At 37.7% G+C, this 144,179-nt stretch overlaps 1 protein-coding gene and 5 long non-coding RNA genes across 11 annotated transcripts; 4 read left to right on the top strand and 2 right to left on the bottom strand.

Moving 5' to 3' along the window:
• Window positions 1-32,734: 32,734 nt before the first annotated feature.
• On the top strand, window positions 32,735-94,138 carry LOC125961609 (uncharacterized). The gene is made up of 3 exons (XR_007472502.1): window positions 32,735-32,921; window positions 46,086-46,169; window positions 93,591-94,138. It is a non-coding gene; the product is annotated as an uncharacterized LOC125961609 (long non-coding RNA).
• Window positions 65,917-105,250, bottom strand: RIPK2 (receptor interacting serine/threonine kinase 2). Of its 4 annotated transcripts, none has more exons than XM_049700249.1 (12): window positions 104,874-105,250; window positions 100,013-100,166; window positions 97,239-97,394; window positions 89,198-89,355; window positions 88,068-88,117; window positions 87,069-87,230; window positions 82,606-82,691; window positions 79,128-79,211; window positions 77,922-78,015; window positions 76,152-76,307; window positions 74,973-75,349; window positions 65,917-74,549 (listed from the first exon to the last, which is right to left on the bottom strand). In XM_049700249.1, the coding sequence occupies exons 1-11, from the start codon at window positions 105,044-105,046 to the stop codon at window positions 75,012-75,014; spliced, it is 1,611 nt and encodes a 536-aa protein (XP_049556206.1). In that variant the 5' UTR covers window positions 105,047-105,250; the 3' UTR covers window positions 65,917-74,549; window positions 74,973-75,011. The 4 variants fall into 4 exon arrangements, with proteins under 4 accessions (XP_049556206.1, XP_049556207.1, XP_049556209.1 ...); XM_049700250.1 differs by lacking the exon at window positions 104,874-105,250 and adding an exon at window positions 101,336-104,138; XM_049700252.1 differs by lacking the exon at window positions 104,874-105,250 and adding an exon at window positions 98,864-98,960 and having other exon boundaries at window positions 100,013-101,020.
• A 345-nt stretch (window positions 105,251-105,595) lies between these two features.
• LOC125961598 (uncharacterized) lies at window positions 105,596-110,228 on the top strand. Its single transcript, XR_007472480.1, has 3 exons — window positions 105,596-105,822; window positions 107,014-107,201; window positions 109,515-110,228. It is a non-coding gene; the product is annotated as an uncharacterized LOC125961598 (long non-coding RNA).
• LOC125961601 (uncharacterized) lies at window positions 105,842-107,011 on the top strand. Its single transcript, XR_007472491.1, has 2 exons — window positions 105,842-106,084; window positions 106,640-107,011. It is a non-coding gene; the product is annotated as an uncharacterized LOC125961601 (long non-coding RNA).
• LOC125961617 (uncharacterized) lies at window positions 109,780-112,193 on the bottom strand. Its single transcript, XR_007472513.1, has 2 exons — window positions 111,889-112,193; window positions 109,780-110,344 (listed from the first exon to the last, which is right to left on the bottom strand). It is a non-coding gene; the product is annotated as an uncharacterized LOC125961617 (long non-coding RNA).
• Window positions 112,194-127,293: 15,100 nt separating this feature from the next.
• Window positions 127,294-142,014, top strand: LOC125961599 (uncharacterized). 3 transcript variants are annotated; one of them, XR_007472481.1, is made up of 4 exons: window positions 127,294-128,384; window positions 132,314-132,598; window positions 133,381-133,551; window positions 133,827-142,014. It is a non-coding gene; the product is annotated as an uncharacterized LOC125961599 (long non-coding RNA). The 3 variants fall into 3 exon arrangements; XR_007472482.1 differs by having other exon boundaries at window positions 132,311-132,598; XR_007472483.1 differs by lacking the exon at window positions 127,294-128,384 and adding an exon at window positions 128,444-131,293 and having other exon boundaries at window positions 132,311-132,598.
• Window positions 142,015-144,179: the final 2,165 nt, after the last annotated feature.

Here is a 144,179-nt window from a genome sequence, read left to right as displayed (position 1 = left end):
TTCTTGGAGATGCTAAAAGAGAACGGGCTTACTAAAAAGGTATAAGCTCAAAGGATTCTGTCCAAGGAAAGAGTTCCATGGCAGGCATAATTTCTAGACATGGTTCTGTCACTGGCTACCTTTCAGATGTGAACAGATCACTTTCTGAGCTTAGTTTTCTAATCTTTAAATTGAGAATATTGTACTAGTGTGACTTGATCATAAAGATATTATTAACAAGTTATTTGAATAGGTAATATATACACACTCATTGTACAGAATTGAAAAAGTTTACAGTGAAAATCAAATCTTTCTCTCACTTCTTGTCCTTAAGGTGTCCAAGTCCCCTTCCCAGATGCAATTGTTGTTACCCATTTTCTTCAGTATCCTTTTAGAGATATTTCATGCATTTACAAACATATATATATATATATATATATATATATATATATATATATGCATGTTCTTTTTTATCATACAAATGATAGCCTATTAAACACATTGTCCTTCACCTTGCTGTGAAGTTAATGAATCACTTGGTAATTATTCTGTAGGATTCCATATTAGTATGTAATGTGGTTCCTCTTTCCTTTTAATAGCTGTGTATTCTATTGTTTCAGTGTGCCAGAATGTATTTAACCTGTTTTCTGTAGAGATATTTAGATTGTTTCTAGTCTTTTGCTATAGTAAACAAAGGTACAATGCATATATGTGCTCCAAAATATCTGTAGGATAAATACATAAAGTTTCTAGGTGATAGCATGTATTGATTAAAGGTTTGATGAATATTGTCAAATTACACTCCCAAGAGGTGTATTCTAGCTATCTATTGTTATGTATCAAACCACTCCAAACTTAGTGACTTAAAACAACCATTTATTATATTTTTTAAATAAATAAATTTATTTATTTATGTTGGCTGCGTTGGGTCTTCTTTGCTGCACGTGGGCTTTCTTTAGTTGCGTCCAGCGGGGGCTACTTTTTGTTGCGGTGCATGGGCTTCTCATTGTGGTGGCTTCTCTTGTTGTGGAGCACAGGCTCTAGGCATGCAGGCTTCATTACTTGTGGCACGCAGGCTCAATAGTTGTGGTGCACGGGCCTAGTTGCTCTGCTGCATGTGGGATCTTCCCAGACCAGGGATCAAACCCATGTCCCTTGCATTGGCAGGCAGATTCTCAACCACTGCACCACCGGGGAAGCCCCAACCACTTATTATTATTTCTCACTGTTCTGGGGTTGATGGGCTCAGCTGGGTAGTTCCTGCCTGGGGTTTCCTGTATATTTGCAGATATATGGCTGTGAGGACAGAGTTGTCTGAAGGTCTCTTCACTTTGTCAACAAAAATATCAATAAACAATCAATAATAAGAATAGAAACGAGTTTTCTGATTACTCTGAGAAACTGCTCCCAGAGAAGTGTGGTTTCCAGCAGTTTTATATCTTGTCAGAACAAAGAACATTAAACAAGTCAGGGTTACATTTCTTCAAGATTTCAAAAAACAAAAAACAGACCAGCACATATGTGGCAAGTCAGTATGGCCTTGGTGCCTGGGAAGGGAGTCTTATCATCAAAGCAGTAGCAGTATTGGTGTCCCAGAGAGAGACACATTTAATCTTTCTTCTTAACATGGACATTCTTTACTTTTGGTCAGTGTATTCTTTTGTCTAATAATTAAAGCAGATGTACAATTGATAGGCCACAAACTGGCTATATTAGTTAGCATAAATTTCAAGTTAACTCATGTATAAGCCAGAATGACTTCCCTATATCTCCATATGTGAAAATTTCTTTTTTCAATTCCCCCCTTTTGACCATAAATCTTTCAATAGGAAGCACGGATGATCAAAATTTGTTCCTCGAGGCAGGGGTGGAATTTTTGCTGCTCCGGCTCCATCCTGTCCCTTGGTGCTAAGTCTACCTCTTTCCTTTTTTTGAGGAATAGAGTTACCTAGTGAGTCGTGGGGGGAATTAATTTTTTTTTAATTAAAAAAATTTTTTTATTGGCTGCATTGGGTCTTCATTGCTGCGTGCGGGCTTTCTCTAGTTGTGGGGAGCGGGGGCTTCTCTTGTTGTGGAGCACAGGCCCTAGGCTTGCGGGCTTTAGTAGTTGCAGCATGCGGGCTCAGTAGTTGCAACACACGGGCCCTAGAGCACGTGGGCTTCAGTAGTTGTGGCGCACGGGCTTAGTTGCTCCACGGCATGTGGGATCTTCACGGCCCAGGGATCGAACCCATGTCCCCAGCATTGGCAGGCAGACTTTCAACCACTGCACCACCAGGGAAGTCCCAGGAATTAACTGAGTATAATGGATAAGTACAAAGATATATTGACAGGGAAGAATTTCATTGGCTATACATTTTATCAACCATATTGAATTGTCACACAAACATTGTACGTGAGCTTTTATTAGCAGTAGACTTGAAGCAAGCGGTGATACACATCATGAGTAGCTTGATAGCTGGGAAAATAATAATAATACGTATTATGAAAATGATAATTATTTGTAAAGCAGAGAAAAAAAATTGCCTGTTCCTGAAGGGAGCCAACTAAACAAGTCATTGAAAGGGTCAGTTTTTCTTTCATCTTGTAACCATTTTGCTTTTGAGACATTCTTTCTAGGCGTGTCTCAACTTCTCCAGAGGTATTGATATAACTACAGCAAGTAGTATGAGCAATAGCACAAACACGTCCTTGTTCAGCCAGCAGAAAATTTAAGGCAATTCTGTTACCTAATACTACTTGGGCTAAGGAATTTAGGGATGTCTGTTGTACTGCCATGCTTTTTTCAGTCTCTTTGGTTATTTAACCAATGGTGACTGATAGATTTCTGAGCATATTCCTGCTTACATATACACCTGCACTAGGAATTAAGATTCCCAAAAGACTTTGCCACCAGGTGTCTTGGTATCCTGATAACATAGATCTTTTAACTCTGTAATGGGGAGAACAGGAGGTTCATCTGTTTCCCTCTATATAGCTAATGAGATAACATAATGTCCCAATAACCATAAACCTCCTATTTGCCAGCTGTTAAGATATTTATGTGCCCATCCTTGGGAAAGTGGATCAATTCTAATACCACATATGAAGACAATCAAATCCACAAAGGCATATTATTGAAACATAATTTCTCTCTCTAAATGATCCTCGTTTTTAACAAATAGAGTCAAATTAAGCTGATTTGTTTGCAAAATTAGTCTGGTTTCAATATACTTGGCCTGATTATTTACATAAGTGTAATTGATCATATGGGCTCTTTAGAATTTCGCTTTGCTGGAACTTTTCATAAGGGATCTCAGATTGAACTTTTAAAAAGCCCCTCTCAAGGCCGGGAAAGCCATGCCATTAGATTCTACCTGCAATACCTGCAGATTTAGGTGGATTCCTCTCTTCTTGAGTTCCAAAATATCTTGAGGTTCCTGCATCTGCCAGGAAGTGGCCTTATTTACTTACCTGGAAAGGCTGTTAGGAACCTAAGAGCTTCCAAATTCTGAAGGGATCAGGCAGAGAGAAAAGATAAATGCTTCAATTCTGTTTACAAAGGTGTAATTTACCAAATTGCTGTAAGTCATAATGAGCTTAAGTGAAAGGTTCCCTTATCTCTGAAAAACAAAGATTAAAAGCCAGTAATATTTCAGACAAAAAGTCGTAAGAATTAGAATCACATTTATCAATTCATTCAATCCTGTGTTGTTAATTCTTGTTTCATTCGAGTCCAGTTTTTCCATTAGTTTTGTCGAACTTGCCTGATGATTGAGGATGATAGTGACTGATAATTTCAAGAAGTTTGTGAGGGTTTTTGTTAAGGCTTTTATGATTTATCCATTGAAGTGGGTGCCTTGGTCACTGGAGATTGTAGAAAAGTATACGCCAAGGGGAAAACACTTTTTTGACCGTTTCTTTTTTCATTGTAAATGCATCAGTCTTGCAGCACGGGAAGCCTTTAACCCATCAAATAAAAAAATGGAGTTTGCCAGAGAGCCATCGTAGATTTCCCATAGCCCTGATTGTTTAATTTACAGCTATTTGTTTATCCATCTTAATATCTCTGATTTAGGAGCAGACTGTTGCCATGCTACAAGGACATCAGGATGGCAAAAGTCTGACAATGAGGGGTTAATTTTTTTTGTAGAAGCAGAATAGACTTTACATGTGCCATAATCTTACAGATTCTGTTTTTGCTGCCTTTGAATGAAAGTAGGTTCAATCCCTTTAGTGTGAGCCTCAATTTTGATGACAGATAACATTTTATGTCAGAACATATAAGAATTTCTGGAATTCCATATAATTTCTGGAACATCTATAAGATATATTTATATAGACATAACTTAAAGAGGGCTTAATGTTACCTTTTATTTGACAATGTTTCCCCTATAATTTAATCTACCAAATAATCCTAGTTAGTTTAATACTTTTTCTGAGATGCCTCACGGGCCCTGTGAAGCATCCCAAAGTTAGCTGGAGCTCAGAAGAACTTTAATTAGAATTTGAAATTCAGGAGTTTGTCAAAAATTTCAAAAAATTTGGTCAAATAGAATCATGTCATTGTGAAATAATACTTATTCACTCAACCAAAGTAAGAAAAGATTTTAAAATCAAGTACAAATCACTTAAAGGCAAAGAAATTCACATGATCTGTTATCAAAAGCAGCATTCCAAGAAAACCTTGTTTTCTTAATAGAGAGAGAAAACCAAATTCTAGTCTTGCAATAGCTTACTGTTAATAACAAAATTCATGTATTTAATTAACTTCAATCTAATCTTAATCAATCCTGACCACATACAAAATTCCTTTTTTTCCCCAACAAGTATATTTCCATTCTTCATATCTTCTATCACCAACAACATATATCCTACTTTCTTTACACACTGAAATGTTTCCCTTATTATTTTAGTAGCTTTAATTACATATTATAATTTTTAACCCGTAAAGCCTTAACAAAACCAAGAAATAAGTAATTGAACTGTTTGTTATATCAGCATTTTCTGATTAGCAAACTTAAGAACATATTCCATAACCTCTAAATACATTTTTCTCATAGCATAATTTCTCTTTTATGTGGTATAAGTTGCATGTTTAATAAACCCAAACATCTATAGTTTCCCTCTCGTAAGAAGACAAAAGTAGGTAAACTTAGATTTATTCAGCAATTAATGTTCCAGTATTTTATCCTATCCTAATTAAAATGACCTAGACCTTCGATGAATTCTCATCATTTAATTTAGCAAAACTTTAAAGTTTTAAGTTACCAAAAATCTGGAAAAACTATTTTTAAGTAGACATTTCTAAAACATAATTATTCCCAGTGTTTACTCAAAAGCTTTTATCCGGGCTTCTCTGGTGGCGCAGTGGTTGAGAGTCCACCTGCCGATGCAGGGGACACGGGTTAGTGCCCCGGTCCGGGAAGATCCCGCGTGCCGCGGAGCGGCTGGGCCCGTGGGCCATGGCTGCTGAGTCTGCGCGTCCGGAGTGTGTGCTCTGCAACGGGAGAGGCCGCAGCGGTGAGAGGCCCACGTACTGCAAAAAAAAAAAAAAAAAAAAGCTTTTATCCCATACCAAGTTAATTTTCTTGCTGACAAATTTTCAACAGATATAGTATGAACTTACTGACTTTCAGTAAACCCAAGTACAATAAAAGTACTATACTTAATGTTGATGATTCTAAAGATATGTCTGTATTAATTAACAAACTTAAACAACAAACTTAAACTAATTTCAATACCAGGCATTAATTTAATACTGAATATTCTCCAGATCACATGAAGCTGAAATTTATTTAGTTTAGTTTCCCTGTAATTAGAAATGTTTGGTTTGTAAGCACTTACTTTTCTTTAAGCCAATTAAATAGAGCTCATTTACAGATTAACCTCAATAGTATTTTCCAAAGACAAAGACACATACTGAGACATACATGTACCCAGACAGACAGAGATCTCATAGCTTCATCTTAAAATTTAATTTAGGGAGTATTATGGCCAGTCCATATTACAAAGGAAAATAATCTTTTTACATTTCATTGGTTAGTAACTGAAAGCAGTCCAATTCTGGAGAATGTACCTCAAGGAACTGCATTCAGGAAACGAATTTGAGTTTCCCATAGCTGGCACACTTACACACAAGACGAATGCAAACATACACACAAAGAGCAAAATCAAATGCCTATGGGACAAAAAGAAAAGGGTAGGATTAAAGACCTAAATGTAAGGGCAGACACCATCAAACTCTTAGAGGAAAACATAGGCAGAACACTCTATGACATAAATCACAGCAAGATCCTTTCTGAACCACCTCCTAGAGAAATGGAAATAAAAACAAAAATAAACAAATGGGACCTAATGAAACTTAAGAGCTTTTGCACAGCAAAGGAAACTATAAATAAGACGAAAAGACAACCCTCAGAATGGGAGAAAATATTTGCAAATGAAGCAACTGACAAAGGATTAATCTCCAAAATTTACAAGCAGCTTATGCAGCTCAATATCAAAAAATCCAACAACCCAGTTCAAAAATGGGTTGAAGACCTGAATAGACATTTCTCCAAAGAAGATATACAGATTGCCAACAAACACATGAAAGAATGCTCAACATCATTAATCATTAGAGAAATGCAAATCAAAACTACAATGAGGTATCATCTCACGCCAGTCAGAATGGCTATCAACAAAAAATCTACAAACAATAAATGCTGGAGAGGGTGTGGAGGAAATGGAACCCTCTTGTACTGTTGGTGGGAATGTAAATTGATACAGCCACTATGGAGAACAGCATGGATGTTCCTTAAAAAACTAAAAATAGAACTACCATAAGACCCAGCAACCCCACTACTGGGCATATACCCTGAGAAAACCATAATTCAAAGAGTCATGTATAAAAATGTTCATTGCAGCTCTATTTACAATAGGCAGGACATGGAAGCAACCTAAGTGTCCTTCGACAGATGAATGGATAAAGAAGATGTGGCACATATATACAATGGAATATTACTCAGCCATAAACAGGAATGAAACTGAGTTATTTGTAGCGAGGTGGATGGACTTAGAGACTGTCATTCAGAGTGAAGTAAGTCAGAAAGAGAAAAACAAATACCGTATGCTAACACATACATATGGAATCTAAAAAAAAAAGAAATGGTCATGAAGAACCTAGGGGCAAGATGGGAATAAAGATGCAGACCTACTAGAGAATGGACTTGAGGATACGGGGAGGGGGAAGGATAAGCTGTGACAAAATGAGAGAGTGTCATGGACATATATACACTACCAAACGTAAAATAGCTAGTGGGAAGCAGCCGCATAGCACAGGGAGATCAGCTCGGTGCTTTGTGACCACCTAGAGAGGTGGGATAGGGAGGGTGGGAGGGAGGGAGATGCAAGAGGGAAGAGATATGGGGACATATGTATATGTATAACTGATTCACTTTGTTATAAAGCAGAAACTAACACACCATTGAAAAGCAATTATACTCCAATAAAGATGTTAAAAAAAAAAAGATGAAGTCCAACTATTTTTCTTTTCAATTTTTTCCAAACAAGGATCTCTCTGTTTAAAAACAAACAACTCGCAAATGGAAAGATAGGGAATCATGTCTGCACGTGTCATGGCAATTCACCTGGCAAATGCAAAACCAAAAATAACGGTTGAAATAAGTTAAATTTACTTACTTGAGTTCAAAAAGCCTCTTTCCAGTTGTTTTCCTTGGCTTGAAGTTCTACCAATTAACCCAAGGCCAAACGTGGGCTATGTTTTTACTTCAAGGACGTGATTAAAGTTAATGTCAAGCTTTCTCCTAGGAGTACTTTTCTCTCTCAGGGTCAGAATTTTGAAAAGATGTTTTTATCAAGCCAGCTGTATTTAATTGTGCATGCAAAAATCAGTTTTGGAATGTCAAAAAAATAAAGTTTCATCTTGGCCAATGTAAGGTTTGAAAAGTACTTGCAGTAATTGGCTCCATGCCAATTGTAGAAGCTAGCCAGAATTCCAGTGGGGGCTGCCTGTCTGGGAGCTGGGAGGCTTTAGAAGCACCATCTCCCATTTTCTTTTAGCTTTATTTTATTATAAAGTACAAATCTAAATTTAAATTTCCAATTTTAAGCTACATAAAAAATCAGCCAACCCCATTCACTCCAAAATTCCTTCCAGGCCTTCCTGCCTGGGAATTCCCTCTAGGTCCCTTGCCTAGAAATTCCTCCTAGGTCCTCTGCCTAGGAATTTCCCCCAGGTCCTCTGCCTAGGATTTGTATTGGTACCCCCTTAAGACTCCAAGTCTTAAGGTAACAGCTCAAATAAAAGTCATGGACCATCACTTAATATAAGGAGATCCAGATATCAGGGAAAACTCACTGAATTACCTGAAGAGTGCTCTGAAGCCAGGGGGGGCTCAAGAGGTCCATGCTTCCCCCCTCCATGTGCTCCCCCACACGCAGGAAAAAAAAAAAAAAAAAAAGGAGGTCCGTTCCTGGTACCGAGTACCAATACAAAGTAGACTCCAGGTGACCTCAGGTGGGTTTTTCTGATCTCCTGCTGACTACACCCAGTCATGTGGATGAAAATAATCAATAATAAGAATAGAAAAGAGTTTTATTTGAGCCAAACTGAAGACTGGCCCAGAAGCCTGCTTCCCAGATACTCTGAGAAACTGCTCCCAGAGAAGCATGGTTTCCAGTACAGTTTTATATCTTGTCAGAGCAAAGAACATTAAACAAGTCAGGGTTACATTTCTTCAAGGTTTCAAAAACAAACAAACGAGCAAACAAAAAACAGACCAGCATGTACACAGCAAGTCAGTATGGCCTTGGTGCCTGGGAAGGGAGTCTTATCGAAGGAGTACAAGCATTGGCAACCCAGGAAGAGAGACATTTAATCTTTATTTTTTAACATGGACATTCTTTACTTTTGGTCAATGTATCCTTTTGTCTAATAATTAAAGCAGATGTACAAAGTATGTTTGATAGGCCACAAACAGGCTAATTTAGTTAACATAAAATTCAAGTTAAGCCAGAATGACTTCCCTATATCTCAATATCTGAAAATTTCTTTTATCAACTTATATGTGTGACACTTGGTCTAGGAGGACCTGGCAACTGGGGACAAGGAATTTTCAGACAGCTTTTATCTACCCTAATGTAGGGCCGATCTATATCTCCTCCTCACCCCCAGCAATATATTCTTTTGCATAAGACAAGAATAGCAGAGTCCATTTTGATGTTAAAAATGGTATCTCATAATTTTTATTTGTTTTTTATCTTATTGTGAGTGAGGTTTAACATTGTTTCATATGTTTAAGAACTATTTGTATTTACTTTTATGTGCATGTCTTCATAACTGCCCTCATAATTTTTGCCCATTTTTCTATGAGTTTTTAGTTAGTCAAGAAATAAGGTTGGTGGTTTCATGGAATAGGCTCCATTGGCTGATGGGGAAGAGAGAGAAAGAGATGACTGTGGATCAGCTGTGCAGAAAGAATCCACTGTTCTTTGCACTGTCTGTGAAAGTGGCAAGGCCTAAAAAGAAATGGCTGAATGTTTTGATTTATGGATGCAGACCTTTGTGCAGGCAGCCTTGTGAGAAGGTTCAAGTGTCCCAGACATGTTGTAGAAGCTGCGAACAGCCACAGACCTAAAGAGACCATGCAGTAAGGAACAGTGGACAGATGACATCTGGGCACATGACCGATTCCACCCTCAGTGCTTTGGTCTTTTGTAGGATCCAGTAACTTTGGCTTAGCAGGTAGTGAGGTAGGCAAGATGTAGAAACCCCTCAATATGACTGAAATTAAAATTTCTGCCAGCCCTGTAGAATAGGGACTCAGAATATAGAAAATTAAATCATATTTCTTGCCCACATGAGATGGTGGACTTGTTAGTCCACAATCACTTAAAATCTACAAGTCTTTTCATTTATTCAAGAAGTGTTTTGAATGCATGTTTTTTGCTAGGCATTGTGTTTGTTACTGTGGACACCGTGCTGAATTAGCAGACAGGGTTCCTGTCCTTGTGATGCAAACAGGCTAGCAGAGTTAAACACATCCTCATACAATGAACCAGATGATTACAATAATGAAAAATACCATGAAGGAGAAGTGAAAGGTGTGATGAGACATTATAATAGAGGGCTAATCTAGACCAGGGTCTCAGGAAACTGCTTAGAAAAAAATGACTCTGGGGGAGGGGGCAGCTTTTCAGAAAACATGTTCAGAGGGAAGTAAATTTCTTGAATTTGAGATTGTTGGGGGGGTGATGATGTACTTGGACAATGTTTCATAAAAAGTTATTGAGGATGTAAAAGAACACATTTTATTTTTGAAATAGCAAGTTTTTGAAAAGATTAAAAGGTCTTAATTTCTAAAATGTAAGAAATCAAAATGTAAGAAAAAATACAGTTGTCATGCAAAAAATGAATCTGCAAGAATTTTTTAGCAATTTTTCTAATAGCCAAAATACAAAAACTATCTAAATATCCAACAGTAGTGAGTTATTTAAATAAATATGGTACAAACACAAAATGGAATACTATTCAACTTTTAAAATGTTGATGTAGGTGATTTATTGGTTGGTTATATGAAGAAAAATGTTTATTAGACAAAATGAATGATATCCTGTTTTTTGTCAAAATATTTAATAAAGAATATATGTTAACATAGAAAAATAGATTATTTCTGAGCAGTAAGGTTATTTTCTTCATTTGGCATGTCTGAATTTCCTAATTTTTTCTACAAAGCTTTATACCAAGGCAAGAATGATAAAAGTGCATTTTGACCAAAAATGTTGTGAACAAGCTTGTAATATTTTGGGTATTAAAAAGTCTTGGTGGGGGCTTCCCTGGTGGCGCAGTGGTTTGAGAGTCTGCCTGCCGATGCAGGGGACACGGGTTCGTGCCCCGGTCCGGGAAGATCCCACATGCTGCGGAGCGGCTGGGCCCGTGAGCCATGGCCGCTGAGTCTGCGCGTCCAGAACCCGTGCTCCGCAATGGGAGAGGCCACAACAGTGAGAGGCCCGCGTACCGCAAAAAAAAAAAAAAAAAAAAGTCTTGGTGGGAGGTGCTTCGGGCTGGGGATGAAGGAAGTAGCCTTGGAGGATGTCACGTCCATGCTCAGATTCAATTCCTTTCATGAGAAGAAGATAAAAGACTTTTTCTGGGCTTGTGAAAAAAATCAGCCTTGTGAAAAAAATGTGTGATGTTAATATCCTTTTCATTCTTATTTACAAAGCTTGTTTAATTAAATTATTTCTATGAGGCCTAGAATTGTCTTTTATTTTTATTCAAATTCCCTCAGCTGCAGGACTTGGTAAATGTTCACTGTCTTCTAAAAGTCTCATCTAATGTTTTTCTTTTAAACAGCTTGAGCCCAAAGTTTAGTGACATTTGGCCATAAATGGAGATGACAAAATAAAGGTCTCATTTGTTTCTAAAAAATGTATCCATCACAAGAGGTGTACTTATGAGCACTTCACACATAATAATAATACACACTTAAAGGTGGAGCATCATCTGAGGTCCAGATCCTGTTCCTGAGGTTACTGTGCTGACCACCCTGTATAGACTCTCCTCCTGAGACTGTGCTGAAGCACATTTCATGCATGATGTTCCAATCTTTACTCATCCATTCCACTTTGGACCACTGCAAAGAGCATGAGCCATTTCAGAGGGGCATTCAAAGAAGTGTATGTGTTATTTTGACAGTGGCATCACGAAGATGAAAGTATTTATACTTGCCCCGCGTACAGTGAAAAGCATGAGAGTTAATGCTTTCAGTCACTTTCATTTTCTAGGAAAAATAATGGTGTTGGTTTGTTTGGAAACCCCCTCAAACACAGCAAAATGGGATGCCCTTGTGATTGCCCATATGCTGGACTCTTTTAGAATACAAGGTAAGTGCTGAGCTCCCTCTAGTGACAGTAACATAGACACAGTTTGAGAACTGTGATACTTTTACATATTTTGCAATTCAATTCAATTATTTTTAATTTCATTAATTCACTTTCTATTCCTCAGTAACAAAAGCTATCTTTTTTCCTACCTTATCCTGCTGGCTTAATGGAGTTTAAATTCCTTGGCACGTGCCTAAAATTTCTCAACTATCTTCCTGAGACCCATTTTTATAAATTTAACATGCTACTTCTTTGAATATATATTCTCCACTGTTTCTAAACTGGTTTATTCACTGTCCTCAGACATACTCGTATCTCTTCTACCTCCTTTTCTCCTGCCTTTCTTCCTTCCCTCCCTCCCTCCCTTCCTACCTCTACCCCTCCTTCCTTCCTTCCTCCCTTCATTTCTTCCCTCCATCCTTTCTTCCTTCCCAGACTGGCATGCATACCAACCATCCCTCTTACTATCCTTAAGGATTAGCTCGAACTCAACTTCCTTAGCGGACATTTAGCTCAAGGAAATTATTGTAAAGCATAAAGTATACTATATGAATTCTTCAGTAAATAACTTAAAAATATCATGTTGTGCAAGGTTTGGGGCATCTTAATCAGAACACACTTAAGATCTTGCCACTGAATGGGAGCAGATATATTCTAGCTCTCTCACCCTCCCAATTACTCCTGTGGTGGGAAAAGGATGTTGGCTTACTGCTCACCAGAGTTTGCCTGGTTAGTGTCAAAATATTTCCCAAGTCTCTGATTTCGCCAAAAATAATAGGCCTTGATACTTCTGTGACATAAAGAAACATTTTAAATTTTTCTCATGTTTAATTTAGGGAAATTTAGCATTTAAAATTAAGATTGTAAAAATCACCAATTTTTATTACAGAAGACATTAAAAGGAGAACTTATCCTCAAAATGTAACATAATGATTTATGCCTTTTAACTGTTTTAAAGCCCTTCCACATCTGTCATCTCATTTCATATTTCCTACAAATTCACAAGAATTATTTCTCAAATGGGCTTTAAGTGACCAGGAATGAGAACTGAAGAAGCATACTTAGCTTTCTCCTTTCTATATGTACCAGTGAGCCACTGACTAAAGGTCCTTTCATTGGGTCTCTATATGAATCATTATTCACTTTGAATGGTCTAAGGAAGGGCTTGGTTCAAAATCTGGGTTGGATTAGATATCTCTGCTCCTTCTTGATTCTTTTTGCTATTGTTTAACAAAGATGTGGGGTATGGGCAGAGGAGGAAAGACATAGGAAGGAAGGGAGACAGCTCTAGATTCAGGAAAATACGATATACACCAGAAAGTGTGGAAACTAAGGACATTTTGAAGGAAAGAAAGGGAAGTGCACAAGTGGCTGTCCTCAGTGCTGGGGGGCGGCGGGTAGTTATCTGGGTGTTGTCTAACCTCTAGGAAAGGGATGCAGTTCCTCCAACATTACACACTCCCTCTCCTGCTGCTCTTAATAGAGGGTTGATTTCAGGGAGAAAATAATCATGTATTAGATATTAAATAAAGGGAAAATATTCTTCAGAAGATTCAGGAATATACAAGATCATATAGATATTCATCAAACATCTATTATATGCCAGATTCTGGGGATACAGTTATAATGGACACAACCCTCAAGGAGCTTATGTCAATGAAAGAGTTTATAGGTCAATGAAGGACAAAAATAATAATAATAACCATTTTTTAAATGCTTACGCTATGTAGAACTTGTTTACACTTGGCATTACTTAATCCTCACAACTCTATGATGTGGTTAGTATTATTTTCACTTTATAGATATGGCAACTAAGGTATGAAAGGTTAAGTAACCTGTCTAGAGTTCCACAGCTGGCAAGTGACAGAACTGGAAATTTGAGTCCAGGGAGTGGAATATCAAAACCTTTGCCTTTGACCTCTTTTTTTTCTCCCCAAACAGTGCTTCACTGATATGAAAAAGGAAAACATTATCTTGAATGCTTTTAGTGTACCAACTTTGTAGTGAGTTCTGTGGATACCTGGTGTGTAGGATTCACTAGGAAGATGGAGGCCAATAGATAGTTATGAAGCAGTTGTAATAAGTGGAAGTAGACATTGACATAGGAGCTTGGTGAAGGGGTTGGTTAGGAAAAACCTCTGTAAGAGTTGATACCTGACCTGAGCCCTGATAGGTGAGTAGGGACCAGACAAGTAAAGAGCAGAGGAAAGTGCCTTCCAGGCAGAGGAAGCTGGATGTCTGAATGCTTGAAAGAGCACAGTTTGCTGACAGAATGCAAGTAATCAATATAATATGAGGCAGGGGCTAACGTACGGACTAGGAGACTAGACAGGAGAGATGGCAAAGCTGAATAGGCCGAGGCCAGATAATGAAGAATCTCTTTATTTAATATTTAATGTTTTACTGTTTCTATAAAAGTGAAACATTTATTTTTTGAAAAGGATTTCAATATTGTACTTATTATAATAATATATAAAAGTACAAAGACGTAAGTAAAAATCACCTGAAATCTTCTCAATCTGAGATTACAACTGTTGACATTTTATTGAACACCCAGCATCTTTCTATACTGTATATATATATATACATACATATATATATATATACGTACATATATATATATGTAATTTTACGTAAGTAGAACTATACTATGCACATTGTTCTGTAATTTCCCTCCATTTTTATGTCAATGATGAGACTTGGACTTTATTCTAAAGAGTATACGTGAACGATTTTCAACAAGAAGATAGCATAATAATATTTGTAAATTGAAAAAACATAACAGTATTGTATAGTGTGAATTTGAGGCAATATGGTGGCAGGAATACCATAGAACCCAGGGAAGAAATGATGATGACATGAACCAGGCAATGGCGGTGGGCTAGATAAAGGGATGAATTCAGATGGTACAGGAGTAGGCTCAGCAGTCTCTGTGACTGTGGGGATAGACTTGTGAAGTGGGGGAGGTGCTAAGAGAGAGAGAGAGAGAGAGAGAGAGATCTCCAGTGAGTCCCAGGTTGCTGGCTCAGGACAATGTGTGGGTATTAGCACCAGTAACTAGCAGTTTGGAGTGCCTGTGGCATGTTCAATTCAAGAGAACAGATAAGCATTTAAATATACAGGACTGAAGCTCAAGGTACAATTCAAAGCTGAAGATAGAATTCTGGGCCTATCATCAATGGTTAAAACCAAGACAACTGAGGACTGAACACTAGGTGACACCAAAATACACAGGCCCTGCAGGGAACTTTGAGTATATACTTTGTTTCATTCAGTGTTATATTCTCAGAACTGCCCCTAGCACACAGCAGGCTCAAAAATGTTTCTTGAATGAGTAAATGAATAATAATAAACATTTATTTCTCTTTCAATTGGGAAGCTTCTTATTGTGGCAGCATAATGTTCCACTGAGTAAATATATTATACCTTGCATATCCATTTTCTTATTTTTGCAATTATTCCTAGCTGTATAACAACCCATCCCAAATTTAGTGGCACAGGAAACTTCTTTGTTATGCCCAGATTCTGTAGGCCAGGGATTTGAAAAAGGCACAGAAGAAGGCTTGTGTATTCTCCAAAACATAGGGAACCTCAGCTTGGGAGATTTGAAGGCTGGGAGCATCTGAAAACTTGTTCACTCATTTGTTTGGCAGTTCATGCTGGCTGTTAACTGAGACCTCACTGGAGCTGTCCAAGTAGCATCTTGGGTTTCAAGAGTGACTGTCCCAAAAGAACCAGACAGAAACTGTATTGCCTTTTATGACCTAGCCTAGGAAGTCACAAGGTGGCATTTCTGCCATAGTAACAAACTAAGTCAGTTTTAAGGGGAGGGAACATAGACCCTACTCCTCAGTGAGAGGAGTGTCAAAAGTCAAAGTGACATTATAAAAAGAGCTTGTGGGATAAGAGCTCTTGTCATGGTCATCTTTGGAAAACACAATCTGCCACAACTCTCCTGTGTTCCTCACTATTTGTCTATTACTATAGCCCTTTCTCTATAGCTCTCCTGTCAGCCATGTCATAATGTCAACAACACTAAGCAGGTAATAAACTAAAACCTCCACATTGTTCCCCAATGAACAGAGAAGCTAGTTATTCCCCTTTCATCTCATAATTTTAAATATAGGCTTTGTATTAATTACCATTAAATTTAATTACCATTCAATAAATATTTATTGAGAATCTGTCATTTTCAAAATATTCTCTAGGCAATTGGGATAGACTGAATGCAGTACAGAAAAATGGTTCCTTCTCTCAAGAAGTTCACAATCTAGAGGAAAAAATAATTAAAGATTTCTATAATAGGTGAACACAAACTTCTATTAGCTTTTTGTTCTATCAATCACTGGTAGGATATAATTTGTTTTCAGGGTACTGTATCTAGAAAAATTTTATTTACTAGCTTGCTAGACTCCAGATAGACACATTGCTGGCACTCCCAATCTACCAGTCTGATGACGACCTCTGAAAATAGGAAATGAAAGGACTGAAGCATGACTTGTGCTTCATGAGTTCATGCTGGCTTGGAGTGACCACTGTTTCCCTTTTTTCCCCTCTTTTTTTAGATCTTAATCTAATTTGAATAATCTTAAATACCTTCTTAAATGTTTAGTAGTCATCTGTATTTCATTTTTTTGATAGGTTCAGAATTCCCTAGAATCTCTCTGAAGATACTAATATGCTTATTTTAGCATTTTATTCTGTGTTCCTATATTGTGTTTCCTCAGGGGTTAGATCTGTTTATTGAATTCCGTGCTTTTCTTTCTGCCTTCTTGGTTGTTGATGATTCTTGGTTGTTTGGTCATATCTGTAGGCAAGATCCTACCTTGGTGGTTGGGGAATAAGAATTCCTGTTTGCCTGACTGGAAGCTCAAGTTTGGATTAAATCAGCTTCGACTTAAGTAGTTGTGTGTGACAGAGGGAGGGTGGGCTTTCTTTAAGATGTGAGTATGGTTTGTTCCAAGAATATGAAGCTCTCTTTTGCCTGCAACAAGGTCCTGATTCTCTGGATCTGTGGTACATTTTGAGTCTCTCATGTAAAAACTTTCACAGTTCTCTGCCTAGGGCATAAGAGTTCTGCCTTTGCTAGTTACCTGGCCCCTGCCGAGGGCTCACTTCTTCCTGTCAGTTTCTGCTTATTAAGATTGTAAGGATTTTGCAGAATTCTGCTGGGACAACTTGCATTTTTGAAGTTCTCTTTCATGGGTGTGGACTTGTGGATTGCTTATCTCTGTTGTATTTTAGCATCAATATATCCCAGGACCAGGAAGTCCTTATTGTTCTTGTTGATTATCAGTAATCCCCTTCTGAATTTCCTAAAACTTTTTTTAAAATTTAATTTTACTCTTCTTTTAGATTTCTATGTGTTTTTGGAAGAGAGGTAAATGCATGTATTCAGCCAGCTTTGGTGGGAAGCCACTGATTCCCTTCGATGGTAACCAGTAGAGAGTTCTACTGGGAATCACAGCAACCTCTCCCAGCATGTGGTTTCTAGAAGACAGTTTTTTCTTTGTTCTAAAATTAGCACATGCTTATATCCATGTATCTTGCATCTTTCTCATTCTCTGCAGGTTTTCAAAGATTACTACCAGCAGTCCTTTGCCGACACTGACAGCTCCTTTTAGTGCCCTGGAAAGTATTTCACAGGAACATTGAAAATAGCTAAACGGTCTTATCATTCCTCACCTATTCAAATGGACTTCAGCTCTCTCTTAGATGTGCTTGTTTTGTCTTTTTAAGTGTTGGAACTTTTCATTGAAAATCTTTTTCTTGATTGGAAAGAAGAAAGTTATACAGAAGTTGTATAGTTCTTTTTTTCCATGCCTGCTAAATATTACACCATCATCACTAAGAATAAGGAATCCCTTTTGTCTTTATTATCTCTGACCTTTAACTTTTTCTCAAGGATAAACTCATTTAAAGTTTTGGCATTTCTGGCATTATTAATAGAGGTCTGGTCATGACTCTAAATTTGTTCTTGATTTTGTAACTCTGCTACTATTTTTTGTACCTGTTCTTTTAAAGTCTGAGCATTTGAAATGATTCCCTGCACTATGTCAGCAGCTCAGGGGCAATAAAAGTAGAGGGAGAAACTAAAGGTCGGAGAATAAGAAGTAGGAGTTAATTATTGGTGATGAAATACAAGCAACATGAATAACAAATTCTGAAGAATTTGCTGGTAAAATATCGCATATGTAATAGCTCCCCTGCTGAGGTGGTGGATTCCATCTGTCACCTCTGACCTGTGTTCTAATAACTCTTTTCCACTGACAAGACGTGAATGAGTCATCTAGATGAGTCTTTTCATCTGACTTTCATCACGTACACAGTGTTTTACAGATTCCAAAGCTCTGTCATGTATGCTACTGCATTTAAATTTCCTTTCTATTTTTATAACTATTCTTCGAAAGGAAGGAAGGGGCTAGTAGCCAGGGGAGAACTGACTGTATTTTCAGGCCCAGGAGAAAGAGCTGAGAAGGAGAGGTGAAGTCATCAGGTTAGAATGTGCAGCAAGTGCCCTCTTTCCTGGCTCTTCTTCTGTTGTCTATAACCACTCTTTCCCCTCTTTGAAACTCTGTCCTTGGTTTCATTAATACTACACTCTCTTGATTTTCCTCTTACCTTTTGGGCCCATCACAATGTCATTTGCTTGCTCCTTTTCTTTTCATCCATTAAAATTTGAAATCCTTTTGAAAAGGCAAAAGCTTGAAACAGCCAAAATGTTATTTTTTAATGGAACTTAATTAACTCAGAACATTATTTTTGCCATGTGAGAATTACTTGTACATTATTCAAAATGAAAGCTGGAATTGGAAAGAAAACAAGAACAACCAAAAGTCTAGAAGGGTTAAAAATGTTCTGAGATAGTCCTTGACAATTTCAAAATAAAAGTGGTTTCTTAACAAATGGTAGAAATACTTTGGTGCTTTTATTAGTTCATTTAAAATCTGCTGGGAGGAGAAAATATAGCAGAGTAGAAGGACTTGAGATCACCTCCTCACAGAAAGACCAAAAACACAACTAACTGCTGAATAACCATTGACAAAAAGGACTGGAACCTACCAAAAAAGATATTCTACATCCAAAGACAAAGAAGAAGCCACAATGAGATCGTAAGAGGGGTGTTTTCATGATATAATCAAATCCCATACCTGCTGGGTGGGCAACCCACAAACTGGACAATAGTTATATCACAGAGGTTCTTCCATATGAGTGAGAATACTGAGCTCCATGTCAGGCTCCCCAGTGTGGGGGTCTGGCATTGGAAGGAGGAGGCCCCAGAGAATTTGGCTTTGAAGGCCAGCAGGGCTTGAGTACAAGAACAGCACAGGACTAGGGGAAACAGAGATCCCACTCTTGGAGGGTGCACACAAGGTTTCATGTGCACTAGGACTCAGGGCAAATCAGTGACTCCATAGGAGCCTAAGCCAGACCTATCTGCAGGTCTTGGAGGTTCTCCTGGGGAGGCAGGGGTCAGTTATGGCTCACTGTGGGGGCAAGGACACTGTTGGTGGAGGCTCCAGGGAATACTCATCAGTGTGAATTCTCTCAGAGGTTGCCATTTTGGCATCAAGTCCTGGCCCTACCTGACATACTGCAGGCTCCAGTGCTGGGATGGCACAGGCCAAACAACCAACAGGGTGGGAACACACATCAGCAGACAGGCTGCCAAAAGTCGTCCTGAGTCACAGCTACCTCTAAACACACCTATTGACAGGGCCATGCCTACCAGAGGGACAAGTCCTGGTTCCACCCACAGGTGGGCAGGCATCAGTCCCTCCCACCAGGAAGCCTGCAAAAGCCCCTAGACAAACGTCACTTACCAGGGGGCAGACACCAGAAGCAAGAGGAACTACAAACCTGCAGCCTAAGAAACAGAGATCACAAACACAGAAAGTTAGACAAATGAGACAGGAGAGAAATATGTTCCAGATGAAGGAATAAGATAAAACCCCAGAAGAAAAACTAAGTGAGGGGAAGATAAGCAATCTGCCTGAAAAAGAATTCAGAGTAATGATAGTAAAGATAATCCAAGATCTCAGAAAATAAATGGAGGCACAGACGGAGAAGATGCAATAAATGTTTACCAAAGAGCTAGAAGATTTAAAGGACAAACAGAGAGGAATAATACAATAAATGAAATAGAAAAACACTAGAAGGAATCAATAGCAGAATAAATGAGGCAGAAGAACAAATAAGTGAGTTGGAAGACAGAGTGGTGGAAATCACTGCTGTGGAACAGAATAAAGAAAAAAGAACAAAAAGAAATTAGGACATCCTAAGAGACCTCTGAGACAATGTTAAATTCACCAACATTTGGATTATAAGGGTCCCAGGAGAAGAGAGAGAGAAAGGACCTGAGAAAATATGAAGAGATAATAGCTGAAAACTTCCCTAACATAGGAATGGAAGCATTCACCCAAGTCTAGGAAGCACAGAGCATTCCATACAAGATAAACCCAAGGAGGAACATGCCAAGCCACATTTTAATCAAACTGACAAAAATTAAAGACATAGAGAAAATATTAAAAGCAACAAGAGAAAAGCAACAAATAACAAACAAGGGAATCCCCATAAGGTTATCAGTTGATTTTTCAGCAGAAACTCTGCAGGCCAGAAGGGAGTGGCACAATATATTTAAAGTGATTAAAGGGAAAAACCTACAACCAAGAAAACTCTACCCAGCAAGGGTCTGGTTCAGATTCAGTGGAGAAATCAAAAGCTTTACAGACAAGCAAAAGCTGAGAGAATTCAACACCACCAAACTAGCTTTACAAAAAATGCTAAAGGAACTTATCTAGGTAGATAAGTTTCTTTTCTATCTAGAAAAGAAAAGGCCACAACTGGAAACAAGAAATTATGAATGGAAAAGCTCACTGGAAAGGCAAAGATGCAGTAAAGGTAGAAAATTGCCCACACAAATATGATATCCAAACCAGCAATTATTAAAAAAGGAAAGTACTAATGTAGGATATTGGAAATGCATTTTTGTTGTATACCTAAAGCTAACACAACATTGTAAATCATCTATACCCCAATATAAAATAAAAATTAAATTAAAAAATAAAAAGGCCAAGAGACATAATAAAATTTGTTTTTTAAAACTGCAGTATGCTATTAGCAGTAAAAACATTAATATATTGTCATGTTTCTAGTATATCTGATTTGGGGAAAAATATATGACAGTGTATGTGAAAAATCTAGAATATATAAACCTTAATAAAATCTACAAAAATACCATTTCATAATTTTACTGTACCTCATTTTCATTAAAATGATGAAAATGTGAATTAAGAAAATCGCTTAGCTAAAAGTAGATCAATTATCAAAACCTAATATCATTTTAACTCAAATTGGTATTTGTTCAGTGAATGTTCTATATCATAATATGATGTACAAAGCAAAACTCAAATTTGTGGAAGAAGATGAAGCGATTTTTAAAAAATAAGGAAATTTAGCTAATTCCATTATATTTTTGACTCTTCCCAAACTGAAGCAATAGTTTGTTGTCTTGAAACATTTACTATGAATAAAGAATAAACAGATTCCTCCAAAAAAAGTTAAAAATCTGTTTAAACATATTTCTAATTGTATCTTAAAACATTTTTGTTACACTGAATTACTGAATACAATTCAGAATAATAATAGCCATTTGTAAATAAAATTAGGGAGTCTAATTGGAAATGCCAAGAACTACCTGGATATGTGCAGTTGACAATTATCTCCCTACCACGTCTTGTATGTCCATCTTATTATTGACATAAAGGGGACAGATCTGGAAGGTTTAATGTTTGTATCTTTGTTAACTCTTTTAAAATTTCATTTGAAGTAAATTTTATTGTTTACTTTCCATGGGCCATTTAGCTACTCTGGTTAACTTTTTAGAATGAGTGTAGGGATGGGAGATAGGAGCAGATGTGTGTGTGTATGTGTATAGGGGAAAGGTCTGGGCAGGCAGTGGTTGTAGTTTCAGCCTCTTTCCAAATCTTGACCAGTTCTTTAAAAAAAGGATGTTATTTTTTCATCAGGAAGAGGGAAAATAGTATAAATAACTTATCAATACTTCAAAAAGAATTAGAACACATCTTTCTAATTGTAATTGAGTGTTTTTTTATAATTAAAAGTAACAATTTTTTCTCATGATAAAAGTTATCCATAATCACTTATTTAATTTAGAAAATATAGACAAGCAAATGGAAGAAATAACACCTGTAATCCCATCACCCACAAATATCCTTTGTATATCCTTCCACCTATTCTATACCAAAATGTATCATATTATATATCCTATTTGTAACTTTTTTCTTTCACTTAGTGGTATTGTTAATATTCTTTGATATCAGTAAATATTTATCTAAAACATAAAAATTGGTAATCCTCAAAATTCTAGCTTTCATTACCTTGTGACTAATAAAATAACCTTCAAGGCCATTCACATACCCTCGAATAGGCTATGAATGTGTTCACATGGTCGTAGTAAGTCTTTTGTAAAATTTGCAGAAGTAAGATATTTTAAATTCTTTTTCATAAAGAGAGGCCTCCCCAATTTTATAAGCTTCAGGTCTTACAAAATCTGCATCTGGTGGTGAGTCCTTTTATTCTTCTGTCAGGTCTCACAGAGAGGAGGATATTTATGCTGAGACTTGGAACCCATTTTTTTCAAGAACATTTACATATCCTTTTAATTAGATTAGCTTTGCAAGAAATTGAGAGTTCTTCATAATGAAACACTACTTTTCAAACTACATAACTTTGTAGGCTATCTGTGTATAAATCCTGAAATTCTTTGCCTGCTATGGATAAAAGTCTATGTTTTACTGCTAGTTAATGTGATGAATAAAACAGCATTATGAAACTTTATCTATAACCAGGATTAACTACATTAAATACATGTGTAAATATATACATGTACATATACACACAAATACTTTAAAATTTTGTTTAAAGGCATTTTTGCTTGGTAACAACCTAATAGTTCCATTAACTTAAAGTTAATAGATTTTAAATGGAATTAGAGAAACAGCTATCCTGATTTCTTGACCCTTTCACAATGATCTATAAGAAATTATATAACACTGATTTAAAAAATATGAAATTTAAGACTTGTCTAGCAAGCACAACCCACAGATAGTAAAACTGATACTTTTCACAACTGCAGAAGTACACATTTGAATGATACAGAAGTTACCAAATTTAAAGGCCATTGGTGTACATCTTGAAAAACAAATGAACCTTTCATCAATATAATGCAATTTCTACTAAGCTTCAATATTAATGGCACTTTTGAATAAGCCTGATTTTTAAGAGGTATATGTATATATATATATATATAAAACCTGAAATGATGTGCAGCAAAATAACAGTACTTATTTTTGTGCTTATCTGTAGTGAGCTTATTTTGTAGCTATCTGTACCTTTCCCACAATATGAATGTGTTACTTAAATAAAGATATAATTTTTATGTTTTCCATACTTTCATATTTAACCTTCCTTTTTCCTAGGCAACCTCGGATATAATACTCTAGAACTTTATCGAAAATATCAGGGCATTGTCTTTCTCATAGTTTCTTGGTGACAATTTTGAGCAATTGTTCTTCTCCCATCTCTCAACTACCTGTCCTCATGTCACTTCCAGTTCTCTCAGTCAACCCTGGCCTTGGGGAAAAGAGGCAAGCATGAGAACACTGGGATAAGCCGTGACATTTCTCCTTTCATTGATACACTCATCCTCAATCAGCTGTGTCTTCTTTGTTTTCACACCTCACCATGGAGCTTTCTGTGTCTTTCTGATTCAAAAAGGCAACCCAAACTGATACATGAGAGTCCAGAGCAGGCAGGTGTTTTCCTTTTCCTTCTAGATGATAAGTTTGGACTTATGAATTATTGTTAAATGTAACATTCCCTAGTCTCTAAGAGTAGAAATTTTAGTCAACTTCAGAGAGTTAAGTAAAGCCTATTAATTAAGGAAGTGTCTAAGGTCACATTACTGGACAAAGTCAGGAATAGAATCCAGACGTCAGTTATAGTGCTCATTCCTCTAAATCATAATGTCATGGGTGTAAAGCCTAATTGAAGAACAATAGCCATGACACTCTTGGTTTACTCAGAGAAGTAAGGAAAAATGACAAAGCATGTGCCATTTAGTTCTATCTAAATGTTCAAAATCCTCATCTTAAAAGATTTCCTGAATGACAGCTAACACTCCAAGTTGGGTGATTCACAAAGATTGGTAAACAGCGGTGTTTTAAAAAAATGCCCTAGGGGTTTTCATAGAAATTTCTACTTTCCTGAAAGCCTTTTATTTCCTCATTTTTCTCTTTCTGCCTGTATATACATGCAAATTCTTCTCTTCCTACTCTCTGCACAGAAACAGGATATCTTGAAAGAGATAACCTAAGTGGAAAGGGTCACAGCTGGTATAAATCAAGACTAGATCAGTGAAGTGGAAACCAGTGGGCAATGTCATTATTGTTAGTATTAAGAAAACATTAGCAAAAGAAACTGATGTTGCTTTACTGTGAGCTAATAAAAGAATAACTACTTGAGGGTAGACCTGTAGTTTCATTTACTTATTTACTTTTATGATTGTAATACAACTTATTAACTTTTTGTTAATGAATTCTTTAAGATCATAAATATATGCCCTTGATATAGGACATCTTCCTGCCCAAATTATAGATACTGAGTGAATTTTCATGTAAAAATAAAGAAAAAAGGTATAGATCCAAAATGTCTAGCCAAATATTAAAAAAATTCCACCAGTAAAATAAACCAACCCCAGCAGAGAAAGGGTAATCACAGTATAAAAAAAGAAACTGATAAACAAACTAGGCAAGTTCAAGCCATTTTAGAAAATGGCACATGATTGTAAATATCCATTGAGTTCTACTTAGATTTTTCTTCTCTTTTTTCTTGTGCACCATCCAACTCCCTTAGGCAACAGTAGCACAGTAACTGAATGTATTTTTTTGTTGGAGCTACAACATACACAGAAAAACAAAACATGGGAAATCACATTAATGAAACACAATTTGGGGAAATATTTACTCTAAATATTGTTAACTATGACTCCAAGAGGCATTCCAATGGAGATTTTCCCCATGATACTTTAGGATATGGCAGACCTTTTATTAAAAATTCCAAGGAAAAAATTCTATTATTTTCCTTTGGGGAAAAAATTCATTATCATAGTAACCATATTGTACAAAAGTTATTCCATCTCCCATCTTACACAGTAAAATTTCCTCATTTTTCTTTGGAAGCAGAAAGAATCTGGTTATCACCTTCTGTAAATATTTAAGTTTATCTTTAGATAAAGGCAGAAAAATGAATAGAATCACATTCCTGAGCCATAGTTCAAGACAATCATTTGCCCTAAAAAACATTAAACTATTTCCTTGTTTTAAGTAAGAACATATGATTTATCACTTGAAATGCACAGGAGTAAGTTGTCACATTTTCACTTTGATTATAAGAATCATCCCACAGTTCCCTGTATTGAATTAATATTGACATTCATAAATAAGATTAACAGTAGATATCAAAACAACAAATGATTAACTCTATGAATAGGCATGTAGAACTTATTTATTGTTTTTCCCTGTTGTGGTCATTAGCTAGAGTTTGCTTAGCTGTAAAAATCACAGGTAAAATGTGTATTGTATTTCATGGGATAAAAAGAATGTTTCAAAAACAGTATCGTGGGTTAACTCTCCCAACACCCTGTTAGAAAAGTATGATCATTCCCATTTTTACTGATGAACAAAGTCATTCCCAGGGAAGGTAAGCAAATAGTGGAAAGAGGATTTCAACTCATCATCTGGACTCCAAACTATAGGCTTTTTCTACAATTCTTCTTCCTTCCCTCCTTTCCAAAGTTTTGTTTCTATCCTCTCAACCCTTGTCATTTCCAATTTTGAGGCAAATAAATTATACAAATGCATTCCATGATGGTTATTTCTAGTTTCCTCTTTTGAGTATCCTCAAAGCCAAGGGGGAAAAGATGTTTCTGATCAGCTTTTTCTGTGTTACACTACCTTTCCTTCCCCCTACCCTCAAGGAACCCCACAAACAGACTTTAAGAGATGAAAGTCTTTTTTTCCCCTTATCTGTCCTTTCTCCTCCCCTTTCTCTGTTCTGGTGTTGGAGAAGAACTGGAGAGCACGTCCTTACAGACACTCTTCTTTTAGTATGCCCTTTTATTTTAATTTGGTAAAAAACATGTAATATAAAATGTACCCTTAGCCATTTTTAATTGTACAGTAGTGTTAACTATATTCATATTGTTGTGTAAAAGACGTCTAGAGCTTTTTCTTCTTCCAAAACTGAAACCTATTCCCATTGAACAATTCCCCATTTTACCCTCCCCCTCCAGCTCCTGGCAACTGTTTCATCACTGACTACTCAGCATTATGTCCTTAGGGTTTATCCATGTTATAGCATGTGATAGAATTTCCTTAGTTCTTAAGGCTGAATAATTTTCCATCATATGCATATAACATTTCATTATTCATCTATCAATGGACATTTGGCTGCTTCCACCTCTTGGCTATTGTGAATAATGCTACAATGAACATGGGTGTGCAAATATCTTTTTGAGATTCTGCTTCAAAATTTTTTGGGAGGGACTTCCCAGGCGGTCCAGTGGTTAAGACACCACACTTCCACTGCGGGGGTGTGGGTTAGGTCTCTGGTCAGGGAGTGAAGATCCCACATGCCATGCTGCCCAGCCAAAAATAAAAATTAAAAAAATAAAAATAAATAAATAAATAAATAAATTCTTTTGGATATATACCCAGAAGTGGAATTGCTGGATCATAAGACAATTCTATTTTTAGTTTTTTGAGGAAACTCCATACTGTTTTCCATAGTGGCTGCACAGTTTTACATTCCTACGAGCAGTGCACAAGGGTTCAATTTTTCTACATCCTTGCCAATACTTATTTTCTGTTTTTATGATAGTGGCCGTCCTACTGGCTCATTGTGATTTTGTTTTGCATTTCTCTAATGATTAGTGAGAATGCCCTATATTTTTAAATTTAAAACATTTTTTTAAATTAAGTTATGTATTATGTGTTAGGCACTGTGTTAAGTGCTTTGTATACAATAGCTCATTGTTTTTAAAAGTTATCCTATGGCCTAAGTGGTATCTTTACTTGATAGATGTGAGGAAACTGAGAATTAGAGTTTAAATAATTTTCCAAAAGACAGAGAGCTGCTAAATGATGAAACCAGAATTCAAAACCAGGTCTGACACCAAATGTCATAGTTCTAACCACTGAGCTGTTCTCTCTCTATCTGCCTTTTGCTTTACCCATTAATTCCCTAAGGTAATGTTTGGTAACTAGCACACAGTCCTACACAAAAGAAAGGGAAGGTAACATTCATTAAGTGCCCATTTTGCGCTGGAAACATTGCATTTATGCTTTCAGATGTGTATGTGTTCATGTGTTTCACAGGGAAGTGAAAGAGGGAAGTCCTTGCATTTGACACATAGAAGCATTTACTCCATTATGTGGTTAGCATTGTAAGTCAGATAGTGCAATGGGAAGAAAATTGAGTTGGATTTCTTACCATAGTCTTTGTAAACTTGAAGGTCATTTTTTTTTCTTGGTAAAATATACTCACTGGTAAATAGACTCCAAGAAGTTCCAGAAAGGGAAATTCCAATCCCGATTAAGTTTTTTGTTGGTTTGTTTGCTTGTTTTATTGGGATATAGTTGCTTTACAATGTTGTGTTAGTTTCTGCTGTACAATCAAGTGTATCATCTATATGTATACCTATGTCCCCTCCCTCTTGGACCTCCCTCCCACTCCCCCATCCCACCCATCTAGGTCACCACAGAGTGCCGAGCTGAGCTCCCTGCACTATACACAAGATTCCCACTAGCTCTCTGTTTTACACATGGTAGTGTATATATGTCAATCCCAATCTCCCAGTTCATCCTGTTCCCCCCGCCCCGTGTCCACATGTTCATTCTCTACGTCCTGCCCTGCAAATAGGTTCATCTGTACCATTTTTCTAGATTCCACATATATGCGTTAATATACGTTAATGTTTGTTTTTCTCTTTCTGACTTACTTCACTCTGTATGACAGACTCTAGGTCCATCCACGTCTCTACAAATGACCCAACGTAAGTATAGAGGGGGAATATCACCAGGAAGAGCGTACATAAATAATAAACTGAAGGAAAGATAACTTAGCTAGAGATAAAAGGAGAAAAAAAATATTATGTAAATATAGGAGCTACCAGTTGCCCTGCTTTCTCTGACACTTACTCTTATTCCACTAGCTCTATTTTCCCAGTGTAAAATGCTTACAACTGTTCCCATATAGTCTCCCTGTTGTACTCCACTGCAAGGCTGCATATCATATTAGTGATAAAAACAATGGGTCAAGAATTATAGATTTGGGGGCTTCCCTGGTGGCGCAGTTGTTGAGAGTCCGCCTGCCGATGCAGGGGACACGGGTTTGTGTCCTGGTCCGGGAAGATCCCACATGCTGCGGAGCGGCTAGACCCGTGAGCCATGGCCACTGAGCCTGTGCGTCCGGAGCCTGTGCTCCGCAACGGGAGAGGCCACAACAGTGGGAGTCCCACGTACCGCAAAAAAAAAAAAAAAAAAAGAATTATAGATTTAGTTTTGCTTGTGTAGTGACAAATTCAGAGCTGACTGTGACATTAAAGATGACCTTAAACCCAGAAAAATTGGGCCATATAAAGATTTGACTCTTAACTGTCTATAAGAACCCCTCAATACTGAAATCTTTAGCCCAATCTTCATTTGGTCATGAATAGTATCAAGAGAATGGGAAACTAAAATTATTTTATTTTATTGCATTTAAGGGACACATTACCTCCCACCTTCAGTTATCTGGATTGAAATAGATTAAGATATATTACTGCAATGTTATAAATTTGTAACACCAATTATAAACAAAAACATCTTTAAGACAATCTCCCAATAAACTTATAAAAGAGGAAATAAAAATGACTGTTGGTATTTATAATATTCATTGAGTGCTGCCAATGATGCAGGAACAAATAAACTAGTTACTGCTTGTAGCCAAACATGGTATCATCCACAGCCTTCTATCACTAAAGCAAGGGGTAGTGTAGTAAGCTTGGTAACATATTTTGTATCGCAGCCTTCAGTGTAAATTTGATAGCCAGAAACAGCAAGCCATGTTATCTTAGCATTTCTAAATTTTATACATTTAGAATGACTGAATTTTATACATTTAGAATGACTGAATTGAAATGAAACTACTGAGTATTTTAAATGCTGCTCATAGATATCATATCACATCATCCAGAATCATAGCCATCTGTGAAAATTATACATAGATTTATTATTCCATGTCATTGATCGATTTCATCTGTTCTCTCTACAAATATTTTTTCATTCATTTTCTTTCTTTTCCTCTTCTATATGATTTATTTCCTTCTTTCATACTCTACCTCTCTTAATTAAGTTTCTTAATGAAACTTCATTACACTTTTTTTAAAAAGAAAAATGGCTTATGATAGCAAATAAGAATGCAGTGAAAGAAAACAAAATGAGAGCCGTGGCTTCTCTAAGCACTTGATTTCTATATCTTAGTCTTTTAGTTAATTTTTATGTATCATTTACCAGGAAGAATGTATAGTTACCAAGTCCTGCAAAGCACTTAACAACACAGTAGCAGGTTCTGTTGGTTATTTCAATGATGAGATGTAAAAGTTAAATCTAAAATATAAAGTGTGTTGCAAAGAAGGTGACAATATTTTGAGAGTTACTGACTTTCACATGAGTCAGAAATTGCAATAGAATTTTTAGAACAAATGAATTTCAGTAAACAAAAAATTGTTCCTATGAGATAGAATTGGCACTACTGGTATTTCTAGTTCACAAATGAGAAAACCTTAGTAAGGTTAAAGGGCACGCCCAAAGTCATATTGTTCATTAGCAACTAAATGTGATTTGAAACAGTATTTTCATATTCCAAAGTCTATTTTTGACCCAACATACTGTGTAATTAATGCTATATTGTATTATGTTATTTTCATTTAAATATTTTGTCATAAATTATTTCTCTTATGTGGCTATCATTTTTATTAGCTATATAATTCTCCATCAAATTGATGAATATTTTCTTTTGCTTGATTTTGCTCTTACAATAAAGATATAGTGATATTGTCACATACATCTTTACCTTTCTGTTAAATTTTATTCTTAGGATAAATTCCTAGATATGTAAGTGTTAAGTAAAGAATGATTTTTTAAAGTTGTCTTTGCTTCTGATAAGTTATTTCTTTTATTTAAATGATTTTCACAAGAAACCATATAAGTAATGCATAAATATATACTAGTTGAAAAATCCTTGAACAACATAGTGAAACACCTCCTAATAGTGTATATTTTACTTATTCTGGTTGGCTGTGGTCTTTCAGGCTGTGTTTTCCTTAAGTAAGTACATTAATCCTATAATGGAGAACCTGACATAGAATCAGTCAGGTTCTGACTGAACCTGAAAGAATAATAGTTAATGAGTTGAAAGATGCCTTCTACCAGAAGATACATCATAGCTACCTTGCCCCACCAAAACAAAGAACATATTATACATTATAATGTTACACAGATGAAATTTTAAATTAATTGGTATAATTTTCTAGGATTTCACAATGAATACATTCGCAATGAATGCAGTCATGTTTACTATGTTAAGATCCTTTCTTAAGGACATTTAATAATGTAGTTCCTCATGGATATCTTCATCAGCTCAGCCTTTAAGTTTTCTACTCTGGAAAACTCTACTGGAAAACCCTTTAAATCTCATTTCTCCTGATCATGAACACCCCTCAGCTTACTCACTCTCATGATGGTTATTCATTCATTTATCCAACAGATAATGCCAAGTCTTCTAGATGCTGAGAATGGAGCAGTGTCTAAGAGACAGATAAGGTCTCTGTTTCCAAAGGGCTTACAGTATTGTTGAAGGAGACAGATAGGACAAAGCAGATAAATAGACATTGTTAGGTTGTAATAAATACTATGAGATAGTAAAACAGGAGGACAGAGATGGTCTTGGGCAGTAGGTTGGGGAAAGAGGGCTGCTATCTTAAGGTAAAAGATCTGTCCAAGCTTTTGAGCTAAGACCTAAAAGCTGAGGAATAAGCAGTCTAGGGAGCAATAGATGGAAATTCCTGGGTAAGCAAAATATTTGTCCTGTAAAATAGAAAGATGGCCAGAGGGACTGGAGTATAGTAAATGTGGCAGGAGAAGGACTTGTAGAAATCGTCAAGGCCTGATCAGGTTGGGCATTGTGGGTCGTGCTAAGAAATTTGGATTTTATTTTGTTTGCAAAATCAACCTTACTTTGGAGGTTGTTAAATAAGAGAGTGAAATGATGTGCTTTATTTTTTCAAAAGACCATCTGGCTGCTGTATGTCTAGTCCAAAGTCAATCTTCACCCCATCTCGTGATGACATCCAGTGTCTAGCACATACTAAATGCTGAACAACTAAGTTCAAATTATTCACTCTAAGTCCAATATCTTCTCATATGTAATCTCTCCTTGTTAACTGTCTATTTTCCCCACTCCACTGACCACAGGGAAGATTACTATTCATTAAAACTCATTTAGAGCATTACTGTTCTGGGAAGCCTTCCTAATCTGCAGAGCTGAGTGAAGTGCCCTCTTCTATGCAGCTTTTGGATTTTGTGCTCACTTTGTTATAATACAATCATGCCTTTTTGTAATGTTCGTTGTTGGATGTCTCTCCTTCTATACAATGCTTAGCAATGCTTGTTTCTTTTTCTCACTTAATCTTCAGGGACTTTTTCTGATGATCTTCACATATTCTGTTCTATCTAAACTGCCTTTAACTGTCAGTGTATTTCATCATTTACCGAACTTTGAAGCTGAATCTAGGGAGGGTGGTCTCTCTAAAGAATCTTCCTAGATCACCCCAAGCCAACTCTGTACCCCTTTTACACTATGATAGCTACACTCTAGACAATTCTTATTTTGCACTGATAGTTGGCTTTTAAATACCTCCAAATTAAAATTGTTTTTATTATTAGACATGAGTTCTTTGAGGGAAGAATTTCATCTTACCTGTCTCTGAAATCCTGGCCTCTACTGCTATGTCTGTCACATAGTAAGTACCAAATAAGTGGTAACTATTATGAATCTGAGATTCTTAAAGCAGTGATCACTGATGTTTTCCATAAAGACAAACTACATCAGCATAAAAGATATTAAAATCCTCCATTCATAGTGTTTCCAAGAAACAAATATTTTTCAATCAGAAAATATATTTTTATCTTTGCAATGATTCATAGAAATAAATCTTCATATGTGAAAAACTGGATAGGATAGAAACTTTAGTTTTATATATTGGAAAAAACAAATAACTTCTTTTTAATAGTTCCTAAGAGCAGTATATCTAACTTTTACCTAATCGGTAATGATTTTTGTAATGATGTTCAAATGTAAATGCAAAGAGATGAGTTTTCCTAACTGTGATAGAGGGTCCATCCCTAAGACTTGGAAGGGCAAGAAGGGACAAAGAGACTGAAATGAAAATTAGAATGCTCACACAAAGATAGGTCTTTGTGTTTTTTATTTTTATTTTTGAACACATGGACAGCCATAATAGGAAAGTAGGAATTCAGCCAAATGAATGTCTGAACTGTCCCCTTTTTTGGTTAGAAGAGAACTAGCTGAATGGTCCCCTGGGTAAGAGATCAGCATCCCTATACCCACTTCCCTTTCCCTCACTCTTGCATTCTTAAAGCAACAACAACAACAGCAAAACAAGTATAACCAGAAAGGATAATGCTACTGTAATCAGTGCGCAGGCAGAGGAGGATGAGATTTTCAATCATAGTTATTTATTGGAGAAAAAACAATGCTGGTTTGACCATACTATAATTAAGGTTACAAACTCAAAACTCTTGAAACCCTAAAAAGAACACAAGAAGATCAGAGGCGACCTTGCTGCTGACCTGACCGTTCCATCGAAGGGGAGTGCAGAGGACTTGAGGAAAGCATGTGTTGGTCCAGAATCCAGATCCTGTTTGTCTCTGGTAAGTCTCTGGTCCAGAGTATTAGGTCCTTCATAGATTAAGGAGCTTTAAGATGCTGCTCTCCTCTGGAACTCAGCAGGACATAGGCCTCTGCACTGTTTATATTAAAACTGGGTGGAGATGTGTGAATATTCTCAAATAAATGAATTCAACGGAATGAATTCTTGCCAGTAACAGTTTCTGTAAGATACACATAAGACTTAATTACGATGAAGAGAAGAACAGAGACCAGTGTGAATCATTTCGTTATCATGTTTAAACTGCAGGGGAGATGCCCTTATTGTAAGACCACATAAAAGAGCCTGAAAAATGGGTGTGAAGGATGACAGGCTCTAGCTGTCATTGGCTAGATGCTCTGCAAACACAAAAACTGGTATTTCTAATGTAAATATGCATGGCAAGAAAGAAAGAGAAATTTTTAGGTGGAACACATAATGAGGTTCTCCTTCTCCTTCTTCTTCTTCTTCTTCTTCTCCTCCTCCTCCTCCTCCCCCCTCCCCCTCCCCTCCCCCTCCCCCTCCCCCTCCTCCTCTCCCTCCCCCCTCCCCCTCTCCCTCCCCTCCCCCCTCTCCCTCCCCCTCCCCCCTCTCCCTCCCTCCCTCCTCCTCCTCCTCCTCCTCTTCTTCTTCTTCTTCTTCTTCTTCTTCTTCTTCTTCTTCTTCTTCTTCTTCTTCTTCTTCTTCTTCTTCTTCTTCTCCTTCTCCTTCTCCTTCTCCTTCTCCTTCTCCTTCTCCTTCTTCTTCTTCTGATTACTCCAGAAAAACCAAACACCACACAGGAACAAGATAGTAGGACAGGAAATCCCCTGTACCTGCAATTTTGTTTAGTCACTTATTAATAGGAGTAAGGAGAAGGGTGGCAGACAGGAGCAAGTGCTGCCAGCTGAGATTTAATGCAACCACTAAACAAGAAAACCAAGAGAAAATGAAAACTTGGAGCCCAGTTATCTTTCACTGGACAGAAGTGGATCTCATTCACCACTAGCAAAAGCAAGCATGATGAGGTGGAAAGGCCATGGAGACTGGAGTCAGAAGACATGACTTTGAGTCCTGAGCTCTGTTACTTACTATGATCTTGGATAAATCTGGTAGGTCACTTTGAGCTGTTTTACTCAACTCAAAGAAAATAATGATGTTATCAGAAGCAACAGTTTTACAGCATGTGCTATAGTAAATGAGATAAGATTAGCAAAACTAATTTGTTATTACCTTTTCAATAAAAATAGACCAAACTCAAGTGATCATGGGAACTGCTCCATCCTTACAACTCACCATCTCAAATTAAAAACATTTACCAAAAATCTTCTTCCAAGCACACCCACACTCTAATCTCCTCTCTTTGCAATTAGTTTGCAGAACAGCTTTCTGATTGCCCATCATTATTCTAGTCAGCTGTAGGCCAGCTAAGGTGACCAATCAGGGATCTGAAGTAGACAGACAGATGGGAATTTCAAGTACTTTGGGGAAGCGGGTGTGTATTACTATAGATTTTTTTTTTTTTTTTTTTGCGGTACGCGGGCCTCTCACTGTTGTGGCCTCTCCCGTTGCGGAGCACAGGCTCCGGATGCGCAGGCTCAGTGGCCATGGCTCATGGGCCCAGCCGCTCCGCGGCATGTGAGATCCTCCCGAACCGGGGCACGAACCCGCGTCCCCTGCATCGGCAAGCGGACTCTCAACCACTGCGCCACCAGGGAAGCCCTACTATAGATTTTTCACAGTCTGTTTTGCTGTGCTCATTAGTTGGCTTCTTTCCCTTTGGATTCATTTGTATAGCACTTTTCCACATTTGTACTTTCCTTTGCAGTTATCCTGACCAACAACTATGTGCAGTATGTGACATTACAGAGCTGCTTTCCCACAACCTGGAAAAGATTGACTCTTATTAGAGTCCATTTCAAAAGGGCCACATTCATGCATAACTAGTGAAAGACCAACTTGGCTAAACAGAGTCCCTATTTTAGCATTTGAAATCCCTGAACTAGGTTTATGATAAAAACAAGACCAAGAGGTAATCAAAAAGGCTTGGCTGTTGTTCATTAGTGCCACTGAATATAAGAAGCTATTAACTTCCCTTAGCTTTGAAAACATCAACAGACCACAGTGATTTGATTTCTAACCTGGATGCCATAATGACTGATGAGTTCAGTTCACTGAAACAAGACAAGGACACTATAATAAAGATTAACCCTGAACATGGCCAAGAACCTTATTACCAAATGTCTGGGGTAGGGAAGTGGAGTCAGGGAGAAAAAGAAAAAAAAAAAGACTTTTAGCACTAATCTTGAGGTACAGAGATTTGGAATAAAATGGAATGGACTTGGTGTTACCTAAGAAACTGACAATTTGTACAGATTATATCAAACTTTGCCCTGTGATTAAGATCCCTGTGGTTTGTGTAGAGAATTACCCATGAACTCTTAAGTTAGCTAATAAAAACCTGAAAGAAAAATAATTAATATATTCATCAAACATGTTTACAAACATTTCTCTAGATTCAGTTCTCCTCAAATACCTAATGCTAAATTTGTAAAGGTTGATTAGGGCAACTGTACTGAGGCCTAATATTAGGCCTCAAAATATTTTTCTTCCGTCTTTTTTTCTTGTTTTTACAGGGAGTTAGAGTATCTATAAATGTGTGGCAGTTTGGGAATCAGACCTAGGGATATCTAATCTGGAGTGTTACCAAAGGTGGAAATAAAAGGTTAAAAAAGAATAAAAGAGTAAAATCAGATTATATATTAGGATATTGTGGACACAATCAATCCCAACACAAGTCTTACTAGACAAACTTCTCAGATGAATTTGTTGTAGATACAATCTTAGCTCATGGAGCACATATTGGAGCAGTCAACTCAGGCCCCTTGAAAACCATTCATGTTACAGATATAGTAGCATAAACATAACTGAAAATTTTCTGTCTGGTCCCTAACCTTGGCTATGAGCAGGTTAGACCAGGAAATCCTATACCTATTTTTGTGGCTCCATCTTAACTTGCCATAGGGAATGAGAACCACTACTATTGATGTTACCTGATCTGCATTGTGTGGTCTTTAACTGATAAGTATGACAGTAATTATATTTCCTTCTGATCTGTAGTTAGTGCAACAACAATAGTGGAGAATGAACTTTGATTATGATGACAAACTTTGTTGTAAACTTTCATGTATTAATTTACTTAATTCTCACAATGCTCCCATATTATTTTCCTCATTTTTTTCTAGCAACGAATCTGGCACAGAGAAGTACAAATTGATCATAGTTATCCTCATGAAAAATATCTCAATTAAGGCAAAGAGCAGTGGACCATTTCAAATTTACCACAGCAACAGCATCACTAGCTAGGAAAGAAGGCATACCTAGAATGACATAATAAGCCACATTTGTGAGCAAATAAATGATGGTCACGATAGGCACAGACACAGAAATGGCCAATGGTAGATTCCTAAAAAAAATGTAAAAGACATTTTACTGTTTGAACATTCAAAAAAAAACCCAGGATTATAAGAATTGCATCCAAATAGAAGATTTTCTTGTTGGTAGAGATGGTGATTCTCCTCAGAGTTTAGGACAGTTTCTCCAAGATATCTTTTCTCTCTCTTTCTCTATAATCCATTAAAAAACTGTCATCCTGAAATAAACTGATGTGGTCCTTCTTTTGAAAAAGTCAAGTATATTCACTTTTCCTATAGCATATTTACAGCTACAGAAAAGTCATTAAGCTTCGCATCATAGAAAATACATTCCATATCCTTGCTAGGTGATGAAAGAAGAAATTCTGAGGCACTTACAGTGCACCAGGCAAGATTTTTGCCCTCATAATCTGAACCCAATGTTATGGCTGTGAACATGTCTCATAGGTGGCACAAAGGAATTAAGGTTGCTACTCAGGTGAGTTTCAGAAAAAGATATTACCTTGGATTATTTGGAGGAGAGTCAGGAGAGAATGAATGTGTGAGAGGGATTCTACTTGTCCTTGCTGGCTTTGAACATGGAAGAAGGGGACCATGAACTGAGGAGGTAGGCAGACCTTAGAAGCTGGGAACAACCCTTAGCTGACAGCAGCACAAAATGGGGACTTCAGTCCTACAGCTTCTAGGAACTGCATTCTGGTAATAAGCTAAATGGGCAAGTAAGTGAATTCTTCCCTAGAGGATCTAGAAAGGAATACATTGGCTACATTTTAAATTCATGAGATCTGTGTCAGGTTTCTGACCTACAAACATATAATAAGCAAGCAAACAAACAAATAAATAAAAATATATATTAGGGCTTCCCTGGTGGCGCAGTGGTTGAGAGTCCGCCTGCCGATGCAGGGGACACGGGTTCGTGCCCCGGTCCGGGAAGATCCCACATGCTGCGGAGCGGCTGGGCCCATGAGCCATGGCCGCTGAGCCTGCGCGTCCGGAGCCTGTGCTCTGCAATGGGAGAGGCCACAACAGTGAGAGGCCCGCGTATGGCAAAAAAGAAAAAAAAAAAAAAAAAAATATATATATATATATATATATAATAAATAACAAATAAAGTTTGCTTTTCTATTGTATACTATGCCCAAGTAGTGCCATAGAAATTGTTGAGGAGGAAGAAATTTTCCTCTACCCTTGTAGGTTCTTCTGGCTGGTCTAAGAATTAAACTGACCTGAGACAGATTAGCAGGAAGAATCGAACAAAATTTTAATAACATGTTTAAGTGGGAGAGACCCAGGAAAACTGAGTGAATCACCCATATTGCCAAAGCCCTCATCTTAAGTACTCTCTTCAGCTAAAGACAAAAGAGGATTTTGGGGGTAGTGGTTTGGAACTTCAAAGGAGAAGAAGGCAATTGACATGGAGGTGGAAAAGTAAATCCTTGGTAAATAAATATTTGCTGAGCCATGCAGAGAAAATGGGACACAGAATACATGCTGATCTCTAGGCCTTGTCTACTCTCTCCCACCAAATCTAGCTCTATTCTGGGAACAGAACCTCTACCTAGAACTTCAGGCAGCTAATGAGGGAGGTTAAAAAAAAAAAAAAGAAAAGACTCCCCAACTCTTCTGTTTCTTTAAAAAAAAAATCAGCCTAAAATAATCCATTTTGGGGTAGGAAATTTTGCTTTTCTACAAAATCAGCATGGTTATATCTCAAAAAATGTATGTTGAGAGAAAGCCTCAAATTGCAAATGTATATATTATGAAATGATACTTCTATGGATATACTCATATGAAATAAAATTTTTTTTTAAATGCACGGGACAATTAATATTTGCCTCAGGCTAGTTTTTTACTCTGGGAAGAAAAAGGTGGAGGTGATGGGAGGGAGGTAAAGAGATGGGGATATAGTTCTATTTATAGTATTTTATTTCTTTAAAAATGTCTGAAACAAATATGGTGCCTAGTATGTGTGGTACATGGAGACTTTATTACATTCTGTACATTTTAGATATATCATAATTTGAAAAAGAGCAAGTTTGCTGGAAGGTATTAACATATCTAAAGAATAAAGCAATTAGAATGGTGACAGAGGGTCAGAGAAGCAACCGTTGCAGTCTCCACTCCGGTATTTCTTGGATGAGACAGTACTCAAGTCTAAAGCCTTGATTATGTTTTCTCTGTTGGATCAGAAACCCTTTATTCTGTGTTCTTTTGCTTATAATTCATGTTTCAGCACAGATCTGACTATTGGAAAAGAATATGTTACTCAAAAATCATAGAAGCCCAGCGACATTTCTATTTCTCATCCTTAATGAATAAATTGGTAATGCATTCTCATTTTATTTAACAGTCTTAGAATCTGTGTGTACCCATCTGATGGATGGATCCACTCTCAGCTTAATGCCAAGATCCATGTATGATTTTATAAAACTGAATGCTAGAACCTGAAATTCAATACGGTAATATAAAAACACCGTGTCAGGCCACTTGGGAAATAGCCAACTGGCCTTCTCCTGGCCGTACTCTCAGTTCAACTTGTGTCAGTTTTTTTTCTAATTTCCATATCATGTTTAGTGAAGATTTTTCACCCCACCTAAGGCCTGACTGTTTTTTGTAGACCTGTACATTATGGACACTTGTTTATGTTTTGGTTTTTTCCTTTTATCCCTAATCTGATCTCTCCTTAAGGGCAAGAATGCTTCTTTTAATTTTTCTTTTTCTCCTCTAAGAGTTAAATACATGTTTGTTGAAAAAATAATTTTGTGAAGGTTTTGGTTTAATTTGGGGGTATCCGAGTTTTGGGTGGCACTCATTTTCATGACTTAAAAGTACATTAATAATAAATAAAACAGCTACTACAATTGGAATGTTTTTAAAAAGTGGGTATCTCACAAAAGTAGCAAGCTCATAAGAAAAGGTATATTCATTACACAATGGTATTAATATTGACTTTAGACCTATAAATTCCAATTCTGAAATGCTCTTTCATTGAATTTTTGCTATTGGTAGATCCTTAAAAATTCCACCTCAGGATCACTCTCATTTAATGGCTGAGAAAACTGAAACTTGGCATAGTTTCAGTAATTTTCTCAAGTGGCTCTCAACTACTAGAGTCAAATTAGAACCTAGGGCTCCTAACTTGATATTATAGTGCCTTTTCCATAGTCTGTTGCTATGGTGATTTTTTCATACATATCTAAGATTTCGAAGACTTGCATTCAAGATGGTGAGGCAGCTTCTCAAGGACAGGCGCATGTCCTCTTGGTCTTTGTATAGCTAATGCTTAGCGTTGTGCGAAGGCTGGAACCAGCATTTGTCAAATGGAAGTTTTAATGCGTGCCTTTCCTGGGTAACCTTGAGAAAATCACTTCATCTTCCCAGTTCTCATTTCCTGATCTGTAATGTGTTAATAACACTTGCCTTACTTATTCTACAGGTTGTTTATTTTTTAGCAGATATTTATGTTTGTTTATTAAGGAAATTATTATAGTGTTTCAAAATGGTAAATTTATTATGATATATATATATCATAATTACCATTTAGGAAAATATATTTATATACATTGAAAACATATATATGCATTGCTTTATTTAATATATTTTTCAGTTACTATTTTAAGGCTTTATATGTATAAATTATTTATGTATTTATATACCTGTATATGTCTAAATATATATGTATAAAAGTATATTGTTAAATCTTTTACTGCAAATCATTACATACAGGTACATAAGGAGTAAAGGAGTATTTTTAGATCTTGGGTTTTTTTTGTTTTGTTTTGCTTTGTTTTATTTTTCTGTAAAATGACTAAGCTATTTTAAGCCCCAAATTGTAGAAATTCTTTTCGGCCACAGACAACTGTTGGTGCTTTTTGACATTCTCTCAAATCATGTTTTAACAGATTCCTTTTACTTTTGAAAGAAAATTTGTTTCTAATAATCATTGTTAATTGTGTATTTTGACAACGTTGCCTGTAAATATTTATCTTTAAAATATTTATGATATAACTTGTCTACTTAAGTAAATATTCTTGATTTTGCCTATTCCGAATTCAGACCTTACAGTCAGAATAATAAAAAAAAAACCTTAATGATGTATTTTATGAATAAACTATATTTAGATTTCCTAAAATGTCCATTAGGTAACACAGGCAGATTTTGATGATTAAATGAGAAAATTATGCTGAAAAAGCTACTGAACACTGAACAGTTAGATGAATTTACTTTTTTGTGGTCAGTATATTTCATAGTGACTACATCTGAGACTCCATAATATTTTCTTTGAACTGTGATATTAGTTAACTTAAAGCCTACAGAACATTCTAGCTTAGTCTCTAAGAATTACATAGCTGGTTAATATTCACGTAATATAGTAGTTAATATCCATTTAACTACTCCGTGGGTATTTAGTGGTTGTTTATTTACTTACATATGCCTAGCTTCTGATTTTACCTTTAAAAATGAAATAGGGGGCTTCCCTGGTGGCGCAGTGGTTGAGAGTCCGCCTGCCGATGCAGGGAACACGGGTTCGTTCTCCGGTCCGGGAAGATCCCACATGCCTTAGAGCGGCTGGGCCCGTGAGCCATGGCCGCTGAGCCTGCGCGTCCGGGGCCTGTGCTCCACAACGGGAGAGGCCACAACAGTGAGAGGCCCGCGTACCGCAAAAAAATAAATAAATAAATAAATAAAAATGAAATAGCCACCCACAAATATAATTAAGATGAGGCTCAAGACCTTTGCATACGTGGAGATATCCTGCATCCTGGGGCCCCACTTCACAGTCATGCAGTAACAAATATTAAGATGTCTGTAGAGAAAATTAATATAGTGACTGAAATACAGCATTATCCTAATTGCCTCACAGGAAGAAGTTCTTGCAAGAATCGGTTCAGGAAGAACTCTCAATAAGATAAAAGTCCATTGCTTAAAAAACAAAAATCCTGTACTTAAGAAAATGAAGCTACTTTCTACTGATAAAGAAATAGATGTTACATAGTAGTTTATACACTATTTTTATTTTTTCTACACTTCCTTACCCTATGATTCGAGAGACTTGTTGAGTTCTGAAAATGATCCTAAAGTATGTATAGAGTTAGGTCCCAATGTCTGATCTGGATCTACCAGTCTTCTCTTCTACTTATGTGGAAAAAATTAAGTCCACCCTGTTGCACAACTCCAGGCACACCATTCACATGGAATACATCTCTCATTTTCCTATCCTTGTACTTTTGCTTATGATGTTTTCTGCACATGAAATGCTCTATTGTATATGCCCTTATATTTCTGTTTGTCAAAATCCAAATTTTCAAAGTATGTCTTGATAGTCACCTTCTCTAAGAAACTTTTTCTGATCCCTAATTCAAATGTGAGCTCTCTCATCTTCGAAATATTATAGCACATGTTTATACTTTTCTGATGGAATATCATTTTTGATTATGCTTTTATATGCATTTCATACTCTCAGTAGAATATAAGCTAATTGAGCAAGATTTTATTTCTATGTCCCCACAGTTTTTAACATACAGAAGATTCATAACTGAACAGAACAGAATCAACTATAATTATATAGTTATAGTTTAACTATAAACTGTCAGTAGGTGATGAACCTGAAGTTACCAGTTATTTTTGATAGAATTTATATGTAAAATTGATATGAAATAAATGAATGCAACTTTCAGGGAGATAAAAACCTTAAGTTAAAAAATTTAACATTGGTTATACAGCAGAAACTAACACATATTGTAAAGCAATTACACTCCAATAAAGATGTTAAAAAAATTAATATTATCAGAAAAACAAATGGCCACTTTCCACAAATAGAAAGGCCCTCGGCTAAATTTGAAACATTAGGGACTTCCCTGGTGGGGCAATGGTTAAGAATCTGCCTTCCAATGCAGGTGACATGGGTTTGATCACTGGTCAGGGAATTAAGATCCCATGTGCCGCTGGGCAAATAAGCCCGCATGCCGAAACTAGAGAGAAGCCCCCGTGCCACAATGAAGAGCCAGCGCACCACAACGAAAGATTACCAAAAGAAAGATTACCAAAAGAAAGATTACCAAAGTCAGACGAGACAGTAAATCCGTGAAATGTTTCCAAGATATATTCATAGCTTGCCCTGACTTCTGGATGGATGATCCCAACTATGCATAACATAAAGCCCCAAACAGTAAAAAAAAAAAAAAAAAAGTCCAACGATGACCCAAATAATCAGAGAAAGCCCAGCGGAGGCATTATGCATAAGGACCCTCTTGTGGGAATACAAATGTGCCTGAACCAACCATATGCTCCACTACGAGACAGATGCCATTCAGTACAGTAAAGTTCTGTTTCATTTGGACTTTTTCTTCTTGGTGAGACAGGTTTACCACAGCATAGAGAAAAATGACCAGCCATTTTGTGCTGGAATCACACCTGTGGGTTGATGAGGGGGAGAAAAATATGCTATTCATAAGATGGTACAAGAAGATGGCAAAAACAGTTCTTGGCAACTGTTCTATCTCCAAAATGTATCTTGACTCTGCCACTTCTCTCCACGTTCACTGCCAAGACCTTTGTCCAAGTCACGCAGCTCCCAACTGAACTATTGTACTGTAATAGCCTTCTAACTAGTCTCACTTCCTTCATTCTTAATTCCTTAAAAATCTGTATCTGCATGTAGTAGCCTGTGTGATTTTTAAAAATTCAAATCATTACATGACTACTCTTCTAAAAACTCTCCATAAAGTTCCCTTTGCATTTGAGATTATATGCACACACTCCCTCCCATGGCCTATACTGGGGCCCAGAGTAGGCCACCCCAAAATATGTCTCAATGGCCTGTTGGTTATTTTGAATTAAAGTTATTTAGAAAACGGCTGATGCAGGAGGAGCACTTTGACCCTCTTCTCTGTCTCCCTGAAAGCAGGAAATAAATCTCTCATATGAAAGGTTTTCTCCCTGCATCTGGAGATGGAATCCCTTATCACCAGAGATCAAGGAATTCAGGGCAGAGAAGCCTGTATAAACAAGTCTTTTTACTTCTTTACTAATTTGCTACCCAAGCACAAACTTTGCTTAAATTCCTTACTAATTAAGCACTTAAAGCCTAAGTTTCATTGTCCTCATAAATTCATTGTTTCTTTTTCTAAAACATATAAATGCTGCCTGCTTTGGTCCCTTCTTTTGTCCCATTTCTATGAGACCTCTGTGCACTTGATTAAAATTTGTTTCTTTTCTTATGCTTTCTTGTGTCAATTTTATTATTAGTCCTGCCACAAGAACTCAGGAGGGGCAGAAGGGGAAATTTCCACCTCCTTGACACTTGTAAAGCCCTGTATGACCTTGTTCCCCACTACTCCATCTTGTATACTGTTTCAGTCACACAGACCTCCTTCCCATTGCTCAGAAAAAATGCTTTCCATCTCAGAGATTTTGCATTTCTTGTTCTCTTAGACTAAATGGTCATATCCTAGCAAGGCTAGTTCCTGCTTCTCATTTAGGATTCAATTTTGATGACACCTCTTTATTAATTACTCTTTTTAAGGTAAGTCTCCGCTGCTAACTCACTATTACTACTTCCTCTTGGTCATTAAAGCTCTTATAACAATCTGTAATTATTTAATACATTTATTTTGTTTGTTGTCTTTTTGCCCCACTGTAAAGTAAGCACTCTAAGGACAGATATTACATCTCTCCTTATTACCATTGATACTACAGGACCTAGTAATAAATAACTGAATAAATATCTCTTGATAAATAATACTAATACCCTCACTTCACATCAAATCTTGTGTTATTTGGCTTGATTTTTCAGCACAGTAAATTTAATATGAATTTTCCAACATCTGCACATTTTCACCATGCTGTGTTTTTATAGACAATGCATATTCATCTCTTTTGATAATGGACTAAAGAATTTGTAAAATTGTCCAGAAAACTGATGATACCTGAATACATGAACATTTTAATTTGTACTGAGGTAGGAGATAGATGGGCCCCTGGGTGAGCAGCTGGAGTCTGTTCCTTATGGACTGATACTCCAACATGAAGATAGGAGAGGCTGAGACCTGCCCAGATAAGAGATGAGAGACCACATATTCCTCATTCTCGAAGTCAAGGAGACCTTCCCAACTAAAAAGCTCCTTGGAGGTCAAAAGGGGAGTGATGTCAAGCTACCCATAGGCCTCTTCGCTGGAATCCATCTTGGCTAAGAGATGTGGGCACTCACGGGAGTGTTACCGAGTCCAAGCTCGCTCTGCTCGCCATACAACAAGCCAGTTAATCAGAGATGAAGTGTTGAGGCAAGGAATACGACTTTATTCAGAAAGACCGAGAAGATGGCAGACTAATGTCTCAAAGTAACCATCTTATCAGGGTTTGGATGCCAGTTTCTTTTATAGCACAGAGAAGGGGAGGAAATGAAGAAGTAAACTAAAAAGGTCATAAGTTTTGCAAATATCACCTGGAATGGCCAACCTCGGGGATGGGATGTGTTAATTTCTTCTTTCTTGCAGCCATCTACAGGTGGACAGAGTCCTGATGTTACCCTGAAGAAAGGCACTTTGGTTTAACGTTCAGGTAGAGGCACAGGGTTCCCCGAGGCAGGCCATTATGTATAGACAGTATCCTTTTAGTGAACAAAAGCAGCAGAAAGCAAAGGTTAAAGTAAAAGAAACAGATCCAATATATAGTCAGATTTAGCTCTTTCCTGTAACAGGAGGGTCCTGAGATGTACCAAATACAGACTCCGAACCAGGCAAATCAAAATGATTGGCCAAAGGAAACCCGGAAGAAATGCCCCATATAAGTGATTTAAACTACCACGAGGGTGCGACTCTCTCTCTGAGTCTGCCCATGTGTCTATCCACACATACTGTACTCTTTTTACTCCTAATAAACACTTTACCTGTTTCACTACTTTTATATTTGTGGGAATTCTTTTCTGCAAAGCCAAAGGGCCAGGGCCTTGTCACTGACCACTGGTCTAGTAGCTAGGATTTGGAGCTCTCATTGCCAGGGTCCGACCTCAATCTCTGGCTGGGAACCAAAACCCTGCTTTAAGCCACTGCAGGCCAAGACACCCGAGATCAGTACTATTGTCTGATGAGTAATATTATTTTCGGTTTGAACATACAATATGCTTTTAATTTCATATCCTGTGCAAGTTTACCTTTTTAATAATAATACTATGCTATTTACTCATGGTCAGCTTCAATAGTGTTAGAAATCTTTCTTCTTAAACACCATAGTTTTCTATTACAAAGAAAATATCTGTTCATTATAGAAGCAAACTTAAATACAGATAGTTTAGAAGCTTAAACAAAATAACCATAATCTCAACACATAGAGATTATTGTTATTAATCTTTACAAATGTTCTAAGTATCTATGTAATTTATAAATTTTGAATTGCAGTGTAGAAATTTTAGGAAACACAATTTTCACTAACTGTATTATCACATTGTAATGACATTAAATATTTTTCTATAATTCCATGTTAATGATATATACATATTCTATTATGAAGAAATGCCATAATTTATTTAACAGTATTCAAGAAATAGCAATTTGAGCAGGTTTGCGGCAGGCATTCTGATAGGCTCATTGACAGCCACTGTGAATAAGACGTAATTCTTGTCCTCAAAAGTTAAAAGTCTAGTGGAGAACACAGACCAAGAGCTAGGTAATTGCTAGACAAGGAGCTAAAACTGTGAAAGAGGTGGGTTTATTTGTTCCCTATTTACGTTATAACAATAAAAATTTATTCTTTTTCAGTTCTGGAGGCCAGAAGTCCAAAATCAGTTTCACTGGGCTAAAGTCCAGTTATCAGCAGAACTGGTCCCTTCTGGAGGTGCTGAGGTGAGAATCAGTTTCCTTTCCTTTTCCAATTCTAGAGCTGTATTCTTTGCATTTCCTGGCATTCTTTGAATTTCCTTCATTCTCCTTCCTCCATTTTAGAGCTAGCAGCATAGCATCTTCAAATCTGTCTCTGCTTCCTTGGTCACATATTCTCTTCTTCTGTAGTAAAATCTCCCTCTTCTTCCCTATTTAAGGACACTTGTGATTACATTTAAGGCCATCTCCAAAATCCAAGATAATCTCCTCAATGTAATCACGTTTGCAAAGTCCCTTTTGTCATTTGAGGTAACATTCACACGTTCCAGGGATTACGATCTGGATATCTTTGGCAGCTATTATTCAACAGTGGGTAAAGAGAGCTAGGGGAGCACATGGGAAAAGACTTACACCTAGGGTCACGGAAAGCTGGGTGCAGTGGTAGATGCCAAAGGTGAGAGTTTTCAAAAAAGTCTAGATTAGCCAGTAAAGGGGAAGAGAAGAATGGTCTTTTTTTTTTTAAACACCTTTATTGGAGTATAATTGCTTTAAAATGGTGTGTTAGTTTCTGCTGTATATCAAAGTGAATCAGCTATACATATACATATATGCCCATATCTCCTACCTCCTGCATCTCCCTCCCACCCTCCCTATCCCACCCCTCTAGGTGGTCACAAGCACCGAGCCTGATCTCCCTGTGCCATGCGGCTGCTTCCCACTAGCTATTTCACATTTGGTAGTGTATATATGTCTTACTCCTCCACCATCTTGAAGGACCCCCCAGAATGGTCTTATTAAAGTAAAAAAATAAGAAAAAGCTGAGGACAAGAGGACAGCTGGCATTTATGGAACTGTTGATAATTCGGGTGGATCAAGTTGAACAAGAAGAATTTGGAGGGATGAGAGGAAGGAAAGGAAAGCAGAAGCCAGAATTTGAAGAGCTTGTATCCTGGGGTAATGGAAAGCCAACAAAGTGTTTTCAAAGGTGGAGGGACAGACCTAGCTTGTGCTCTAGAAAGATACCTCTGGTTTCAGTTTGGAAAATGTATTGGGGAAGAAGCAATCATTCATGTATTCAATATTCAACAAATAATTTTTCAAACTACTAGGAGATGGTAGGCCCTAAAATACTTATGAGTCAAACATGGTTCCCACCTAAGTGTATGAAATCTATTTAGTGGAGGCAAAGCAAAAGATAATAAATAGTTAAACAAAATGTTTACAGTTTGAGAAATGGTTCAAAAGGAATACATGCGGTGATTTAAGAGAGCTTAACTGGGAACCGTACTTTATATATGGTGCTTAGGGAAGGCCTTTCTGAGGAGATGAGAGATGAGCTAAGATTGAAAGAGTGAGAAGATGCCAGAAGATTCCTGTCAAGAAAGGCACTATTTGTGAAAGAAAGAGAAAGGATGCCAGTGAACCTCAGTAGAACCAGCAAGAAGGCTGTGTTACATGAGAGCAGAGAGATCAGCACACTCAGACCTTGTAGATTTTTTTTCTAAGCATAATGAAAAATCATTGTGTGTTTTAAGTCAGAGGGTGACTTGGATGGGTTTACTTTTTAAATATCAGATGAGTATATAAAGAGATGCAATTGATCTGAAGTATGATAATGAAACAGGGATGGAAAAAGTTGTCAGATTGAAAATATATCTTTGGAAATAGAGTTGACAAGACATGATTAGTTGGATATGACTGATGGGGAGTTCAAGAGTAGAGGGAGGAGAAGGCAAGGGAGAGAAGAATAAAGCTTAACTTGATAGATGGTGGTATTATTTGCTGAGATATGAAACATAAGAAGGAAAGCAAGCTTGGGGTATGTGTTGCAGTGAGGAATGAAAAGGTCAGTTTTAGAATGTGGAGTTTTCTGAGGAACATTCAAGTGGGTGGGCCTAGTATGAAGCAAATCTGGAGTTTAGGAGAAAGGGCTGACTTTGGGAGTCATTGAGGTCTAGATGACAATTAAGACCATAGAGGGGGATGAGGTAGAACAGAGAAAGGGTATAGAATGAGAAGATAACAAGGCCCAGACTGAATTGAGTAAGAACTTGACAAGGAGAGGACCAAATGTAGCAGAAAAACTAGGGACGTGTTGTGTCACAAAAGGGAAGAGAACCATTCATAAAGGAGAGAATGGTCAACCACAGCAAATAGGAGAAGGACTGAAAAACTTCCCCTGGACTTAGAAACTCAGAGGATGTGTTAGTGTTTTTTGGCAAGAGAAATTTCGGGGGAGTGGTTCAGACAGAAACCAGATTAACTGGGCTGAGGAGTGAAAAGAGAATGGCTAGGGAGGTGCAAAAATGAGAATTGCTATAAACAGTTCTTTTAAGAAGTCTGGCCATAATTAACTTAAGCTATTGGTGGGAGTGTTAATTGATACAAACTCTTAGGAGGGAATTTGCCAATATTTACTAACACTTAAAATGTTCCTATTCTTTGATCCAAGTAGTTCAATTTCTGGACATAATATTTACTTATAAAAGTACAAAAGTAAATATACCTTTTCACATTGTTTCCAAGAGCAGAAAGTTGGAAAAATTAAAATGTCCTTCAATAGGGAATAGAATAAATATTGGTACATTGCATAATGGAATATCATACAGTGGTTTAAAATAATGATGTAAATTTATAAGTACTGATATAAAAATGTTTAAGAAGTAAGTTTCAGAACAGGATACGTAAGCAGTTTATGGAAAAACAAAATCTGGAAATCTAATACTAGACTGTGAATTGTGGTTATTTTGGTGGGGGTTAGTGATCATGTGTACTTTCACTTTGTATACTGTATATAACTGTAATTTTTAATTTTTATGTTATTACTTTAGAAAACAGAGGGGGAAAAAAAGAAATCTGGCTGTAATGGAAAGAGGAAGGAGAAAGAGAGAGGTAGATGGAAAGAGGTAGATTAAAAAAATATGAGAAAGTCCTGAGCCGTTTAATTACTACTGGAAGGAGCCTGAAGAGGTGAGTGGTTGGAGTGGCATGAGAGGAAAAACAGCACTCCAACAAGCTGGAGGAGAAATGGAGAAACAAAAAAATTAGTCTTAGAAGGAGGAAGTGCCTCTGTTAGCATAATAAGAGAGTAAGAAGACAAAAAAAAAGAGAAAAAAATTGTGGTTTCCATTCAACAAAGAATTGTGTGGTTCTTACCTAGTAGCATAGAGGATCATTTAATGATATCCTCTATTATTTGATATTTTTATGTTTCACACTTTTTGTTGTTTTAGGCCAGCATTTCTCAAAGTATGACAATGAGACTCCCTGTGACCCTTTCAGGGGGTCAGACATATTTTCATTATAATTCTAAGATGTTATTGCATTTCTTACTCTCACAGAGGAGATTTCCAGAAGCTACATGATATGTGATTTTGCAACTGATTGAATACATATATGGGAACCCAACACTCTTCTATTTACCTTCTTTAAACATTAAAACATTTGCAAAAATGTAAAACAATGTCGCTCTTCTCATCAATTATTTTTCATTTTGGAAAATATAATTATTTTTCATTAAGAAGTAATGGGCATATTATTTTTATTTTAAAATGATTTTATTCCTCAGTTTTAATTTCCACTATAGCAAATACTATGGATAGATATAATGCCATATAAGCAAAAGGTCTTTGACTCCTCAATAATTTTTAGACAATGCCTCAGTGAACATCATTGTGGCTTAATCTTCACACACCTATGATTATTACCTTAGAGTGATTCTTGGATGTTGAATTACTGGGTCAAAAAATGCACAAAAGCCTAAGGAGACAGGATTAAGTGTAATGTGTTATTCTGGATGAGATCATGGAGCAGAAAATGGACATTAGGTAAAAACTAAAGGAATCTGAATCAACTGTAGACTTTAGTTAATAATAATATATCAATGTAGGTTCATTAATTGTAACAAATGTATCATACTAATATCAGATGTTAATAATAGGGAAAACTGAGTACAGGATATTTGGGATTCTATGTACTATTTTCTCATATTTTCTAGAAATCATAAACTATAGTAAAAAATAAAGCCTATTTTTTAAAATGGAGTATATTAGGGCCATAGGGCTGGCACTAACACATTGCCAAAAACTTGGTGGTTTAGGAACAAAACAGAAATTTATTCTTTCATAGGTCTGGAGCCCAGAAGTCCAAAATTATGTTGTCCACAAGACCACATTTCCTCCAAAGGCTATTGGGGAGAATCCTTCTTTGCTTCTCCCAGGTTTTGGTGGCTCCTGGCATCCTTGGCTTATGCATACGTCACTCCAGTTTCTGCTTCTGTCTTCATATAGCCTTCTCCTCTTCCATCTGTGTCTTCTCTTACCTTTTATAAGGACACCTTGTCATTGGATTTAGGGCCCATCGAGTCAATCTAGGATGGCCTCATCTCAACTTTCTTAATTTAATGACATCTTCAAAGATCTTTTTTCCAAAAAAGGTCACTTGAACAGATTCCAGGGGTTAGGTCTTCAACATATCTTTTTTTTTAAGTCCACCATTTGGCAAAATTCATGAAGCAATAATAATAATAATAATAAAGAGCATTCTAGTCAAAAGCTGGGGAATAATGCAAAAATAATAATTTTGGTTTTAAAAGGTACAGTCTGGGTCCTTCTTTCTGAATGTACTTTGCCAGCTGGGCTCTTTGCCTCTGAAGACCACTCTGAAATTGAGATCACACAGCGTGTGATATGCATGTAAAAGATCTAGGAAGGGTGAGTGGGCTGTCAAGGATTAAAAAGACTAAAGAGACTTGTGTGTGTGTCTGTCTTGTTTCCTGATGTACCTATATGCTAAGTCCTTGAACAGTGACTGGCACACAAAGGATTTCAGTAAATTTTGTTTAATGACTCAATGATGTGTCTGCCACCCTTTGGCATATATATCCCTACATTTATCTATCTATCCATCTATCTATCTATCTATCTATCATCATCATTTTTTACTGTCCTGTATGTTTGTATTTTCCTCTACAACTAGAATATAGGTAACTTGAGAACACAGGTCCTCACTGTAATTCTTTCTAGGCTGCATAGTCCCAACACATAAATTTCTATACAAGGGGCCCAATAAAGATGAATTAATTCTGATACCACCAATGACTGATTTATCTGTGAGTCTTGCTCATAGTTGCTATTTGCCCTTTTGGTTGGGATGACATTTATTTTAGTGTAAAATAATACAATGTTGGGTTTCTTTATAGCAGCTGCTCAAATGTGTCATCAAGGATTTTGCAAATGAAAGAAGAAGAATCTATTTAGTAACAGAAAGGGTTCAAGAGCTGATTAAGTAGGTCAGGTGGTTCTGCTGTTTGATTCAGCAGAATTCTTCCTAGAATCTGCAAATTAATATCTGGGTGACCTAGGGAAAATCACTTACACCTCCATAACCTCTCCTAATCTCAGTTTCCTCATCTATATTGTAGGGATAATCGTAGTACTACGTTCCTGGTGTTTTCAGAATTAATGATATTTGCTAAAACATTTGATAATGTAAGCTTTGTACAGAGTAAGCAGTCAAAAAAATTAGCTGCTATGTTATTCTTAACCATTCCAGTTGAAAAGACCATCTCTCTGCTAATTATCTCTCTCACATTTAAATCTCTGGTCTGGTGCTCTTTCATGCTTTCCAGACAACGGCTTACTTGATATCTCCAAGTGGCTGTCCAAAGTCTTCTCAAATTTATTATATCTGAAACAGATCTTCTTATTCCATTCCCCCAAACCAAGCATTAACCAAAACCAAATCAAATCAAAACAAAATTTCTTCCTATTCTCTTTCCTATCTACTAAACTACTTAGGTTCAAAACCTAGTAGTAATCCTTAATTCTTCCCTTCCCTCATATATAATCCATCACTAAATTGTATTGGTTCTAACTCCAAAATGCATATTGAATCTATTCATCTCTCTGTCTAAACTGTCCCACTCTAGTCAAGGCTTTCTGAGGGGAGTCTCATTCTTGCCTCTCCCCTCCTCCACAATCCACTCTTCACCGAGCCATCAGTGGGCATAAATTTTTCCTTAAAACTCTTCAGCCGTTTTCCATCATGTTTAGAATAAAATTAAACTCCTAAATACACTTCACGTTCTGGACTGTATTTATCCTCCGACTATCTCATACCACCCTTCTCCATATTGCCCCCAGCTCTTCTTTTTGCCTGGAAAGCTCTTCCTCCACTCATTAGCATGGCTGGCTCATTCTCCTCCATAGTATTGCATTGTGAAGCGCCACTTGCTAAGAGATGTGTTTCCTACCACCCCGAGCAAATTAATTTTTTCCACCTAACACTCAAATTCTTTCTCACAAGACCTTGTTCATTTAATTTTTCACTCTGTTTGTAATCTGTAATTGTCTTTTGTTTGTTTGTTTGTTTGCTAGATCATTGTTTCACTAAGCCAGGAAAAAGTAATTTTTTTGAGGTAAGGTCTTCCTCAAAATGACATTACTTGTACATCGTGAAATAAGTAGCCCAGTTTCCTTGCTTTCAAAAATGCCTAATTTTGTTTAATTAGTGTCAGGACAAATACAGATATTTTTAAAAGGCTTAATTCTCCCTGTTGAAGATAGTTTCCTCCCCTCATTTTTTTTTTTGACTCAGAACATTTACTTTAGAAAACAGTATTGTAAACATTTTCTCGTCTCTTTCAAATGTACATAAATCCTTTTGGAGACTAAATAGGCCTTTGGTAACTATATAACCCAGAAATGTTTTTCTGAAGATGGGGGGGGGCGGGGGGGCATCTCTTAGAAATGTAATCATCAAAGAAGACTGTGCCCCATTTCTTAGTTTCTGTGAAAGGGTCAGGGCCTAACTTGGGGGAGGGGGGACACATGGCTCCAAGTTGCAAAACTATCTTGTATCATAAGATATGAAAAGTTTATTGTTCCTTTGGAAATTAGCTAACACAGCTAACAGAGAATTAGCTAACACAGAAGTTCACCCCAATTTGACCAGGTAAGTCTAGGATGAAATATATATGACAAACAGTGCTGGCAAGTCCTCTTACTTGAGAACTAGTTATTGTTTATCTTGAGGAGGTACATGAATAGGTTGTATCTGCTTGGCTACGTAGAAGGGTAACATTTATTTTTATCTTTTAGAGAGCTGACTGTGATGCCTATCACATTGTAATTTAATGCTTATTCAATAACTAAACTTTTATTTCTCTATTTACTTTGTGGAAGAGAACTTCTGGGCAGGGAAAATATTTTGTTTTTAATTATATTTTCCCAACATCAGTAGTAAATATACTTCAAGTTTAAAGAAAAATTTAACTGTTAAGTGCTTAATAAAGTAATAGCACTATGGCAAATAAAATTTCTAGTTAACTGATTTTTTAAAATTCTAATTGTCTTTAGTGGTCATACAATACACTCAGGGCAATTTTCAGTGTTCCAACCAATTTTCTTTTCTTTTTGCATTCTTTGATGGAAAATGCCTGTGCAGGTCTAGCTCCTTAATTTCATTTGTGAATCATTAAAATAAACAGAAATGATTCATAATATCATTAGCAAAAGTTGCTTTTGAATTAGTGACAAAATAAGCCTTCTAAGGTAGTTCTCTTTAAAGAGCATATTTACTAGTAAATAGATTAATACAGATATAGCTGACATTCTCCACATTTGCTTTCATCACAGAAATATGTTAGACAGTTGGTTTTTCTTCATTTAACCCAGTGTAATTCTCTTTACACAATGACTGTGGCAAGAATGATAATATGACTTCTAATGGAGAAAAGGGAAGTAATCTAAAAGAAGTTTCATGTTGATCAATGCTCAGGAAATAGCATACTTCAGATAGACATTACTTTAGGAATAAAGTAACTGTGTTATCTCATAGTACTTTGAAATACCTTGTAGGGGAGGAAGGAAAAACTGTTCCTCCATCTTCTTAGGGTCCCTGGCTGGGTCTGAACATTAAACTGACAAGACAGTTTAACAGGAGAAAAGTATATAAATTCTACTAATTTTTTACATATACATGTGAACCTTCACAAGAGAATGAGGAAGTGAGCAAGACAGGGAGGTTTCATGCCTTTTAGACAAAAAATAAATTTGTGAAGAAGTGACAATACAAAGGGGTTTGGGTTAGGGGTAGTAAATGATGAAGAGAGATAAGGGTTAGTTTAACAATATGTGTTTGTACAGATTTCTTGGCCCTAAATTCCCTGTCTCTGGTAAGAAGCTCTTCCTTCCTCCTGATACAGAGAGGGTACATTTCACATGGGAGTTTTATGACCTGTTTTAGCAAAGAAGGGTGAGGAGGCCTTCAGAGTGACCTTCTGCTGTTTTCTCAAACTCCTTCAGCTTAAGATATTTTATATGCCAAGATGCTATATTTTAGAGTAATGTGTCCTGTACCCCATCAGCCTAAATACAGAAGGCTTTGAAGTCTGCATCTCCTGCAGGTTCAGAATCACAAACCTGGTTTTTTCCTCCAAGTACAATATTTCTGGAGGGGAAAATACTCCCTGGAATTATGCTGTCAAAGACTGAGAAGAACCTGTGATAGAGGACATTTCTTCCCTGGCAATTCTATTTACTCCTAAAACTGTTACCGATATGAAAGATGAAACATTTCTTTCTTCAAAAAGCCTTTTCCCCAATAAGTTTGTGTATCAGGAGTGAATTTGTCTATTACACTTAGGAACAAGATACATCTATTTATGTTTCTAAATTAATTAAACTGACTCAGGCCCTTACCTGATAGGGTTGGTGGGAATTCTGAATCTTACTCTTTCTTCAGGATCCTAAAATTTATGCCCAACCTGGCAGGCAGAATAGGGAGAATGCTCATGCTCCAAAGACCATACCTTTAACCCATGGTACTCACTGTCCTTCCTCTTGCTCTTTCTGCTATATGCTGGTGCTATTGGGTACTGGTCCTGCCTGACCTGGGCAAGCCCAACTATCCATTGCTATCCACTCTCCTGCCCCAAACCCCCATCCTGGTTCCTCTGGAGTACTGTGCTTGCAAGGGTCCAGTCTTTTCAACCCAAGAAAACTTCCCAAACCACCATCGACCCTCAGAGCAACAGGAAAGCTGCTGCTCAATTAGAGCTGCTTTAGGACTTTCATAGGCTTCTCCATATATAAAAACTATTTTAAAATGTATATTTTACAACTACTTGTATTAGTTTTTGTTATAGTCATTTTTTTTCCTCCTAATTTTAAAAGAAATTAAATTTAAAACATTTTCATGGGCCTTAGGCTCTGAGCCTTTTGCGCTTAACAGATAAGTGGGCCAGGCTCCCAGGACTAGTTTCCACCTTCCTCCCTTAGGGTAGATTCAGCTCCATTGTTCATATTAAGCCTAAGATTCTAAACTGTTAATGCACTTCTGGGAATAGAAGAAATTTAGAATTTTGAGTCAATTAACCTTTGTAGGGGGCCTGGGTGAAATATCTCTCCTTTGTTTGTGATAAGGCTATCCCCTCAATAATAGAGAAAATTTTTCAACCTTTTATTCCCCTTACCCCTTTAAACTTTGTGCCATTCTACTAAGGGGCAGAGGTGGAAACAAGGGTGGTGGTCATCCTGCCAGTTAGAGCCTTTCTTAGTGAGTGCATCCTTTTTTTCAACACTTTGAGTGTTGTAAACTACTTGGAGAATGCCTCAGAAACAAATATGAGGGAGGGAGGGTAAGGTGAGAGAGCTCAGTGATCTTAGTGAGGGGAAGAGACTTCAAACAGGAAATGAAAAGTACTTGCAGCTATTCTGTTCATAAGTTCCCTCAGGGTTTCTGAATATCTGCAAAAAGGAATCAACCAAAGGTGATGGAAGTTGGAACTTTGGACTGGTTATCTACCATAACAAACTACCTAGGTCAGTAGTTGAATAAGAAGTGGTACAGGGCTTCCCTGGTGGCGCAGTGGTTGAGAGTCCGCCTGCCAATGCAGGGGACATGAGTTCATGCCCCGGTCTGGGAAGATCCCATATGCCACAGAGCAGCTGGGCCCATGAGCCATGGCCACTGAGCCTGCGGGTCTGGAGCCTGTGCTCCACAACGGGAGAGGCCACAGCAGTGAGAGACCGCAAAAAAAATAAAAAATAAAATAAAATAAAAATAAGTGGTACAGTTTTCATGAATGAACAGTTTCTGGATTATTATTTTGAGGATCCTAGTTTTAAAATTTTCTAGTTGTTCCTATTTCATAGTAAATTCTAGTTTTAAAGATATATCCACTCAAATCTCTCTAAGAGTATTATTTATACTTATTTTAAAATTGTCTTCTGTTTAGCCTTTAATTTTCTTAATTTTTTTTAGATAAATTAAACTTGGGGATTCTTTATACAATTGGTACCCTTAAATTGTGAGATTTTGGTGGCCATAATGTCTTGCACCTAGATTTTATAAGCAGGGCCTGAGCAATACCATATTGTTTCTATGAAAGGAGAGGAGACATGTCTCTTTTAATATTTTAATGTACTCCTTGCCAATAAAAAAAAAAGTGTGCTTACATTGAAATACACATTTATTTAGTTAGTTTTGGCTGCTTTGGGTCTTCATTGCTGTGCACGGGCTTTCTCTAGTTGCGGCGAGCGGGGGCTACTCTTCTTTGCAGTGTGCAGGCTTCTCACTGCGGTGGCTTCTCTTGTTGCGGAGCACGGGCTCTAGGCGTGCGGGCTTCAGTAGTTGTGGTGATCTTGGAGAGGCAGCAATAAGTGGTGGCATGAAGTGACATCTTAATTCCCTGCCCAGGAACTGAACCTGGATAGCCTGGATGAAAACCAGAAATCCTAGCCACCACACCCCCTGGCTTTTGCCCCCAGTGAAAAATGCATTACTCACGGAGGCAAAGCTGTAGAAACAGGTACAAAGTTTATTATTAGAGACATAGCACAACACAAGTGGGAGAGCACACAAAGAAACTGTTTGTTTAGTTAAGATAGAAGCAAGGCAGAGATGCACACCCGGAGAGAAAGTGTGTGGGCATCCTCCCTAATGAGGAGGAGTGCAGCAAACAGGCGGTTAAGTCATTTATATAGGGCAGTTCTTCCCGGTCTTTGTTTACCTTTGGCCAATTATCTGGTTTCTTTTTCCACACCTGACCTACCTTAGGACCCTCCCCAACATGTGTGCGCAACATTTTTCCAAGATGGATTACAACCCAGAGGCGTATGGGATGGCCTTAGCATCACATATTATGGGGTGGTGCCCCCTCCTTTTTGGCCCCCGAGGAACTTTCCTGCATATGTGCAATGTTTCCCTTGCCCAAGGATGGGAAATGTATGACCTCTTGATCTTTGAACAGCGTTTACCCCCTCTCTGTCCCTGCCATAAAAGTGTCCAATGTCCAGTTATTTACCCTATTCCTGTTGTTGTTTCTTATATCGAAGTGCAGATCTCGAAATATAGACAGGAGTCTGGTCATAAATATGTAGTCTGGAGCCCGTTTGTCTCTTTCTTCAGGAAATGTAAACAGGGAGCTGGTAATGAATGTCCAGCCTGGAGCTCATCTTCTTCTCACCCCAGGAGGTGTGAACAGGAGGCCAGTTGTAAATGCCTAGCCTGGAGCCCATCTGTCTCTTGCCTCAGTGGCACGCAGGCTCAGTAGTTGTGGCTTGCAGGCTCTAGAGCGCAGGCTCAGTAGTTGTGGCGCATGGGCTTAGTTGCTCTGTGGCATGTGGGATCTTCCTGGACCAGGGCTTGAACCCGTGTCCCCTCCATTGGCAGGTGGATTCTTAACCACTGCACCACCAGGGAAGTCCCTAAATACACATTTTAGATAGAAAAAGCAAGCCAATACGTTTTAAAAACTAACCTGGACATAGAAATTATTTTGATTAAACTTGTAGATTTCATATTCTTTATGATAAATAATATGTAAACACTAAAAATATTTCAATTATGTTCATTAGTGACTATATGAATGGGTGTACCTAAATAGTGATGATTAATTGAGCTTTGTCAAGTTAATGGGAGGAAGCCTGTGGCATTTTCCAGACTTTGGCCCAGAATCACTCAACATTTTAGTTAGTAAAATGAAAAGTTGATGGATAAAATTACCAAGAGCAACTTTGTGAAATCTGTGGATGAAAAGCTGGGAGATTCCAGATTTAGGAACCAAAACTATATTGAATGACTGGAACTAGGGATGAAGTTAGAAAAATTAATTTAAGAGAGATAAAGGCAAATTGTTATATATGGGCCTAAAAACCCAAGTAGAAATAAGGCAAAATAGCATAGATATAAAAAGACAAAGGATTTTTAGGTAATAGTTAGATATCAATTCAGCAATGAAATGTGACTGCTAAAAATAGGTTTTTAGTATATTAGCTATAAGGGAAGAGATATCCCAACCGTTCCGGTAAGACCTAACTAGATTAGGAGCACTGTGTGCAGTTATGGGTACCATACTTCAAGAGGAATAGAGATCATGCCTCTTCTTAAATAGCCATTGAAGGAAAGAGGGATTATGTTGAAGCAGGAAAAAAAAAAAAAGTCATCAGGAACAGAAGTTGCTTGGAAACATATAAAGGGCTGTCATATGGAAGAGAGATTAGATTTATTCCATAATCTTAAATAGCAAAATTCAACTGAGTAAATTTTAAAGATCTAATTGGTTTTATTAAATGATTCATAAGTCAGGCAGCATCTCATCTAGTGACTAGAGAGGGGCTCCAAAGGGCTACAGAAAGGGAAAGGTTTTTAAAGATAGGACAAAGAAGTCATAAACAAACAAACAAAAGGATTGTTTTGGGTGAGGTCATTTTCCTTTTGGGAACAAAAAGGGTCTATGTGGCAGATTACCTCACTGGTGCTGACCAGATAATTCCATATTGACCAGTTAAGATTACATTCCTAGAGAAGGCTGAAACTGCAATTAGTTTAGGTATTAAACCCCAGTTTGCTGATGTGAGCCTGGGTCAAGTGACTCCATTTTGGGCCTGTGGTTTTCTTTTTAACAATACTGTTCCAAGGTTTGGACCAATAGATACATACAACAGGGAAATAGATTTTTAAAATCAGTGTAAGTGTTGGTGTCATCGAAAAAAAATTAATCAACAGTCAATCTAAGAAAGAAATGGATAACTTTATTCTAGTCAAGCTGAAGATTATAACCTGGGAGACAGTCTTTCAGAAAGCTCTGAGGATTGTTCTGTCCATTAGAGGTGAAAGCACAGTTATATAAGCTTTTGAGACAACAAAGTAACATACTGACAGTTTACATAGGCCAACAAGGCAAATAGTGGATCATCATGACCCCTTACAGGATTGAGAAAGGAATGTTATCTTCTAAGGAGTTACCTTGCTGGCCCCAGGAAGATATTGCTTGTTTTTGGCAAGCAGGCATTCCTGTGTCTTCTAAGGAGATCTAGTTAATGTATAATGCAGATGTACAATGCACACTGCAGAGGAGGGAGTAGTGGCTTAAAAAAGGCAGAGAGAGAATTTTATGTCAAAATTTTCTTGTCCTGCCTTAACAACAATTTTATTTCATATAGGAAAGAACTATCTGATAGAATGGTCTGGAGATGAAATACATTGCCTCGATAGGTAATAAGGTCCCCCATCATCAATGAAAGTTTTTATTCATGATACATGTGTACTTAACATCTTCACTGTAGAGGAATTTGAGGAATATCTGAGGCATAATTTTTCCTTTCAACCTTAGAAAATCGTTAATTCTGACACCAAACTTAAAATGATTAAGGACAAAATTGGTAACAAGAGTAGAGGCACTGTAGAATAATTTTTCAGGAAAAGGATTAGAAGGGAAGAACAGATCAAATAAAGGAATTTTATTTTTAAGGAAAATCCGGGTTTTGGGAAAAAAAAAAAAGGTCCAGTGGAGAGTAACAGACATGGCAGGAGGTAGTGTGGGAAGTAGGCTCTATGAAAGATGGGAAGTGCAATTTTAGAGAAGAAACACATTTCTGAAACTAATGAGTTGCTTGTGAGAATGGATAAACATGGAAGTTTTCTGATTCTCCTGTTCTCCCAATTGGTCCTAATTTTTCTTCATAAATTAGGAAATTAAGTATTTGACTGAGGAGGCTGAGGGTGGGCAGAGGATTAATGACAAAGGAGGGAAATATAAACCACCTCTTACTGCTTGGTACTGCTGATTCAACACCCTAATCTTTCATAATTATGCCAATTTCTTTAGTATAACTTTCAGCATAATTTAGTCTTGCATTTTGTGTTGTCCCACATCAGCTCTGCTTTTCTGCTGTCATAATTCGTTTGTCCCTTCTGAAGTTCTTCCTTAAAGGGCTGAGTTGTAGATTCTAATCCACTGATCTGATTATCATGTTTAACGTGAAGTGATCTTTCCAAAATGTAAAATATAACTAAAATTGTTTTAGGAATTCAAGTTGGATGAAAAAGAAAGTAAAAATTTTAAGTTAAACCTCAGTTCTGAGATTACATTCTGAAGACAAGTGTGGCAATCAGACATAAGGAAAACAGATCTGTGATCCAAAGAGAAATTAGTTTATGCACAACTCTATCCTGTTTCTTTTTAAAAATTTCTTTTTATTGAAATATAGTTGATCTACAATATTGTGTTACTTTCAGGTTTACAGCAAAGTGATTCAGATATATATATATATATATATATATATATATATAATATATATATATATACGTTTTTGATTATTTTCCATTATAGGTTATTACAAGATATTGAATATAGTTCCCTGTGCTATACAGTAAATCCTTGTTGTTTATTTTATATATGGTATTGTGTGTCTGTTAATCCCATACTCCTAATTTATCTCTCCTCCGCTTCCCCTTTGGTAACCATAAATTTGTTTTCTATGCCTGTGAGTCTGTTTCTGTTTTGTAAATAAGTTCATTTGCACTATTTTTTAGATTCCACTTATAAGTGATATCATATACTATTATTTATCTTCTTCTGTCTGATTTACTTCACTTAGTATGATAATCTCTAGGTCCATCCATGTTGCTGCAAATGGCATTATTTCATTTTTTTTATAAGTAATATTTCACCATATATATGCCACATCTTCTTTATCCACTCATCTGTTGATGGACACTTAAGTTGTTTCCATGTCTTGGCTATTGTAAATAGTGCTGCTATGAACATTGGGGTGCATGTATCTTTTTGATTTAGAGTTCTTGTCTTTTCCAGATATATGCCCAGGAGTGGGATTGCTGGATCATATGTAACTCTATTTTTAGTTTTTTAAGGAACCTCCATACTGTTTTCCATAGTGGCTACACCAATTTACATTCCCACCAACAGTGTAGGAGGGTTCTCTTTTTTTCCACATCCCCTCCAGCATTTATTATTTGTAGACTTTTTGATGATGACCATTCTGACCTGTGTGAGGTGGTACCTCATTGTAGTCTTGATTTGCATTTCTTTAGTAATTAGTGATGTTGTGCTTCTTTTCATGTGCCTGATGGACCTCTGTACATCTTCTTTGGCGAAATGTCTATTTAGGACTTCTGCCCCTGTTTTGATTGGGTTGTTTGTTTTTTTTATTGAGTCGTATGAGCTGTTTGCATATATTGGAAATTAAGCCCTTGTCGGTCACACAATTTGCAAATATTTTCTCCCAACCCATAGGCTTTCTCTTCGTTTTGTTTATGGTTTCCTTTGCTGTGCAAAAGCTTGTAAGTTTGATTAGGTCCCATTTGTTTCTTTTTGCTTTTATTTCTTTTGCTTTGGGAGACTGACCTAAGAAAATATTGCTACAATTTATGTCAGAGAATGTTTTGCCTATGTTCTCTTCTAGTAGTTTTACAGTGTCATGTCTTATATTTTAGTCTTTAAGCCATTTTGAGTTTATTTTTGTATATGGTTTGAGGGAGTGCTCTTACTTCATTGATTTGCATGTGGCTGTCCAGCTTTCCCAACACCACTTGCTGCAGAGACTGTCTTTTCTTCATTGTGTATTCTTGCCTCCTTTGTCAAATATTAACTGACTGTAGGCATGTGTGTTTATTCTGGGCTCTCTATTCTGTTCCATTGACCCATATATCTGTTTTTGTGCCAACACCATGCTGTTTTGATTACTGTAGTTTTGTAGTATTGTTTGATGTGTGGAAAGGTTATGCTTTCAGCTTTGTTCTTTTTCCTCAAAATTACTTTTGCAATTCTGGGTTTTTTGTGGTTCCATATAAGTTCTAGTATAATTTGTCCTAGTTCTGTGAAAAATATCATGGGTAATTTGATAGGGATCACATTAAATCTGTATATTGCTTTGGGTAGTATGGCCATTTAAACTATATTAATTCTTCCAATCCAAGAACATGGTATATCTTTCCATTTGCTTGAATCATCTTTAATTTCCTTTATCAATGTTTTGTAGTTCTCAGTGTATAAGCCTTTCACCTCCTTGGTTAGGTTTATTCTTAGGTATTTTATTTTTTGATGAATTGTTGAGATTTTCCCCTTTCCTATAGATTCTTGCTTTTTTCTATTTAGAGAAGACCATTCAATATTTCCTTTAGGGTAGGTATAGTATTGCTTTATTTTTTGAGTTTTTGCCTCTCTGAGAAATTCTTTATGTCTCCTTCTATCCTAAATGATAATCTTGCTGGATAGAGCTTGCTGGTATTCTAGGTTGCAGATTTTTCCCTTTCAAGACTTTGAATATATTTTGCCACTTCCTTCTGGCCCACCAAGTTTCTGTAGAGAAATCAGCTGATAACCTTATGGCGGCTTCCTTGTAACTGACTCTTTGTTTTTCCCTTGCTGCCTTCAGAATCCTCTTTTTCATCTTTAACTTTTGACATTTTAATTATGATATGTCTTAGAGTAGGTCTGTTTGGGTTCATCTTGTTTGGGACGCTCTGTGCTTTCTGTATCTGAATATCTATTTCCTTTTTTAGGTTTGAGAAGTTTTCAGACATAATTTCTTCAAATACAGTTTCGATCCCCTTTTCTCTCTGTTCTCCTTCTGGGATTCCTATTATGTATAGATTGACATGCTTTACTTATCCCATAGATCTCATATGTTGCTTTCATTTTTAAAATGTCTTTCTGCCTGCTGTTCTGATTGGGTGATTTCCCTTATCCTATCTTCCAGATCACTTACTCATTCTTCTGCATTATTTAATTTGCTGTTTATTGCCTTCAGCTCAGTTTTCATCTCAGCAATTTAGTTGTTTAATTTTGATTAACTCCTCTTTAAAGTTTCTAATTCCTTGTTACAGTGATCTGCATTTCTATTGATAGTCTTTCTTAATTCCTTCAGCATTTTTATTACCTCCTATTTGAACTTGGGATCTGGTAGACTGGAGAGGTCTGTTTCACTGTTCTTTCAGAGTATTTCTCTTGTTCCTTTAATTGGGTGTAGTTCCTCTGCTTTTTCATTTTACTTATATTGCTCTGACTCTATGAATTTAAGAGAAACAGTTATCTCCTGTGGTCTTGAAGCGCTGTTTTTATGTGGGAGCAACCTCTGTAGACTGTATGGGTCCAATATTTTGGTGTGAGGGCTGTTTTTAGTGTGGATGCTTGCCACATCTTTCCTCAGGGTGTGCTGGCCCTTGTCCCCTTGATAGAGGGTGTGACTGGTGTCATGGTGACCAGTGCCTGCAATGGATGTTGCGCAGGGCCTCCTCTTTTCTTTGTGGTTGTCACAAACCTGTTGGGGGCAGTGTCTGCTCCCCAGTTGTTGGAGTAGAAGCCTCCAGATACAGTTCTAGGCTATGGTGTGATGTAGACAGGACTGGAGGGCTCCCTCTGGGAAAGGAGCTGCTGTGTGTTCTCTCCAGGAGCTGTTTGCTAGTAAGTGTGACACTGTGATGCCACCTGCCACCTGGTGTGCATGCCAACAAAGATCACCATTACTGGCACTGTCGTCCATGGCCACCTCCACTGGGGGAGTGTCAGTAATTGGCTTGGAGGTTCTTTAGGCAGGCATGTGCACTCACAGAGCCACTGGCATGAAAACCTGCAGAAGCAGGTCCCTGTGCCCACTGTGGGAGTGCCAGTAATCAGCTCAGATTTCAGCCTGCCTCCATGTGTTCACACCCACAAAGTTGGCAAAACCTGCTGTGACTGGCACCCTGCTTCACTGTGAGCAAGCTAATGAGGCTGCTATGGTGAACCCACGCCCCACCCCTCCCTTCCTGTGTTGACAACGGGGCTCCTATAGCAGACCTATGCTCTGTTCTGTGCACAACCCAGGTTGCAGCTGGGCCACACTCCAGGCCCTTAGGCTGTTTCTGTGCAGCCAAACTAAGTACCCTCCCTGGGTCTGTCTGAAGCCTGAATATCAGCACTGAGTAGCTGTGCACGTCAGCAGGCGTGCCTCTGAGGCAGGGAAGTGTGGCAATGTGTCTTGGACTGTCTGTGCTGGTCTCTCTTTATCTTGCGGGGCTGTAAGCCAGCTTCTGCACTCTCCTCCTGAGCTTCTGAAGCTCCCTATCTGTCCTACCAGACTTCCCAGCCAGTGAAGGAAGTTCCCAGGGTGAGGGAATCGTTCTTCTTTCACAGTTCCCTCCCAGGTCTCATCCTGATTCCTCTTCCTCTCCCGTTTTCCTTCATTCTGCCTGGTTATGTGGCAGTCTTACTTGTAGCTTAGGTTGTATGAGATTTTCTGCAAGCTTTCAGTAGTTATTCTGCGAGAATTGTTCCACATGTAGATGTATTTTTAATGTATTTGTGGAAGGAGGCAAGTTCCATATCACTCTACTCTGCCATCTTGATCCCCTCCTCTATGTGTTTCTTAAAACAAACTATAGCATGCATAATGGTCTGGAGAGTTTGTTAAAACAGATTCCTGAACTCACCACCAGAGATTGATTCAAAAGGTCTGGTAGGGGTCATGAGTTTGCATTTCTAACAAGCTCCAGGTGATGCTAATGCAGCTGCTCTGTGGACTACTCATCTGGGTAGCACTGCCTTAACATACAGTGCAAAGAATGCATTAGCATTACCTGTTACTATCTAGTTAAAAAGTAGATTATTATAAAAGTTTAGGCCCCTTCTTAGAGTGATTGAATCTTAGTCATTTTCTTATTAATTCTATTGTTCACATTCATGTATACCACCTATAATTTAGTACTTCATATTGTCTTTTTATTTGAATATTATAAAATGAAAATTTTATATATTATAAGTAGAAAACCAGTGCCACTTGTTATATGTAATTTTCAAATGAAATATTATTTTAAAAATTATAAAAATTCCTACTATTTTTCCTGAAGCCTAGTCTTTTTCTTAACAATAAAGGATGATAGCACAACTGTAACATTCTGCTTTACTTAACTAGATGACTCAATAAAGAATTACAAAGAACTTCCTTTGTGACTCAAATGTTAATTTAGTGCTGTTTGTCTGGATACTACCTGAAACAATCCCATCTACTACCAGCTGTATTCACATTACATCCTGGGAAATGTGATTTCAAGGAAACATCTTCCTCCTCCCTTCTCCAGCTTTCATTCCAATGAACAATTCATTAAAGAGATAGTTAGAAACTGTCTACGCCAGGCCCTGTTCTATACTGACAGGTCATACTCAGAATACCTTGTGGCACCTTCCCCTAAACATCACTGTATCGATTACTGGTATAATGAACATTGGTTGCTGAGACTGTAACAATTCTACTAATGGCTGAGAGCTCATCGTAGATTCATCTTGATCCTTGTCATCATCTTCATCATTGTACATTGTTATTTGTGCAGAAAAATTTGCAGAGCTGCAATGACGGATGACTGCATCTGTGCCTCCCTAAGTTATGGAAGAAAGTGGCTGGTATGCACAGAGCCATAAGCATACAGACTGATTGGAAATCTTGAGTTTTTAGATCTGAAATAAAAAGGGCAAAGTTCACTTTATCAATCCAGATACCACATCATCAAATGATAAAAGTCTATTTGAAACCATCAAGATTCAAAATTCTTACAAAATTGTATACAGAAACGGGTAAAGCCTCCAAAAGATTTTCCCTCCCATTTCCCAAATTAAATCTTTATCCAAACACTTTAAAAAATAAGATATAATAAAATATAACTCACAAGCTTAGTTTCCAACTTTCCCTAGTAATTTCCATATTTCTCAAAGACACAGTAATGAGGCACCACAGGTCCAGCTCCAAAATGGAGATTAAAATACTTATTTTAATAAAATATTTAATTGTCTCAATGCCATCTAGTCATTTTACTCATTTTTTTCTTTTTTCAAACTGTGGGTCATACTGTATATCCCAACTTGAAAACTTGTACTTTCAAATTTATCTTGTATCACACTTTTTGCTGACACTGCTAATAAACATTTTCAGAAAAGGGCTATTATTACTTGTAAGTTTTCACATTAGTGACATAACACACTAAACAAAAAAAGACCTCACACTGTATATTATTGGTGTGAAAGAGTTAAGAAAATGAAAAAAGCATCCCTGATAATATTATGTGGCAATTACAATGAATGAATTAAGCTTATATGTGATCTGGAAGGCTGCACATTATGTACCATTAAGCGCAAAAATCAGGTTGCAGTATGATGTGTTATAAGGATGATAATATTAAGAAAAGATCCATCCCCAAATGGGCATATATTTATTTTTTTTTAACCTTAATTTTTTTAAATTGAAGTATAGTTGACTTACAATGTTGTGTTCATTTCTGCTGTACAGCAAAGTGACTCAGTCATACATATATATATATATATATATATATATATATATTCTCTTTTTTAAATATTCTTTTCCATTATGGTTTATCATAGGATATGTTTTTTTCTTTTTAACATCTTTATTGGAGTATAATTGTTTTACAATGGTGTGTTAGTTTCTGCTGTATAACAAAGTGAATCATCTATATATACAATTATCCGGATTTCTCCTCCCACTTGCATCTCCTTCCCACTCTCCCTATCCCACCCCTCTAGGTGGACACAAAGCACCGAGCTGATCTCCCTCTGCCATGTGGCTGCTTCTCACTACCTATTTATTTTACATTTGTGAGTATATATAAGTCCATGCCACTTTCTCACTTTGTCCCAGCTTACCCTTCACCCTCCTGTGTTCTCAAGTCCATTCTCTACATCTGTCTCTTTATTCCTGTCTTCCCCTAGGTTTTTTAGAACCCCCCCTTTTTTTTTGATTTTATATATATGTGTTAGCATACGGTATTTGTTTTTCACTTTCTGATTTACTTCATTCTGTATGACAGTCTCTAGGTCCACCCACCACACTGCAAATAACTCAATTTCGTTTCTTTTTATGGCTGAGTAATATTCCATTGTATATATGTGCCACATCTTCTTTATCCATTCAACTGTTGATGGACACTTAGATTGCTTCCATGTCCTGGCTATTGTATATAGGGATGCAATAAACATTGTGGTACATGACTCTTTTTGAATTATGGTTTTCTCAGTGCTTAGAACCAGTAGTGGGATTGCTGGGTCATATGGTAGTTCTATTTTTAGTTTTTAAAGGAACCTCCATACTATTGTCCATCGTGGCTGTATGAATATACATTTCCACCAACAGTGCAAGAGGGTTCCCATTTCTCCACACCCTCTCCAGCAGTTACGGTTTGTAGATTTTTTGATGATGGCCATTCTGATTGGTGTGAGGTGATACCTCATTATAGTTTTGATTTGCATGTCTCTAATGATTAGTGATGTTGAGCATCCTTTCATGTGTTTGTTGGCAATCTGTATATCTTCTTTGGAGAAATGTCTATTTAGGTCTTCTGACTATTTTTGGATTGGGTTGTTTGTTTTTTTGATATTGAGCTGCATGAGCTGCGTGTATATTTTGGAGATTAACCCTTTGTCAGTTGCTTCATTTGCAAATATTTTTTCCCATTCTAAGGGTTGCCTTTTTGTCTTGTTTATGGTTTTATTTGCTGTGCTAAACCTTTCAAGTTTCATTAGGTTCCATTTATTTTTGTTTTTATTTCCATTACTCTAGGACGTGGGTCAAAAAGGATCTTGCTGTGATTTATGTCATAGAGTGTTCTGCCTATGTTTTCCTCTAAGAGTTTTTTAGTGTCTGGCCTTACATTTACATCTTTATTCCATTTTGAGTTTATATTTATGTATGGTGTTAGGAAGTGTTCTAATTTCATTCTTTTACATGTAGTTGTTCAGTTTTCCCAGCACCACTTACTGAAGAGGCTGTCCTTTCTCCACTGTATATTCCTGCCTCCTTTATCAAAGATAAGGTGACCAGATGTGCGTGCGTTTATCTCTGGGCTTTCTCTCCTGTTCCATTGATCTATATTTCTGTTTTTGTGCCAGTACCATATTGTCTTGATTACTGTAGCTTTGTAATATAGTCTGAAGTCAGGGAGTCTGATTCCTCCAGCTCCATTTTTCTTTCTCAAGATTGCTTTGGCTCTTCGGGGTCTTTAGTGTTTCCATACAAATTGTGAATTCTTTTGTTCTGTTTCTGTGAAAAATGCCATTGGTAGTTTGATAGGGATTGCACTGAATTGGTAGATTGCTTTGGGTAGTAGAGTCATTTTCACCATGTTGGTTCCTCCAATCCAAGAACACGGTATATCTCTGCATCTGTCTGTATCTTTAATTTCTTTCATCAGTGTATTATAGTTTTCTGCATGCAGGTCTTTTGTCTCCCTAGGTAGGTTTATTCCTAGGTATTTTGTTGTTGTTGTTGTTGCAATGGTAAAAGGGAGTGTTTCATTAATTCCTCTTTGAGATTTTTCATCATTAGTGAATAGGAATGCAAGAGATTTCTGTGCATTAATTTTGTATCCTGCTACTTTATCAAATTCAGTGATAAGCTCTAGTAGTTTTCTGGTAACATCTTTAGGATTCTCTATGTATAGCATCATGTCATCTGCAAACAGTGACAGCTTTACTTCTTCTTTTCCGATTTGGATTCCTTTTATCTCTTTTTCTTCTCTGATTGCTGTGGCAAAAACTTCCAAAACTATGTGGAATAATAGTGTTGAGAGTGGGCCACTCGTTTTGCTCCTGATCTTATAGGAAACGGTTTCAGTTTTTCATTTTTCACCAGTGAGAACGATGCTGGCTGTGGGTTTGTCATATATGGCCTTTATTACATTAAGGTGGATTCCCTCTATGCATACATTCTGGAGGGTTTTTATCATAAATGGGTGTCAACTTTTGTTGAAAGCTTTTTCTGCATCGATTGATATCATCATATTGTTTTTATCCTTCAGTTTGTTAACTGTAATGCTGTATGACACAGATTGATTTGCATATATTGAAGATTCCTTGCTTTTCTGGGATAAACCCCACTTGATCATGGTTTATGATTCCTGTAATGTGCTGTTGGATTCTGTTTGCTAGTATTAGGTTGAGGATTTTTGCATCTATGTTCATCAGTTATATTGGCCTGTAGTTTTCTTCTCATGTGACATGTTTGTCTGGTTTTGGTATCAGGCTGATGCTGGCCTTGTAGAATGAGTTTGGGACTGTTCCTCCCTCTGCTATATTTTGGAAGAGATACGTGAAAAGGATACGTGCTAGCTCTTCTGTAAATCTTTGATAGAATTTGCCTGTGAATCCATCTGGTCCTGGGCTTTTGTATGTTGGAAGATTTTTAATCACAGTCTCAATTTTAGTGCTTGTGATTGCTCTGTTTATATTTTCTATTTCTTCCTGGCTTAGTCTCAGAAGGTTGTGCTTTTCTAAGAATTTGTCCATTTCTTCCAGGCTGCCCATTTTATTGGCAGGTAGTTGCCTGTAGTAATCTCTCACGATTATTTGTATTTCTGCAGTGTCTGTTGTCACTTCTCCTTTTTCATTTCTAATTCTATTGATTTGAGTCTTCTCCCTTTTTTTCTTGATGAGTCTGGCTAATGATTTATCAATTTTGTTTTTCTTCTCAAAGAACCAGCTTTTAGTTTTCATGGTCTCTGCTATCGCTTCCTTCATTTCCTATTCATTTGTTTATTTATTGGGTTCTTCTTTCTCTACTTGCTTTAGGTGTAAGGTTAGGTTGTTTATTTTAGATTTTTCATGTTTCTTGAGGTAGGATTGTATTGCTATAAACTCCCTTCTTAGAACTGCTTTGGCTGCATCCCATAGATTTTGGGTCACCATGTGTTCATTATCATTTGTTTCTAGGTATTTTTTGATTTCCTCTTGGATTTCTTCAGTGACCTCTTGGTTATTTAGTAGTGTATTGTTTTGCCTCCATGTGTTTGTTTTTTTTTTTTTTTTTTTGGTGGTACGTGGGCCTCTCACTGCTGTGGCCTCTCCCGCTGCAGAGCACAGGCTCCGGACGTACAGGCCCAGCGGCCATGGATCACTGGCACAGCCGCTCCGTGGCACGTGGGATCCTCCCAGACTGGGGCACGAACCCGCGTCCCCTGAATCGGCAAGCGGACTCCCAACCACTGCGCCACCAGGGAAGCCCATTTGTATTTTTTACAGATTTTCTCCTGTAGTTGATATCTACTCTCATAGCATTGTGGTCGGAAAAGATACTTGATATGAGTTCAATTTTCTTATATTTACCAAGGCTTGATTTGTGACCTAAGATATGATCTATCCTGGAGAATGTTGCATGAGCACTTGAGAAGAAAGTGTATTCTGTTGTTTATGGATAGAATGTCCTATAAAAGTCAATTAAGTCCATCTTGCTTAATGTATCATTTAAAGCTTGTGTTTCCTTATTTATTTTCATTTTGGATGATCTATTGGTGAAAGTGGGGTGTTAAAGTCCCCTACTCTGATTGTGTTACTTTCGATTTCCCCTTTTATGGTTAGCATTTGCCTTATGTATTGAGGTGCTCCTATGTTGGATGCATAAATATTCACAATTGTTATATCTTCTTCTTGGGTTGATCCCTTTTTCATCATGTAGGGTCCTTCTTTGTCTCTTGTGATACTCTATTTTGAAGTCTATTTTGTCTGATGTGAGAATTGCTACTCCAGCTTTCTTTTATTTCCATTTGCATGGAATACCTTTTTCCACCTCCTCACGTTCACTCTGTATATGTCCCTAGGTCTGAAGTGAGTCTCTTGTAGATAGCCTATATACGGGTCTTCTTTTTGTATACATTCAGCCAGTCTATGTCTTTTGGTGGGACCATTTAATTCATTTATATTTAAGGTAGTTATTGATATGTATGTTCCTATAACCATTTTCTTATTGTCTTGGGTTTGTTATTGTAGCTCTTTTCCTTCTCTTGTGTTTACTGCCTAGAAAAGTTCCTTTAGCATTTGTTGTAAAGCTGGTTCGGTGGTGCTGAATTCTCTTAGCTTTTGCTTCTCTGTAAAGGTGTTAATATCTCTGTTTTATCTGAATGAGATCCTTGCTGGGTAGAGTAATCTTGGTTGTAGGTTTTTCCCTTTCATCACTTTAATTATGTCCTGCCACTCCCTTCTAGCTTGCAGAGATTCTGCTGAAAGATAAGCTGTTAACCTTATGGGGATTCTCTTGCATGTTATTTGTTGGTTTTCCCTTGCTGCTTTTAATATTTGTCCTTTGTATTTAATTTTTGATAGTTTGATTTTTATGTGTCTTGGAGTGTTTCTCCTTGGATTTATCCTGTATGGGACTCACTGTGCATTCTGGACTTAAGATTGACTATTTCCTTTCCCACATTAGGGAAGTTTTCAACTATAATCTCTTCAAATAATTTCTAAATCCCTTTTTTTAATCTCTTTTTATTCTTCTGGGATCCCTATAATTCAAATGTTAGTGCATCTAATGTTGTCCCAGAGGGCTCTGAGACTGTCCTCAATTCTTTTTATTCTTTTTTCTTTATTCTGCTCTGCAGTAGTTATTTCCACTATTTTGTCTTCCAGGTCACTTATCTGTTCTTCTGCCTCAGTTATTCTGCTATTGATTCCTTCTAGAGAATTGTTAATTTTATTTATTTTTGTTCATCAGTGTTTGTCTGCTCTTTAGTTCTTCTAGGTCCTTGTTAAATGTTTCTTGTATTTTCTCCATTCTATTTCCAAGATTTTGGATCACCTTTACTATCATCACTCTGAATTCTTTTTACAGTAGGCTGCCTGTTTCCTCTTCAGTTGTTTGGTGTGGTGCGTTTTTACCTTGCTCCTTCTTCTGTTTGTTTCTCTGTCTTCTTATTTTGCTTAACTTACTGTGTTTGGGGTCTCCTTTTCACAGACTGCAGGTTCATAGTTCTCGTTGCTTCTGTTTCTTCTCCCAGAAGCTAAGGTTGGTTCAGTGGGTTGTGTAGGCTTCCTGCTGGAGGGGACTAGTGCCTGTGTTCTGGTGGATGAGACTGGATCTTTGGTGGGCAGGACTGCATCCAGAGGTGTGTTTTGGGGTGTCTGTGAATTATGATTTTAGGCAGCCTCTCTACTTATGGGTGGGCTTGTGTTCTTGTCTTGCTAGTTGTTTGGAATAGGGTGTGCACCACTGTAGCTTGCTGGTTGTTGAGTGGAGCTGGGTCTTAGCATTGTGATGGAGATCTCTGTGAGAGCTTTTGCCATTTGATATGACGTGGGGCTGGGAGGCCTCTGGTGGGCCAATGTCCTGAACTCAGCTCTCCCATCTCAGAGGCTCAGGCCTGACACCTGGGCAGAGACCAAGACCCTGTCAGCCACTTGACTCAGAAGAAAAGGGAGAATAAAAAATAAATAAATAAAATAATTAGAAAAAATTTAAAAAAATTTTTTTAAAATAAAAAAGTAATAAAAAAAAGGAAGAACCAAGCCAAAAAACAAATCCACCAATGATAAAAGCTCTAAAAACTATTCAAAAAAAACTAAAACAAAACAAAAAAAAACCCCAAAATGGACAGACAGAACCCTAGGACAAATGGTAAAAGTAAAGGTATACAGACAAAAATCACACAAAGAAGCATACACATACACACTCACAAAAAGAGAAAAATGAAAAAAATATATATATATCAAAAGGAAGAGAGCAACCAAATCAATAAACAAATCTACCAATGATAATAAGCTCTAACTACTAACCTAAAATAAACATAAAACCAGAAACAAATTAGATGCAGAAAGCAAACACCACCTCTACAGTTGCTCCCAAAGTCCTCCGTCTCAATTTTGGGATGATTTGTTGTCTGTTGAGATATTCCACAGATGCAGGGTACATCAAGTTGATTATGGAGATTTAATTCACTGCTCCTGAGGCTGCTGGGACAGATTTCCCTTTCTCTTCTTTGCACAGCTCCTGAGGTTCAGCTTTGGATTTGGCCCCACCTCTGCGTGTAGGTCACCTGAGGGCGTCTGTTCCCCACCCAGACAGGGAGGGGTTAAAGGAGCAGCTGATTAGGGGGCTGTGGCTCACTCAGGCCAGGAGGGAGGGATGGGTACGGAAAGCAGGGCGAGCCTGACTGGCAGAGGCTGGTGTGATGTTGCAACAGCCTGAGGTGCACCATGTGTTCTCCCGGGGAATTTGTCCCTGGATCATGGGACCCTGTCAGTGGCAGGCTGCATAGGCTCCAGGAGGGGAGGTGTGGATAGTGACCTGTGCTGGCACACAGGCTTCTTGGTGGCTGCAGCAGCAACCTTAGTGTCTCATGCCCGCCTTTGGTGTCCGCACTGGTAGCCGTGGCTCGCGCCTGTCTCTGGAGCTCGTTTAGACAATGCTCTGAATCCTCTCTCCTTGCGCACCCTGAAACAATGGTCTCTTGCCTCTTAGGCAGGTCCAGACTTTTTCCCGGACTCCCTCCCAGATAGTTGTGGATCACTAGCCCCCTTCAGGCTGTGCTCACACAAGCAACCCCAGTCCTCTCCCTGGGATCTAACCTCCGAAGCCTGAGCCTCAGCTCCCAGCCCCCACCCGCCCTGGCAGGTGAGCAGACAAGCCTCTCTGGCTGGTGAGTGCTGGTAGGCACTGATCCTCTGTGTGGGAATATCTCCACTTTGCCCTCTACACTCCCGCTGCTGTGCTCTCTTCCATGGCCCTGAAGCTTCCCCACTGCCCACCCCCCATCTCCACCAGTGAAGGAGCTTCCTAGTATGTGGAAACGTTTCCTCCTTCTCAGCTCCCTCCCGGAGGGGCAGGTCCTGCCCCTATTCTTTTGTCTCTGTTTTTCCTTTTTCCCTACCCAGGTACGTGGGGAGTTTCTTGCCTTTTGGGAAGTCTGAGGTCTTCCACCAGTGTTCAGTAGGTGTTCCGCAGGAGTTGTTCCACACGTAGATGTATTTTTTTTTTTCTTTTTGCGGTACACGGGGCTCTCACTGTTGTGGCCTCTCCCGTTGCAGAGCACAGGCTCCGGACGCGCAGGCTCAGCGGCCATGGCTTACGGGCCCAGCCACTCCGCGGCATGTGAGATCTTCCCGGACCGGGGCACGAACCCGTGTCCCCTGCATCGGCAGGCAGACTCTCAACCACTGCGCCACCAGGGAAGTCCTGTAGATGTATTTTTGATGTATTTGTGGGGAGGAAGGTGATCTCCATGTCTTACTCCTCCGCCATCTTGAAAGTCCCCCCCAGGCATATACTTTAAGTATGAGCAGGAAGAAAGGGATAGAACGATACACATCATGCTGTTAACTTTGGTTGTTACCTTGATTGTTACTTGAGGCTAGGAATAGAAGTAGAAACACATGTTGAAGGATTAATTTTTTCTTTATACACTTTGTATTGCTTATCTTTGAAACAATTTTCTAAAGAACTCAATAAATAACATTTAAAAGTTTCTTTGATTTAAGTCTTCAGAAAGTCAAGCATCTTAAACAATAAATAATCCACAAAGTATATGTGAAAATGGGACACTGTTTTGTACAATAAAAATATAATTATTACATTGAAAAAATAGTTTCAATTAACCAAAGAGACAAAAAGAATTGAACTATGCAGCAAAAATCAAACTTTCTACTGTATTAATTTAAAAAATAATGTCATGGAAGGAGACTAATATTTATCTGAAGAAGAAACTTCATTAAACTTTCTAATATTCATATGAATCTCATAAAAACATTATCAAGGCAAAAGAAATATAAAATACCCTTTTATGCATTGACTTTTCTTCTTGAAAAAGAGTTACTTATAGGTTTTTATTGTGGAATAAATTTAAAGATGAAGATTGAGAAACCACAAGTATTTCTGGGTAAGGTTGAAGACCCATTTGCTTGTTATCTTTCAATTTTTGTACTATAACTTTGGCAAATTCTTCTCCTTGGATGTCACTAGTATCCAATAATTGTCTGACTTTTGAGGTCCTTGTAGGTTTGGTACTAATGAGTTCATAGTCCTCCTTCATGATCAAATCCCTGGACAGGAGGGCATCTAGAGATTGGTTAAGGCAGGCTTCAGTCATTTGGTTCACAATATCTTCCCTTTTACTCTGGATCCACTGTTGGGTTATACCAGGCTGAAATTGCTCTGTAGAAAAGCAAGGGATGACAAGTAAGAAGGTGGGGACAGATATATAGCTATGAGTAAAATTAGATGAAAAACAAAATAATAAGGCATAAAACCTAATTTTGCTGTGATTGTTCTCATATGGAACACCAGTATTTTGAGGGATGCTATTTATTTTCAGGAAACATTCAGATATTTGGGTTATCTCTTCCCTTTCCCTCCAAGAAAAAGCACTGCATTTTTTTTTTTTTTTTTTTTTTTGCGGTACGCAGGCCTCTCACTGTTGTGGCCTCTCCCATTGCAGAGCACAGGCTCCGGACACGCAGGCTCAGTGGCCATGGCTCATGGGCCCAGCCGCTCTGCGGCATGTGGGATCTTCCCGGACCAGGGCACAAACCTGTGTCCCCTGCATTGGCAGGTGGACTCTCAACCACTGCGCCACCAGGGAAGCCCAAAGCACTGCATTTTTATACACTATAATTCATGGGGGCAAATGTCACTTTTTCTCAGATTTTTTAAAAAAACATAAAGAATACCTGCATATTTGATAAATAAACAAAAATATATTTACCTTTAGTAACATATTGTCACACCTCCTCTTAGCAATCCCTCCCTAGATAGATGTTCATGGAATACTATTTTGGCCTATTATTACATATCAACACTCATGTCTTTGGGGATTGGAAGTGCTTTCCTACTTATGGTATGTATATAGCATACTGAAGAAATAGAGACAAATAAAACATCATATAGCAAATCTACTGAACATATGGTTGTGAGATAAATGGCATCATTTACAAAGTGTCTCATAGTACATATTTACCTGAATTTCCCTCCGCTGAGAGTGGATTTATTATTGCTAAGGAGCATGGAGCAGCCCTGTGATCACAGAATGTTGCTCTTTGAGCCACAGAAATGTTACTGTCACAACTGTGATTTACTGGACATTGACGCATCACAGAAAAGTCTTGAGTTTTTCCTATAAAACACAACATCTGCATTAGGGGTAGAATATTCCTTAGCTATTTCTATTAGCTAAAATATGAACATCCGGGTCATAGAGAGGGTAGTATTCAGTGGCTCTTAATTTTTCACTGCATAAGCTGGTTCATAAACCTAATTCCACAAGTAAATATTTTTTAGATAAAAAAGGTTAATGCTTAATGTTTTTACCATATTTCCGTCTGTCCTATGTAAATTATAAATCATAGAATTTTACTTCTTCATGTGGTACCATATTTTTTCCTTCTGTGTCATCTTCCTCCTTCTGCACTTCAAATGTGTCCTCTAAATTACATATGATGTGTCTTTCTACACTCTCCTTTGGTAAACTTATTCAACCTCAGGGCCTCAATTGTCACCTCCCTTCCCAAATCCATGTAATTAAATTTTCTGTCTTCAGTGAACCCTACATTTTCAACAGCTCAAATTAAAAAAAAAAAAAAAAAAATTAAAAACTTAATTATTCATCTTAACTTTAAAACCTGTTTCACTTCCTATTTCTGTTAATAGCACCAATGTTCTTCCAGCTAAACTTGTTCAGCTTTATCTTTTTTTCTCTCTTCCTTCCTACAAGTGAAAAGTGTGTCCTCTGTAACATCTCTCACACTATTCTCTCCTTCACACTCTGGAGCATGTATCATAATCTCTCACCTGTAGTACAATAATAGACCAATAGTCTCCTAACTGGTCTCCCCACCTTGAATCTCCTTTTCCCTTCCAAAATATCCTACATATTCCAGCCAGGATAAATATTCCTAAAGCAAAAAATTTTATCATGTCACACCCTTGCTCAAAAATCTGCAGTAATTGTTCCCTACCCAAGCAAAAGAGCCTGAATGGCTTAGCCTAGTATTAGAATTCATCATGATATGAGCCTGAATGGCTTAGCCTAGTATTAGAATTCATCATGATATGACTCCACCCTCCTGATCTTTCATTCACCCTCTTCACCAGCTAAACCCAACTACTCACTGTTCTCTGTTTTCTTGCTTCTTTGCCTCTATGCTGTTCCTTTTGCCTGGAATGCCCATCCTTTATAACTATAGGTCCAACCTTCAGCCAGAAATAATTTCTTCATGATGATAACATGGTGTAGTAGTGACATGAAAATACTTATCAAAAAGACCTGGTTTCGAATCTTGGATTTGCCAGCTACTAACTATGTGATCCAGAAGTCTTGATCTTAAGAATCTGTAAAATGAGGAATATCTCCCTCACAAGGTTGTTGTGACAGTGCTTTGTAAAAAATGTTACTCTTCCACTATACTACCATAGTTCTACATCCCTATATCTTTTATAATACATTGCTCTTTGTCTAATATTATGGTGACTTAGAAACATTTCTCCTCTTTCTTACAAGAGATTTTTAAAAATATCTTTCTGTAGTGTCTAACATAATGCTTTTAATACTTAAATATATTTGTTTAACATCCCACTACTATTTTCACATCTTTAGACTGTCACTTTTAAAAAACGAGTTATAAATGCAAATGAAAGACATGTTCCATACAAACCATGACTGCTTGCAAGAATATGATCTTGAAAGAAAATTGAAAACTTGCAAGTAATACTGACTGAAAAATTTACGTACTAGATAAAAAATCATTGTCTTGAGGAGCTGAAAGGGTCCTTGAGGTTCCAGGAGAAACACTAGTTTTATGGAGCTGAGCGGATCCACACGATTCCTAAAATAAATAGAAGATAAATGATTTAGGTTAAAGAAAAATCATTTTAAAAGTTATACAGCTTTAATTTCTAAACAGTTCCTGCTTTTGGCTTATTATAAATAAAGAATCAAAACTAATACAAATTACACTTTACAAAATTAAACACATATGTGAAGTAACAAAACTGTGAACTTGATTTCTTTATCAGGTCAATTGGATGGGTGGGGCAATAGTTAAATATATTAGAAATCATTATTTTTTCAATATTTTGTACATAATCTCAGAGACTCTGTCCAGCTCATGAGAAATTTGAGATCTGCAGCTCTGATTACCTACTGATTTAGAGCACATGCCTATTCTCAATGCCTCAGGTTCCTTCAACATGGAGAAGTGGGAATCCATGGAAAAAGTAATATAGAAGTTGGATCTAATCCTAGCTCTGTCATGGAATTACTACCTAAGCTTCGACAAGGCATTTAAATAATTTGGCTCTCAGGTTCTTTTTCTGTGTATTTATCTAAAAATGAGCCTGTATGGGCTCAAAGATCCAATGATGAGATAGTGAATATAAAGGTGATTCAAAGACTACATACTGTGTTTTAAGATTCATTTTGAAGGTATTATTACTTTTCTGAATCTGTAAAGAGAACATATCTTATATATTCTTAAAAGAAATCATTAATATGAAATAATTCTGAATGAATGCTACTAAAGAAATCCTTCTTTTTGGATATCCACACAAATGGCATTTTCTTTTTATTAATCATTGTAAGAGGTTAAGAACAAGGCAGGTATTATAGCTCTTTTACATTTGAATAAGAAGGTATAATAAGAAATACAGTGGCAGAACTGTACCAATGATTTGTCTATGTACTACCCTGGAACACCATCCATTACATAAAACAAGGACAGGAACAGAAGTCAATGCCCAAGAAAGAAAGGACTGTGATTTGATGAGATGAACAATGAACTAAGAATCAGAAGAGCTGGATTTCAAATTGGAGATTCCCATTCTAAAATCCTAAAACCTCCCTGGACTTTAGCTTCCCATCTATAAAAGAGTGAGAGAGACTAAATGATTGCTCATATTCTTCTCACATTTTGAGTTTAATCAACGTAATTATTTTTACCTCCTGTGGACCATAATTTACAGGTATGTTCAGAGATAACTCCATTTTCTTCTTGTCACATAAGTGAGCGGTACTTGAAGCATTCTGTAATAAGAATGAACATATGTACTTGAATTAGAGATAATTAGAAAATTATATGAGTAAAATACAATCTACTTAACATATTTTATATGTTTATCTTTATATGTTTATACAAAATCAATAGAAAATCTCAATCAGTTGAGAATATAATATCTAACTTAAAGTAGAGATAGTGTAGAATAGGGGAAATAACTTTAGAGACACAGGCTTTGAATCCTGCCTCATATTAACTGGTTACCTTGAGCAAATTCATCCTTTAAAATGGAATAATATCTACATGCAGGATCATTCTAGAGATTGAGATAATGAATATAAAGTATCTGGTTCAAACTAGGTACTTAATATATTTCAATTTGTATGTGTATCTATCTATCCATAATTATTAAGCATTTACTATAATTTAGGCACCATGATTCTAAGTACTATTATTATTTTCATTTTATAGATAAGAAATGGAGGGCTGGACTAGGTAAAGGAGGCAGAGTGCCCTAATGGAACGATGGGGGCCAATGAGATCTGGTTTAGATCCCAGGATACCTGTTTGACTTTGGGCATGAGACTTAAACTTAGTTTACTTATCTGTAAACTGGAGATGAGAATACCTATTTTGCAGGATTACTGAAAGAAGGATTAGAAGTAATATATGCAGAGTCCCTAAGATTACTTTGTAAGCATTCAATAAATGGTAGCTATTAAACAGATGATTTATTTAAACACTATGCCTTTGTACTAAAATTGTTTAGTGATTCACTCCTGTCTCTTTTTCTTTTTCTTTTTTTTTTTTTGCAGTATGCAGGCCTCTCACTATTGTGGCCTCTCCCGTTGCGGAGCACAGGCTCCGGACGCGCAGGCTCAGCGGCCATGGCTCACAGGCCTAGCCGGTCCGGGGCACAAACCCGTGTCTCCTGCACCGGCAGGTGGACTCTCAACCACTGTGCCACCAGGGAAGCCCTCACTCCTGTCTCTTTAAGCCAGACTTGGATTAGCTGCCATCACTATTGAGTGATTTAAAAACAAAACCATTGGTCTGCTTTTCTTCCCCAAACCAACATAACGTCAAATGCTCTACAGAACTTTAGAAATTGGTGGGATCCACACCCAGCCCTTCATTATTCATACTTAACAACTGTCTGCTCCATAACATGTCTAAGAAGTTTTAGGAGAAAAAAAACTGCTATTCATCTATGTATATAATCTATGGGGCATAGTACTTTACACACAGCAGTCCAGTGAACATTTGTTAAATACATTTTTATATGAACCTTTAAAATTCATCTTTGGATCCATTTCTGTTATGTAAATTTCTTCTGTTCTTTTAAATTTATTAAAATATTTATTGTTATACAGTATCATTAATTACTGACATCACTTTTCATAACCGATCAGTTAATGATAATTCAAATTATTTATCAATTGGGGCTTCCCTGGTGGCGCAGTGGTTGAGAGTCCACCTGCCGATGCAGGGGACACGGGTTCGTGCCCCAATCCGGGAGGATCCCACGTGCTGCGGAGCGGCTGGGCCCGTGAGCCATGGCCGCTGAGCCTGCGTATCCGGAGCCTGTGCTCCGAAACAGGAGAGGCCACAACAGTGAGAGGCCCGCGTACCGCAAAAAAAAAAAAAAAAAAAAATATTTATGCACTAGTGAGTCAGTCCCTAGAAAGAAGTAAAATGACATATCAAAGAAAAACTTTTTTTGATTCAGTTTTTACTGCTCAAGACATAAGAGATACTATCTGTGAAAACATGAATTATAGGAGCCAGTTCAAAGAACTGAAAAAAATGTAGGAAACTCAAACAAAACAAGTCACCCTAAATTGTGATCTTTGTTTTCAGAAATTTCTTTATGAAAAATCTTATTATCTTAATAAATTTGTATTCTACCCTTGGCCCTGACATTAGTTAGCTGTGTAGAGTGTTATGTGACTTACTTCCCTATACCTCAGTTATCTCATCTATAAAATGGAGATGATATTCTTTCTCTAACAATTTTACAGAATTAATATAAGGATTTAAAAAAAAAAGAAAAAAATAACAACACTCAGTGAAAACAATACAGCAACTTAAAAACAGTGACCAAAGAAAGTAATGCTATTTAAATGATACTCAAGTATTTAAAAATATACACTAAATTACTTTATTTAAGAAGCAAAAATTTCTCCCCCAAATTAACAGTTTTACATATAGATCCTAGTATTTAAGTTGGTTGGGGACAAAAAAGGAACTGAATTGGTTCTCTTCCAGTTCAGTTTCTTAGAACCAAGAAAACAGACCCTTCTATCCACCTTTGCTTGGCAGAAGAGGAGAAAGTTGTGAAGAGAGAAAAGGGAACTGAAAAGACAAGGCAAAAATAAATGTTAACAGAAGTTTGTATCTACTAAGAAGTGGAGAGATTGGAATGTTCTGGAAAAGACTACCTACTCAGAAGCAGAGAAGTCAATGAAAACTTATCAAAAGATTAAAGCACAGTTCCTCCTTAGTTCCTTAAAAAACTCAGGTACTAATACTGCCACCATCAATTTTAAGTTTGGTTAAGGTCAGTTGTTTCCTTTATGCACTTCCCTTTTAAACCAAAGATTATGTTAACAGATCCAGCAAACTGCAAGAGGCAAGCAATGTCATTTAGTGATAAATCAATTGTAGATTATGCCTGTTCACAACCTAAGACATTGGCTAATAAATGATGGTTTTTATTATCATATCTCAAATGCAACTTAATGAAACCCAGAAAGTGTTAAACTAGGCTAACTTTGTCCCTAAAGGACTGTAGTTGCTTTCTAAACAATTTTTGATAGCAGCAAGAAAACCTTGCAGTAATGGGTCCCTTCAATTGTTTTTCTGATCTACAAGAGCAGAATGAGTAAATAAGACAACTGTTCTAGGTAATTCATAACAACTGCTACTTTGGTCTATGCAACATGGAGTGTTTGAGTGGGAAAACAAAAAGATACAAACAAGCCATAGAAAATACACATTTGGGCCTCAATTATTAATAAAAATTCTACAGCTTAACTTGGCAGTAAAGTGCAATAACCCAGACATCTTTTACTCTTTATATATCAAAACTTTAGAGAAATAAACATAGAATTAAAACAACCAACAACTGTAGTAATTTAGGGCATTAACTGTATACAACTGGCACACATTACACATTTTAAATTTACATTTGCTATATGAGAGGTCTGAAAATCCCTTTGAAATCTGGAGGAGGCTGTTTAAATGAAATGGAAAAGTTCTTTGGTGACAGATTCAAGGCAGCATTCATACTCTTTGCTAACTACTGCCCCAGTACTGTAGCTTGTATCTGTGGAAGGTATGTAGAAAAAAACTAAATTAAACTAAACTAAAACTCTCCATGATTTAACATCCTAATTTCCAGTATTACATTTAACAATTTACCTTTGTTTTCTTTAGTTGAATAACAGCTTCAAGAAAAGTTATCTCTTCAAATGTTCGCAGAACTGGTTCAAGTTCTATTAAACATTCTAAATAAGAAAAATAAAATGAGTTCAGGTTGCTTATAACCATTAAAATGAAAAACATAAATGCTAATATTTAACTGATAAGGCCCTAAGTAAATTTTTCCCCAAACTGATGACATTCAACTGTCTTAAGAGCGTTTAGTACAGGCATAAAGATAGGCATATCTAAAGATAGATCAATGGAACATAATTGAGAGTCTAAAGCCCTTACAAGTATGGGCAATTGTTTTTTGACAAAGTTGCTAAGGCAATTCAATGAGGAAAGGATAGTCTTTTCGACAAATGGTACTAGGACAGTTGGATATCCACACAAAAACAGAAAAATTTAGATTCTTACCTCACAACATACATAGAATTAACTTGAAATGGACTATGCACCTAAACGTAAATATAAGTGAAAATCTTCATGACCCTGAGTTAGGCAAATAATTCCTAGATATGGCATCAGAAACAGGATCCATAAAAAATTTTTGATAATACGACTTCAAAAAAATTGAAACCTTTGGCATTTAAAAAGATGCTATTAAGAAAAACAAAAAGACAAGCCCCAGACTAGGAGAACACTTTTACCTATCACGTATCTTTTAAAGAGCTTATATCTAGAATATAAAAAGAACTCTAACAACTTAAGACAAACAACCCAATTTAAAAATGGGTGAAAGATTGAATTTCACCAAAGGAGACACACAAATAGCTAAAAAGCACATGAAAATATGCTTAAACACCATTAGTCATTAGGAAACGCAAATTAACACTAAAATGAGGCATCACTCCATACCCACTAAAATAGGTAAAATTAAAAAGACAAAAAATACCAAGTATTGACAATGATGTAGAGAAACAGAAAACCTCACACACTGCTGGTGGGAATGTATCATGATGCAGCCACTCTGGAAAACAGCTTCGCATTTTCTTAAAAATGAAAGATAAATTTACCATACAACCAAGCAATTCCACTCAGGTAGTTACCTGAGAGAAATGAAAACATGTATGTTCACACACAGACTTGCACATGAACAGTCATAGCAGCATGATTCATAATAGCCAATGAGTAGAAACAATCATAAGTACCACTATTACTACAATAATATATGGACCTGTTGCTTAAGGGAGAAGCCAGGGCTCTAGATATAAAACTGAGCATCACTAACATATAGATGGTATAAAAGCCATGATCTGGTCTGGATCATCTAGGGGGAAAGTACAGATGGTAAACAGTAAAGGACCCATATTAGAGCTCTGAGGCATTCCAACAGTTAGAAATTGAGCAGAGGAAGAAAAAAAGTGATAGAGGAAGAGAGGATAAGAGGGAGTATGGTCTCTTGTGTCTTGGAAGCTATCAGAGGGAAAGTTTCAAGGAGGGAAGAGTCAGCCATATCTAATCTGCTGAGAGGGCAAGTAAGATAAGCAGTATTTTCCAAAATTGCTATCCTTGGTAACTTGAACAAATGCAGCTTTAGTGGAGATATGAAAACAGAAGACTGATGTAAGTTTGTTAAAAATTGAATTAGAGGTGAAGAAGTAGAGACAATAAGTATGGACAATTCCTACAAGGTGTTTAGATCTAAATGGGAGTAGAAAAATGAGGTGGTAGCTGAAGGATGATATGGGGTCAAGAATTTTTTTCCTATATAAAGATAGGATATAATAATAGCATAGATCTGTATGACAGAAGAACGATCCAGTAGACAGGCAGAGATTGGCAATGCAAGAGCAGAGAGAGAATATAAAGAACAGAATGCTGGAGAGAGTAAGGGAATGGCATCCAGAGCACAAGTAATACTGTTTACAATTGTGTAAGAACACTTTTTTCCCATTGTAAAAGAGATAAAGCAGGAAAGACACGTCAAGTACAACTAAGTTTATAGATCTGGTAGTGGAACTACGAGGGAGTTCTCTCTCATGGTTTCTACTTTCTCAATGCTCAAAAGAAATACAGAACATAGGGTGTAGGAGGTTTAAGAAGGGAAGATAAGGTACAATATGCATTACCCCTGTCTTGTCTTCCTAAGTTCAGAATCTATTAAGAAAAGCCACATAATAATGAGAGATGATGATCAAAACATCACCTTTATTACTGATAAAGCTAATTGGAATCTGTCCCTTTTTAGATCTGTAGCATATGGGCTTAGTAACACTTTGTCCCTTCAGTTGACAGTTTTACTCACTCAGCTACAGGCCTCACCTGCTTCCATACGGGGAAGCACAAAATGTGTGCATCCTTTAGACAAGCTTACTTCTAAAAGGAGGAGAAAACTGAGAAGGGACTAGATAAGTACGCTTGCTTTTTCTCTAAAACTAACAAATGAGGAGGAGGAGTGCTGAGGGGCAGATAGGACTAGAAATGTTCCTCCCATGCTTTCCTTCTTAGGGATTGAAATGGAATTTCATCTTCACTTTGGAAACATGAAGTATGGGACTTACGCATCTCCTACAGTAGTACAAGATGATCATCTAGTCTGTAATTCGCAAACTTTTGGGTCTCAGAACTCTTCAAAATTATTAAGAGCTTTTGTATATGTTGGTCATATCTATTGATATTTACTACATTAGATTAAAACAGAAAATTTTAACACATCAGAGTATATGAAAACACATTCCATTATCCGTTGGAGCAATGATATCATCATATTTAATTTAGTCTATGGAAAGATTTTTCCAGAGGATGAGAGTAAAAAGGGAAAATAATACCTTAATATTTATTATTTTGAAAAGTTTTGATTTTGTGAACCACTTATAAAAGTCTCAGGAACCAACCCCACCTCCAGAGGTCCCTGCACCACAACTTAAGAACAGGTGATATATGAGAATGGAATAATAGATGTATTTGAGAAACATAACAGAATTGCTAAGTAGAGTTTAGTGCCTAGTTTTAGCCATTAATTTAAAGAGAAACCAATGAATTCCATTTCTGGCCAAGATGAAGAAACAAGGACCAATTCACCCTCCTGCCTTAAACAACCATTAGCCAGACAAAATGCATGAAACAGTGGTTTTCAAGACACTAGATATCAGGCAACAAAGGACAGTGATCTCTAAGTGATAGGAAACAACTGAGGTCAGCCTTATGACAGCCTGACTACCCAAGCTAACTGCCTTGGGAGAGTTTCCAGCTATACTACAGGGTAGAGAAGTAAGGCGGGGCCCAGAGGAAGCTCAGAGTTGAAGAGACAGGGCTGGGGGTTAGGGTAGACAGAGGCAGATAGAGTTTATAGGACAGAGCACCAAAGAGGAGAAGTACACAGACAGAGAACTCCAGAGATCCACAGAGCGCTCCTCTCAAATATTCAGCAGCACTGATCAATGCAGGATGTAGAAGTAAGTAAGCCAAAAGCCATTGTTCTGCAATGAACAATAGGGAAAAACCAGGAAGTTTGTAGAGAAGTACTGCCTAATGGCATGATCTTCAGAAGAGCTAGAGTCTTTAGGGAATGGAGAAGAAATTATAGTTTGGAAGTGGCATTGGGGACAAAGGAGATATGTATTGGGATGGCCAAAAAGTTCGTACAGGTTTTTGTAAGATCTTATAGAAGAAGCCAAACAAACTTTTTGGCCAAGCCAATACATACACACATATATGTACATATATATACACATACATACACACACACACACACACACACACACACACACACACACACACACACCCTATTACATGGTTCTGGGAGATAAGAGATAAGATGTTAATCCATTATTATAGCAACTTTTGATTTTTTTTAAATACAATGCTGATGAGCACTAGACATAAGTTTTGAATGGAAAATATATTTGGTTTTTTTTTTAGTTGGAAAGAAGATTCCCAGTCTACAGCTTGTCTTTTCATTTTCTATAGCATCTTCTGAAGTGTAAAATTTTTCATTTTTTTGGAAGTTCAATTATCAAAGAATTTTTTTAATAGGTCTTGTTTCTGATGTCATATATAAGAGCTCTTTGCTTAACCCAAGATCATGAAGTTTTTCTTCTATGTTTACATTTAGGTGATGATTCATTCTACTTCTGAAATAAATCTTAATTCTATCTGATTTTTCGATCTCCAGGATTGGTCTGGAAATTCTACTCTTGCCCTTCTCCAATCAATTTTATACATAGCAGTGAGTGATATCTCCTAAACTTAAATTTAATCATGTTATTTCCCTGAAAAACTCACTTTAATGGCTTTCCATTGTACTTGGAATAAATTTCTAACCTTTTTATGATGATAGTCAACAGCCTCTCCTTACCACTTCAATCTCATCTCATAAAATAAAAACAACTTTGAATTAGAAAAAAAAACTTCTGAGCTTGTCAGCTAACTTTCGTAGTTGTTCAAGGAATATTTTATTTACAGCGTATTTATTATTTTTGTAATTCAAAAGGCCCAGATTAAAACTGTACACTAACTTAAGAAAGACGGTCTTTCATCTGGATTTTGTGCCCATCCACTTTCTATTAGAGAGATCATAAGTGCTCGATGAGGTATATCAAATGGCAAACTTTCTTCATTAGTGTCAGGTCGATGTCCTTGTGACACACTATACATAATCTGCAAAGGATTGGTGACTTCTGTCAAAACAAATATTTCATTCATTAGAAATATATTATGATTTAATATATTAAATACATTCTAAAGCCAACCAAATGAACATGAGGGAATCTTAAAATCTTAGGAATAATTCATTACTTCCCTTTCTGTCAAAGGAATATTTAGATCCCAGCTATTGCCAGACTTGCTGCCTCTCGTGGGAGGAGTTTATATCTTCACCTCTTTAATTCTGGGCTTGGCCATGTGATTTGATTTGGCCAATGGAGTATGAAGAGAGCAGAGTAAAACAGAGCTCAGCAGAGCTGAGCAGAACCTAGCAGAGCCAAGAAGGGCCACAGCAACTAATAACCCAATGTGAATGAAAAATAAATGTTTAGTTTGTAAACTACTGAGATTCTGAGGTTGTTACACAGCAAACTGACCTAAATGAACCTCAAAATAAAGAAAGAGACAATATTATCAGAAAATTTTTAAAGTATTCTTCAGTATTTGCTGGTCTTTAGAAGAAGCACTAGTTAAATTTTCATACAAATGATTTTATAGCTGGAATGAATCTTAGAAATAAGAATTCAAAATTCTTATTTTGCAGATTAAAAAATGAGGACTTAAGAGATTTAGTGGCTTATAATAGAGTTCATTACTATCAGAACAAGAAGAATCTACACATTTTTCTGATCCTTAATCCAGTACTTTCCAACATACAGTGGATTCACAATGATAAACTGTTGTTTTTCTAGTGTGTTTTCCACAAAATGACTGTTAGGCAGATTTAAAATAAGTGATCTTTATTCAGATAGTTCTGAGTATGACTTACCAATACGATGTCACCTAGAATAAGGAAGTCAAAGTACACTTACCTTCAAAAGGCTGTTTTCTAGATAAGACTTCCCATGTGATAACTGCATAGCTGTTTAAGATAAAAATATACATATAGTACTTTATAAACTATTCATAATAAACTAAAATGGTACTGATTTTAAAAGCTGACTGTGAGATACCATTTTTTAAAGTAATAATGTAGTGAAATGCTGCTTAAAGAATCACTATATAGAACCAAGATGATGAATATTCATATACAGTTTTGTTTTGAAAGGGAATTAATTCAATTTGAAAAATTAGGAAATTACTGTAATAAGAACTTGAAGTTATAGGCAAGGATAACTTGTGGATGATTCTTTAACACCTAGATAAGCTATGCCCTTTAATTACATGATTCTATTATTCACACAAAATAAAGAGCAATAAAAAAGGCTGTCTCATGTAGCCCTATTCTATTGACTCTTTTTCTGGTGTAAGTACTGTCTCTTTTGGTAGTGTTAAATGTTAATTGCACTGTTTCCCTCCACCTATCGAGGTCACATATGATAAAAACCCTTGAATATTATAAATTGATAGGACAACAAGATATGCTTTAATAATTTTTAAGGATGTAAAAGTAGCTTAAGGCGAGGCATCAGGACTTCCCTGGTGGCGCAGTGGTTAAGACTCCATGCTCCCAATGCAGGGGGTCCGAGTTTGATCCCTGGTCAGAGAACCAGATCCCACATGCATTCTGCAACTAAGGAGCCTGCATGCTGCAACCCAGAAGCCCATGTGCCGCAACTAAGGAGCCCACCGCTGCAACCAAATAAATAAGTAAATAAATATTAAAAAAAAAAAAGCAAGGCATCTTTATTTTCATATTTTTAATTTTTAATTTTTTTTTTTTGGCTGCACCACACAGCTTGTGGGATCTCAGTTCCCTGACCAGGGACTGAACCTGGGCCACGGCAGTGAAAACCAGGATCCTAACCACTAGGCCACCAGGGAACTCTCAAAGCAAGGCATCTTTAATATGAAAAACATTAACCACTGTCTCTAATTTATTTTCACCACACTTATGAGAGATGCATAAAAATCATACTTTTAAAATGTAGTTTCAAAATTCGGATTGATTAATCTTGTTTTTTAGACAAGGTTAACTCTGAGCAAAAGTAACATGCTGTACCTGTATATATCATGCTTGATAGTAGCCCTTGATTTTTGTCCAGGTTCATAGTTTTCAGGTGGCATATAGATAATTGTCCCTCCTTCTGGTGCAGATTTACTATTTCGTGATTGTGACAGGGACATCATGCGCCATTTTGATAAGCCAAAATCTGCAATCTGGAAGGGAAAAGAGTAATTGAATTTTTAAATTTTCTCTTTAAAAATTTCAAGAATTGTTTTTGTTTATATTTATTATATTTAGACATGAGACCAGAGTAAATGCTATATATATTAATATTTTATTTCTGTAATAGTCTATTAGTTTCTTAACAAATTGGATTCCATAGTGCTGAACCCAACAACTCTAAAAGCAATATAAACTGACTTGAAGTTCAGCATAATATTACAAATTTTAAAAGAGACTAAGTTTTGAAAACTTAAACAGGAGTATTTTTGCCTTTTATTCTGAATGAGTATATACACTGCACTTTTTGTGACAAGTAGCTTTATATCATGTGCTTTCAAAATTTACCTATACCTCACAAAACTGCTAAACTAGTCATATCTAATACGATTGTCACTGGGTATTGTTTACAACTCAGGTTTCTATGTTCTTATTTATAATGTGCTAAAAATAGTATCCTTAAACTTTGAAATAAGTAAAATTCCAATATAGTATAACTCATTATTATATGATTTATGCCTACCACTAAAAGAATATCTGTTAACAATAGTATAGTTAGCATATAAAACATATTTATGTCCATGACAAGGAGTGCCTAAAGCATTATCAGTGACAAACATTCTGTACTTTTGATATGTCCTTTACAGTTTTACTTCACTTGTAAATTTTGTGCAGATACTATCAATACACAATATCTTATAACTAAGTATCTAAAACGTTCCAATGTTTTTTTTTTAAAAGGGAGACAAAAATGTAAGAACAGAAACAATATTTAGTGAACAAAAGAGTATAGGAAAACTCTGAAGACATTTAATTTAAATCACTTAGACCTTCACACGGCACAATTTAGGAGTCAACAGAGTGGAATGAGCTCTATCCAGCACACCATTTGTGGTTCAATCATTTAACTCTTAAAATGTTCACTAGCTTTAAGAGAAGAAATAAGTTATTTAGTGTTTAGATGAATTTGAGATTAAAAAAAATTATGGCCCCACTCCAAAAAGGGAGGGGGTAGCCTATATGAATCTTCCATACAGTATCATAATAAAAGGGTAAGTCTAAGAAAAATAATTAGAAAAGACCAAGAGGAAACATGGTGCCACTACATGAAGATAAGCTGGATTGATTTCTAAAGGCAATATAATATGTGTTCTGGAACATGGGTTCTACAGCCTTGATTACTTAGATTTACATTCCACTTCTACCCCTTAATTAGCTGTACAACCTTGGACAAGTTTTCTAATTTCTCTGTGCCTCAGATTACCCATCTTTAAACTGGGGATAATAACATAACACAGGGTTGTACTGAGGATATTAAACTAGTTATTCTAAGTGAAGCACTCAGAACAGTATCTGACACGTAGTAAATGACCCCTGTGTGTTAGTATTATTAATGTCTTGTACATGGGAATAAGCCTCTAAAGATTGCTCTTATTCATACAATACTAATAAGCACAGTACATAGTTTCAGGGCCTTTAATACACTTTGAGGTGGTATTAAGACCCTGGGGAACCGTATATCCTACTTACTTCTACTTGCCACTACAAACTCTTATTCCTCCCACTCATTCTCTAAAAGCAAAAACAGTCCTCCAGCTGCACATCTGCTAGGATAATAAGCATTACTATGAGAAGTAAAGTTTATTTCTCTGCCACAGTGAAAAATGTTAAAAAAAAAAAACAAACTGGGATGTGGTCCATCTTATATCTGACCCACAAATTGCAAACTACTGGGCTAAATACTGGTTTGAATACAGTGCTGGAGAAAATGTATTCTGAGCTTGCTTCCTTATGTGCTCCTTTTACTTCACCTAAGGTCTTCATCTATGTTTTTAAATCTCACGTAGAAAACTTAATCAGAATTCCCTTTATCAGCTAATTTAGTTTGGCTTTCACATGGAACCATATTTGTCCCCCTTCTCTATTACAAACACCATATACCAAAGACACGATTCATTAAATCTGGATCTTCCAGAGAAGAAAAAAAAGTGAAGAATATGATGAGAGGAATACAAGTTCCATGATTTCTTGAGGGTCCTGGTATCATTCAGCAATGAAGACAGAGAATAGGAATTTTTCTATTCTATACAAGATCTTAACATGCATTTCAAAGGTAAAGGTTCTTTTTAGCTAAAAAAGATGATAAAAGCAACAAGAATTTACTGTATTAGCACAGGAAACTATATTTAGTATCTCAAAATAACCTATAAAGGAAAATAATCTGAAAAATATATAAAACTGGATCACTTTGCTGTACACCTGAAACTAACATAATATTGTAAATCAACTATACTTCAATTTAAAAAAAGATTAAAAAACTAGAGGAAATTAAAACACACTATTCATAAAAATCATCCATAATCTTATTACCCTACCAGAATAGCTATTTTCATTTATATAATACTCTCCATGTCTGTAAATTTATAAAGTTATCAGTAAGAAGCTATGAGGAATAACTTTAAGTATTCTTAGAAGTTCCACACATGATGGACAGAATAGTTGAGAAATCAAACATGGTACATATAAACATTTATTTCAAATAAGCCTACCACAGGTTCATTTGTATTTAAGGTGCACTAATTGATACTGACCAGCAGATAAACAAATTGAATGTATTCTTTTTAAAGTAGAAAAGTCCTGGTTGATCTTAATTGGTAGTGTATGTTTTTCTTTTAGATACTATGTTTCTGGTTAGCATTCCAGTATTTTACTTCAAAAAATTTACTTCAAAAAATTTACTTCAAAAAACTGTAGCAAGGTGTGTTTCCATTTAATTTCATTAAGTGTTTTAAAAGATTTTTTGCACTTCATTTAAAGGCCCTTCCAAGAAGATAGGTAGATCAGGTAACTGTTACTTTTTCATGAGTCACTGATAAACTTTGACTTTTAAGGGACATTTATAAAATAAAAAGTAGAGACACACAGGATGCATATAAAAGAGTATCATAATTTATAAGAATAGTATCAGAAAGGTCACAGTTTTGTATGTGCTAAAGCTAATAAAAGTTAAAAAAAACACACAAAGCCAAACTATTTTAAATTCTATTTATTTCAAAGAAAGACCATGGCTACCCTACTGATCAATGAAAAAGAGAAAGTAGGGATCATCATCACCTATTACTTTGCTTCTGTTTTCTGTATCAAGAATGGTTTCTGGACTGAGATGAAGAAAATAAAGTCCAAGGAGGTTGAAAAGTTTATAAAGGACAAATCTCAGGTCATTTTACATATATTTCAGGTTTAGTTAGAATACTCGCGAATACCTCCATGGTGATGGAGAGGTATTACAGGATACGAGAAAAGCAAATGTCATTCTGATTTTTAAAAAGGGAAAATAATATTGATTTTGCAAATCTATATATTGGCAGAGACTATCCTTAATCCCAGGTTTAAAAATTTAATGAAAGGGTTACTTTATGAGTAATTGATAAAAGAGCCAGAAAGAACTAATGAAAAATTATATTAGCCCAGTGATCAATTTCAGACCTCATGTGACATATCCCAAGTACTTGGGATGGCTAGCACAACACCGTTGCTCCTCAAATACTTAATAAAGGAAAGACAGACCTCATTTCCTTTTTTGTCAGTAGTACTACTGTCAAAGAGTAAACGTTAAAACAGTTTGTATATTATAAAACATTCTGAGGTACTTTAATAATATCCTTGACTATTAAATTATCCGGCCTATTGGGTATATATAGAAGATCTGGAATTCTTCATTTGTTCATTCAACAACTACTTATTGAATGCTTCTATACCGCATATGCTTAGCAGGCGGCAGTGAATAAAACAGACTACATTTTAGTCTTTGTGAAGCTTATTATATTATAATTGGGAAGATGGTCAATAAACATATTAATAAAAAATGTTTTGTAAGATGGTGAAAAATACTATGGAGAAGCATTAATCAAGGTATGAGGACACAGAGGAACTAGGTGGGTTGTCAGGGAAAGCCACTGTGATAATGAGGAAGAAAAGGAAAGGGAGTAAGTCATGAGTATGTAACAAGGAAGAATAAATCTGACTCCATATTGGATCTGTTTCTTTTACTTTAACCTTCGTATTCTATTGCTTTTGCTGCAACTTAAGAATGTTGCCTATAGCCTGAAATATACAAGACAGCCCATTCTCAAGGCTCTGACCTTTAAGGGTATAACACTTTTCTATTCATACAGAGATAAAAAGTTACAGAACAGACAATTACATTTGTCTTGTTGGAGGTTTACAGGAACATCAAGATCTGACCTACATGGATTGCTGCAAGAACAAAGGATTCCAAGAAATTTGCAACAACCAACCACACCCTCTCCCCTTTTAGTCTGAATTCTAGCTGGGGTAAGGTGGTTCTTTGGGACACTAGTCCACCATCTTCTTGGTCTACCGGCTTTCTGAATAAAGTTGCTATTCCTTGCCCCAACACCTCGTCTGTTGATTTACTGGCCCTGTCCTGCAGTGAGCAGTATGAACTTGGACTTGGTAACAAGGACACCTGGGAAAGCAGTCAAGCAAGGACTTTTGTAATATTCTAATGGAAAAAAATGGAGAAATATGGGCTGTATAACAGCTCTTTTAGGAGTATTCCAAACAAAATGAATGCTTATTCTCCGAAAGTCCTAATTAATAAAAGGATTGATATTGACCTAAAAGGAGGTTTTCAGACCATGTTGTGTAGCTCTGATTTGAGCTCTGTACTGCTTAATAGTTAATCATGACTTGAAGATACAAAAAGTAATTAAATTTGAAGATGACACAAAACTGGAGGACAAAGTTAAAAATCCTTGGACTACAGAAAAACATTCAAAAAGGTCTTAAGAGCTGAAGTTATCACCCAAATCTAACAAGATAAACTTTGATGATGTCCAGAAAATATCCTGTGAAGTACATGACAAGAAGACATGACTTAAGTAACAATACATTTAAAAAAAAGAAAGAAAGAAAACCTCTCAGTGTTTTTTGTTGACACTGAGCCCAACTTGAATGTTGTTATAGGACTGCCCCCCAAAAGACGAATTAGTAAGGAACTATGAATACGAAGTAAAGTATTTAAGGACGATTCTACATTTATCACACCACATCAAGGGTGTAACTGACCAGGACCCTATGAGGCCTTCCTGCGACAGACCTCCCCCCACATATCTACTGCTTTAGCTCCTCTCTAAAGTACCTAGATAATAGTATCTGATGCATATTTCCTGAGTTTTTCAGATGCTAAAACCACCAACAAATGGAAGAAATTAACTACTTGATGATCATGGGCATGTAATCCCCAGACCTTCTAGCACCTAAGGATTGACCACCATCAACCAATCAGAGAATTTGTGCAAGAGCTGACCACATACCCAAGGTGTGCCCCTTCCTCACCTTGCCTTTAAAAATGCTTTGCTGAAACCCTTTGGGTAGTTAGGGTTTTTTCAGCATGAGCTACCTCTTCTCCTTGCTTGGCCCTGCAATAAACCTTTCTCTGCTCCAAACTCTGACATTTTGGTTTGTTTGACCTCACTAGTGTGTTGGCCACACAAGTTGTGTGTTGGCCACACAAACTTGTGTTAGGTAATATGGGTATTTTGATTAGTTTTGAGGATCAAAATTTAAGAGAGATTTAAACACAGATGCATCTAGATAGCACCTGGGATTAAAACCTATGTAATAAGGAAATTGGCTGAAGAAACTAAAGATGTGTATAAGGGAAAAGTGTATGTGAGAAGTAAGGGGATTATAGCTAACTTCAAATCTCAGAAGGACTGTCAGGTGGAAATAAAATTGGACTTTGAACTCACTTTATCACTAGGACCGATGAGTGGAAGCAACAGAGAAGGAGTTGATCGTATAAGAAAATGTCACAGTCATTCAGTTACGGATCTTAAACACTCTCTTGTCACAGGGTAACTGCCTTGGGAGATGAGGGATTGTTGTAGTGAGGATTCAGAGGACCAGCTGATTAGGGGACTAGAATAAGTCACTTCTACCTGTATGGTTCTATAACTGATGTAATAGATTTGTCTCTTTTTTTTAAGTAGTATTGAGGCAGCAGCTCTTCCTTTTCCTTCCATTTTATTCTAGGCAGAGGGAGTGCCTTCAATAAAGGTTTATTTTTTCACTTAACTTTTCTCACACTTTTTATATTTATTTTTCTATTGTTCCAACTTCCTTATTACTTATTTGAACATTTTTGGATACTTATAATAATCTTCAATTATGTATATTATTTGAAGTGTAGCAAAATACTATGTAAAAATAAAGTGAGTTACATTTAGTATTAATTTCTCAGCAACTGCTTTTTATTTGCTGTCATCAGTTACATATAGGGTAACTGAAATCACTACTCCTCTGGTGCCTTTAGGTATCTAAATCTTAAGCTTTATGCAAAAAATTAATTCAAAACAGATCACAGATTTAAATGTAAAACATAAATCTATGGAACTTTTAGAAGATAACATAGAAGTAAATCTGCAATACCTGTGGCTTCGTGAAGAGTGCTTAGACATGACAGCAAAAGCATGATCATAAAAGAAATAAATTACAACTTTTGCTCTGTGAAAGACCCTGTTAAAAGGATGAAAAGAACAAACTTTGGATTGGCAGAAGATTTTTGCAAACTACATATCTGATTAAGGACTTATATCTAAAAATTATATAGAACTCTTAAAACCCAATAGTATAAAAGCAAAGAATCCAAGTAGAAAATGGTCTTAAGATATGAAGAGATGTTTCACTGAAAAGGATATAGAGATGGCAAATAAATAAATAACAATATTCAACATTATAGGTAAATGAAAATTAAGACCATGGTGCTATATCACTATACATCTATTAGAATGCTAGAATAAAAAACTATGATAATACCAAATGCTGGTGAGGGTGCAGAAAAGCTGGGTCTTATATACATTGCCGGTGGAACATACAACGGTACAGCCACTGTGGAAAGTAGCTAGGTAGTTTCTTAAAAAGCTAAACATATGCTTACCATATGACCAAGCAGTTACACTCTTGGGCATTCATCTAGGAGGAATGAAAACTTACGTTTGTTCAAAAAGTTGCACAGGACTGTTCATAGGAGCTTTATTGTAATTGCCAAAGACTAAAAATAACCAAAATATCTCTCAACAGCTGAATGGTTAAACAACTTTTGTACACCCATACCATGGAATACTATTCACCAATGAAAAAGAAACCAGCTGTTGACACAAGCAACAACTTAAATGGATCTCAAAGGCATTATGCTAAGTGAACAAAGCAGTCTCACAATATCACACACTGTATGATTCCATTCATATAGTATTCTCGAAATGACAAAATTATAGAGATGGAAGACAGGTTAGTGGTTGACAGTAGTTAGGTATGATGGAGGGGAGAAGGTATGACTATAAAGGGGTAGCATAAGTGATATCTTTCTTGTGATAGAGTAGTGCTGTATCTTGATTGTTGTGGTGGTTACACAAATTTACACATGATAAAGTGATACAGAACTATATACATGCATTGTACCACTGACAAATTCCTGGTCTTGAAATAGTACTATAATTATATGTGATGTAACCACTGGCAGAAATTGGGTGAAGGGTACATGGGACTCCTTTGTATTATCTTTGCAACCATCTAGGAATCTATAATAATTTCAAAATAAAAAGTTAACAAAGGTATAATCGACAATTTAAATTAAGAACAGAATGACTGTATTTTGAACCATAATTTTACCAATGTCTGTAGTCTAGGAATAACTAACTCACTGCAGCAGGAAGAAGTGGCAGTGAATTAGGGGCTATGGAAAAGGCAGAGATATTAAATTGGTAAGATAGAAGAAACAACTAAAAAGTCTTTAAAACTATTAAACACAAGGATGCAGATAAGCTTTTTTTTTTTGAAAAAAAGTAACTACCTTAACGTGAAATTCATTATCCAATAAGATATTCTGAGTCTTCAGGTCATGATGAAGTAGAGGAGGATTCATATTGTGCAGGTAATTTACACCTAGTGCAATTTCATGCAGAATACGAAATCTTAATGGCCAAGGAACATCAGGATATTCATTTTTCTTCATATATATGGAAAGAAACAAAACTAAAATTAGTGGCCAAATTTATTTCCACTTAGAAAATGAAATATTCCATGAGGAAATATAGTATTAAACTAAATATCTGGTATAACTAAATTCAGGGCAAAAAGTACTCATTTTGTTATATTATCAATTTGACGTTATTTAACATCCTTGTATCTTACTTTCCTCAATTTTTGGAGAAAATAATGACTTTACAGTACTGATATTTCCTTTTAGTTTATACTGGTAATGCAACTACATGGTATGGGGTCTTTCTTCAGTTGAGACAGTTTTAAATTATTTTTTATCTATATAATACCCAAACATATATTTATACTCATAGCCATCTTCCCATTCTATGGCTTCTTATCAAATAACTTGTGCCCATGAATGTGTACACACACACACACACACAATTTGTTTCTATTCAAAATTTATATTTTAAATTTCCTATTAATATAAAACCATACTTGATTATGATGATAACCACTGCATCAATTAAAATTATGACCATAATATATTTACTTACTAAGCATTAATACTTCATATTTTTAAATCATATATTTACTTGCATTTCAGCTTGAAAAATTAGCATTTGGGAGTTTTGCTTTTGTGAAGGAGACAAAAATCATCTTCATTTCTAAGTATATATAACATAGAAACATTAAAAATGTAATGTTTTCTATTTCCTGGTACTTAACAAGTGACAGTCATCTGAAGTTTCTTAAATGTTTTCTGAACATAAAAGTTAATACAGCTTCCCAGGAGAATGAACATACTCAGAAAAATTAGATAATTTGGGAATATCCAACAATGAATCTTCAGGGACCATGCCACTGGGTACATTTTACTAAATAATATGAAAAAGTATGCTTCCACTGAGCTCAAAACTGTTCTTAAGAATTTTTTTTCTGCAAATGGGTCAGCTTATAGTTCATTGATTAACTAACTTGGCAGGGGAGTGGCTCAAAATACTTGTCTTTACATAGTATTTTGATTTTTTTCATCAATCTTTTGTGAGGTTGGGGGAACGTGCTTCAAGATAAATCCTGACCTAATAATACAGGACACCAAAAGAAACACAAAACACAAATGTTCAACATTACTTCCTCTTGTATACACAGATTCCCATCCCCTTGAGTCACTGAATCTTTTAATCTTTAAAAAGGTAACTTTTTCTGAAAATTATATAGTTTAAAGAAGTAACAAGGCCTCTCTGCAGTATAGTGCTATATGGAAGCTTTTGATCATGGAGAGGAAGGTAGATGAGTGCTCACTATGTATTTTATGATTCCTTCCAGGAGTCAGCAATCCCCCTGTAGGAGGCTCTAGAATTTCTAATGGGCTCCAAATTTGGGTACCAGAGCATCTACTGTGGTGCTGGGGTATGGGAAGACAACATTAGAATTTATGCTTATACTCATTTAACAAAAGGAAACTGTGTTTAATTAGTATTTGTATCTTACTTGCTGTGTTGGTTACACAAATCTTATGCACTGACACTAGTTACTTTACTCTGTCCTTGTTTCAGATGGTCCTGTCACAAACAGAATGTGTTGTATCCTGAAATAAAGAGGAAGTCACTCCATGAGTGGTGACAGTGGCACCCATTCTCTCTTGTTTGCTTATAGAACACTGTGATGTATCAGAATTTAGGAGTGTTCAGTGACTAGATTTTACAGATTATGTTACCACTCAGTTTTAACTAAAGCACCCCTCACAAAAGAGGCCGAGTTCTTTAAAAATATTTCTTGACAGAAACTGCAGGCTAGAGATAATCTTAGTAATATGAGAGCAAGCAAACAACAATAGATGGATACACATATTTTGAGAATGAGGACACCCCCCACAACCGGGCCATATTTGTTTACTGATGGGATTCACAATTAAAGCCAGATAACTGAAACCTTGGGAAAAAGGTACATGGCTCATGCCATTGTCTATTATTGGAAAAGCTCATGTATTTGATACTCAGATTTATTTGGTCTATTAATTCAGAACTTTATGAACTGGTATTATTAACATTTAATTTGAACCCTACATTGTCTTTAACATAAAATGAAATCTGGCTTAAACTAACAATAAATTGTATGGTGTGCAGAGTTTATCTTTTCTCTCTCCTGTTCCTCTCTTACATATATATACATGTGGATATTAGAATTCAGTGTAAACCTCAGGAACAGTAACCTAAGCAAAATAATCTAGGTCACTTAGAATGCAGGGTCTGACTCCACAGTATTTTATTTTTTTTTTTTTTTGCGGTACCCGGGCCTCTCACTGTTGTGGCCTCTCCCGTTGCGGAGCACAGGCTCCGGACGCGCAGGCTCAGCGGCCATGGCTCACGGGCCCAGCCGCTCCGCGGCATGTGGGATCCTCCCGGACCGGGGCACGAACCCATGTCCCCTGCATCCGCAGGCGGACTCTCAACCACTGAGCCACCGGGGAAGTCCCACAGTATTTTTAACAACACAAAAGAAGCCATAAATGGTGAAGTTTTTCATTATTCTTATTTTGATTCATCTATATATCCCCAAATAATCTGATCATTTGTAAAACGAAAGTACTATATAGGTTGAATAACAGAATTATAACGACTGAAAATGTATAATACTTACCCTATGTAGGAGTTCATTTAATGACCCATTTGGCATGTATTCAGTAACTATTCCCAAAAATTCAGGCTCATTGCAAATTCCCAAAATTGGAAGAATGTAACTAAATCTAGCTTTGTGTAAAATTTCAGCTTCTCTTAAGACATCATTTCTTTCACTAAAGAAAGAAAATGTATAATTATTTCAAAGTAAGGAAAAATACACAATTATCAAGCCCATAAATATTAGTTAATCCTGGATTTTTTCATTCATTAGCTTTTGACCTCATGTAAATTATGCAGCTTCTCTTAGTTTCTTCGTGTTTAAAGTTGGGATAATATCTACCCTATATATTCCATAGGTCTGTTTAGAGACCAAAATACCTGTATAAGCCACTGACAGAAAAAAGTGCTACATACAGATTATTATTGTACTCTTCTCAGGAAAGGGAAAGAATACCATGTTTAAGTTTATAAAGTCTATATTAGAATGATAGGTGCTTGAACTAATTACATTAAGTTTATGTTGTATTAAAATGATCACATTTGATTAGATTATTATATTAAATTTTATGGTTGCATACCATGTAAAAATTTTCTAAATATCCTGAATATTAAAACACTTAAGTGTTGTAGATTTTAATGACTAGATGATAATAGTTGCATAAGGGTCAATAATGCTTAGAAATTATATACTGGAACACAGGAAAAGGACACTGGGAACAGGTAAATGCTTAGAATGGATCCCTGGGCTAACTCTGGATCCCAGGTTCATTTGATTTTTCATTCATAAAACAAATAAATATTGAACATTTATTATGAATAAAGAACTGTGCTCAGCATTATGGAGACTAGTAAGTTTAAAAAAACCAAAAAACAAAACACATAGTCTGTGACCTCAAACTGTCCAGAAATCTTTTTAAGAAAAATAAGTACTCACTGTGGTCTTGATTTACACTTCTCCAATGATTAGTGATGTTGAGCACCTTTTCATATACCTATTGGTCATTGGTATGTCTTTCGATGTGTTAATTATATTGGTAATATTCCATACCAATTATATTGGTAATTATTCCATGATGATGTATATGTATAGCAAATAATCATGTTTTGCACTTTAAATATATACGATTATATTTGTCAATTATTCCTCAATAAAGTTAAAAAATAAGAAAAGCAAATAAAAAAAGAAAACCAAATACTTAAAATATAAGGCAGAATATGATAAGCGCCATCAAAAACAAGTAAATAAGCAAGCAAATAAATAAATAAATATAGGGAGCTCAGAGAACTAGTAAATCTGGGCTAGGGAGTTGCTACAGCCTTTAGAGAGAGATGTCAACAGTACCTTAAGGATGGATAGAATTTCAACCACTGGAAAAAGGGCATCCAAGATATGTGGTCCCTCTCCAAGATGGGAGAGATTTTGCCTTTCTTTTTCATCTGTGTCTCCCCAGGATCTGGAACAGTACCTGGCACACAGAATTTGTCTAATAGATGTGTATCAAATGAACTCAAGGAAGTTAAAGTACAGGCTATATCCAGAAAATGACAAATTGTTTAATATGAATCAGGATGTGTAACAGCGTGTGTAAAGGGAGTGAAGGTGAATAGGGTAGGGTAGGGCCTCATCGCAGAGCCTTAAAGCCAGGTGAGAGCATTTACACTTGATTTGGTAGTCACTGAGTTGTGACTACAGGTTATTGAGCACAGGAGTGACAGGAGTGGAACAAACTTTTAGGATGATTAATTTGGCAGCAAGGTGTAGGATCAGCAGAAGGAGGTAGAGTTTGAAAGCCAGGTATTAGAAGATTATAATACTAGTTAAGATGTAAAGCAATGAGAGTCTGAAACTATAAAGGTTGCAGTGTAAATAGAAAGAAAAACACTAGCTGAATAGAATACCCAGGCTCTGGTGGCTGACTGATTGACCTGATTGACTAAGGGAGGTATATACATATATATATATGTGTATATGTGTGTGTATATGTATGTGTGTGTACGTGTGTGTGTACATATATATGAAGGGAACTGGATTTGTCACCAATTTTTTCCATGGATGATTTGGTATTGGTAGCAGCAGTAATAGAAAGAGAACTGTCTCTAGGAGAAGCTTATTAGGTAAACAATGATGATTAGTTGGTGTTTAAACCACCCAAGCTCTTGATGAATGGCTGCTGAAATAAGAAAAGCAACAGACATTCCAGACCAGACTATGAAGCCTCCTTTAAAAACAAACAATAAGCAAAATAAAGCAAAAAAATCTTAGTCATCTATGTTTTGAAGAGGTAATATACTTACATGTTTCAAAATTCAAGAATTACAAGAATGCATAAAGAGTTTCTCTTCTTCTCCCTGCTCTTCAGCCACTTAATATCCCAACTGTGAGGCAACCAATTATACCAGTTTGTGAGACCTGCTTTAATTAAATTTATATTTCCTAAGCTGAAACAGGTCTGTATTTGCCTCATGAAATGTAGGTCAACAAGACAGTTATTGAGTAGCACCTTTGCCGGGAAGGTTCCTGGATACTCTGAGAAAGAATTATAGAGAGGGCATGCTAGGGGATATCTTAGTGATACTTAATATACTAATTCCTCCTCCCATTAAGAGTATGATGCATTCTTCCTTCTCTTGTGATCCTATGATGTGTTGGCCACTTTACTACAGTTGGTTTCATTATCCCTACTTTATATATGAGAGCACGAAGGCTCACGTAAATTAATAATTTCTACTGGTCATGCCAACAATAAGTGGCAGATTTAGAGTCAGATTTGAATTGCAATTGTGGGACTCTAAAGCCTTTGTTTTTTCCACTCACTGCTTAATCAGAGAAGGAAAATTCTTGAAGTCAGATTTCAGGAAGAATGAGTGGGAAAACAGAAAAAGCCAAAACAGTTTAAAAATAGGTTTTTATATTAAAAAAATAAAATGTAAAACAGCTTTTATAGACATATTACCAAAATTACCCATAACAAATTTCAGTTACAAAACAGTTACACTGTTTACACAAGGTATTTGAACAAGCTGTCAGACTCATCTACGCATAAGGAGTTGGGAGATTGTTGGGGAAGGTCCACTCGTTGGGCAGAAGTCAGGTTACAGAGAATAATTTACCAATCACTAAAATAAGAACATGTTACAGCACATAAACTTAGTTTTCTTTTGTGATCTCAAAGAACAATGCAAACATTATCCACACCAGAGCCCAAGAAGTACATGTATCTGTTATTCCCACTTTATAAGTGAAGACATAAAACACCCTGTGAGTCAACTGCATAGCCCAGTCCTATGCTCAGACTACATAAATACTGCTAATGTTAACATTCCAGGTAACAAGTGGAAGAAAAATGTGATGCAGTAATGCCAGAGTGTTGCACTGTTCCTTATGGCTTCTTTGACGGCAGAATTAATTTCCTACCCGATTTAGTGAAGAATTTTAGATGATGAAATTGTTAATGAGCACGAAAGGGAACTCCCTTCATTTCTTGGCCCCAAATGGCACAAAACTTAGATTAATTAAAATCTTGAGAAGCAGCATCCAAAATGGGAGGATCAATCTCCTTTAAAATACCTAAGGAGTCCATCAGTGCTAGATTTCCACATATTTTAATAGTTGATTCTAAAATACATCTACCCTCTCTAATCAACCACCACCTTTCAAAGTTGACTACATACACATAATTTCCCAGTAATTGCTCCACAGAATTCAAGACCCTGGGTAAATATACCCTGTATATCACTAAATCAGGATTATGGTACACAAAAAGCAGGAACAATTTCTAGAGGTGTCTCAAACTTACTGTGAGATCTAGCCCATCCAAGCCTAATAGCAAGAGAGCAAGTAAAAGCCACAGGCAGATGAAAGTCAATACCATTAGCAGGGCTGAAGCTGAGGAATTTATCTGCTGTTGGATACTGACAGCCTCTAGCTAATCAGGCATCTAGCATGATGTATTTTCACTTTAGATATAGGGGGAGGAGAGGAGAATGTTGCAATCATGGATGTTAACTCACTAAGAATTGAATGCAGGGCCTAGTTAAATTCCTATTGGAAGGAAAATACACAAGACTAGTGACTAGACTCACTGATTAATATATATGGTTGAAAGGTTTTTCTGGAAACAGGAACTAATCTAGCCTTCCCCTGAAATCTGGACATTGCACTAAACTTGTTCCAGGATGGGAGAGACATTCAAAAGTTTGGGTCATTTAACAGCTTTCTGATTTCAGTTTATTGTTAGCAAAAATAATATAAGTTTCCTCTAGAGACAGGCTTCCTTCCCTGTGACGGTAAGAGGAGAAACTAAATTGAGTTTGATATCTAAACTTTCATGCCTACATGTGTAAACCAAAACCAACAAAAAGCCCAAACCAAAACGTCCCAGACTCTACAGCAGTGCTGTTCAATAAAAATATAATGTGAACCACATATACAATTTGAAATTTTCTAATAGCCACTTAAAAAAAAAGTAATATCCACCTGTGGCTAAGAGCTACCTATTGGGCAGTGCAGCCCTAGAATTCGACTTCAAAAAAAAAAAAAGGGAAAAACAAAGCAAACAGAACCCAACTTCAATAAAGAGGACGTTTAGAGTTGGGCTGTGATTGCTGATATTTGGTGTCTGGAGAAAGGAGGCCCAGGAGTAAGAAAAAAAGGAGAGGGCAGTGAAAAGAAGCGTGATTGCTGCATCTCCAGAGAAGCCTGCTCTCCCCACCATGTTAGCCCAAGCGTTGAACGGCTGCCTAGAGGTGACGAGGTGTGCGGCCGATCCCAAGTGGTCACCGTCGCTTGGGCTTCAGAGCCCGCTTGCCGGGGGTTAGAGCCAGTGGGGTGGGGAACGCAGATTTCGGGGCTCCGCGGTGGAGCCGCCAGGGCGCCCTACCTGTCGAGCAGCGGGGTGTGAATGTGCAGGTGTTTCACGGCCACCTGAACGCGCCAGTCTGCGTGGCGGGCAGAAGACACGGTGCCGGACGCGCCGCGGCTCAAGTAGCGCAAGTCGGCGAGCTTGTGGTACGGGATGGTGGGCAGGGCGCTGCAGATGGCCTCCTCGTTCATGGTAGCGGGTGGCGCGGGCACTCAGGCAGCCGGTCGATTCCGGAAGTGCCCGCCGCTCCCGCGGCTCCACCCCCTGCGCGAGCCGGGTCGGCAGGCCCTACAGCCTGCCGGACATTAGGTCACGAGGCCGTCCATTCTCCGCGCAGCCCACGCCAAGCCGCTGCTTATCCGGAGCCGGAGCTCTCTCTTCTCTTCTAGAGACTGGTCAACTCTGCGGCGGCGTGGCGCACAGGGGAGGAGCTTCCTCTCTCCAACCTGGCCCTCCCAGGCGCTGACAGCCACCCGAGCCCGCCTTTCGGAGCTCCTCCCTCCCCAGACTTCTCAGGCGACGTCAGCGGCGGATGCCGAGGCGGGGATGAGGGCCACTGGCCCGGGATCCTCCCAGCAAGGCTCCGGCCTCGGCCTCAGGCCCGAGATCTCCGCCTTGTGGCGACCAGACGACGTGTGCCACACCGGCGGGGCTCGGGCGGGGGCTTCGAAGTAGGGAAGTGAGCCAGGGGCGCTCAATTTGTCTTCTCTCCCCCCAACCCACAAGGTTGGAAAGGTTTTCTTTTGGGGAAATTGCCTCTCCGCAGCTTCACACCCAGTCAGCGGACCCTCCCACCCAGGAGGAATGTCCTCTGGTCCCATCGGCGCGTCTTCCGGGAGTCGCCAAACACCAGACAGAGGTAGCGGGGCGGGTGTGGCAGCTGCCAGTTCCTGACTCCGCGCCTGCGCGGAAAGCCCTTTGAGGACGTGCGGTGGTGACTTACTAGGGCTCCGCACTTCTCAGCCCGGTGAGTCAGGTAGGGGTGTAGATTCACTTGCTTATCTGGACTCCAGTCTAACCTCACTTGCAACTACTTCAGTCGTGTGGGGGTGGTTGATAAGCCCTGTCAGAGCTTAATCCTGTCTAAACGTTCAGATGTTTAGTTCCTGTTGAGTGCTTCTCTACTAGGGACGTACGTATTCTTCTCTCTTTTTTTTTCTCTCCTGACGTCCATAATTACAGACAGAGATTGAAAAGTAACCTTGAGAGAGTCCCTCCCTTGATTCCAGGTAAGACTGCAAACATTTCTTTCTTATAGATCTGGGAAGAATGCTGTGTTTAATGCCAACCAAAAAAGACTGCAAAGATCTTTTTACCTTAAACAAACACTTTTCTACACCTGAAATGACTATTTTGCAAACCGTGGTGCAAATATTATACACAATACCAAGTCCATGCTAGGCATTTAATGAATTCTAAAGCAAAAGTAATAGGGAATGCCTGACTTCAATCAGGGATTTCTGCCTACAGAAAATCAGTGCATCCTGTATTTTTGTATTGCCTGAAATGAGAGTAGCAGTGTTACATTTTACAATAAATGGAAGCTGTAATGAAAGAGTGTGTTTTAAAATTTGATAATTTAAAATAAAATACTTAGCTTTAAAGATATGGTCTGATAATCTGTGGTTCATTCCTTAATAAGCTTTTTGCTACAAAAAGTGCTCAGAAAACTTTTCCCATTCATTCATTCATCCAGTCAGTTTACAAACAGAATTCTAGAGAAAGAGAACAAAAATTAAGAAGGGAGGAAATGATCAAAATAATAATTCAAGAATTTTTTCCAGGACCAAAAGACAAAGATCTTCATATTTAAAGGACCCACCAGCTACCCACAGTGACTGAAAAAGGACCTATGTTAAAGCACACCATTAAAAAGATCAGAACACTAAGAATAAAGAGAAGATTCTAAAAATTTTCAGAGGGAAGCCGCAGGAATAAATGGATGGGAATTAGAATGGCATTGGGTTTCTCAACAATAACACTTTTATGCTAAAACACTACAGTGAAATTTCAAGTTTTGTAAGACAATAACTTCCAACCTAGAATCCTATAGTCAAACTATCCATCAAGTGTAAGAATAGAATAAAAACATTTTCACATATACAAGGATGAAAACATTTATTTTCCATCCATCCATCCACCTTTTTTTTTTTTTTAGGGCAAGTTACTAGAGGATGTGCTCCAACAAAACATGAGAGCAAGACAAGAAAGAGAAAGACATGGGATCCAGAAAAAAGGACCAGGAGAATGTGAAGGGAAATGCCAGGGTGAAAGATATGTGGCAGAATTAGAGAGCAATCGTTTTCACCGGAGAAGGAAGATGGCAGACTCCAAGAAGAAAGACTGGTTAGTGTAATTGAATTTATTTAGATTACTAATTTTGAGTATTTGGGTAGTTATATTGATAGATGTTTGATAGATCTAATGAAATACATGATAAAATTCGAGAGAGAACTTAAAAAATATAAGCAAGTAAAAAAAGGAAGCAATTATTAATTCCATGAAAAGTAAAAATTAGACAAGAATGGAAACAGTGTTTCTCCAACTGTTCTGTGGTGGTGAAAATTTTAAGACTTTTTAGAGCTTCTGAAATACTAGTATATTATAAATCTCGAAGGAGAGAACATGCAGCATAGAGCACTATAAAATTTATTTATATTTTTAATTGCATTACTTTAAAATTTTTAAAAATTAGTATTCACTTGGTTCAAAGTTTAAAAGTGTAACAGACAGATAATTCAATAGAAAATTAGGCAAAACACCTAGATACTTCACACAAGGGTATATCTAAATAGCAAATAGCAAATGAATGTGAAAAGGTGCTCGACATCATCAGTCATTAGAGAACTACAAGTTAAAACCACAGTGCAATATCACTACACAAATACAAGAATAACTAAAATTAAAAAGACAGAATATAGCAAGTGTGGGTGAGGTTTTGTAACAATTGGAACTCTTGTACATTGCTGGTGGGAGTGTCAATTGGTACAATCAATTTTGCAAACTGTATGGCAGTACTATTAAAATTGCAGATATGCGGATCCTCAGCAATTCCTTGCCTAGGTATATGGACATGCATATGCATATACTAGAAAGTTCATAGTAGTGCTATTTATAATAGCTTCAAACTGGAAATTACCCAAATATCCATAAATACTAGAATGGATAAGTGATTCGTGGCCCATTTAAACAGTGGAATACTAAACAGCAATGATATTGAGCAGTGTGCAATATTGATGAATTGCACAAATACAATACTGGACGAAAAAGCTAGACACAGAAGAGTATACATTTTATGAGTCAATTCCTATTAAGTACAGAAATAAGCAAAACTAGCCTATGCTTTTAGAAATCAGGATAATGTCTACTCTTGTAGAGTGGTCATAGTGACTAGAAGGGACATGATGAGGCCTCTGGGGTGATAGAAATGTTCTGTTTCTTGATCTAGGACCTAGACTCTTGGTGCCAGTTACATGGGTATGTTCAGTTATGAAAATTCTTTGAGGTTACACAATGTGCACTTTTCTGTGTATATATATATATATGTTATACTCCAATAAAAGGTTAATAGGTTTAAATACAAAATAAATAATATATGTGGGTGTATATTATGTCTCTTACTTTTATTTAATTAGTATTACAGTATATACCTGTTCACCTTGCTTGTCTTTCACTTAGTAATCTATTTCAGATATCTTTCCATACAAATGCATAAAAAGCTTTCTCATTTTTTTTTTTTAATGATAGATATGCCATAATTTACCCCTCATTGGTGGACACTTAGCTGTTTTCCACATATTTACTATTACAAATTATGCTGCAATAAGTAATCATTACATATGTCATTTCATACATGTGCAAGTGTATCCATATATATGCCCTAGAAGCTGAACTGCTGGACAAAAGAGTTATGTTCATTTGTAATTTTGGTTTGTATTGTTGAATTGACCTTCACTGAGGTTGTTCCAGTTTTCTTTTTCTGCAGACAAATGAGAGTGCTGTTTCTCCACACACCTTCTTTCATTTCTTTTCGAGATAGATAGTATAATGTTGATCTGCTGATTCCTGTATTTCAGTGCTTCTAAACTCATTTAAATGCTAAGATTCTTTTTATTGCAGACCTTCTAAATATCTGGCTTCAATTTGTTTATCACAACCTCAAACCTTTAGCTTTCATTATAGTTTCACTATTATACAGCTTAAAAATATGTATTCTTAGTGATATGTACATTGTTTAATTAATGCCCATAATGAATGGCTAATGACAGGAAACCTAAAGAATACTAATGATAAACCACATCAACTAAATGAGAAGCAAAGAACATGAGAATAATTATGCAAATTAGGCTAAAAAACAAGCTTCACACCTATATGTTGAATTCATCTATTCAAAATTCTGTAGAGTCATATTAAGTCATATTTTCCATTTACTGAGAATAAAGGTTATTTATATCTGCATGTGCTATTTTAGGGACATGGTAGCTTGAAATGGCATGCTTGAAATCTCTCATAGTCTGTTTTTTTGTTTTGCTTGTTTTTTTAACTTCAATGCCTTTTATTCCTGTAAGTTCTTATTTATTTATTTTTCTAATTTTATTTTTTAAATTAATTTTTATTGTAGTATAGTTGCTTTACAATGTGTTAATTTCTACTGTACAGCAAAGTGAATCAGCTTTATGTATACATATAATGTCCATGGACAGAGGAATGGATAAAGAAGATGTGGTATATATATACAATGGAATATTATTCAGCCATAAAAAGGAATGAAATTGGGTCATTTGTAGAGACGTGGATGGAGCCAGAGACTGTCATAAAGAGTGAAGTAAGTCGGAAAGAGAAAAACAAATATCATATATTAACGTTTATACGTGGAATCTAGAAAAATGGTATAGATGATCTTATTTGCAAAGCAGAAATAGAGACACAGATGTAGAGAACAAACGTATGGACACCAAGGGAGGAAGTGGGGGGGGTGGGATGAATTGGGAGATTGGGATTGACATATATACACTATTGCTACTATGTATAAAATAGATAACTAATGAGCACCTACTGTATATAGCTCAAGGAACTCTACTCAATGCTCTGTGGTGACCTAAATGGGAAGGAAATCCAAAAAAAGAGGGGATATATCTCATAGTCTTTAAAATTAGAAACAAGACAGAAAAGTTGAAAAATAAACCACTTAAAAAAGTACAAATGCAAGAATTAAAAACATCTCATATTCTAATTTTTTCTATTTTTTGGTCTGAAAGCATCTGGTAACCATTGGGGGAAAATGAGTGAAGGATATGTGGGACCTCTCTGTATTATTTTTACAACTTCCTGTGAGTCTATTATTATCTCCAAATAAAAAGTTTTAAAAAGTTGTACCTGGGTGTATTAGTTTCCAGGGACTGCCATAACAAAGAACCACAAGAATTATAAAAAGGTATGTAAATGAGAAGTAAGGCTTCCTGATTCTTCAGATCTCCAGTTCACCTTCCCTAAGACAACAAATAAATTTTAAAAATATTATATGCCATAATGCTAGGTGCTGGAAATACAGGGATAACAAAAGACACATGGTCTCTGTCCTTAAAATGCTTTTAGTGTTCTAAGGCAGATAGAACCTAACCATACAATTACAGTAGAGTGTGATAAATGTTCTGGTAGAGAAGTCCAGGGCACACTCAGAAATTAGGGGAAAGAAACCTGCATGGTAATTTAATGAAGAGAGGTAAGGCAAACTGCCCAAAGTCATAGAGTTTTTAAACTACAGAGACATGATTCCTGCACAAATCTGTTTGAATTAAAGCTCATATTCTTTCTGGGAACTGCTTGCTGTATCACTAGGGTATTACATTTTCAGTTTCACTTTATATGATGTCTCAGGAGAGGAATTTAGTAGCAAGAGGGAATTTCCCAGCTACAAAAAGACAGTGATGGACAAAAATTTATTATTAAGGGACATTTCATGGGAAATTCCATTTTCTTTTGACATTTTACTTGGCAGGTTTCCAAGAGTGTGGAAAGATGTGTTACCAGTAGCTCAGTCTGCATTTAAAAATTTTAGCTCCTGAATTAAGCAGGATATTTTGCTTTTTCAAATGTCTTCAGAACTCAAAATCATTTTCTCCAGCTGTCACTCCTAGCTTGTTAGCAAAATATACTAAGATATATTTTTTAGGCAATACACACACACACACTCAGAGACAAAGACACACTTTTTTTTTTTTTCTACTTTAGGCAGTGGCTATATGAAAGAGATTATAAGTTCAATACCCTTTTTAGTATCCTTTTTTGGGCAAGCATAGACAAAGTTGTGGAAGAAGGCAGAGCTTTTCTTATTGTAGTAGCCAATATAGTCTAGTTCAGGAGTCCCCAACCCCCGGGCCGCAGACTGGTACCGGTGCACAGGCCTGTTAGGAACTGGGCCGCGCAGCAGGAGGTGAGCGGCTGGCAAGCGAGCAGAGCTTCATCTGCTGCTCCACATCGCTCCCCATTGCTCGCCATCCCCCCCACCCAGTCCGGGGAAAAATTGTCTTTCACAAAACCGGTCCCTGGTGCCAAAAAGGTTGGGGACCACTGGTCTAGGTCATAACAGCGCCGGCTGGTGCAATTTGGAATCGGAAACATGATTGAAGCAGGGATCCAATGTCAGCAGCTGAACAGGTTGCCAGAGAGAACTCGAAGGTTTATTGGGAATTAAGGAACACTCAGGAAGCTTCTTTGACTTAATTTTTATAATTGTAAAAAGGAATAGAAATGTCTGCCCTGCCAGGGAAACCTTGTTGCACAACTCCTGCCAAGGACACTGTTCACACTGGGGAGGTGCCATTCACGTGGAATACATTATGAATGGGCCCCCTAGAGTCGTGTGATGTGGAGGCCCTATAGCCTACCTGTCTCCCAGGATTGTTCTGAGAGACTCAAGTTATACAATGAATATAAAAGACTTTATAAGTTATAAACCTGTCAATCTATGTAAATAATAATAATAATAGTTATTCTCCTGGCCAGCTCTGCCCTTCAAGCAAAACATTCTTACCTAGTTTAAGAAAGAGAAAAGCAGCCCTTATTAGCTGGGAGCTGGCCTGGCACTCCCAGTGAATCTGTGGCATTCTCCTGTTCAATATAAACACTTCCATAGAACATCAACCTCAGACAGGATTATTTTGTCACTGTAGTGGAGCAAGAAAAAATAAGACCACTTCATTATCATGTTTGAACAGACAGAGGTAAAAACATTGTTCAAACCACAAAAATGATCAAACATTGCCCTTTACTGGCTAATAATAAGTGCCTGCTTCTTCTTTACCAATTATAGCTTTATCTCAATTTCATTATTCTCACTGTCTAGATATAAATTATTAAGATACCTGATCAGAGAATCACTCCTGCTTCCAGACAGCATCCAATGCAGGGAAGATACCCGTTTTCCTTGAATGCTCCTCAGAATCACCTACAAGAAGTCCAAATCCTGTAATAAATTATTTCTAACATCCTTACTGAGATGTCCTGATTCCTCATGGTACACATAACTCCTGCTTGCAATGAGTCAGTAAACCCAGATTTATAGAACTGCAGATGTGTCCCTGGTGGTCTTTGGATAGAGGACATTGGCAGATTCATAGAGCAGTTATTACCCAGCCTGGAGCCCTCACTGTCTGCATTTCAGTTAAACAACTGGCTCCTCTAACTTCTCTAGGGACTTAGCTATGGTGTAGGTTCTTTTTCATAGCCCAGAACTCCTGAGGAAGAGATTCTGGTTGGCCATAATATCACCCTTCAAGTCCTTTGTGGATTATGGGGATATGGACATGAGGTACTGAATTTCTAAAACAGCAACAACAACAACAATATCGACAACAGCAATAATAACTAAGACTTATAGGTTAAGAATCCGCCTGTGAATGCAGGGGGCACGGGTTCAAGCCCTGGTGCGGGAAGATCCCATATGCTGCGGAGCAACTAAGCTCGTGCACTACAACTACTGAGCCAGCTCTCTAGAGCCTGCAAGCCACAACTACTGAGCCCGCGTGCCACAACTACTGCAGCCCACGTGCCTAGAGCCTGTGCTCCACAGCAAAGAGAAGCCACCGCAATGAGAAGCCCACACACCGCAACAAAGAGTAGCTGCCTCTCGCCGCAACTAGAGAAAGACCACGCACAGCAACGAAGGCACAATGCAGCCAATAAATTAATTAATTAATTAATTAAAAAAAAACAAACAACAACCTAACACTTATATAATGCTTGCTACGTGTCAGGGACTCTTCTAAGCAATTTCCATAGAGTAAATCACTTAGTACACCAACACTATGCAATAGATGCTATTATCACTCTAACTTTGCAGATGTAGAAACTGAGGCACAGAGATGTTAATTACTTGTGTAAGGTCCCACAGCTCTTAAGAGGCATAGCCAGCAATTGAACAAAGGAAATTATATTGCTATATTCTGAATCAGTTCAACTGTTCTCATGAAGTAATAGAGTACTGAGAGATGGAGTGTGAATGATTTGGCACCACTCAGCACACTTTTATATGAAGAGTTATTTTATACGTGAGCAAGGATATCTTTTAAAGAAGTTAAGTCGAGCGATCTTAAAGTGTTGATGTGTCTCTTTAATAATAGTGTCTGTTAGGAATAATTTAAACTTTATGGAACTAACTCCATTGGCTATAATTTGCTTTTTCTTTTACATATGAACATTTTAATTCGGCATTTATTGACTGTCTATGATGTGAATCGCTCTTTGGTATGTAGTATGGGACACAAGCTCTACATTGCTATCTACAGAATAAATAAGCTCTACACTGCTGTCTACAAAAGTGATGACTAAAGTCTTTATATACATCATGATGATTTAAGTCTTTATATACATCATTTTTGTCGTTTAGAAATCTTCCTTATTATAATAACAACTTGGAATTGGAATATAATTGGCAATAACTGATCTGATTCTAGAAGAAAAATATGGGGCTTTGGCACCCAATGGAGTTAAAAGTCTCCTTCTTCATTAATCTATGTGCATGACCTCTTTGGTATTTTGTAATCTCAGTGAGTCTCATTTCCTTCATCTATTAAATAGTGAAAATAATACTTTTCTTAAGGCTGTTAGGAGAATTAAACAGGATAATGTGCATAAGATTATACCCAATAAGTATTAGTTTTCTTTCTCAAAGTAAAATATTTGGGCCTTGCCAATTTTAGTCTAAGTGAGAATTATCAACTTTATGATTGTCAAAGCTGGGTTATGAATTAGTGAAAAATGACTTAAAAACTGTGTAGCCACGCTGTTGTTTCAAATGTGATCTCTATGCAGACATGGGCCATATCTGTTTTGTTCAACAGTGCCTAGGACAATGAAAGTGATAATAATACACCTACTATCACCTTAGACTGTGGAAGGGTGTTATGGCCAGTAGAAGACTGCAATTCTTGGGTGAAAAGTGTGCAGAATTCTCTAATGTGCTCATTTCAAGTTTTTGTTTTATCAAAGTTACAAGTTCATGTTTAAAAATCATTATAGTTCACAAAGGTAAAATTATGACAAAAGTACAGGATTTTAAAAAATATTTGCAGCCAATATTCTGATAACTCTCTGAATCTAAACTGAATCTCTAAACTCTTAGACTGTAGTCTAAATAGCAGTAGTATTTTCTTTCACCTATTTAGAAAATTAAAATATTATTAAAGAAGGCATATACAACTGAATATGTTGGATGGAAGATATCTTATTTCAAGCATAATTAGGTATTAACTTAAGTTTATTCCTTTTAGTAGATTTAGTGAAAACTTAGTCATCTGATTGAATGAATATATCAATCTTCTTTAAAAACTTATTATGAAATAAATAGATGAAAGAAGTATTAAAGTTGAAATAGTAACTTCTCACACATAAAAATGTTTTACATTCTACCAAATACAATATCATTAAGACAAGCTTGTGTTGTAATTATTATCTCTATTGAGATATGATGGGGCTAATAAATGATATTATAAAGGCAGGAAGATTCCAAAGAGAAAGGGAAGAAAAAAAGATGAGCTACTATGTTACCAAACCTACAAGTCAGGTAAGATACTTCTCTTCCCCTAGGAAGGAGTACTGGCCTGATGAGGGAAGGGGAATGGATGGTACAGCGAGAGCCTGGGTATATTATTCCAGTGAAAGAACTCCTCCTGGAAGAAAATACCTGGAATGAGGAGATGGTGGTAAGTGTTCTTCCCAACAATTACCATTTTAAAGATGGGAAAACTAAGTCTAAGAGTAGATTGACTAGCTTCAAGTATTACAAGTAAAAGGTGATAGAACTGGGAGTAAACCAGATGGTTTATTTCAGGTTTATCAGAGGGCCCTTATTAATGAGGTACATGATATAGTATCCTAGAATCACAGTAAAACCAGGACCTATACATGTAAAAGTCAGAGCCGAATATCATAAATTTGCAGCTTTCTTTATATTTGCTTTGTGATGAGGTAATGAACTTATTAGAATAAAAGTATTGTATATATTTTTATTTAGTGAGTACTCAAATGGTGCATACATCTGAATTAAATGACTGAAATATCTCAGTTATTAAGAAGCTATCATTGGAGATGTAGCAGAGTGTACATATGTTTATGCACACAGATATTTAACAGAAACACAGTAAAGAGGTTCAATTATATTCATGCTGCAGTATGGAGGTTACCAGAGAGTTAGTGAATGAGGAATTTAATCACTATTATTTTGTAGAGTGTAAATGATTGAGAAAAACTTACAGAAAGAGGTGATCTGAAGGTCAGTTCAAAGGAGAGAATGATTTTTAGCTGTTTCCAGAGAGTTTTTGGTACATTTTAGAGAGGGCTACAAAATCCAAGAATGAGAACCATGTCCCACCAGGACAACTGGTGGGTCTGCACATTTCAAAGAAGCAATAGCATGGTGAATGAAGTGTGTACCTCACTACACTCTGGGCAATAAAATGTTTTAAGAGTCAGGTTCCATAATATGAGTTTGTAACATCTTATCTATAATTTGTGGGTAGATGGGCAAAGGCTTGGCCTTAATCACACATATAAAAACACGTTAACAGGATCATGTTTGGTTTTAACCCCAGTCTCTATTTTAGTACCTGCATTGCTTATCCTTACTGAAACTTGCTTTCCTCATCCGTAAGGGAAGTACTTTATGAACTGTGACATACTAATTAATTTTAGTTTTGAATCATGGCTCTTCTTTAAGGTTTTCTTTGTTCTAGTTTAGTGTCATTTGAGGGTGAACACTGGACAAGGCACATATAGAAAAACACAGGGTATTTCCTGCCTCCCAGGAGTTTTAAGAAAAGAGAGAACAGTTTTTAGAGGCTTAGCACTTATTCCACCCTTGGATGTTTCCCTACTAACATGGTTTCTAAAATTACTCATCTGTGTGGAGCTCAATAAATATTTCTCCACTGACTAACATAAGACAGGCAGATCAAATAATTAGATGTAACACTTTCATTCGTACAATATAGCATGTTATCTTACACATGAAAATTGCAAAATAATGTTCAAAGAGTAACCAAACTGGCTTTTAGGATCTAGCTGTGTCAGTCAGTTTTGGTTTATTATCTCTCTCCTCTGCCTGCTGTATCTTGTATTTATTTATGTAATCTTCATGTATAACTTCTAAACTATAAGAGCTAGCCACTATGGCTTTGAATGTAATGAAGTCACAGAATGATTAAGGAATTGTTTTCTAATGCAACTCTCCCTAAACCTCAAAACATTAGAATAATTCTATAGTCCTCCATTTGTCTCAGTTACTGCTTAGAGCACTAATGCAGCAGGTTGTGTGCCTAGGCATTATGGGGTACTTGCTTTCACTGTTGAGCTTTCTAACACTACAAATAAAACATAGATTATTCAGAAAGTACAAAGGTTCAACATCTTCCCACAAAATCGTTGATGAAGTTATTTCATTAATTAGCTCTTAAAAACAAAACAACTGATAGCAACAGGATACCTATTGATTTATGAGATAAAAAATTTCCTTTGAAAAGATAAATATTGATGCCAATACACTGGTGATGAAGTGGAGCCTAGGGTGTGGGGATGAGGCCAGCTAGCAGGCATTGTCTGAGTCAGGACCTTGAGCTGGGTCAGGAGGAATAGACCTTATTGATCATTGATCCTGGGGGTGAATGACAACATCCTGTGAGATGTCTGAGTCAGTTCTGAAGTAGGTTCTCGTTCAAGTTGGGCAAACATGTAAGAGCAATATATAATTGCTTGGGCACCAGCCCAACCTGGAGTTGATGCTTAGGATGAGGTAGGTAGACAGAGACTAAAGGATCAATTTTTTAAACCAATGAGAAAATCGCTGAAGTTGCTCTACTCAGGGCAGGCGTTGCAGGGTGCAGAGTACAACTGAGGAGTGGTTTATCCTTAATTCTTAAGTGTGCTAAAAGTAGACGTGTAGTTTTATTATATGGTATTTTGGGTCAGTAATGATAGTCTTACATACATGTCTGCTTCTATATGTTACTTATACATTATATATATTACATATGTGTATCTATATATTACATTAGTTCATACATGTACATTGTATAAAATTTAGAAGAATCAAAAGGGGTATAGTGAAAAGTTAGTCTCTACTCCTCTCTATGCCTCCCAGCCACCAATTTCCCTCCTGGAAGGTGAATTACAATTGCCAGTCTCTCACTTCCTCCTTTCATGCTCTTTGTTCTAGCCGATTAATCTCCCCAAGCCCAAGGGCTCCTGCTCAGAAATTTTCCAGCTTCTGCATTTTCCTGTCTGGTTAAATTTAACTTTATTTACCTATCTTTCAAAGCCTCAATGTTTTATTTATTCTTCTTTAATTTCTTTTTTCCAGTTCTCCTAACAAGCTCCCTATGTCTCATTCCTACAGGTACTTGTTCTCACTTCTCATTCATGATCTTCTCTCTTCTCTAGTCTATCTGAAATTTCTGCTTCTTTGAGACTGAAGTCAGACCCTATTTCTTCTGACTGCTCCACCCACCCCCATTGATTTCCTTCTTCTCTGAACTCCTAGGCATCTACAAAGTGGGTTATGCTTCAATATCCCAAAATGATACCAAAATATGTTAAATAAAATATTAAGTTGCATTATTTGGCTGGAACTATATAAATCCAAAGAGGCAAAGAGGTTAGCTCAAAGCTATCAGCTGTTACAATTATCTTTGGTTAATGAAAAAAATTAACATACAGAATTTTTCAAAATATGGTTCTTGCGGGGAAAGAGAAAAAGGAGTACTTGCTGGGGAGAAGTTGCAAACCACTAACTGTACACACATCTAGTACCTAACTATGTAGTCAAGTGGTTGAGAGCATGACCTTTGAAGTCAGGCACACCTAGGCTTGACACTCTCTGATCTTTTGGAGCCTTGGTTTCTCAACAAGGAAATGAGTTAGCAAGTAAAGCACTCAGCACAACGCCTACTGTATGGTAAATGTTCAATAAATGTTATGTGTTATTGTTGTTGTTGTTAAATCTTATTTGCTATTTTGTAAGGTTTGTCTCCTGTGTTGGGCAGAATAGTTGACCCTCTTGCCCCTCCAAATGTCCACATCCTAATCACCAGAGCCTCTGAATATTACCTTACATGGCAAAAGGGACTTTGCCGATGTGATTAAATCAAAGATATTAAAATAGGGAACTTATTCTGGATTATCAGGTAGACCCAGTATAATCACAAGGATCCTTTATAGACGGAAGACGAAGGCAGAAGATTCAGGGAAGAAGAATCCGTGTCAGAGTTAGAGTGATTTGATGTGAGAAGGAGTCAATGTGCTGTTCAGGCTATGAAGATGGAAGAAGAGCCAAGGAATACTGGCATCTAAAAAGAAGCTGGAAAACATAAAGGGATTGTCTCCTAGAGCCAGCAGAAAGGCTTTTAGCCCAGTAAGATCTGGTTCAGATTTGTGAGCCCTAGAATTGTAAGATAATAAGTTTGTGTTGTTTTAAGGCACTAAGGTAGTGGTAATTAATAAAGCATCAATAGGAAATGAGTGTACCTCCCCAGCTGAAGACCAATTTCGTAAAGCTCATAGTGTCCAGAGTAGTGTGGGATGGGAACATAAATGAAAAAATTGGGTTTACTGAGGGTTCCAGCAGAGAGGCACAGCAACTTGTAATTTGCCCTTTATAGTGAAGAAGAGGAAATCAGAGTTAGCTACAAGCCAGGTCTCTTTCTAAATGTGGATTTCCATTACAATATAAATTGAAAATACTGGGGAAATTCCCTATCTCACTGCCCGGGAAAGATGCCAACAGGCCATAAATTCACCTATACTCCAGTCAGGTTTTCCCCCTAAGTGTCCTTGCCTCCCTTACTTACTGCTAATTTACAAGATCAGTAATAATCACTATCATGCACTGGGTGCACAGTCTGTGTCAGGCATTGTGCTAAAGGTTTTGTACACATTATCATATTTAATCCTCACAAAATTCCCATGGTGGTAAAAAGAAATGTGGTACCTTGTTTTTCAAAGTTCAGGTCATGAGTCTCAGTGGAAATTGAAATCAGTTTGGTGAGGATTGACAAGGAATTTTTTTTTTTTTTTTTGCGTACATGGGCCTCTCCCGTTGTGGAGCACAGGCTCAGCAGCCATGGCTCACGGGCCCAGCCGCTCCGCGGCATGTGGGATCCTCCCGGACCAAGGCCTGAACCCGTGTCCCCTGCATCGACAGGCAGACTCCCAACCACTGCGCCACCAGGGAAGCCCCGACAAGGAATTTTAAACAATAAAATACAGTAGAAAAATACCAGTGTACTGCATAAAATGAATAAGTATATTTTCATAAAATTTGGTTTCAGTTATACATATAACAAAGACTCTCAAGTTACAGGTGAGTCTTAATTGATAAAATACATATGTATTGGGTTGTGTTGTAGAACATATTTCTTTTTTTTTTTTTTTTTCTTGCGGTACGCGGGCCTCTCACAGTTGTGGCCTCTCCCCTTGCGGAGCACAGGCTCCGGACACGCAGGCTCAGCGGCCATGGCTCACGGGCCTAGCCGCTCCGCGGCATGTCGGATCTTCCCAGACCAGGGCACGAACCCGTGTCCCCTGCATCGGCAGGCAGACTCTCAAACACTGCGCCACCAAGGAAGCCCTGTAGAACATATTTCTTATAGTGGGTTACATTAAAAAACTTTTAAACCCACCAGTAAAGTGGTTAAGAGTATAGGCTCTGGCAAAAAGGTTACCTTGGTTTAATCCTAGTTCTTTGTCTTACTAGCTCTGTGATCTTGAGTGGGTTACTTGTTCTCTCACACAGTTACTTTGTCTCCTTGGGGCTCACCTCAAAGGGTCTTTTTGAGGATTAAATGGATGAATCTAAGTAAAGCAGTTTGAACGGTGCTTTAGTAGCAAACACTCAGTTACTGTTACTTTCCCAATGTTACCTGGTTAGCAAGTGGCAGAACTGGGCAGATTCCTGTTCTGTCTGATAAAGTTTAGTCTTGAGTTTGAAATCAAAGGTAATTTCAAGCTGACTTAGGTGTCCCGTCAAAACAAACAAAGAACAAAATAAGTCTGCCTTTACAATAATTTACCAGCAAATTAAAAAGATGGGAACCCTCATCTTCTCAGGAAGTTGGCCTATGTTGGCAGTCTTGTCTCTGAGAGAGTACAGGTTTCCTGTCTTGTTCTGCTCTGAGTTACAGGAGAACAATATGTGGAAGGCACTAGGTTGTCTGACATATAGAACAAACTGGTGACTCACATAAAACTTTACCGTAGGATCACCATATAAATGTTTACATCTAAAAGGAATCAGGTAAAGGAGGAAATCATGGAAGAATCTGGAGGGAGGCCTTCAGCTAAAAGTTTGTGAGATGACTGCTTTTGTTATTGGTTGTATTTGTCTTTTGTTTTTTTCTGCTCTGTTTCCTCCCTCTGCTCCAGCAGGCAGCTGAGGCATTTTATCAATTTCTTAAAAAATTTTCTGATGCTACCTGGTGTTACGTGATTTGAGTGTTGGTTGAAATATATAGCCAGGCTATACTGCTTTCACAGGCTCTGAAAATTTCAGAATTTAAGAAGCTAATGAGTTTCTTAAGTTATGCGTAAACCTTAGTTGCTGAAAATTATTCTGGGCCTTTAAACTGCTGATTTTTATATTCAGCCAACAGCCAATTTAAAAATGAATTCCATACTACCTCCAATTTGCTTGATTGTAGAGTAATTTTATATCTAGTTAAGGTTTTGTTGGAATATGTATTTCTAGATTTTACGGTTTGGAAAGTGTGTGAATCCAGCCTCTCTACCAGGATGTGGCAGGGAGTTAGCAGTGTTTTGAACCATCAGGGAAAGGAAGTAGATATATTCAGCACCCTGCCCCATCTCAACACATTCATTTTCTCATCTTAGTAGTGGTAATCTTCCATTTGTTATTTTGGTTTGAACGTTGTTTGTAGCATATGGCCCTAATGCCTTAGAGCCCTAAGTAGAAGGGAAAGTAGTGCTAATAATTCTCTGACGGAGACGTACCCCTTCTTCCCCCACTTCTTTGTTCTTGAAAGATATGATTTCTCTTTTATTATTTATTTATACTTTTTAAAAGAGCAGTTTGAGGTTCACAGCAAAATTGTGGGGAAGGTACAGGAATTTCCCTTATACTCACTGCCCCTGCACATGCATAGCCTCCTCTATTATCAGCATCCCCCGACCAGAGTGGTTCATTTATTACACCTGTTTAACGTACACTAACACATCATAATCATTCAGAGTCCATAGTTTACATCTGTTTACATGACATAGTTTACATTGCAGTTCATTCTTGGTATTACACATCTCACACCAGTCAGAATGGCCATCATCAAAAAATCTAGAAACAAAAAATGCTGGAGAGGGTGTGGAGAAAAGGGAACACTCTTGCACTGCTGGTGGGAATGTGAATTGGTACAGCCACTGTGGAGAACAGTATGGAGGTTCCTTAAAAAACTACGAATAGAACTACCATATGACCCAGCAATCCCACTCCTGGGCATACACCCTGAGAAAACCATAATTCAAAAAGAGTCATGTACCAAAATGTTCATTGCACCTCTATTTACAATAGCCAGGAGATGGAAACAACGTTAAGTGTCCATCATCGGATGAATGGATAAAGAATATATTGCACATATATACAGTGGAATATTACTCAGCCATAAAAAGAAACGAAATTGAGCTATTCGTAATGAGGTGGATGGACCTAGAGTCTGTCATACAGAGTGAAGTAAGTCGGAAAGAGAAAGACAAATACCGTATGCTAACTCATATATATGGAATTTAAGAAAAATCATGTCATGAAGAACCTAGGGGTAAGACAGGAATAAAGACACAGACCTACTAGAGAATGAACTTGAGGATATGGGGAGGGGGAATGGTAAGCCATGACAAAGTGAATGGCATGGACATATATACACTACCAAACGTAAAATAGATAGCTAGTGGGAAGCAGCCGCATGGCACAGGGAGATCAGCTCGGTGCTTTGTGACCACCTAGAGGTGTGGGATAGGGAAGGTGGGAGGGAGGGAGACGCAAGAGGGAAGAGATATGGGAACATATGTATATGTATAACTGATTCACTTTGGTATAAAGCGGAAAATAACACACCATTGTAAAGCAATTATACTCCAATAAAGATGTAAAAAAAAAAAAAAGAACACTTGAACAATTGTATTTTTTGTTTTTGTTTTTGATATTTTAGTTTAAAATTTATTTCCTGCCCCCAATCATCCATTAAGCCCCCAGGAGAAGGAAAAGTGGATGTGACTAGAAATAGAGAGAAACTTTCTTCACGACAATAGCCATGGCAAGCTTAGGCACTTTTGGTGAAATCTCTCTGTGAAGTACTGACAGAGGAATAAAAGTCAAACTGACACAGAAGTATTCCTTTTTTTTTTTTCTTTTACATCTATATTGCAGTATAATTGCTTTACAATGGTGTGTTAGTTTCTGCTTTATAACAAAGTGAATCAGTTATACATATACATATGTTCCCATATCTCTTCCCTCTTGCGTCTCCCTCCCTCCCACCCTCCCTATCCCACCTCTCTAGGTGGTCACAAAGCACCGAGCTGATCTCCCTGGGCTATGCGGCTGCTTCCCACTAGCTATCTATTTTACGTTTGGTAGTGTATATATGTCCATGCCTCTCTCGCTTTGTCACAGCTTACCCTTCCCTCCCCATATCCTCAAGTTCATTCTCTAGTAGGTCTGTGTCTTTATTCCTGTCTTACCCCCAGGTTTTTCATGACATTTTTTTTTCTTAAATTCCATATATATGTGTTAACATACTGTATTTGTCTTTCTCTTTCTGACTTACTTCACTCTGTATGACAGACTCTACGTCTATGCACCTCATTACAAATAGCTGAATTTCATTTCTTTTTATGGCTGAGTAATATTCCACTGTATATATGTGCCACATATTCTTTATCCATTCATCCGATTATGGACACTTAGGTTGTTTCCATCTCCTGGCTATTGTAAATAGAGGTGCAATGAACATTTTGGTAAATGACTCTTTTTGAATTATGGTTTTCTCAGGGTGTATGCCCAGGAGTGGGATTGATGGGTCATATGGTAGTTCTATTTGTAGTTTTTTAAGGAACCTCCATACTGTTCTCCACAGTGGCTGTACCAACTCACATTCCCACCAGCAGTGCAAGAGTGTTCCCTTTTCTCCACACCCTCTCCAGCATTTATTGTTTCAAGATTTTTTGATGATGGCCTTTCTGACTGATGTGAGATGATATCTCATTGTAGTTTTGATTTGCATTTCCCCAATGATTAATGATGTTGAGCATTCTTTCATGTGTTTGTTGGCAGTCTGTATAACTTCTTTGGAGAACTGTCTATTTAGGTCTTCTGCCCATTTTTGGATTTCGTTGTTTTTTTTTGTTGTTGTTATTGAGCTGCATGAGCTTCTTATAAATTTTGGACATTAATCCCTTGTCACTTGCTTCATTTGCAATTATTTTCCCCCATTCTGAGGGTTGTCTTTTGGTCTTGTTTATGGTTTCCTTTGCTGTGCAAAAGCTTTGAAGTTTCATTAGGTCCCATTTGTTTATTTTTGTTTTTATTTCCATTTCTCTAGGAGGTGGGTCAAAAAGGATCTTGCTGTGATTTATGTCATAGAGTGTCCTGCCTATGTTTTCCTCTAAGAGTTTGATAGTGTCTGGCCTTACATTTAGGTCTTTAATCCATTTTTAGCTTATTTTTATGTATGCTGTTAGGGAGTGATCTAATCTCATACTTTGACATGTACCTGTCCAGTTTTCCCAGCACCACTTATTGAAGAGGCTGTCCTTTCTCCACTGTACATTCCTGCCTCCTTTATCAAAGATAAGGTGACCATATGTGCGTGGGTTTATCTCTGGGCTTTCTATCCTGTTCCATTGATCTATCTTTCTGTTTTTGTGCCAGTACCATGCTGTCTTGATTACTGTAGCTTTGTAGTAGAGTATGAACTCAGGTAGCCTGATTCCTCCAGCTCCGTTTTTCGTTCTCAAGGTAGCTTTGGCTATTTGGGGTCTTTTGTGTTTCCATACAAACTGTGAAATTTTTACTTCTAGTTCTGTGAAAAATGCCAGTGATAGTTTGATAGGGATTGCATTAAATCTGTAGATTGCTTTGGGTAGTAGAGTCATTTTCACAATGTTGATTCTTCCAATCCAAGAACATGGTATATCTCTCCATCTATTTGTATCATCTGTAATTTCTTACATCAGTGTCTTATAATTTTCTTCATATAGGTCTTTTGTCTCCTTAGGTAGGTTTATTCCTAGATATTTTATTCTTTTTGTTGCAATGGTAAATGGGAGTGTTTTCTTGATTTCACTTTCAGATTTTTCATCATTAGTGTATAGGAATGCAAGAGATTTCTGTGCATTAATTTTGTATCCTGCAACTTTACCAAATTCATTGATTAGTTCTAGTAGTTTTCTGGTAGCATCTTTAGGATTCTCTATGTATAGTATCATGTCATCTGCAAACAGTGACAGCTTTACTTCTTCTTTTCCGATTTGGATTCCTTTTATTTCCTTTTCTTCTCTGATTGCTGTGGCTAAAACTTCCAAAATTATGTTGAATAAGAGTGGTGGGAGTGGGCAACCTTGTCTTTTTCCTGATCTTAGTGGAAATTCTTTCAGTTTTTCACCATTGAGTATGGTGTTGGCTGTGGGTTTGTCATATATGGCCTTTATTATGTTGAGGAAAGTTCCCTCTATGCCTATTTTCTGCAGGGTTTTTATCATAAATGGGTGTTGAATTTTGTCGAAAGCTTTCTCTGCATCTATTGAGATGACCATATGGTTTTTCTCCTTCAATCTGTTAATATGGTGTATCACATTGATTGATTTGCATATATTGAAGAATCCTTGCATTCCTGGAATAAACCCCACTTGATCATGGTGTATGATCCTTTGAATGTGCTGTTGGATTGTGTTTGCTAGTATTTTGTTCAGGATTTTTGCATCTATGTTCATCAGTTATATTGGCCTGTAGTTTCCTTTCTTTGTGACATCCTTGTCTGGTTTTGGTATCAGGGTGATGGTGGCCTCGTAGAAGGAGTTTGGGAGTGTTCCTCCCTCTGCTGTATTTTGGAAGAGTTTGAGAAGGATAGGTGTTAGCTCTTCTCTAAATGTTTGATAGAATTCGCCTGTGAAGCCATCTGGTCCTGGGTTTTTGATTGTTGGAAGATTTTTAATCACAGTTTCAATTTCAGTGCTTGTGATTGGTCTGTTCATATTTTCTGTTTTTTCCTGATTCAGTCTTGGCAGCTTGTGCATTTCTAAGAATTTGTCCACTTCTTCCATGTTGTCCATTTTATTGGCATAGAGTTGCTTGTAGTAATCTCTCATGATCTTTTGTATTTCTGCAGTGTCAGTTATTACTTCTCCTTTTTCATTTCTGATTCTATTGATTTGACTCTTCTCCCTTTTTTTCTTGATGAGTCTGGCTAATGGTTTATCAATTTTGTTTATCTTCTCAAAGAACCAGCTTTCAGTTTTATTGATCTTTGCTATCATTTCCTTCATTTCTTTTTCATTTATTTCTGATCTGATCTTTATGATTTCTGTCCTTCTGCTAACTTTGGGTTTTTTTTCTTCTTCTTTCTCTAATTGCTTTAGAGGCAAGTTTAGGTTGTTTATTCGAGATGTTTCCTGTTTCTTAAGGTAGGATTGTATTGCTATAAATTTCCCTCTTAGAAGTGCTTTTGCTGCATCCCATAAGTTTTGGGTCATCGTGTCTCCATTGTCATTTGTTTCTAGGTATTTTTTGATTTCCTCTTTGATTTCTTCAGTGATCACTTCGTTATTAAGTAGTGCACTGTTTAGCCTCCATGTGATTGTATTTTTTACAGATCTTTTCCTGTAATTGAAGTCTAGTCTCATAGCGTTTTGGTCGGAAAAGATACTTGATACAATTTCAATTTCCTTAAATTTACCAAGGCTTGATTTGTGACCCAAGATATGATCTATCCTGGAGAATGTTCCACGAGCACTTGAGAAAAATGTGTATTCTGTTGTTTTTGGATTGAATGTCCTATAAATATCAATTAAGTCCATCTTGTTTAATGTATCATTTAAAGCTTGTGTTTCCTTATTTATTTTCATTTTGGATGATCTGTCCATTGGTGAAGGTGGGGTGTTAAAGTCCCCTACTCTGAATGTGTTACTGTCGATTTCTCCTTTTATGGCTATTAGTATTTGCCTTATGTATTGAGGTGCTCCTATGTTGGGTGCATGAATATTTACAATTGTTATATCTTCTTCTTGGATCGATCCCTTGATCATTTTGTAGTGTCCTTCTTTGTCTCTTCTAATAGTCTTTATCTTAAAGTCTATTTTGTCTGATATGAGAATTGCTACTCCAGCTTTCTTTTGGTTTCCATTTGCATGGAATATCTTTTTCCATCCCCTTACTTTTAGTCTGTATGTGTCTCTAGGTCTGAAGTGGGTCTCTTGTAGACAGCATATATATGGGTCTTGTTTTTGTATCCATTCAGCCAATCTGTGTCTTTTGGTGGGAGCATTTAGTCTATTTACATTTAAGGTAATTTTCTATATGTATGTTCCTATTCCCATTTTCTTAATTGTTTTGGGTTCGTTTTTGTAGGTCTTTTCCTTCTGTTGGGTTTCTTGCCTAGAGAAATTCCTTTAGCCTTTGTTGTAAAGCTGGTTTGGTGGTGCTGAACTCTCTCAGCTTTTGCTTGTCTCTAAAGCTTTTAATTGCTCCATCAAATCTGAATGAGATCCTTGCTGGGTAGAGTAATCTTGGTTGTAGGTTCTTCTCCTTCATCGCTTTAAATATGTCCTGCCAGTTCCTTCTGGCTTGCAGAGTTTCTGCTGAAAGATCAGCTTTTAACCTTATGGGGATTCCCTTGTGTGTTATTTTTCCCTTGCTGCTTTTAATATGTTTTCTTTGAATTTAATTTTTGACAGTTTCATTAATATGTGTCTTGGCATATTTCTCCTTCGATTTATCCTGTATGAGACTCTGTGCTTCCTGGAGTTGAGTAACTATTTCCTTTCCCATATTAGGGAAGTTTTCAACTATAATCTCTTCAAATATTTTCTCAGTCCCTTTCTTTTTCTCTTCTTCTTCTGGAACCCCTATAATTTGAATGTTGGTGCGTTTAATGTTGTCCCAGATGTCTCTGAGACTGTCCTCAGTTCTTTTCATTCTTTTTTCTTTATTGTGCTCTGCAGTAGTTATTTCCACTATTTTATCTTCCAGGTCACTTATCCATTCTTCTGCCTGTTATTCTGCTATTAATCCCATCTAGAGTATTTTCAATTTCATTTCTTGTATTGTTCATCGTTGTTTGTTTCATCTTTAGTTCTTTTAAGTCCTTGTTAAATGTTTCTTGCATTTTGTCTATTCTATTTCCAAGATATTGGATCATCTTTACTATCATTATTCTGAATTCTTTTTCAGGTAGACTGCCTATTTCCTCTTCATTTGCTAGGTCTGGTGTGTTTTTATCTTGCTCCTATATCTGATGTGTGTTTTTCTGTCTTCTCATTTTGCTTATTTTACTGTGTTTTGGGTCTCCTTTTTGCAGGCTGCACATTCGTAGTTCCCTTTGTTTTTGGTGTCTGTCCCCAGTGGCTAAAGTTGTTTCAGTGGGTTGTGTAGGCTTCCAGGTGGAGGGCAGTAGTGACTGTGTTCTGGTGGATGAGGCTGGATCTTGTCTTTCTGGTAGGCAGGTCCACGTCTGTTGGTGTGTTTTGGGGTGTCTGTGGACTTACTATGATTTTCGGCAGCCTCTCTGCTAATGGGTGGGGTTGTGTTCCTGTCTTGCTGGTTGTTTGCCATAGGGTGTCCAGCACTGTAGCTTGCTGGTCGTTGAGTGATTCTGCGTGCTGTTGTTGAGATGGAGATCTCTGGGAGATTTTCGCCATTTGATATTACGTGGAGCTGGGAGGTTTCTTGTGGACCAGTGTCCTGAAGTTGGCTCTCCCACCTCAGAGGCACAGCACTGACTCCTGGCTGCAGCACCAAGAGCCTTTCATACACACATCCAGGTACGTGGGGACTTTCTTCCCTTTTGGGAGGTCTGAGGTCTTCTGCCAGTGTTCAGTAGGTGTTATGTAGGAGTTGTTCCACGTGTAGATGTTTCTCTGGGCGGCGGGCGCAGGTGCCCGTTTGCGGGCTGCTCTGGGCTCCCGGCTCCCGGCGGCGCGGAGCGGCGAAGGAACCAGGAGGGCTGGCGGCCGGTCTGGGAATGTGGCGGCCGCGCAAGAACGGCCCATGGCCCTCACTTACCGCTCCAGTGCAGCCGTGACACGGGCCCATGCCCAGCACCCTCGGGTTCCGCCACAGCCGCTGGACACGCCGCCGACCCGCACGGCTAAGCAGAGCTGGGCTCAGGCGGCAGCCCTCCCGCTCCAACTAACTCCCCAGAAGTATTGCTTGGTGTGCATTTCCAGGCTCTGCCTTCTTTCTCATCTCTTGGTGGCAGGTTGAGGAAAAGGAGAAAAGGTTAAACTTTTGAATAAACCGGCAGAATAAGCTTATAACATCCCCTCACTATCTCTGCATAGGTTGTAGTCTCTGCAGCACTACATAAGCTTTGCCCAAAGTAATGAACAGTTGAAAGTCAAATGTAATACTTCACCAAACAACTTAAAAATGCTTGCGCACTGGAAAGGATTAAGTTGCAGAGAACACAAATGGACCCAGAGCAACTTTTGCCAAAAGAGAATATTGTGCTAAATGTACAGCCATAGCTCTTTTCCATATGAAGAAACAGTCAGAAGGATAAAAGAACTTGGTCAAAATCACACAAGTAAGTAGGACAGAATCTGGTCCGTGTGTCGGAAGGGTTGTGTTCTTTAACCAGCAGGCTAGCTTTTCTCAAATCTGATTCATGCATAGAATAACTAAACACCTCTGTTTGCCTTGAATATTCCCTGTTTATACGTAGGGCTGCTGCAGTTTCTCATATTGCCCACTTTGACTCCCAAAAGCAACTGAGAATACACAATAATTTGGTCATTCTATCCATGGACCACTGTGGTGGGACTGCCCAGGAAGCTTATTAAAAGTGCAGCTTCCTGAGCCCTACTCCACATCTAGATAAGTTTTCTTAGGGTTGGCTCAAGAATCCAGGTACAAGTCTTTTTAAGTGCTTTTGTGGAACCCCCCAGGTGAGTCTCTCACTCTCGTAGTTAATAAACCATTTATTCTGCCTCCCCCAGATGCCCAGCCACGTCCTATTAAGGTAGAAGTTCCCCCACCCCATCAGAGGGTTGCTCGCAGCCAAGTAATCTCTGGAGCCTTGGAGAATCTGAATGGTCTCATGCTGGCCCATCTGCCATGACAAAGCTCCTCCAGAGCATTCCCCTTCTCATTTTACATTCTACCACTCCCAAAGGCAGTCTGCTCCAATGGGGCCTGACTTCGTGTGTCCTAACGTGCACCTGCTGATTCAAGCAGTTTAGGAATAGAAGGTGCTGTGGTTTTCAACCAGGGTGGCCCAACCTCTAAAATGGTAGTCAAAGCAGTCTCTACCTCCTGGGCACATCGCCTCTGCAACAGCCCCAGTAAACGAATGTCCCATCTATGCTTTTTCAAAGTCGGCAACAAGGAGTCCCCTCCTAAAGAAGGTTGTCTCTCATTGCCACACTATCAAAGGCTGCCCCAACTGTTCCTTACTGTGGGCCTGATCAGGCTGACGGCAGAGTTGTCTCTTTCCTTCTCTGAGCCAGCCCAAATCGTCTTAGAAACACCTCTTCACACTGTTGACCATGTTTTTCAATGGGAGCTGCTGCTGGGTCTTTATCTCATCCTTTCATGGTGGAGAGAGAGGATTCTAATGATTTTTACTTCTAGGGGAGAGGGGAGTGTAATGATTATGTTGTCATTTTCTATTATGTCCTTTTGTCATGAATTTGTTTTCAATTTCATGTTAAAATGGGCCCACCATTTCCACTTTGTGAGATCATTCAGCACCCTCATTTTGCACCTTTAACATCACTCTCAGTATCACTTGGAAATATTTGAAATGGCATGAGCTTGTCCTCACATTCCTATTAGCTGTAAATCTGGAGCCCCGACATGAACCTAACCATTGAGCAGAACACCTCTCCACTACCTGTGTAACACTGGGTAGGCCCCTTAACCTCTTGGTTTTTTTAAGTCCTCAGTTGTAAAAATGTGAGGGTGCTATGAATTTATATTTGGGGCACGACAAGGTCGAGAAGAGTGTGTCTTTTCCTTTATTCTTCCAAACTGGAATGTCTTCCCTCTCTTCCGCATGGGTCCAAATCTCACTTGTCCTTCAGGCCGACTGCCAAGGAGCCTTCCCTGATTCCCCAGGCCACACAAATCTCTGCCTCTTAGGGTCAGTGCCATACAACCTAGCTGTCTCTTACGTTAATCTTGTCTCTCAAGCCAAACTCAGAATATGGGTCTCTCTTGCCCTCCTGTGGCCCCTTGCGGCTGTGCCAGCCCACCGGCACGCCCCACGTGGGGTGTCTACTACACTAGGGCATGGGTGGGGAGGCCCAGGGTGAGGGGCGAGGCAGAGTACCTTTGCCTCTACCCTGTTCTCCTCCACAAAACTGTCCCTCCTCCTCAAGCCTGCCCCTCAAGTCAAAGGTTCCATATATGACCTCACTGGGTAGTGATGCCGTCACAGGCATTCTCAGAGTTTCCATGGCAGCATAACTGTGCAAACGGGCTGCACTCAGAGAAACTTCTCTACCAGTTCTCCACCAGATACCAATCTTTTTGGCTGTCTGTGTGAGAATGTGTGACCGGATAGTGTATGTGTACTCTAACCTGTGCTCTGTTCCCTGGGTGGGCAGTGCAGCAGGTACACCCAGACAGGGCAACTCTACATGAGATATGATACACACACAACCTCACCTGGCTGGCACATGTTCCTGTGGGGGTTGCCAACTACGTACAGCTGAGCACTTTCCCAGATGTAAGTAATACCGGTGACCTGGGACGCCTTCAGGGACGCACAGTTCTCACTGCTGAGGACAAGTGAAAGGTCATCCCTGGACAAGTGTGCAGGACGGTTCTGAGCTTTATAAATGTAGCCTTACCCTTTGGGCTACAGGATGCTTCCATTCAGACCCTTTCCTGATTGGCCTCTTAACAAAAGACAAGTGCATTTTTGTTGGCAAATTGTAAATGGAGCGGTTTGAGGAACAGGGCCACTCTTGAACCGCACCTTCAAACCCAGGCACCACTGTGCTATCATGGAGAAATCTATATCAGTCCCCTCAGACACATCCCTTACTGAGTTGCTGAGTACTAGGGGAGAGGGTGTTGCCATATTGATGGGAAGACCATAAGAACGAAGGGGGGGGGGTGATGAAGTGCTAATGAGACTGGAGGGCTGAGGAGATGGTGTCCCAGGAGGCTGGGTTGATGTGAGCCTAGACTTGTACCCAGAACCCGGTTCTGAGTCTCCTGATCACTCTGCCTCAGTATTTGTCCTTGTTCTAATCGACATAAAAGTATTAGACAGCTAGAGTTCAGTGTGGTTGAAATAGGCAGTATAAATGGGGCCCAAGAGGGGTTGCCAAGGTGGGCAGGGTTCTTAACAAATTTATATTAGATTATTTTTTTCCAAAACTTGAAAGACATTTCCATGAAAGCCTCAGAAGTGACAGACTGCAAGAAATGTTTTCTCTGTTGTGGAAGGGAGAGATGGAGAGGATCATGATTGCAATTACTTTCGGGTTCTACTGTTTTCCCTGGGAACGGTGAAGAGACTTCCTCATCTGCTGCAGCCCTAGGCTCTAGGGATTGCTTTTGCAGCCAGTGTCCCTTCTCTAGGGACTCATAGAGATGATGGGCCAAGGCTGTGTTTTGGACGTCAAGTAGATTAAAAGGTCTTCAGCCAGAAACTGGGAGAGACATGAGAGAGGGAAATTCTGGCAGGAGACTGTGCACAGCAGAAGTGACTGATCAGTTCTGATTTTCTTTGCAGCAGTAGTGCCTCCCGTTTCTCGTCCTACACCTGGTCACTACCATGTCCTGTACCACGGGTATGGAGAAACGCAGTTGGGCTGGCACGGGGAGACATACTGCCTGGTTGGTGGCTACCGGCTCTACGGGGATGTTCATTTGGCCACGCCAGCTAAGGTAGAAGCAGAGAAGCCAGTCCCCAGACGTGCTCCGAAGAGAAAGCACTCTCTGGAATGGTCGGACGAAGACCTGGGTTGCCCCAGGCCCAAAATCCGGCGATTGGAGCTTTCAAGCAGCACAGGAATACAAGGTGCTTTGATTGTCAAGCAGGGTGGCCCAACCTCTGGGCACATCGCCTCTGCAAGAGCCACAGTAAATGAATGTCCCATATTTGCTCTTTCAAGGTCGGCAGCAGGGAGTCCCCTCCTAAAGAAGGTTCTCTCTCATTGCCACACTATCCAAGGTTGCCACAAATGTTCCTTCCTGTGGGCCTCATCAGGCTAAGGGCAGAGTTGTCTCTTTGCTTCTCTGAGTCACACCATATGGTCTTAGTAACACCTCTTCACCCTGTTGACCATGTTTTTCACGGGGGCTGCTGCTGAGACTTTATCTCATCCTTTCATGGTAGAGAGAGAGAGGATTCTAATGAATTTTACTTCCACGGGAGAGGGGAGTGTTATGATTATGTTGTCATTTTCTATTATGTCCTTTTGTCATGAATTTCTTTTCAATTTCATGTTAAAATGGGCCCACCATTCCCACTTTGTGAGGTCATTCAGCACCCTCATTTTGCACCTTAACATCTCTCTCAGTATCACTTGGAAATGTTTGAAATGGCATGAGCTTGTCCTCACATTCCTATCAGCTGTAAATCCGGAGCCCCATCATGAACCTAACCATTGAACAGAACACCTCTCCACTACCTGTGTAACACTGGGTAGGCCCCTTAAGCTCCTGGTCTTTTTAAGCCCATAGTTGTAAAAATGTGAGGGTGCTATGAATTTATATTTGGGGCAGGACAAGGTAGAGAAGAGTGTGTCTTTGCTTTTATTCTTCCAAACTGGAATGTCTTCCCTCTCTTCCCCATGGAAGATGCTCCTTTGGCCACGCCAGCCAAGGTGGAAGCAGAGAAGCCAGTCCCCAGACGTGCTCCGAAGAGAAAGCACTCTCCGGAAATGCCGGACGAAGACCTGGGTTGCCCCAGACCCAATATCCGGCAATTGTAGCATGGTGCCAGGAGGCGGACCCCACAGAATCTTGCAGGTGAGCCATCCTGAAGAGAAGGCAATGGTTTAAATGCCTAAGGCAGCGAATGCCTCTTCCTGCACTGACACCCCCTCCCCCCACTGCCCACTGCCACAGATTAGAACCTGCATCGTTTTGTCTGAGCCATCCCCAGCCAGGAGCCTCCTTCTATACTAAATGGCCATAAGCCAGGAGCCTCAGAAACTGAGGTTTGTAATGAGAGTCTGCCCTGAACATCCCAGGGCTGAAGCTGGCCTGGAAGAAAACCTGACGTTCCTCTGCTTAATCCTCAGGGGCCCCTTTGTGAGCTGAAGAAAGAAAAGTCTAGAAAAAACGGATACCTGGGAGGGGAAGATGGCGGAAGAGTAAGACGCGGAGATCACCTTCCTCCCCACAGATACACCAGAAATATATCTACACGTGGAACAACTCCTACAGAACACCTACTGAATGCTGGTAGAAGACCTCAGACCTCCCAAAAGGCAAGAAACTCCCCACATACCTGGGTAGGGCAAAAGAAAAAAAGAGAAAACAGAGACAAAAGAATAGGGACGGGACCTGCACCAGTGGGAGGGAGCTGTGAAGGAGGAAATGTTTCCACACACTAGGAATACCATTCCCTGGCGGGGACTGCGGGGTAGCTCTGGAACCTCAGAGGAGAGAGCAGCAACAGAGGTGCAGAGGCAGAGCGGAGAGATTCCCACACAGAGGATCGGTGCAGACCAGCACTCACCAGCCTGAGATGCTTGTCTGCTCACTCGCTGGGGCGGGTGGGGGCTGAGTGCTGAGGCTTGGTCTTCAGAGGTCAGAACCCAGGGAGAGGACTGGGGTTGACTGCATGAGGACAGCCGGGGGGCGGCTAGTGCGCCAGAGCTAGTTGGCAGAGAGTCTGGGAAAAAGCTGGGCCTGCCAGAGAGGCAAGAGACCTTTGTTGCGGGGTGCTTGAGGAGCGGCCCGTCATAGGAGCTTCCTGCATCACACACTCACAGACAGCAGGGCAACACCTACGTGAGCACGAGCACAAGCACAAGCCGTGGCTGTTATATCTGACCCCAGAGGCTGCCGTCCACCGCTGCTACCAAGAGTCCTGTGTGCAAGGCAGGTCACTGCCCACACCTTCCCAGCAGCCTGTGGAGCCCACCACTGCCGAGGGTGCTGCGATTGGGGCCAACTTCCCCAGGAGAACGCACAGCACGGCTCAGGCTCTTGCAGCTTCATGCTGGCCTCTGCCACAGCAGGCACTCCCTGCACATCCTGATTGTGATTGCCATATCCCTCCCTCTCCCCAGCCTGAGTGAGCAAGTGAGCCCTAATCAGCTGCTGCTTTCGCACCCTTTTTCCTGTGCAGCGAACAGATGTCTGAGGGCGGCCCACTCCCAGAGGTGGGGCCAAAACCAAAGCTAAACCCCAGGGGCTGTGCAACCAAAGAAGAGAAAGGGAAATCTCCCCGTGCAGCTGCAGAAGCAGTGGATTAAATCCCTGCAATCGGCTTGGCAAACCCTGCGTCTGTAGAATACCTGAATAGACAACAAGTTTTCCCACAATTGAGGCTGTGGGCTTTGGGGACAAGTACATGTGGGAGTAAGGTCAGATCAGTCTGAGCTTGCCCCACAGTGCCCACAGTAGGTCCAGAGACCTACCTAGAAGTACTGGAGGACTTCCTGTGGAGGCAGGGATTGGCTGTGGCTCACTATGTGGGCAAGGACACTGACAGCTAAGGCCACAGGAAAATATCACTACTTTTTTTGTTGTTCAGTTGTTCTTTTTTTATTATTCTTTTAATTTTTTACTTTTTTATGCTTTTATTTTTAATATATTTCTATTCTATTTTTTTCCTATTTCTATGGTAATTTTTCATTACACTGTTTTTTCCTTGTTTGTTTTTTCCTTTCTTTTGCTTTGTTTTCATTTTATTTTTAACTACATTTTTCTATTTTTACTTTACTACTTTGTTGTTTTATATGTTTTCCTTTTGTTTTCATCTTTCATCTTTGCATTTTTTTGATTTTTGTGGGTTAGTTTTATGCTTTCATCGCCTCTTTTTAGTTTGCTTTCTGCATTTGATGTGTTTCTGGTTTTATGTGTTTTGTAGTTTTTAGTGTTTGTTTTCATTTTTGGGTTTGTTTATTGATTTGGTTGCTCTCTTCTTTGTTTTTGCTTTTTTTTCTTTTCTTTTCTTTTTGTGAGTACGTGTGTGTATGTTTCTTTATGTAATTTGTCTGTTTAGTTTTGCTTTTACCACTTGTCTTGGGGTTTTGTGTGTTCGTTTGTTTGAGTTTTTTGTTTGTTTGTTTTCTTCTTCCTTTTCTTCCACACCGTGTGGCTTGTAGGGTCTTGGTGCTCCAGCCGGGGGTCGGGCCTGAGCCTCCAAGGAGGGAGAGCTGAGTTCAGGATTTTGGACCACCAGAGAACTCCCAGCCCCATGGAATATTAATCGGTGAGAGCTCGCCCAGCAGTCTCCATCTTAACACAAAGACCTGGCTCCACCCAATGGCCAGCAAGCTCCAGTGCTGGATGCCTCATGACAAACAACTAGCAAGACAGGAACACAACCCCACCCATTACCAGACAGCCTGCCTAAAGTAATACTAAGCTCACAGACACCATAAAGCACACCACCAGAAGTGGCCCTGCCCATCAGAAGAACAAGATCTACCTCCACTCACAGAACGCAGGCACCAGTGCCCCCAACCAGGAAGCCTACACAAGCCAGTGGGGACAGACAACAGAAGTAAAAGGCACTATGACCCTGCAGCCTGCAGAAAGGAGACCCCAAACACAGTAAATTAAACAAAATGAGAAGACAGAGAAATATGCAGCAGATGAAAGAGCAAGGTAAAAACCCACCAGACCAAACAAATGAAGAGGAGATAGGCAGTCTACCTGAAAAAGAATCCAGAGTAATGCTAATAAAGATGATCCAAAATCTTGGAAAGAGAATGGAGAAAATACAAGAGACATTTAACAAGGACCTAGAAAATCTAAAGAACAAACAAACACTGTTGAACAACACAATAAATGAAATTAAAAATTCTCTAGAAGGAATCAATGGGAGACTAACTGAGGCAGAAGAACGGATAAGTGAGCTGAAAGATAGAATGGTGGAAATAACTGCTGTGAAGCTGAATAAAGAAAAAAGAATGAAAAGAATTGAGGACATCTATCATTGGACATTTAGGTTGTTTCCATGTCCTGGCTATTGTAAATAGTGCTGCAATGAACACTGGGGTACGTGTGTCCTTTTGAATTATGGTTTTCTCAGGGTATATGCCCAGTAATGGGATTTCTGGGTACAGATGAACCTATTTGAAGGGCAGGAATAGAGATGTAGAGGAAGAGAACTGACATGTAGACACAGTAGGGGAAGGAGAGGATGGGACGAACTGGGAGATTAGGTTTGACATAAATACACGACCATGTGTAAAATAGATAGCTAGTGGAAACCTGCTGTAGAGCACACGGAGCTCAGATCAGTGCTCTGTGATGACCTAGATGGGTGCGGGGAGGGGAGAAGGGTGGTCCAAGAGGGAGTGGATATAGGTATACGTATAGCGGATTCACTTCATTGTACAGCAGAAACTAACACAAAATTGTAAAGCAATTTTACTCCAATTAAAAAAAAGAATTGAGGACAGTCTCAGAGACCTCTGAGATAACATTAAATGCACCCACATTCGAATTATAGGGGCCCCAGAAGAAGAGAAAAAGCAAGGGTCTGAGAAAATATTTGAAGAGCTTATAGTCGAAAACTTCCCTAACATGAAAAGGAAATAGCCACCCAAGTCCAGGAAGCACACATTCCCGTACACGGTAAACAAGGAGAAGCACACCAAGACACATATTAAGCAAACTATCAAAAATTAAATGCAAAGAAAAAACATTAGCACATATTCCCGTACATGGTAAACACAAGGAGAAGCACACCAAGACACATACTAATCAAACTGTCCAAAATTAAATGCAAAGAGAAAACATTAAAAGCAGCAAGGGAAAAGCAATTAATAACATACAAAGGAATCCCCATAAGGTTATCAGCTGATTTTGCAGCAGAAACTCTGCAGGCCAGATGGGAGTGACCGGATATATTTTAAATGACAAAAGAGAAAAACCTACAACCAAGATTACTCTAACCAGCAAGGATCTCATTCAGATTCAATGGAGAAATTAAAACCTTTACAGAGAAACAGAAGCTAAGAGAATTCAGCCCCATCGAACCAGTTCTACAACAAACGCTAAAGGAACTTCTCTAAGCGGGAAACATGAGAGAAGAAAAGGACCTACAAAAACAAACCCAAAACAATTAAGAAAATGGTAATAGGAACATACATATAGATAATTGCCTTAAATGTGAATGGATTAAATGCGCCAACCAAAAGACACAGACTAGCTGAATGGATATAAAAACAAGACCTGTATATATTCTGTCTGCAAGAGACCCACTTCCGACCTAGGGACACATACAGACTGAAAACGAGGGGATGGAAAAAGATATTCCACGCAAATGGACCTCAAAAGAAAGCTGGAGTAGCAATACACAAATCAGACAAAATAGACTTTAAAATAAAGACTATTACAAGAGATAATGAAGGATACTACATATTGATCAAGTGATCAATCCAAGAAGAAGAAATAACAATTGTAAATATTTATGCACCGAATATAGAAGCACCTGAATACATAAGGCAAATGCTAACAGCCATAAAAGGGGAAGTCGACAGTAACATGATAATAGTATGGAACCTTAACACCCCACTCACACCAATGGACATATCATCCAAACAGAAAATAAATAAGGAAACGCAAGCTTTAAGTGACACATTAGACCAGACGGACTTAATTGATACTTATAGGACATTTCATCCAAAAACAACAGAATACACTTTCTTCTCAAGTGCACATGGAACATTCACCAGGATAGTTCACATCTTGGGTCACAAGTTAAGCCTAGGTAAATTTTAAAAAATTGAAATCATATCAAGCATCTTTTCTGACCACAACGCTATGAGACTAGATATAAATTACAGCAAAAAATCTGTAAAAAACACAAACACATGGAGGCTAAACAACACACTACTCAATAACCAAGAGATCACTTAAGGAATCAAAGATGAAATCAAAAAATACCTAGAAAAAAATGACAATGGAAACAGGATGACCCAAAATCTGTGGGATGCAGCAAAAGCAGTTCTAAGAGGGAAGTTTACAGCAATACAATCCTACCTCAAGAAGCAAGAAAAATCTCAAATAAACAACCTAACCTTACACCTAAAGCAATCAGAGAAAGAAGGAAAAAAAATACCCCAAAGTTAGCAGAAGGAAAGAAATCATAAAGATCAGATCAGAAATAAATGTAAAAGAAATGAAGGAAACAATGGCAATGATCAATAAAACTATAGACTAATTTGAAAAGATAAACAAAATTGATAAACTATTAGCCAGACTCATCAGGAAAAAAAAGGGAAAGACACAAATCAACAGAACTAGAAACAAAAAAGGAGAAGTAACAACTAACACGGAAGAAATACAAAGGATCATGAGAGACTACTACAAACAACTATATGGTAATAAAATGGACAACTGGAAGAAATGGACAAATTCTAAGAAAAGTACAACCTTCCAAGACTGAGCCAGGAAGAAATAGAAAATATGAACAGACCAGTCACAAGCAGTGAAATTGAAACTGGGATTAAAAATCTTCCAACAAACGAAAGCCCAGGGCCAGAAGCCTTCACAGGCTAATTCAATCAAACATTTAGAGAAGAGCTAACACCTATCCTTCTCAAACTCTTCCAAAATATAACAGAAGGAGGAACACTCCCAGACTCATTCTGGAGGCCACCATCACCCTGACACCAAAACCAGACAAAGATGTCAAAAAAAAGAAAATGACAGGCCAGTATAACTGATGAACATAGATGAAAAAGTCCTCAACAAAATACTAGCAAACAGAATCTGACAACACATTAAAATGATCATTCACCATGATCAAGTGGGGTGTATCCCAGGAAGGCAAGTATTCTTCAATACAGGCAAATCAATCAATGTGATACACGAAGTTAACAAACTGAAGGATAAAAACCATATGATCACCTCAATGGATGCAGAAAAAGCTTTCGATAAAATTCAACACCCATTTATGATAAAAACTCTCCAGAAAGTGGGCACAGAGGGAACCTACCTCAACATAATAAAGGCCTATATGACAAACACACATCCAACATCACTTTCAGTGGTGAAAAACTAAAAGCATTTCCTGTAAGATCAGGAACAAGAAAAGGTTGCCCACTCTCACCACTATTATTCAACGTAGTTTTGGAAATTTTAGCCACGGCAATCAGAAAAGAAAAAGAAATAAAAGGAATCCAAACTGGAAAAGAAGAAGTAAAAGTGTCACTCTTTGCAGATGACATGATACTATACATAGAGAATCCTAAAGATGCCACCAGAAAACTACTAGAGCTCATCAATGAATTTGGTAAAGTAGCAGGATACAAAATTAATGCACAGAAATCTCTGGCATTCCTATGTACTAACAATGAAAAATCAGGAAGAGAAATTAAGGAAACACTTCCATTTACCACTGCAACAAAAAGAATAAAATACCTAGGAATAAACCTACCTAAGGAGCAGAAGACTGTATGCAGAACACTATAAGACATTAATGACAGAAATCAAAGATGATACAAACAGATGGAGAGATATACCATGTTCTTGGATTGGAAGAATCAACACTGTGAAAATGACTATACTACCCAAAGCAATCGACAGATTCAATGCAATCCCAATCAAATTACCACTGGCATTTTTCACAGAACTAGAGCAAAATATTTTACAATTTGTATGGAAACACAAAAGACCCCGAATAGCCAAAGCAATCTTGAGAAAGAAAAATGGAGCTGGAGGAATCAGGCTCCTTGACTTCAGACTATACTACAAAGCTACAGTAATCAAGACAGTATGGTGCTGGCACAAAAACAGAAATATAGATCAATAGAACAGGATAGAAAACCCAGAGATAAACCCATGCACTCATGGTCACCTTATCTTTGACAAAGGAGGCAAGAATATACAATGGAGAAAAGACAGCCTCTTCAATAATTGATGCTGGGAAAACCAGACAGCCACATGTTAAAGAATGAAATTAGAATACTCCCTAACACCATACACAAAAGTAAACTCAAAATGGATTAAAGATCTAAATGTAAGGCCAGACACTATAAAACTTAGAGGAAAACATAGGCAGAACACTCTATGACATGAATCACAACAAGATCTTTTTGACCCACCTCCTAGAAAAATGGAAATAAAAACAAAAATAAACAAATCAGACCTAGTGAAACTTAAAAGCTTTTGCACAGCAAAGGAAAACATAAACAAGACAAAAAGGCAACCCTAGAATGGGAAAAAATATTTGCAAATGAAGCAACTGACAAAGGATTAATCTCCAAAATACACAAGCAGCTCATGCAGCTCAATATCAAAAAGACAAACAACCCAATCCAAAAATGGGCAGAAGACCTATATAGACATTTCTCCAAAGACGACATACAGATGGCCAATAAACACATGAAAAGATGATCAACATCACTAACCATTAGAGAAATGCAAATCAAAACTATAATGAGGGATCATCTCACACTGGTCAGAATAGCCATCATCAGAAAATCTACAAACAACCTACAAACAATGCTGGAGAGGGTGTGGAGAAATGGGAACCCTCCTGCACTGTTGGTGGGAATATAAATTGATATAGCCACTATGGAGAACAGTATGGAGGTTCCTTAAAAAAACTATAAATAGAACTACCATATGACCCAGCAATCCCACTACTGGGAATATATCCTGAGAAAACCGTAATTCAAAAAGATACATGTAGCACAGTGTTCATCGCAGCACTATTTACAATAGCCAGGACATAGAAACAACCTAAATGTCCATCGACAGATGAATGGATAAAGAAAATGTGGCACATATATACAATGAAATATTACTCAGCCATAAAAAAAGCAAAATTGAGTTATTTGTAGTGAGGTGGATAGACGTAGCGTCTGACATACTGAGTGAAGTAAGTCAGAAAGAGGAAAACAAATACTGTATGCTAACACATATATATGGAATCTAGAAAAATGGTACTGATGAACCTAGTGGTAGGGCAGGAATAAAGATGCAGACGTTGAGAATGGACTTGAGGACGCAGTGGGGGAAAAGGAGGCTGGGACATAGTGAGAAAGTAACATTGACATATATACACTACCAAATGTAAAATAGCTAGCTAGTGGAAAGCTGCTGCATAGCACAGGGAGATCAGCTCAGTGCCTTGTGAAAACCTAGAGGGGTGAGATAGGGAGGGTAGAGGGAAGGCTCAAGATGGAGGGGATATGTGAATATATGTATGCATATAGCTTATTCACTTTGTTGTACAGCAGAAACTAACACAACATTGTAAAGCATTTATATTTCAATAAAAATGTATAAAAAATATTCTCTTGCTAACCAACCTTCATGTCACTCTCATTCATCATAACAACCTCAATCCAGTTACTCCTTTTCCTCCTTCCATGGACAAAACCTCCCATATCTATTTGAGTTTGATGAATCACCTATCAACCCCTTGTAACGAGTTATAAGAAACCCACTTGACAAATGTCGATTGTTCATGGTTTACTGATAGCTCTTACTTGAAAAATGAAAACAGCAAATATTGTGCTGAATATGCAATATCAGCTCCTTTTGAGGTCCTTGTGGCTGCACCCCTACCTTTGTCCACTTCAGCCCAACAAGCTGAATGATACGCTTTTATTCAAGCATGTATTCTAGCAGAAGGTAAAATTGCAAACGTCTATACTGGTATTTGTCATGCCTTTGGAGTAGCCCATGATTTTGGAATGTTATAGAAACATGATTTCTTTACTTCCAGTGGAGACAAATTTTAAAATGGTCCTTATGTCCCAAAGTTGAGATGCCATACTCTGGCATGCAGCTTTGGCTATTATTAAAGTCCCGGGGCATTCTCTCTGGAATCCAAAGTAAAGCAGCTCACTGATATCTCTGCAAAAATGCTGCTCTTATAGGATCCACAGACCAAACCTCTCTCATGGTCCAGAAAACTACTTCCCCTAGTGACAACCTAAGAGAATTCACCAGGGAAATACAACTGGCCCCTGAAGAAGAAAAAGAAAATTGGAGATCTAAGGTCTGCTGGTATCATGAAGAAAAGAAACTCTGGTTCAGACCCAGTAACAAACTGGTCCTTCTAGAAAATTTAACATTTCTATTACTATCATACCTAAATTAAATCATTGGCCTACAGATAAAATGATAATGTTCATGAATCAATATTGGTGGGGAAACATTGATAAGGCTGCAGAAAGCGCTTATCTCGCTTGTTCCATGTGTTCTAAATTTAACCCAGGGAAACCTATCCAAACTATTCCTGGATATTTTCATTTACCCAATGAACCATCTAAGATTTGGGAAACGGATTTCATGCAATCACCCCCACTCATGAATGTGCTGCTAATGGTTTGTATATTTTCACATTGGACTGAAGTTTTTCATGAAGATATGTGACTGCTTCTTCTGTAGCTAAATCCCATTAGAAAAGGTTACTTCTAGCTGGGGAACCCTTCTTGAACTTCATAGTGATTGGAGAATGCACTTTACTTATCAAATATTTTGACAAGTCTGTATTGTCTGGCCAGTTCTGTAGCACCTTCATTGTGCTTATCATGCTTAGTCTTCAGGACTGGCCAAGCATACAGATCTAATTATTAAGATTCAGTTAGCTGAATTAGTTGAAATCCTCCAAATACCCTGGCCAAGAGTATTACTGTTGGTTCTTCTAAATCTTAGATTTACTTCCTTCAGGATGCAAAAACTTATGTCTTTTAAAATAATTACAAGACAGCTGATGCACTTAGCCTCCCACTTCTTTTGACCCACAGCTAATAAAGAAGGATATCTTTCAATTTTGTCAAGGCCTAATCAAGCCCATAGAAAATAACCATGCTCTGATAGAGCAGTCTTTCCACAGTGCACTTCCAGGAGACAAAGATGTCAAACATCACACCTTACAGCCCAGAGGTTTCATCTGTCAGAAAAGACATTTCCAAAAAGACTCTTCTTTAACCTTGCTGGAAGGGACCCTGCCTTAGGTGATATTAACTAATCCTGGTGCAGCCAAACTTCAAGGATTCATGTGTCACAACTAAAGAAGCCCCCAAATCTGAAGAGACATGTATACTAACTTGTGACCTAAAGCTGAAAATTTCTAGGGACTGAAGTAGATGGCATGTGAAGTAGACAGCTTACCTAAGATATATGGACCGGGCCTGCATAACTTACATTTCTTTTTTTTCTTCTCACTCTATATCTGGTTAAATCATGTCATTCAGGCCTTCAATTGTTCTTTCCCTTGTTTTCCTACTGCCCTTTACTTTAGCTTTAGCACATCCTTGTATCCACACCTTACAAAAATTCTCTGATTCTACTAAACTTACTGATTGTTAGATTTGTGCCAGAGCAAACAATACTCATGATGAACATGGACTGGTGGCCTAGCTTCTGTCTTTAGAAGGACAGTAAAACATGTGGTAAAGATGTAGGATTTTCCTTTGGTAGCTTTGAAACCGCACATGTCCTACATT

This window comes from Orcinus orca, chromosome 17, assembly GCF_937001465.1.
Source record: "Orcinus orca chromosome 17, mOrcOrc1.1, whole genome shotgun sequence".
NCBI lineage: Eukaryota > Metazoa > Chordata > Mammalia > Artiodactyla > Delphinidae > Orcinus > Orcinus orca.
This window is presented reverse-complemented; position numbering and strand designations above follow the sequence as displayed.

Coding starts and splice junctions, on each gene's coding strand:
- RIPK2 (XM_049700249.1), bottom strand. CDS start 105,046: ATGAACGAGGAGGCCATCTGCAGCGCCCTGCCCACCATCCCGTACCAC. Junction 97,395..100,012: donor TAAATGAACTCCTACATAGG/GTAAGTATTATA, acceptor ATATATATGAAG/AAAAATGAATATCCTGATGT. Junction 87,231..88,067: donor TAGAAAACAGCCTTTTGAAG/GTAAGTGTACTT, acceptor TTGTTTTGACAG/AAGTCACCAATCCTTTGCAG.